The 136,539-nt window shown below is 40.8% G+C and overlaps 2 protein-coding genes across 2 annotated transcripts; one reads left to right on the forward strand and one right to left on the reverse strand.

Moving 5' to 3' along the window:
* The first annotated feature begins 39,560 nt into the window (after positions 1-39,560).
* Positions 39,561-72,087, forward strand: RNF11 (ring finger protein 11). Its single transcript, XM_086462274.1, has 3 exons — positions 39,561-39,772; positions 70,108-70,277; positions 70,873-72,087. Exons 1-3 carry the CDS (start codon positions 39,650-39,652, stop codon positions 71,042-71,044), a joined length of 465 nt encoding a protein of 154 aa, XP_086318400.1. The 5' UTR covers positions 39,561-39,649; the 3' UTR covers positions 71,045-72,087.
* A 9,742-nt stretch (positions 72,088-81,829) lies between these two features.
* TTC39A (tetratricopeptide repeat domain 39A) lies at positions 81,830-121,409 on the reverse strand. Its single transcript, XM_009950013.2, has 18 exons — positions 121,372-121,409; positions 119,189-119,293; positions 111,596-111,727; positions 110,837-110,913; positions 110,260-110,327; positions 105,876-105,940; positions 103,384-103,483; positions 102,177-102,242; positions 95,689-95,797; positions 94,941-95,008; positions 94,753-94,812; positions 93,822-93,983; positions 92,107-92,198; positions 90,977-91,097; positions 88,547-88,658; positions 85,809-85,923; positions 84,988-85,104; positions 81,830-81,950 (listed from the first exon to the last, which is right to left on the reverse strand). Exons 1-18 carry the CDS (start codon positions 121,407-121,409, stop codon positions 81,830-81,832), a joined length of 1,728 nt encoding a protein of 575 aa, XP_009948315.2.
* Positions 121,410-136,539: the final 15,130 nt, after the last annotated feature.

Genomic DNA, 136,539 nt, shown 5'->3' on the forward strand with positions numbered 1-136,539 from the left:
TGCATTTTATCTGTAAGCTACTCCATCTATCGGAAACAATATCATAAATTTTAATTCCTAGTCAGATACTTTGAAAGAGAAAATGACTCTCTGTTGCCCCAGGAAATTAATAGTTACCACAAAAAGCCTCCGGGAAACAAAAGAAATCAATCAGCTGGTGGATTCTTGCACTTAATAGGGTGTGCAGGTGACAAAAGGTGCCGCGTTGCTGGGGGTCAACTTCCCTGCAGACGTTTTTACATTTACTGATCGAGGAGAAAATAATATAAAGCAAGTCTCATTAATAGGGACTCTTTATGCTGAAAAAAAAAAAAAAAAGGATTCTAGTACCGAGTGTGGTTTCAGAAATTACATTTCTGATTTTTCCCTAGTAGTCCGGCAACATCAAAAAGTCCAGTTTTACAAATTGGCGTGTTTGTGAAAATGTCGAGAATAATATTTACCGGGAGATGCAAAACGGCAGGGTATGGGACGGAACGAAATATTTTTGAGAGCTTTTATTGAGACATAAACCAACTGAAAAGTAAGTCTCCCAGGCAGGAGCAGAGACTGCCCTGCAGCAGCCCAGGAGCAGGCAGTAAACAATGCAGTACGGAGGTGAGAGGTATAAATAGAAGCAAACACAGCAAGCCCAGAAAAATGTGAAGAAATAGAGTATAAAATGTAGCTGCACCAGAATCCACACTGGCCAGGCTACGTGAGAATCCAGCTGGGGGAAAGAGCCCTCTCCCCTATTCCGGTTTCACGGATGAACAAAGCTGTTACACTTGACCTTTGTTTCTAAATCATCCTCGGAACAACGGCGGGGGCTGTTGAATTCCTTTTGAAAAGGGGCAGATCCTAAAGGGATCCTATAGGGACCCATCAGAGTTTAAGCTGTGGCAGCAGCAGCAGCGTGAGAGGTGAAAGAGCCGGTCTGTGAGTGCTGGAGAGAGGGGGAGAGGTGCTCGGCTAACGCAGGCACGGGGAGCTGCCCCTGCGCTTACACAGGGGAGCGTAAATGATGAGGGGTTTGAAGGTGAGTTCAGCTCAGTCGCCAGCGCAATGCCTGACCGCACATTTAATGACACGAAAAGACTTTCTTTCCAGTTTTCAGTGTGAGGAGAGGAATGAAATCAGTGCTTTATTCCATGGCGGGATAAGAAATCAGCTTCGTAGGAAATGCCATTTCACCGTTCACGTGAAGAAAGAGTTAAAACAGTAGAAACCCACCACTTTTTAGCTTGGAAAAGAAAGAAGAGGGTCTCTTCCACAAAGAAGTACCTGGCAATTCACTGAGCACCCAGAAGCAGCCATACATTATTAGCTACTTACCGAAGTGCTGAAATTCCCCCGAAAAAGCGAGGGGAGGAAAGCTTCGGCAGTTATTTGGGAGGACTGTTATGCCGTGCGTAGCCGGGGGGGTGGGGGTGTGTGGAGGGGAGGGAAAAAGCCCCCCAAAAGAAGGAGGAGGGAGGAAAAAGAGCAAGAGAGCAAGCAAGCAGGATTTCTCACCAAGCCCTAGAAAAGCCTGCCCCACAACACATGCATTCAAAATGTCGGTGCTCCCGGAGGGCTCCGCCGGGATCCCCGGGGCGGAGGGAGGGTCGGGGCCGTCAGAGGTGCGGGGCAGGTCGGGCGGCCCCCGGGGACGCGGCCGGGAGCGGGGCCGGCGGGCGGGGAGGGGAGGGGGGGGCCGCCGGCTCCGAAACCGTTAGGTTGTGTTCTACGGTTCCTCTCCCCTCGCTCTTCCTGTCCAAATATTTTTAAATTTACGCGCCTTAAATAACAGTCTGATTTTATTTATTTAGTTTCCTCCGCGGGCTCTGCCGCCGCTTCGCCCCGGCCCCCCGCCGGGAGGGGCCCCGCCGGCCCGCGCAGCGCTCCGCGCCCGGCCGCGGTCGCCCCCGCCACCTTCCCTCCTCGCCGCCGCGTTTCTTCGCAACTTGCACTGCGCCCTTTTTTTCCCCCCTTCTTCTTCTTCTCTCTTTTTTTAATTTTTTTTTTGTTGTTGTTGTTGTTCTTTTTTTTTGTCCGTTTTCCCTCCCTTTCCTCCTACCCTCTCCCCGCAGCCGGGACCGGAGTCTCCTCAGCAGAGCCCCGGCGCCTCCGCAGCCCCTCCGCCGCAGTGAGTACCGAAAAGGGACCCGCAGCTTTGCCGGGGGGATGGTTGTGACACATGTTTGTGGCTGCTGCCCTGTCTGCGGCTCTCCCGTTGCAGCTCGGGGCTCTTCTCCCTTAGCCCCAGATTTCAGGGATGCAGAAGCATCTTCTCCCGGCGCAGCCCACGCCGAAGACAAAACGAAGGCGGTTTGCCTCTAGGTTTCCTTAAAAAAATGGGAAGCAAGGTGTATCTCCCAGCCGCAGCTTTCCATGACCTTTTGTTACGTTTGAAAATTACAGGCAGGCGAAAGGGGGGGGGGGGGGGGGGGGGGGGGGGGGCGGGGGGAAATCCACGCTTCTTGGTTTCTGTGTCACAGAGGCGAGGAAATGATCTTCGGATGTAACTACACGGCACGTTTGATAGCCAGATCTGCCAGGTCTTGCTCTGCAGCCCCAAATTACAGAGCACCACTCGAAAAACATTAACTTCTGCCATGGCACTGAGTGGTAAGATGGCTTCTTGCATTTTGAAGAAGCACTAAGTGCAAATCACCAGGGACATTTTACAGTGCTGAAGGTTACTGCTCGTCATTCTGTACTTTTTCCCAGAACGTTTGAATTACTTTTCAGCACGGTATCAGTTATAACTGTGCGAGGAAACTACAAGGAAGAGAACTCTCCTGTGCTGGATTCTTCAGAATAACCTTGACCTTTCATTAGTGCTTATCCTAAAAGATAAGTCATGCAGGGAAAGCAGGGAATTGGGCAAGGCACCTGCAGAAGCATAAATGAAATGTCTCTATTTTTAAACTAGTGTTAAAATGGCTTCTGAATCCCACAAAACGAGGGACACCGAGGGGCTAAAAGACAAAACCTACAGCTCGCTGGCAAAATTCAGCCTGACACACACAGGACGGGAATGAATTTCCTCAGCCCAAGATGCATTTTCTGCCGTTAGTCCAATCAGCACTGCTGAAACTCAAACTGCCAAAAAGGGTAAATTCCCTCTGAAAGAAACTGAATCAGCCAAAAGTAGAACCGGCTTTTCAGGGAAGTACAAGACCACTGAACCATGTTTCCAGTTGCATTTCTTTGTTCCTCTGTAACTGCTTTCTGATATTTGTAGAAGTAATTAGGAAGGTCACTGGTATATATGAGTATTTTAAAAAAGCTTCATTCTCTGTAAGAAGACAAAACGTTCTGTTTCACAGTGCAGCCACTAAAAGGTTAAAGTCAATTCACGGCTCCTGGTGAAAGTTTTCCTGCAGCAGATAGTGCCTATCAAGATGGTCTTTCTTTCTCTTGTTACACCCTGAGAGCAGGAAATGGGGCAGGATTTATATGGCAACTAGCCCTCTTCATTCCTCAATATTAAGATTATTATCAACACAATGATATTTTAATGAACACTTTCATACACAGAGCTAACGAATTTTTAAAGGCAAAGATACACAGCACAAACCACAATAAAATGCTATGCCTTGTAGGAACACTGAGTATTCAAAAGCTTTTCAGGGTTTGACCCTAATGAAACACAAGACCAGTCCTGGGTACACATCGCATTTACATGCAGAGTATACTGCAGGCCAGAATAAGGGCTTCTGCTAAAGTTAATTGTAATTTTCTGGTGAGGGAGGATTGCATGTTTAGGCCTTAAGTTATTAACATCTATTCTGATGGAAATAGGGACATTTGGATACACTTTGTCAAATGAAAAAGTGCACTCTGCTTCAGTTGTGCTACCACCGAAGTGATGTACCACCATTTGAATATCTGCACTTCTAAATCAGCCATGCCAGGATGGGAGCGTATTGATCGGTCATGAACTTTTGCTCATATTTTGTAACGCTGGAGAACAGGCAGAGAAGATTTTCAGTCCGCACTACCTAGAATACCAGCAGGCCCGGAAACCGAGCTGTTAGTTGTAAATGCTTCCTACAGAATGGTTTTTTTTACATTTTCTGAAAGGAGAAGTACACTCTGCTAGAAAAATCAGCTTTGTATCTGGACATACCATAGTCCTTGAGGGTGTGACTGTAGGTACACAAAGAAAGATATATTTAATCTCTCTAAAGGATTTTTGTAGAGAATATCTGTGAAAGAGAAAAGTATATTTGTTTCATGAGCACTGTAACTTTTGATATTATCAGCTTCTTGCACCAACACATATGCTCTAAATAGTGCGATGTCTGTGGATTTTTCAGATGTAGCTTTTTAGCTTCTGTAAAATAAGGGCTGCAGACAAAAAGCTGTGCTACCTCCTGATATATTCACAGTATTCACAATACAGCACCGCATGCATATATTAGAGTGAACAACAATTTCCTTCCTGTACGTGCATTTTAATTTATAGAAACATGTTGTTTTGTGTAAAGAAGGTAGTAGATAATTAACAGTATTCATTTAATCTAATTATAGGCCTCTGAGGCAAAAAACTGACACTTTTCATTGTGGTATATTCAGAGAAGTTAATTGAAAAAACATTGCAGCCACAAGGCATAACATGCCCATCGTATATTTGATACTAATTCTTTTCTCAAAAAATGGGATGAATCTGATGCTCGCTGGAGATAAGGATTACTGTTACTCACTCGAGTAAAGCAATGTCTGGGGAAGCTCGTTATGCAATGCTGCAGCACACTGCAATACCTCTGCAATTCCAGAGCTAACCACAGACAACCTAATTTGCCAAATTGCAAGATGGTTTTGTAATGTACACAAGTATCTATTACAAATTAAGAAAAGATTGAATACATTTTTAGCTGGGACGTAGGTCAGAGTTTGAACAGAGATCTGCTTCAAGAAGCAATAGGTCAATGTATCAGTTCTTAGCTATGTTTAATCTTTAGAAGGAATCAAGCAGTAACAGCAGCCTTACCCCTGGGAGTTGTTATTAGGAGTGTGATTTGTGTTTTTAAGCTATCAGTATGACAAACAGATAAATAGACAGCAAATCAAGTATGCAAAAATAAATGTATGTCGGACCATTTGCAGTTTCAGAGTAATTTTTCCTATCACCTGATACACACCAACAACTTATTCTTCTGACAGCAGTGCTACTTTCGTTCTCGAAAGGAAAGTAAAGCAGCTCAGCTCTGCAAAGCTTGCCTTCCAGCTGACAGATAACACAACAGACCAAACGTGCTGGTTGTGGGGAAGCATTTGTCATTTATGTTAAAGAAATTCCAGCTTGCAAGCTGAGTCATCATGTTAGAGGCAAATACCACTGTTTCCCCCCTACTTTATCACTGGAAGAGTGCAACTCTGGTGTCTGCAGCTCCAGCAGCACCACGGGGCAGGACACCTCCCTCTCCACCTCCAGCTACTGCACTCCCTGGCTCCTGCTCGAGTGACCTCCATGTCTGCTCTGCCTGTGGGCACGCAGAGGCCACCCAGCATGCCCAGCCCTCTCCACCTCTCTCTTCCCGTGTCTCCAGGTGGTGTTGTTCCTAGCTGGTGGGAGAAAAAGTGGCAAAGGCAGTGCTTCTCATCCCTGTGATGAAGAGAGCCTAATTACTCTGGTGATGGTGCAAGCCCTCTTGGACAACAAACTCCCACAGCAAAAGGCCATCGAGCTAAGTGCTGGGCCTTGCTTTGCTCTGCTGGTCAGAGGCATTACTGGCAGCCCTACCTGTGATTTTAAAATTACTTAAAATATTTTCAAACGTATTTTGCAGAAATATTTTTTACTGTGGTTAAAAAAGCAGCAAATTGCACTTCAGGCACTTCAAATATTTGTTAATAAAGCCAGAGGAAGCCTGAACAATAAACAGATAGTGACATGCTGTCATCTTAACTCTGGAGCTCTGGCTCAAGAGATCCAGAATATTTGATAAAGAAGCTCTCTAACAAGAAAAATGTGGCTATAGATGCTAGCCATACTCGATTCCTATACCATTGCGGATAAATCACAATTTGCATTGATGTCTGACTCAAAAAATCAACTTATTCTTAGAGTTGAGCCTGCACCTACACTCCTTCTCTCCCCTGATGCTCTTAACCAATCTTCTTTCTGCCTGTCTCCTGCCTTCTCTTTTTCCTCTGTGCTGTTTTCAGGTAACTCCCAGCTCTTGCTCTTCCACACTTGGTTTATCCATCCCTCCATTCCCTGACTCCTGCTTTCCTGCACTCTTCACGCTCTGTTTTCATCTCCTGGTTTCCTTTCCTTTATCTGCACATCCACCCTCTTATTTTTTCTTAATTATTTCCCCTGGCATCTTATCTTTATCTCCATTATGCTTACTAACCTCCTTACCTAATATATCACACCCTTTCCCCATTGCCTAGCAGAACCCCGTTATATATATACGTATAATTTTTTTTTTCCTAGTCATGAAGAACTGCTTCCACAACTGATTTCTGTCCACAACATCCTAGCTGTCCTGGCAGAAGTCCTAGCACTGGTTAGTAACAGTTTTTCTCCCTGGCATCTACTGCTTTCACCTCCTCCTTCTCCCTCTCGCTTTCTTCTCCCTCCCATGCTCTGCTGGTTAGTGGCCTCCTCCCAAACTCTTTCATCTTTGTGACCCATCCTCCTTTTCTCACTGCCTCAGCAGCAACAGAAGAAAGGGAGATGATGCACATAGGAGGGGTACAGTCAGCTCTTAGGAACATAGGGGGAGAAATCGCAGAGAAACGCTGCCTTGTCCCCCCTGCCTCAGTCAAAAAGCGTACTCGGTCACTCGGCAACAAGCAGCACATGGTACCTGCACACCATACAGCAGCTTAACGCAGAATGGGCTCCACCACCACAGGCTGATCTTTGGAAAATTTAGCTGCCAAAAGCTAACAATCCTTAATCAATCACGTACAAACTGAGATTTTATGGAGTCTTATAACTTTGTTACATTTGGATGCACATTTCAATGGTGCTGCCAAATTCCAAGTTGCTGCTCAAAAGGTACATGGATGAAACTAGATCAGTGGTGGTGTTCCATTTCAAATTCCTTCTGAAGAGAAATGGGGACACCAACACTTCTGAATGAAGCAACAGGATTATTATTTTTTAATATGGGCAAAATATTTTTTTAACCTTGTTCTTGAAAATGACTACAGTGGTTTGGCTGGAAACTGCCAAAAATTAAACCTGGGGCAGATGCTTGGCTTGGAAAATACCAGCCCAAACAGTTGCAAGCAACTGAAACCAAGATGTTATTATGAAGCACTGGACAAGGTTAAGCAGAACAATTCCACTTTGGAACTGGACTTTGGCCTAGATGTGGAAGATTTTGAAGTGACCTGTAATGAATTTCTTGATACAACTTTGTTGAAATAAGCAGAATTCAGTCAGATTTCACATTTTTGGGTGAAGACATTTCCTCTGAAAATAAAGGTTATGATCCAGAGTGCTCCAATGTGAAGAGGGAGAGGGAGGAGTGTGCTGGGATTGAGACTGGGAGCACTGGGACTGAGGGCTGGAGCAGTTTCTTTGGCAACAAAACCAACTTGAAAGATCTACAGAAGTGCAGAAATAAATGATCAGAAAGTATTCTATGGAGATGAAACTTTACGAAGACAGCAGAGGGAACTGGGGGGAGAAGGAATTGCTTCTGGTAGGAGAACATCAAAGCAACAGGAAGGGAAGTCCACGTATTTTGTTAGCTCTGGGGTTCTTAAATACCCTGGCTTTGCTCTGCGTGTGCTGACGGATTAAACCCAGGGAGTAAAGCAGGCACCCTCATCCCACACCCTTGTTAGTGCAGCTCACCATCACAAGCCCCAGGGAAAGAATGATCTAACAGTCCCTAAAGATGCTACACATCTCCCGTAGTTGACTGTTTGCCTCCATACACCAAACTGAAAACTAATGCAGTTGAGGAGCTGCTCTGTGTGTTGAAACTCCCTTTTATGGCAATGGCGATGTATGTCAGAGCGGCAGGTTGGGCAGCTGAGGGTATTACCTGTTTCAGTCACCTGACTTAAACGCCCCCCTGCCTCCCTGCCAGAGATTTCAAGAGTAGGTTCACGGCAGTTGTTGCAGCAGTTACCACTAAATGCTATTTTGCATTTAAAATTAATTCCAGTCCTCTGCTATAGATGAAAGTAAGTCACAGAAGTACTTTCTAAAATGGACTGCCTGTTAATTTGCAAGTACATTTGTTATTTTTTGTCTATAAAATTAATACTTCTAAATTCTTTTACAAGATCTAATGGATTGTCTGTCACCTGACTGTAAGTTTGCCTAAAAGACATGTTCTAGCTTGAGAAGAAATGAATTCAGGAAGTCCTGTGGCCTTTGTTTTGCAGGAAGTCAGACGAGGTGAAAATGGTGGTCTCTCTGGCCATTTGATCTCTATCAGTCTCTGTCTGTCTAGGATTTTTACAACAAAATTACACTGATGCTGTAAACTTTCTGTGCAGTTAAAGTATTCTGAAATATCTTGCATAGCCTATGTTTGAAAAAGTTTGGCTGCATTTAAGCAAAATGCTTTATGTTAATGATCATGATTATATAAATTATGGTCAAAATGGTGACCTGTGATAACACCACATGGAGAACAGGATGAAATGAAAACTACTCTAAGTTAAAAATGAAAAGATCTGTCTTCATGAACACAAAGTTGAAAATTCTTGCTAGGTGCTGTTGCTTGGCATACAAGTTCTTTTGCTTTTTGTAAAAGTGCATGTGTTTAACACGTTTAGATTTCTTTTCAGGTTTAATATTAAGCCTGAGTGGCAGCGCTTAGTTCTGGGATCACTGCAACATTTACATAATGTACCTTACTCTTAATGGTACTTTATGCTCAGCACCTTCTTCCATTTGATACAGTTCCACCTTTTCCTAGCAGGAAAAAAGAGGTTTAAGGATAGCAGAAAAATTGGCCTGACGACATGATCTAATGAACCAAAAAGCAGCCTTCAAAGAGAAAAAGTAGCAGGAAGTTCTTTCATACGAGGTATTAAAAATAGACTGCACCAGGTCCTGGAATGTACACAGCAGTTATGTAATGATTTTTCAGTGACATGCATTAGGAAATATTCTCAGTAAAAGTTTTTCCTTCCTAACACCCAGTTTACTTCTCTGAAGTTTGGAAATTCTTCTTACGGATGCTTCTAAGAAGTCTAAAATTATAATGTTCATTTGAATAACCTATCAATTAGCAAGCCACATAATGACACCATCTAATGGTACAATTGAAGTATTTGAATTTAATATACCATTTTCATAGTGGTACAATATGAAACACACGATGGAATGTATGTTTTTTCCCCCACAAATTAGTCTTGATTTATTTCTGACAATGTAATAATTTTGCACTGGAGGCACCAAAAGAGAGAAATCAGTTTGGGTACATAAATTAAATTATGAGAATACTAGCTATCTTGGAGCACTGAGAAGTCTTTCAAACATTTCAAAAAGGTTGAATTGTTATCAGGTGCCTTTTATAAATGGGAGGCATCTGCAGAGGACTGAGAGGAGCCATATCTAGCTTCTACCATAGTGAGGAAAAAAAATGGCAAATTGTTTTGAAGACCATCTTCCTCAGACTTTTCCTCAGAGACTGAGGAGCTTTCCCAGAGGTCTAGGCTCCGGACCTTTGCAATACAATTTGAGAAGGTAACAAAGGAGATGGAAAATAATTAAAGTCTAACTTCTGGATTTTCACAGTCCTATTGTTTTCTTGGATTGAATATTCAGAAAAAATCTGCAACATCCTTTGCCTATAGCAAGCGTATCATGCAAAGAGGGCAACACTGTCTTCTTGTCTGCCCAAAAGCCTTGTCTGCCTTTTCTAACTTGTCTACTAAAAGACACAAGCTTCACCATAACCTTTAGACTTTGGCCACCATGAACTTATCACTGACATTATTAATTTCAATTTATACTTCAAAGACAGCAAAATTCCCTAATGTGAAGGCTCACACATCTCTCCCACCATGGTTAGTACCTAACTAACACACAGTGTCAGTATTTCCTAGGTTGCCACATATCAAGATGTACCCAGAAGCACAATTACAGACAGTTTTCGTCACCCACTCATGTCAGCGATGGGCACTGGGAGGAAGTATTACGGTGGGTGAAACTGTGCCCATATTTTGCTCCTACCAATAAGTTTTTCCAAATTCATGTAATGGAGATTAAATACCATAAGTTCCTAAATAGTCAGATATGACCATGGTAAAGTAATATGAGTCTTTTTTTTAAGATGAGTAGAACTCCATTATTAGAGTTGGGTCTGGCTTTCTTGAGGTATCTTTACAATATTTTCAAAACTAAAAATGCTTTCTGTGGGGCAAGTGAGCTCCACACTGTTCTTTTTGAGAACACAGAAAAAAACAGATCAAGGTACAATCAGAAAAAACATCTTATTTATTTTCTCTCCTTACTGTTCTGCAGAATGACAGAATTAAAAAATCCATATTTGATATGTGAAAAAAATGTACCACATTAAAAATATTTCATTTTGGAAAGATACATAAATAATAAAAGCAGGAGAACAAGTTAGCCTCTTGTAGAGAACCTGTTTGTTTCATGAAATATTAAGAACTTTCTTAATTGGCAGTCTGAAAGAAAATGAAAAAGGGCATACTGAATCCATGTCAAAATTCTATATTAGAAGTAAGGAAGTGAGCAGCAGAGTTGAGATAAAAGTTCTGCTTTTCAAAATTGGAAACATAACTTTTTAAGATCAAGGTGTCTTTAAGGTCATAAAATGAAAGAAAAACTGATTAACCTATCAACAATTTCATTTGTTTCTAGGTGCTGTTATACAAACATATTTCTGGGAATCCAGCGCCTAAAAAGTAATTTGTGAATAAGTCATTACTTATTTTTCTGCACTGATACATGCTCAAAGCTCGAGCTGTTTATGAGGGGAGGAACACTGTTTCATGCATAGTATTCAGCAGTGCTCCGAGTTACAGGAAGACTCTCTCATCATTCAGCCTGATTAGTTTACATGAACTGAAGCAAATAACGTTCGGTATTTTCTCACATCTTTTATGACTATTTTGATATAAGTAAAACTGCCTTAAATCAGACCGTCCATTTTGAGGAAAGGACATTTTAAAGCAAACAGAGAATTACAGACTCTTGTTACACCTAGCTTTTCTGTAAGCTATGGTTCACTCAGTCATTTGTAAGTATTTCTGAGTTTTACTGGATATATTCACTTTTCATAGGAGATTTGCTGTCACTGAATGTGATAGTCAAGGCCAATGTTGCAAACGTAGCTGTAAATGAAATCTTCTGTTTTGTCTGATTTTAAAGCCTCAGGTCTTTTCTGTCCCTAAACAAACATGGGAAACCTTATTTGCATATTCAGGGAAAAAAAAATCCTTATTTTTCCAGAATTTGCTGTTATTTTGCTCGCAATTTTCCTTTTTTTTTTTTTTCACATACCTTTATTCTCTTCATTAAAGTTGCTGACGTGTCTAAATTAACAAATCCTGTTATTATATTCATAAATGCAGCAAATTTGAGATCACCTAGGAAAACCAAAGCAAAACTCTGCCACACCACATTTTTATCCACCTTCCAGAAAGGCAGAAATTATCCTGTAGGACTAAAGGCTGTGCTTTTGTGGTGGGAAGAAATTCTGAATTTTACACTGTTTGCTGGCTATGTGCAACGAAAGAATAGACAATACCATCTGAGCTCGGGACAATTAACAGGATGTCTTTAGAATATTTTTATTATGTTAATATTTTCTTTTGCTTGAGCCAGCATTCCTCTTGAGAGGAAGAGAAATAAATGATGCTGAGACAACTTACTATTGCAAATTAGTTATATGGTCCATTTTCTAGGTATCTAATTTGGCCACAGCAACCTGTTGTGTTGTCAGATGAGTTGTCAGAAAGTGACATCCAGAGAGACCAAGCTCTTTATAGGTGGCCAGTGATTTTAAGGGGATGAAGGGAAATGGCTGGCATTACTGCTTTTGTCCAAGTAAAGCCTCTTCTAAACAGGGCAAGGGAAAAATCAAGTGATTTAGCTTCACCAAAATACATGCTACTTGAGATCTTTGGGGGATGTTGACTGAAGAGGAATTGTGGACTGGAACAGAAGCCTGAGAAAAAAAGTCAGGCTTCATATGGCAAAAGCATATGAAAAATAAAGAAAAAGGTATAACATTTTTTAGTCTTCATAACAGCTAAGTCTGAAATTTGGAATAGAAGTTTGGGATAGGAATTGGGATAGATGCACCTCCTCAAACATACGCCATCTACTTGCAAGGCAGCTCTCTCTACCTGCACAAGTACCGATAAGTCTGTTGCAAAAAGGCCAATACATTAGGTCCCTGTTACTTCCAAGTCAGTGGATCTGAATGTAATCTTTCCAGCGTGGTTTCTTTTTTTTTTTTTTTTTAGCTCTGGCATTCTAGGAAGTATTTCCATGTGTGTACCCCTTGTTTGAGCCCACTCTTGGTATGTGGGCCTCCTCGATTAAGCAATCCTGGATCCTTAACCCATTGCCTCCAACTTTCCCAGCCTGCTGCCTCAGTTCCTCTCTCACAGCTGTATGGATTTCAGCTTTTCAAAGTCCAGTTTGATTCAGTCTGTCCACACAGGAACTCAGATTCCACATAAAAACTTTTTGGGACTACAAAGATATAATTTTATAGTTAAATACATGACATTTTTCAGGGAAAAATTAAAGGCAGTGGAAAATGGAGACAGATTAGGATTTGGCATTTTATCAGACTCTCAAGGAATCTCTCCCTGAGTAAACTCTGTTTCACTAGGAATACTTATGGTTCAGGAAGGAACACAACAATTTTCCTTGCCATGAAAGAATTATACAGAATCCTGTAGAAGGTGGCGGTGTATCACCCCAAAGAAAACTTCCACTAGCCTGATTACTACCAACAATAATGTATCCTTTTTCCACAAAGCAGGCAGGTGTAAGCAAATACTTTTAATAGGATATTACTCTTTGAGAATAGAGCATAGACATTTTAGTTATAGGGAGTAGAAGACTAACAGACATGAATACAAACTTGGAATGGATAAAATACTTATCCTGTCACATTTTGAAGATAACTAGTTCCCATTTTGTTAGTATGTACTAGAGATGACTTATTTTCAGAGAATTACTTTTCACAATTTTAGATTCCAAAGAAATAGGATTCCTTGAAGTTCAGGGATTCCTTTTACTAAAGTGACCTTGAAGAAAAGATCTGTTTCATTCTGTGCCTAGTATCTTCCTTTCCTGTCTCCTCTTATCAGTTTTGAGGAGACAGTACCATCAGTGACATTCACTCTGCAGACTCTATGCTCTGCTGGCTTGCCTGCCCTGCAGATGGTGGGCAGGAGCGAAGCTCCTCACAGGGACTGGGCACAAAATTTGTTCTAAATGTTACTCAAAAATCCTAATCTGAATGTTGGTACCAGATACCCATTCATTTATTAAGAGCAAATACAGCAGACAACTAATGCTGCACTTTTTCTATTATTCAAACCTGCTGCTAACAATGAAGAAGATGATGTCATTCCCTGGATGTGACAAAGGACTAATATTATATGCAGTAAAAACAATGAGTCAACAGTTTCTATGCCCCTGAGGTCAAAGCATTCAACAGTTTTGAAAGTAGACTGTTCTTCTGTGCACAGAGCTTGTAGTTGTATATTAATACAAAATGTGTAAAATCAAGATATAATTTAAAAAACCTCATTTTTTTTAGTTTCAAACAGAATGTTTCAAACTAAAAGTCAAATTGAAATATCTTATAACATAAACTAACTGATAAAAATTTCACTCAGGTATGTTAAGTATAATATTGCAAAACACCTTTTTTTTCATCAAAAATACATTATCTATGTTAAGTTATCATTTGCATGATCTTGAGAGACACTTTGCAATTCCCACTAACATTAGTACGAACTGTGAGTATTAATGTAGCAACTAAATAATATGAAATGTTCTGGAGATATTTTGTAACGGTCTGAAAGATAAGAAAGACCTTTAACATGGAAATGTGTTTTGAGAGACAATTGAAAGCAAGGAGTCTAACAACCAAAGTTTCCCAGATTTTCTGGAATACACGAGGTATTGACCAAATCCTGGCCGTCTTTAACCACAGCTGCATCTAGCTCAGGCTAGTACAAGAACTGCTTAGCATTGATATAGAACCTTTCTTCAGTAAATCTAAATTAATTATGGAGGATTATTATCCTCCTCATACAGACAGTGAAACTGAACCACAGAGAAGTGACAGCTCAAGGTCATTTAAAAGTTACGAGGGTTTGGAAAAGAGCCCAGATTTCTCAATCCCTGTCCAGCACTCTGCCCACTGGGCTCCACTGCCTTGCTGAGTATCTGCTCGATACAGTTCCTTTTCAAAACTAGATATAATTTAACAACTTGGAGAAGTTTTCAATCCATCATATTGTTGTCTATAATACTTTTGTTTTGTGGAAAAATAGCATTGCCTAATTAGATCAGGCTGCTGACACATGATCAAGTGCAAGGGGATCCCAGGCCAGTTGCAGCGTCCATTCCTGTCGTCCTTGCAGGCCAAATTCAGACAGGACAGCAAACTGGATTATATCTAGATGGGTTCCTATGTAGGAAGAAATAACATTTTGCCTGCGTTGATGCTAGCTGACAGTGTTTTGGATTAAAATGAGCCCTACTGTGGAATAAATAATATTCAGCATCCTGACAATTAATTGAAATTAAATCTTAGACTCTGAATCCCAAGGAATTTCCTCTGGCACACTGCCAAACTGCTAGACAAAGTTTTCTCAGTTGATGCTGACCACTTCATTGTGTCACTTAAAATAACTGTGAATAGGTTCAGACATTACTTGTACAGTAGATCTCAGGCGCAAGTGATTACTTACCCAAAACATGGAAGAGCACATCTGGCAGGCTAGCCGGTCAGCATCCTTACGGCTTCATTAAAGAAGTAAACGCAAGAGGCATGGCTCAATCTGATCTTTAAACTCTGTCTCTTCTAATGCTTAAGAAAGGTTTATCTTTTAGATATTTAAACCAAATATTTAAGACCTAAAGATATCTCAGGTGTTTTAGAGTTATGTCATATTGCTCAAGCAAGATGAGGATGTTTCTGAGTTATCCAACAGTCAGAAGGGCTCCAGGGCTCCGCACAGTTCCCTGCAAGTAATAGAACTCATGGGATTTTAATGACGAGGACTTGTTAAAGTGCTTCAGTGGAAACATACATTTCCACTAAATTTCGGCTCTTCTAAACTCAAACAAAATCAAACAGATTTGAGACAAGGCGAAATGAAGAGACTAAAGTAGCTTACAGAATTTTCCTCTGGATATCTTGAGCTAATTACAAATTGTATGGCACGCAGAATGTGGCATTTTCATTTCCATTGTGATTGATCCTCCATAGCCATGATTATGGAAGGACACAATGATTTTGATGTTATGTAAAAGAGTGATGAAATGTATTTGCCATGTGAAACAGACAGACATTAGAATCTCTTTTTGAAGTCGTGAGATAATTTTGCAGGCAACATTTCTTACTGCTTAATGAAAGCCAACATCTGAATGTACTGCAGAAAGATTCACACAGGCTGCAGCTGTGTTAGGTGTGCTGTTCAACAGAATACATATATTTATTCCTTTCCCATGACTCACACAAATACAAATATATTTAATTACATTAAAGGTAAAGTTATTGATCTATTTAATAAGTACACTTATGAAGAAAATACATACATAGGGGCTACTATCCTTGTGTGTTCCAAGAAGGGATCTTTTTCTGACCTTTGCTTTTAAAGCCCTGATCCCAGCAACAAACTTTGAAAACTTGCATAACATCAAGTACTCTAAGTATTATTGAAGCTGCTCCTTTGTTAAATAGGGTATTGCAAGTTTAAACAAGTGACAAAGATTCCTATTCAGGAAAATACCGAAGACCTTTACCTAAAATTAAACATATCTTCATATTATCTTGTAAATCAAAGCTTACCTAAGAAGGTGACACTTCCAAGACAATATTATAATGAGCCCCCCCCGCAACGATATATTAAGACTAACGCAGAGGCATCAGCCACCTTATTATTTCAAATTTTGCTAATATGAGATCCGGCAAAACCCAAATTCTGTTCAGTGTTAGTCTGACTGTCAGCACAAAAATTTCAGACCAGTAGCATTTATAAATTCATAAAGACAAATGTATTATTAATGTTAAAGAATATAGATAGAAAACAATAAAAGCTTTTCATGAAATTGTGAAGCAAGTCATTAGGCTTTGGGCTAGTTTGTGTATGTGTTTATCACATCACCATTAGATCTGTTAGTAGGTCAATCCTTTATTACATGTTGCAGTATCTGTTTAGACCCTCACCCATAACTACCATTTCAGGAAATCAATTTACACAGTATAGCATGATATTATCGATCTGCAACAGTATTACAAGCTCCAGGATTACAAACACGAAAAGTATCAAATAGCATCAACTCTAATTCTGATTTTACCCTGTGATACAATTGACATCATGCTGCAGTATGGATATAGACTTAGTTATGGCCCAGGGGTCCGTATTTTTTGTATGTATTAATTTTTTTCACAGTTCTACTGTATTAATACAGGCAAGAATGTTTCACAGTATTAAAAAACCCCTCTGTTTAGCTGGAAGGCCTTTTGAGAGAACGTCATATGCTCTCCTCTAATTATTCCGTAAAGTTAAATCTTTGTCTTATTTCCTCTTCCCTGGTAATTTTCTATTGTTGGGAGGAACAAGAGGGAAACTTTATACTAATATTAATCTATTTTCCCTGGTGAAACAAAGCAAAAAATAAGCATAGTATGCACAATATGTTAACTATGTTTCATCAGTTAGTGTCGTCCTTGGAGAAGAGGATAGCATACAAAATCTGATGGACATTCCCTACCTCTTCTGGACAGACCCATACGCCCTTCTAGGAGGGAATTTGGGAGACCCATGACTTGGTCAGTAATTTTCCTGAGTGCATAGATGGGTCTGAAGCCTACACTGTTAAAGAGAAATGGTGAGAGAGGCTGAGAGGGGCCTTAATGTATGCTATCTCCAGCTGCAGAGCTGAGGGTAAACCCAAACCGCACATCCCAGGAGCTGCAGCAGGAATGCATGCTTCTTTTCAAGTCAAGGCTGGAGCCAATCTGTTCCTGAATTGCAAGACACCATTGGGGATGTCAGATGGAGAACAGGCCTGCTCCTGAATCCTAGTATTAGACAAGCAGGCACAGAGGGACTACAGGCAAATGGGTATGGTGGGTAGGCTTTCTTACGGAGCTGAAGAAATAGGGCAAGATTTTAGATGGGATAATTTTCTTGCAGAATACATAATCTGCCCTGTCAGTTAGATGGAATTATTACCCACTCACAGCACTCTACATAGCTAGAACAGTGTTACTCATTCTCCTTAACAGAAACCTAGTACTGTGGTTTTGTGACACACTGAAAATTTATTTTGATCTTTCTTGTGTTTTCAGATGCAAATGTACTGTCTCCTTCCTCATCTTGGTTTACAGCCTATAATGAAAAAAAAATGTTAAGTGATTATAAATGAAAGTTTATGTGGATTTATTTGTAAATTCTGGTTATACGCCTCCCATAATGAATCAGCTTTTTTCCTAGAAGTGTTGCTAAGTACTAATTAGGAAACTGTCTATTTTCTCTTGCAAATACCATATTATTTTTTGACAAGAATGAAATACTGCTTTTTAAACAGCAATGGATGTTATCACTTCAATGTGCTTATATGTACTTCCTGTGCTTAGATAGAACCTAGCAATAACAATACCACAATTACCAGACTGTATCATCTATAATGTAGTCCTGTGTAAATGAACACATAGCCGAACGAGTTGCACACATCCTGCAGGATACCACTGCCATTCTAAATTGTTTCCGGTTAACACTGTGCATCTGCAGGATGATTTCTGAGCTGTGCTCAGACTGACTCCTAACTTAGAATACTGGAAGTTACCTCCTTCTAAGACTTAATGGGATCTCAATATAGATTTAGGTACAGACAAGTATGTTTTAGGATTGCCTAATGGGAAACCAGAAAACTAGACATAGAGGAAAACAGTTTTGATGTCTTAAAAATACTTACAAGATTTCAGAAAGAATGCAAAATCATTGCAAACATTGCAAGGGCAAATTTTCAGGATTACAATTTGTTTGTTAAATTACTAAAATACTGCATACCTGGGTTTTACATACAGTGGAGACATAAATGTATTATCTCAAATGCTCTGTCATTCCCTTTAGAACAGAGCATCATTTCTTCTCTATGTAAAATATCTGAAAAATACACATTTTCAAAAGTAATTTTATGAAGTCAGAGAAAAAGCAAAGTCCAAACTAAACCAGAAATATGTAATTTTAATTGCAACACACATTGCAGCCGTACAGTCAGAACAATCTTACAGGTAATCTCTGACTGAATGTCACTGTTGTGAGTCAGTTAGTCCAAACTAAATAACTGCACTGACTGACTCAGCAACTAAATCTAGTTGACCTGTCCAATGACTTTGTACTTTTAGTTAGTTCTCTGATTCTGACTTTTCCAAACAGATGTTAAAACCAATACAAAGTTTTAAAATGCTGCAAATCACTTTAAAATACAATTTTAAAATGTGATCCTTTAAAAAAAAAAAAAAAAAAAAGAGGTGGCAGTCATTTTATTTGACAAATCCTAGAATTTGACTCAATAAGCCTCTAACTCTCATTCTGCTTTATAGCTGGGGTACAGACCATCTTGCATGGGTATATAAAATTTCCACTGAGTCTCTTACAAGCCACCAGAATTTCAGCACGCTTTAAAATAATTGTATAGCAATTTAGAGAAAATATATTACACAAAACTTACTGGTTTTATCTTTCTGATACAGGTCTACCATACCAAAAAGAGATTCTAGCAGGAAGTGACAATCAATGCAGTGCTTGCTTGAAAGGTATTTTTCTTGCTGCTTTCGGTATAAAATAATGCGACGAATAAATGACTCAATCTATCCATTGCAGAAGCTCATAGAGAATATTTACAATGTTAGCATGCATACCTGCATTGCAGAAGTCATTGAGGGCAGCAGGGCAGGGGTGCAAGAAGCAACCATGGCTACGTGGCCATAGGTAGCTGGAGAACTGAACGAGAGGAATGACCAAGCCCTGCACTTCAGCTCTTCTGGGACCTGCAAGTCTGCTATAAACAGTGTGGCCATTCAGATCCATACAAAAAACTTTTCCCCGTAAGTTTTATTGTCTTCTCTGTACTGGGTGGTTAATTCATGTAATCATTTTACATTCTGTTATTGCCTTTTACTTTCTCTAGCCTGATCTCATGTAGAAAGATGCTCAGAAACTTGATCACCTGTACTAAACAGTTTGGGATGGCTGCCTTTTTAACTGTGATTGAAGAAAACAGACTACTACTAAATTTTACCTGTATATACTAATCCAGCTGCTCTCATACCAGGTCCCTCTGTAAGCATGTCATACCCCTTTGGAATTAATAGCCCACTGTACATTATCATATGACAGGGTAATGGGGAGCCTGGCTGTTCCTGGCTGTAGAAAAAACTCTGAAAATTAAGCTCCAATGTGCCACAGCCACACTAGGGTGACTGCATGGAAGCTAACTTAGCTGAAGCAGAAGATGAACTATCCTGCTTGTTCAGGTTCAGGCTGACTCATGCGGTACTGCTGAAGCAATCTAGACAGACATCTCCTCGTGCTCTCCATGAGACACATCTGTGGGGCGCCGTATTTGCACTGGTAACCTTGCTAGGACATACACAGCTCTGCCAGTCTTAGTCTCTACAGATCCAGTTCTTCATTCTTCATCAGTCTGTCTACTTAACCCTGAGCTGCCTTCGTTTGTGTGTAAGTTTGGACTGTCACAAGTGCATGAGCGTTGCTCCCACTCAGTAGACAGACCCAGCTCTGCTTACATGAATGATTTAAAAAAAAGCTTGCAAACCTGTGATGTCATTAGAAATGCAGATGACGATATGCTTATAAAATCATTATTCATTCGTTAGTGATGCAAATCCTTCAGTCAGTTTTAAAAAGCAGGCAGAATTATCAAATCATATTTGTTTTATCTACTGCTAACTTTTTAGCTGTGGCACCACCTTGTGGACATTACTACATGGAATGAGAAGCTGCCTAGTGGCTACAAGAGCAACTAAAATAGAGCAGGCATTTTGGAAAAACAACTATATTCACATATGACTTGCTAAAGCAGAGTAAAATAACGAAATTTAAAAAAATTATTCCTAAAAATGCACTCATGAAATGAAATGTATAATAAATATTGTCATCAGTGTACCCAGTTGTTTTTGCAGTTTTTACCAACTCTTCTGAGCATCAGCCAAGAAGAGTGGTCACCTTCAAAACTATCTTTGTTCCTTCTTGACTGATTAACTAGCAGCATCTGAACCCCTGTTCTATTGTTGCTGTGCAAACAGACATGACTTGTGCAAGTATCTCAAGCAGCAAGACTTGCAAAATTAGTACCATAGCAATGAACACATGGAGGGGTTCAAAAAGGTCCTACTCCATAAATGTAAACTCAAGAGTGAGATTAGTGTCCAAGCTAAGCCACAATAAAAATAATCTCTGACAGTGAAGAACTGGTGGATCTTTTAAATGCTTGCTAAAAAATAAAATAAAAGAAACCAAAACATTCTGTTGGCTGTTAGATTCCCAGAACAACCTTTCACAGTTGAGATAACAGGGTGTTACTGTTACGAGTACTCTATCTGGTACACGGGCAAATCAATAAAGCACAGAGGAGCCAGAATTTTAAGCAGAAGGAGATCTCCAAGTTGTGTGCAACATATATGTGTCCTGTGTGTGCCTATCTGAGTAAGCTTGGGAAGCACAATATGAAACATTGAATTACATTTTCTATTTCTTCCTTTTCAAAAAGTAACTGCATGCAACTTGTTATTTACACTAGCATAAAGTGAAGGTGGAGGAAAGGACAAAGACTTGGACCAAGTTCCTCCCCTCCTGGATTGTCAATGGACTGTGCTGAACTCTACCTGGGGACCTCACATGCAGAAACCCTGCTGGGGATGAACAGTTTCTGTGTCTCTGGCACAGTATTGGGGCACAGACCCCTCACTTCATGTCTCTTCTTCAAATATGGACCTCTGCAGGCCAAACACAGCAGGCCCTTTGACTAATACTGACCACACCACAGTCCCTCCCCAGACTCTCCTTAGTAGTATATGAAAGTTCACCCACCAGAGCACTTCCATTTTTAGTTTAACTCTTTGACAAATATGGAACTATTAAAGCAAGGCATGGAAACTCTGCAGCCTTCAGCTGAGAAAACTTCTTTTAAGTGGCTGTCTCAGTTGGGTTTTTTTCCTTTGTTAGAAAGTATCTCCTTTTAAAAGAAGTTTGCACAAGTTTCTTTCTTCTCACCTCTTTCGGATTTTCGTGCATTCACAAACTCTTCCCAATTAATCATCACAGTGATAGAAATAACCAGTAAATTAAGCTGTTGGCTGGCAGCCTCAGAGCCTGCTCCACAACTGCCCACCGCCCTTGTGCCGTTTCTAGCTGAAATGGAGTGTTACAGCAAACATCAGAGTACACTCAATTGAACAAAATAAATAAATACAGGTAGTTAACAAACTTCTACAGGGATGCTTGCTTGACATCTAAGGTAACTCTTAGAAGAAGTGGTCTAGCATTGGAGAAAACCAAACCACTCTGGGAAGAAACCAACACAGAAAATGTCTGACTACCTAAAATGATACACTGAGCACTGTCAGCCAGGGAAGCAAACTCATCTCCAATGGGGTTTGCAGATCTTACCCAGGAGCTCTGGTTTACCGGGTTTTGGTGACACGTTACTCACATGGATTCCACAATCTACATCCTTCTCTATTCTTACAGTTACGTATCCTTCGTAAAGGAGGTAAATAATCATTGCTGCCACACACTGCTGCATAGTGCAGCTCAAAAGAGGAGGGATGAGTAGTACAGCTAAGGCATTGGCACGGCCTCTGAAGACGGTTAGCTGAAAATAATCTTATTTAAAGGTATTGCATCAAGAAAGAAACCTAGATGACAACAAAATTCAGTGTCAAATTTACTCTTTGTTAAAGAACCACTTTTTACAATAACGTTAATTGTAGGAGAAATTACCAGCTGAAAAAAGAAGCCTGGAGTTAAGATAGCTAAAGCAACCGCTGAGGTAGTCTATCCATAATAATGTCACCCTGAAACAGATTACCAGGAAAGATCAGAACATAAATCAATACAGACTTTTATAAAGTTAGTTTATTAAAATGTCAAGCAATGCAATTAAATATATCGTTCGGTATAAAATCAGTATTAGAAAACACTGGAAAACCATCTTTAGCTAACACAGCTAAACACACAGAGAAGTGGTTGGGCCAAAAGAACTCTGGAATTAAGGCAAGTTTGAGCAGAAAATAACAATGTGGTTTTTAAAGAAAACACTTCCATTAATGACGTAAAACGATATGATGTCATACCTGTTTGTGTTCCTGGGCCATCTGAAACAGAATAGTCTGAACAAAGTGGATGCTGTTATGTACAATAATGTTATTTTCACATTAAGCTTTTTAACTTTCTTTTTTATGTAAATATTTTGAACAATTTATACTTCATTCTAGAACAGACACTATTCTCATTGGAATTGGTGTCTTTCCTTTGGGAATAGCAGCATTGTACCTGTGTTATGAAAGAACACAGAGTAAAATGTAATTTTTTCCCTTTAATATCTCATAAAATTAAAATATCTTTTAAAACATGACAATGACAATGCAATTTTTACAATATAGATATTTTTATAATTGTTTCTTAGAAACTCAATTTTATTCTATTTATTCTTCAATAAACAAAATGTAGTTTATTCTTCATCTCAAAAAGACAAAGCAGTTTATGGCGATAAAACTGTTTTCCTTTAGTATCTTCATACAGTAAATATTACAGTTCTTTTACTTTTTGTGCTCCGTAATTCCCCAGTATATGTGCGCTGTTTGGAAAAAATATAAGGCTTCTAAATTCTTAGTGATTATTCTTAGAGACAGACTATTAAAATTATTTTCCATTTAACTTAATAATTTGTTTCTGAAAAAATAAGAAAAATAAGGCATTTGCTACTCCTTATTCATACTGAGTGTAGAGATTCTCCTCCTCAGGCACCATCCATGTAATTCCGCTCCCCATTGCAATCAGTTGCGCTAGTGCAGCCTGATTAATGGCCCTAGATGTGTTTGGATGGAAGTTTTCACCCAGAAAATTGCAGCAGCAGTTACCACAAACCTGGGGTGAGTGACACCAAAGAGACTATGCCAAGTCTGTTCTTCTATTGAACTCAGTTTATAAAAATATCTTATTTCTCATCTTCTTGAGCAGATGAAAATGTTATTTTGTGTCCATTACATTCAGTTGATTTTGCTTTTAGAAAAGAAGCTAATAAGCTGTGTGGTAAAAATAACCGTATAGTTACATAATGCTATTTTCTCCAGAGACTTGGAACTCCCTTGAATGTTTTAATTATCTCTTTCCTGAAAGTCAACAAAGTAGCATGGCACTCTATTAAAATAATTTTCTTTGGGTTTCTGCAAGAACTGATTTCTTGCTGAATTAGCATATCAACTGCAAAACCAATTTCAACAGCATCGGTGACCTTATGTCACTTTATGTATTACAGAAGCTAGACAGAAATGGTTTCAGAGGGCTATATGAGTTCAAAATTATTCAGTATAAATCCACTTATTAAACTGATACATGCAAGAGACAAGCCCCTGAAATTACGGTGCTAATCTGTATGGCTTAAAGTCAGATTTCTGCATTTTTAAATGCTGTACCCACAGACACAGAACCACAGAGGGTATTAAGAGAAAGTGGGATGGAACAGGCAGAAATCTGGTCAGGCTGGAGAAAATCCTGGGAGGGAGAGAATGAGTGAGAATGCAGCCAGTACCCCCAGGGTAAGACTACGGGGTCCCTTTCATCAGGGAACAAAGGCGTTTCCTACCCGAGGGAGAAGTGGAGAAGGGCACCAAACCCTAGACATGAAAGTTTCAGGGGGTCCTCCAACAAGAGAAGAATATTGAGGTGCCATTCAGAAAGTCTGCAGAAAGGGATGGAAGCCTCCTCTAGTTGAAATGCAGAACCTATATGGCCTACAGAAAAAGAAAATGCACAAAACTCTAGCTATCAAAAGACAAGGTAATATTATTAAGTTATTTAATACTTTTTTCAGGGAATGAAGGTTGCATAAGCCTCTATGCTTATTAGACATTGGATTTAATTTCCTGTATTACTGAGAAATGGGTGACTTGGAGCTATGCCAGGCTTGGGTAGATATAATAGGCTATACATTCATAAAAGGAAAACAATAGAAGTAGGAACTGCTGCTAGAGGTGTCAATTTAAAGTAATACTCTCCCCACCAAAAAAACCCATCCCACGCAGACTATTGCAATCAGAGGGGATATGCTGTAAAAGCATGAAGTCAGGGAAAAGTGGTGGCAGAAGATGGCAACTTATGACTAAGTGTATTCGTATGTTATTTATGTCTGAAGACTTAATTTTGTGGTGTCAGTATGGGTTCATCCATAGCAAAATTTGATGTCTTCTAATAATTATCACAGACGTTATACATTTATGTCTTGGTCTGCCAGACCCAATGTGATGTCATACAGCTATAATAAAGAAACACATTATTTACTTACTGTTTCATATGCTAATGTGCAAAATAATAAAATCAAATGCTTTATAATCTATTTATTTCCTAATTCCTCGTGTAACGTTCCTCAATTTCTTGTTTTCCAGAGTGCTTTCCCTTTTTTTTAGAGGCAGTATGAAAGACAAAGAGTTTTCAAAAGGAGAATCTGGGAATTCTCAACTTTGCAAGTTAGTTCCTTGGCATTTTCATGATGAAAAACCACAGGTATATCTTCCTATTGCTATTCAGCTGATCTAAAAAAATACATTATCTTTGCCTTTCCATATAAATCTTGTGTCTATTAAAATATGAAAGCCATTTTTTAATTTAATCTTTGTTCTTATTCTGATGGTGCTGTAAGAATAGTTACAAACTAAGTGTCATAGAATATGCAATGTAATTATGTATTTTGATTTTACCTTGCTCAAATTATGATATTTTCAACTCACTGAGACACAATATGTGCCTATTGCTGAAGTAATATATCCAAATACATTGCAATTTGTTAGGATCAGTATTAGGAAGGACAGAAAGCATGTAACAAACCAACAAACGAATTCTTCACCATAAAGCACCAAATATTAATTTGTAGAGTAAAGTAAAGCCTTTTCTGGGCCTCAGCTGTCTGGGTGTATTTCTAGGGTCACAGCCTTTGCCTTCTTTAGGATTTCTACACAGTCAAGGTCCAGCTAAAATGCTGACAAGACATAAGGAAACTGCTTCAAATGTTCACAGCATCACTGAGGTTGGAAGCACCTCTGGAGATCACCCAGTCCAAAGCAGAATCATCTAGACCAGGCTGCTCAGGAGCTTGCCCAGTTGGGTTTTGAGTATCTTCAAGGATGCCAACTCCACAAGCTCTTTTGGCAACCATATGACACGTGTTCCAGTCTCTTAATTATCTTCATTGTGCTTTCCTGCACTCGCTCCAGTATGTCCACGTACTTCTTGCTGTGGGGAGTGCAGAACTGGGCACAGTACTCCCACTGAAGTCTCACCAGTGCTGAGTAAAGGAGAATAATCACCTCCTTTGACCTCCTGGCAATGCTTTTCCTAATGCAGCCCACGATGCTGCTGGCCGTCTTTTCCAATTTATATGTTTACAGATAAAACACAATTCTAAGGATGTTATTAGTTTTATATTTCCAAGGCTTGCTATGTATCAGGGAAATACAAACGACATTATTGTGCTAATATATGTTCTGTGTCAGCATCAGGGATTGTATTTATGCTCATTATGTGCTTTTCCTAAATAAATGGCCCATTAAAACCAGTTGTTTGGCATGAGTATATACTGCCTTGTAAAAACATCTGTGCACTGATTTCTAAAGGTAACACTGAAAATCTCTAACAGTCCAAATCTGTGTATCTTCACAGGAATGAAGGCGTCTTGGAAAACTGCAATTCTAAAGAACAGGAATTCTCAATGTCATCATGTTGTTAGAGTTGAGATCTAAAGATAGCAGATTAATCACCATTATGTTTAACCCACAGACAACCTTTTGTAGTGGTAACAGCCAGCTCATAAACTTCCACAGTTTCCAAAAGCACTCCATACTGCTTCAGGAGCCAAAAGTCCAGTTCTCCTTCCTGTATTCCCAAGACCCTTCCACTTCCTCTGCAACTGCCACAGTGCAACTGTGGACACTGCACTTATGTATCGACAACACACAAATTTTCTGTGGAGAAAAGTCCATAGACTTTCTGGTCTTGGTCCTCAGGCTGCCGAAAGCAATGAGATGTTCTATCAGATTTGTTTGTCCTGGCAAGGAAGGGAACAACCATGTTCTTGAAAAATCTACATTTTGTTCCTCAGCTATAAACAAGTTTCATCAGTTCTTCCATCCGCAGTATATGTCTTTGTTTGGCGAACAATTTGCAGAGTTTCTTGTTGTACATGTCAAATTGTTTCTCTTCTTCATGAGCTATGATGACCTAAACAACCAAAGTTTCAAGAGTTTGTTCCCTCTGAAGCCAGTGGTACCCTTACTGCCCAGGTTGGTCCATGATTTCTTTGCATTTCTCATAGTCTGTGACTACAGAAAACAGGAACAATTAGGCAAAGCAAAACTCCTCGCCATTAGTGACATATCAGTACACAAGCCAATATGCAGTCTAGCTAATGTCTTTTTACCTTCTAGAATAGTTTAAAGCAGGATACAAAATATTCTTCCAAATATACACAAAGTCCTTTGCATTCTCTTTCTTGTAAAGCTATGCCAAAAGCCCTGGGAAAGCCTTTCGACTCTTCAGCTAACATGCTCAAAAGAAAATTGGAAGACTGGCAAAAAACCACAATATAATTAGGACAATGCTGAGATTCAGATTTACATTATGAAAAGCAAACACCTTTCATAGCACTCCCAGCTCTCACATATCCATGCTGAAGTGAGGCTAAAATTCAGATGCTAGGAAGCAGAGTAGCTCTTTCCAAAACAACACTAGATTGACCCAGGTGGCCACAACCTGCATGATTTTTCATAGGCTGACTTTCAAAGTGCCTCATAGCTGCCTCGGTCTCAGAGATGTTGAATATCTTTCTCAGCTTTTTCCAATCAGACCAGATGTTATATTGTGATAATTCTCTCATGGGCCTTTTCCATTTTGACTCTCCATCAGCTAGGGATTCAAAGAGACATTACTTGAAAAACAGGAACCATAAAAGAGCCAGGAACTTTAAATTTAAACATAAACATTAGTTTGTTTTCCAAAATACAGATGTCTTTTGTCAGTTCAAGCCTTGATCTCTCCACCAGTTAAAGGCAACAGTTGTTCTGCAGAGGCATGCACTGGAAATTAGCCAATGGGCATTAACTTTTGGTTCTGACTGAACTGGGGGAAATTTTAAACAGAAACACAGAATTAAAAGTTGTGAGAGTAATTAATGGCTTATGCTTTTTTAAATGTTCAAGATATTAACAGCAGAAAAAGTGTTTTACCATAAAGAACTGTAGAATTGTTGAACCTTCCTGACTTGGAAGAGTTTCAGATTGTCTTTGGTGATGGCAGGGGCCTTTCCTTCTCCTTACCTCACAGATCTGCTTATGCATAGGGACCAGGACCCATCTCTGGGGAAGCGCATCCTATGGTGGTGACTAATGCAAGCAGCAGGGTCGTTATGGCAATGTGGCACCACCATGGGACAGGGCTGTAAGAGGAAGGGACACAAGGCAGAGACAGTACAGGTGCAGAGCAGTGGAACAGGATGATACCACAGACATGAAAATGTAAGTAACAAACTGTAGACTTTAAATAACTATTCTGGTAAAATGCTACAGTAACATCAATATTGCTCTTTAATAGTTTCTACAGCACTGCATCCTTGCAGAGGTTAATTGCCAAGGCAAAACTCTATATGGTCAAAAAACCATGAACTTTGGTATGAAGGACTGGCTATGGTGAGTTTATAAAGAGGCAGAGTAAAAGCTTGCCTCCTTTTGCTTAAAAAGAATAATCCACTGAAAGCATAAGCCACCTAGCTGCAAAAATCTACGCTGCTGAAAATCAAACATAAAGTACTATGCTAAAATTATGTACCACAGCTGAAATTCAAATGTCATTATGGAGACACAGATTTAAGAGAATACTTTCACATACTATGAACACAAGTGCTCAGAGTTCAACTGCATATATTTAATTTTGTAGTAACATAACACATTAAGCCTTGTTTTCAAATGGCCATTGAAAATCTATCTTTTAAAATGCTAAATCACTTGATATATCAGTATTATCACATCTCAACATTTTTATATCAATAAAAATGTAATTTGCAAAGATTTTAAATAGTAGAAAGGCTAGAGGCAACCAAAGAAAACACAAAAATGTGCATAATAAAGAGATAAGGATGAAGACTAACTTTCTTTTTTAACGACCTACATGTGCACTAATTTTTTATCTTTAAAAAGTAGCAATTCACAAGTTACACCTGTTCATTCCCTTTCAAATCAATTTTATACACCTACACAACTCTTCTGCCAGTGGATTACTGCAAATTTACACTTTAAACTTTGAGTTTCCAGTTCTGCTGCATTTTCTTGATAAAATCTATTAGTGCAAGAGATTCACATTACATTGCAACTTTCAGTAACTAACCCACTGTTTATGATAACACTGCAACTGAACATTTTATCATACATACTAGCAGGGCGATGTACAACCAATTACTCTTCAGTGTCTTGATGTCATCAATTTCTTTCCTTCCTTCTTATACAGGCATACACTAACAACTCTAATTTCTCATACAATCTACATAAAAAGTATTACTAAATACTTGCCTTTGTCTTATACTCCTCCAGAGACTTCTGCTTTTACCAACACTGGCTTTTTCTAAAGCCTTCTGCTCAGAATAAGGAAATAGTCTGTCCTTTATACCAAGGGTTGTCCTTTCTCTGTACTACCACAAATTCACTTGGTGGAGCAGGGATTCTGAGCAATCATTATTCCCTCCCTGGCACCTCTGGAATAAGTTCTTGCTTTCCAACACCCTTTTATTTCAAGCTTTACATATCAATTTTCTTTTCCTAGGCTACAGCTTCTTCTCTGGATTTCACACCATACTAATATCTGTCCGTACTCCTCTAGTTGAATTGTTCATGCTTCATTATTTAAGCGCAGGGAATTCTAAGTAGCTGTTCCCACTTCATATGCTGTTCCCTTGAGGGGTGAACTAGCATCTGCTAGTCTCTTGAGGAAGAAACACCTTCCACAGAAAGAAGCCACAAAGCTCCTTTCATGGTTTAATTTCACACTAAGAAAGACTTTTATTTTTATTTAATTGCACATGCTGGTTCCAGCAGAAGTTGCTCTCAGGTAAAAAATTTAGTCCTCTATATCACAGAAGTCTTAATATTCTCTTCCTTAAGGAGTGGACTTAGGTAAAAATTGAGAATATGCATTTTTCTCAAAGGTTTTGCCCTGTCTCACACAACTCCTCAAAGATGCCCTTCACTAAAATGTAGAATTCTATTTCAATAGAGGCTTTGGATTGCTATGAGAAACAAAAGGAGTCAGTCAGGAATTCCTAAGCATCCACAGGCACATCTGTGAATTTTTTAATATGCTGGTAATGTACATTTATAGTTTTATCTGTTAATTTATTAAGAATGGTGACTTTTTTAGGTGTATTTATTTTATGAAGGAGTTGTGTTTATGAAACTCCCAGACTACTGAAGGATGAAAATCTAATTCTTGAGATTCAATATGAAGTAAACAGCTATTTCAAACTCAACTGTAAACTGGCAGATGTACACTCACTTTTACAGGTAATTTTAAGTATTAAAATATATTGTACCTGATATGTCTTTAAAGCGAAGATTTCATCCAGGCCTCTCTTGATAGGAACGAGGAAATTCTTTCCTGACTTTGTAATGTCCAGATCATGAACTTTTGTCTTTTTTAATCACTGGGCTTAATCAGACAACCACCTGCAGGAATAGCAACCTCTGTTCTCCCTGCAAAGGGGCTGGTATGGCACCCTATTCACATGTCATATTCCTTTTTACTCTTGTCATCCCTTCCAAGCAAGCCACTCCAACCAAACTTTCCCTGGGTACACTACCTTCTTAGAAAAAAAAAAGTGGTTACATTTTCAGTTAGAAATGTAGGATGTCTTTTGAAGAGCAGATTGGATTTAAGCATATACCCATCTCCTGCTTAAAAACTCACACAGATCTAACTTGCAAATTCAGTGAAGAGCAGCTCTTTTCTCTTATTGTCACTCAAAACTCCTACTGGGATCATTCTAAAACCTTAAAATAAAGATCACATTCTCATATTCATTACAGTTGTTTCTCAAGAGGTTATGTTGCTCAAGACATTGTTCTTTTTACATGGAGTATAACTGTCAAATGCTAACCTCAGAAGTAAAAAAAGGAGATGTTTTAGCATGGAGGCACTTCTGCCAAACCTTCCCTAGGTGTCGCTACACCTTCTGGCTACTTTATTATAGCCTTTATTATCAAACGGAAAACTAACATACAGGAGAAATAGAAAACTATCAATAGTTACCCAATTTCTCCAGGGTGACAAAAAGTTATTCTAATTCTATATGTATATATTATTCTATATAATAGAATATATATAATATATTCTACTAATGTCACACTGAAATTTGAAAATAGTTTTTACCACAGGCTTGTTTTCATGCTCTTTTTGCCTTCCTAACGCTCTTCCTACCAAGTACATTGACTCTTTGAGTATGGAGTTGCTTGCTCTTTTCCATTACTTTGTGCTGAAACCAAGTGTCTCCCTAAGCATGTTCCTAAAGTTTCCAGATTCAGTTTTCATGCATACTTTGCTATTCTTTCTGTATCAACTTTTTTTTTTTTAAAGAATGTTCTTCTGCCCTTATATGACTTTGCCATCCAAAGACTCGTTTATACTATATAAATACTACAGGAAACTATTCTGGGAATTCAAGGCATGATTCAGCTTGTTAAGTGTTATAGCTGATTCAGACTTAAAACAGAGTTCTGGGGACAACATCCTTGTTCCCATACTTGTTTATCACCTCTCCATAATTCACTATTTCTTACCTGTGGAAATATAGTCTTCAAAAAGTATATACTGATTTCTACACATGACCGAAGCTTCCACATTGTCCAGCAACATGAAGACTCTCCAGTTATCGCAAAGGCTACCAAAGTATCTTCAGATTTTCTAAGTATTTCAAATCTCAGTTGTGTTGAAGTAGTCATTGACTGGGTGTCCACAAGATGGGGCTTCTACAACAGAGATCTTTGTATTCAAACTTAACATCAGAGGTTCTATAAGGTCATCCACTTCTACATGAGTTTTTGTGGAAAAGTACGTAGCCCAAAACACCAAATGAAGTGTATGCTGCCTTGAGACATTTCCTAAGTCAATATGTAGCCTAATATATGAATTTCTAAAGCAATCTGCAAGTCCACTGTTACAACGTTCCTGTTAAGATGGTAACATCTCCAAAAAAAAAGTTAGAGAAAGTAGCTCCACAGGGTCTGTAATTTCCATAAACTTAACTGAAAGGGGGAAAAGTTTGCTGTTACAAAAACTAAATGTAGGCATGCACTTCAAAATAAACGAAAAATAATTTATTCTTAGACACAAAAATTTTGAAACGTTTTTTCAAAAAGATAGGAATAGACTTATAGTACCTTTAGCTGTCTTGCTTCAGTGTGTGGGAACTGTTTGTTTAAACAGTATGTGATTTGTTCTGCTAAAAAAAAAAGGCCTCCCTCCTCTTTTGTCATATAAGTAAGTTTAAACAATCGAGACTTTCACGTCATAGGAATCTCCACACAACCAAAACCAGGACAGACTAACAACTACCTTCTTGTATCCCTTCTTGTAGTACTAGAGAAATCAGGAAGACTTAATTTATGATCATTCCTGTTTTCTGCATGATGTAGTTGTCTTCCAGAATTTTTTGCAGGAAGCACAGTATTCCGTCAGACAACAGAAGTGTTTGAGCATGCAAAAGCAAATACTGGTATATTTCCAGCCTGCTCTCTTCCAAGAGAAGGGTGTACACACAAGAATTATTCAAAAAGTAAAACTGAATCTTAAGAAGATGAAACACTTCTGGCCAGATAGTAAAGTTAATTTCCCAAAGACTAACTCCTCCCCAGTGCCAGAGGCAGTCATTCGCAATCACCTAATGCTGTACAAAATCTTCAGTGGTTCCTTCTCACATTCTTTCTGTTCAGTCTCCAGTAACTTGTCTTCTGCAATTCAGCTAGCTAAGATGTCACAGACCAGAATTGCAACAGGAAGTGCAAAACAGTACCCTTCAGAACAATCATCTGGAGTAGCACAAAACAAGAAAATCTGAGTAGGCAGGAATTACACAGAGAAGGATAGGGAGTGACAGGGCCCTACAAACAGGTCAATGATGTTGTATTACGAAAAAAGGACACTAAGCTTGATAAATGGCATTTTTGCACGTACTAAATAATATTATCTTTACTCAAGACTGAGGTTTTAACTGGAGTACTCTGTCCAACTTTGGATGCCATGCTTACTGAAAAAGTGGACCAAAGAGAAGAGTCTGCAGCACAGTGACATGTATGGGAGATACAAATCATGATTCACAAGGAAAGACTGAAATAAAGCAGTGTAACAGTCTTCAGATATGTAAAAATCACTGCAATAATGCAGACAGGACACGTAATAGAGTTTGACTTGCAGCAGTCTTAGATATCAGGGAAAATTTTGAAATTGCAAGGGACTAGAACACAGTACCTACAGATGTCATTCAGTATCCAGAAACAGTTTCAACAGTTTTCTGACAAGGAATGACAAAGACATAGGCGATCTTGGACTGGGACAGAGTTGTACATCAGAAGGTCAAACTCCACAGGTTCTCATCAATCTTTCCACGCATCACTCTATCACTCTGTTATTGCAGAAGACCTATAGCTACCTACAGGAAGAAATCAAGAGATTTTAGGCTATAGGAAAAACAGTGAAAATCAGAAAAACAGGGAGACTTAGGAGAAGGTGAACAACAGGTGTTTTAAGCTATGCAGCAGAAAGCATATTCAACTCGGAGAAATGATAAATGTCCCAATTCTGTTTCAAAGAGGAACAAGCATTTTGGATACTACCTTACTGTTGCAGTGAACTGAAGTCTATGTGAGGAACAGAAAGTCTCCAAGATAAAAGTCAAATTCAGATGAAACAATATAATGTTCAACTTCATATGCCTCATTAGTGGAGGTAATTTTGGCTTCCAGACCTGCTACTCCAAATACCTAACTTTTCCACCACCCCGCAGTGACAGTACCTGATGACTAACAAACTAGCCACTGGTGAACTCTGGATAGAGCTCGCTCCTTGCAAATTCAAGAAGTGTTTACACACAGCAAAAAGTGAAGAAAGACCAACACTTCACTTAAAATTTAAAATTAAATTTGAATGTATTAAAATTAAATTAAATTAAAATTTAAAAGATTAGTTAAAACATAGATTTTTGTGTACTGACATCCACTACTTGCTGAACACTAGCCCAGCACTCAAGTGTCCCAAAGCCTGTCAGGGGGATGTGTCAGCAAGTCACACCTGCTCAAATACAACAGTTACCCTGCTGTAACTGTGATTCCTTAATATTCTGCTATTGGGAACTTCATCACACATTCTCTTTACTCAATTTTTATCTACTGCCCTGTTTTCTTACTGGCATTTTCTAAGGATGTAAGGAAGCATGAGAATTAAATTAACACAGCAGTAATGCATCTGTTGTAGATCACTTGAGAGAAACAAAATAGTATAAACCAGTCTGGAACCTTTGGGGGTTATCTGTATATAATCTACTACAACTAAAACCATTCCTGAGACATTTGACCTAATCCGACTTTCAAAGCCTTCAGTAAGTGAGATTCCTGGGTAATCATGTCCCATGTTAAACTGCTTCTGCAGTTTGAAATAATTTCCTAAAGCCTACCTTGAATCTCCAGCTCCAAGTCCATCACCTCTTGCCCTAGACTCACTGAACAGGAAGAAAAACGTATTCCTTCTCTCTGCAGAGAAACTTTTTACATTTCTGAAGATCAGTACCATTTCCCAACACTTTCATAGAATCACAGAATGATTTGGGTTGGAAGGGACCTTAAAGATCATCTAGTTCCACCCCCCTGCCATGGACAGGGATGCCTTCCACTAGACCAGGTTGCTCCAAGCCCCATCCAACATGGCCTTGATCACTTCCAGGGAGGGGACAGCCACAGCTTCTCTGGGAAACCTGTGCCAGTGCCTCCCCACCCTCACAGTAAAGACTTTCTTCCCAATATCGAATCTAAATCTACCCTCTTTCAGTTGGAAATTGTTTTCCTTTTCTTTAGACTAAACAACCCCAATTCTTTCAGTCTTTCCTCTTAGATCACATTTTCTAGGTGTCTGATCGTTCTTGAAGTTGAGACTGTGGTAATATGTGGTATATTGAGAAAAAAAAGGAAAATTGACTTCTACACAAAATTCACTGTGAAGCTGTGACAGAGGGTTTGTTTGAAGAGGTTGCTTTTGTATGATGACTGTCTGCTTTGTTGTTTGTTTTTTAAAATGCCAAAATACATGGTTTTAATTCTTAGCGACATTCAGTGTAGGTGCCCCAGTGCCTGGAGTAGGTAGGCATTACACTCCTTGGTGATAAAACATTTTAGATCTGGGGAAAACAGTTATTACAAAAGGCAACTTATTTATATCAATAATAGAAAAACATATCCTTACCAAAATGGTATCTTCAGGATAAAATGATATAAGTGGTGTTTGTGATACCATGATAAGGAGAAGTTTAAGTAATTTTTAGAAACATGAGCTAAATGCCGCATCACAAAGTGCATTTCAGGGAAATGTATTAGTTCCATAATTGCCTTCTAGTGCTGCATTCACTCTTTCTCGGAAAACAATATACAATTGTAATACACACCAAGAAATGTCTATGGTTCAGCTAAAAATCACAAACCTAAAAATAATCACATCCATTTTAGAAGATGCTGTGTTTTTTTATAACCAGATAAATTAACTCAGTCACTCCCATAATCAGATTCACATATGTAATAGAAAAAGGTCATTTACTTCCGTTCTCCAGAGGTATACAAGGACTTTTTTTCCAGAAAAAGGTTTTAAAATTGTAATGTGTCTTATTCACCAACATTACCTGAGCAAACAGCGCTATCTCTGAACCTGTGGGTACCTGGCATGGAAAGATTGCACTCAGAAGTTAATCGGGCTTCTGTATTTGAATTGAGAAAACAATCTTATCCAGAAGAAAGATAAAACATAATAAGAGATGATAAGTGCTTGGAAAATATGCCTGATGGAAGAAATAGAAGTGAAAAAACTTTTCCACGCTGAGGACAGAAAAGGTCTTTCAAAAACTTTCATTGAGCATGACACATTAAACATACCCAGAATGTCCAACAACAACTTGACCATGGATCATGTAAAATGAAGACACCAAAGGGTCTTTTATCTATAAACTAGGCAATTCATTATGTCAATTTTGCAGAGAAACTATTAAGAAGAAAGACTTTACACATCCTCAGTGGGTTTTAGATTTCTAACTCAAAAAGAAAGGAATTTTTCTATAAATAGCTCATTATCTCTGGCTAGCTCTTACGTCTTAAGAAAACGGCATTATGTAACTTGTCTCCCCTCATATCAAAAACCTCCAAAATAAAACATAAACATTCCATTGTTGCATCCTTTAAAATTTTTTTCATTAACTTCCATTTTTAAAAAAAATGCATTTCACTTAGAAGACGCTAGCTGCCAAAAAGTGGTTAGAACAGACCCGTGTATGCCATTGTCATACGGAGACTTACCAGAACATTAATCCTGTACACTGGCAAATCTCAGACTACCCCATTTCCATTCTGACAACAGAATGCAGCCAATTGTTTAAATGTTTACAGGTAAGATAAAGTTTCATTGACTTAGGTTGGCAGTTCTATATTGGTATTAGTCTGACACAAATTTTTATATTAACATTTACATTTGTATCTATGCAGCCTAAACCACTACGTGGCTCTTTCTTCCATCTATAGGATCATTCCAAGACTCTAGAAAAACCCAGTTTGATAATTACTTGTTCACCAAACTAAGTGGGGGGAGAAAAAAAAACAAAGAGAACTGAAGTAACGCATTAAACTGTCCTATGGTTCTGCTGGAACAGAGAAACTGTACTCATAAATCACATGCTCTCAGAAAAAAAGAGACCATATAAAACCCACTTGTGAACCTCCAAATCTGTATGGAGCAAGAAACTCCTACAGCATGAAGAGCTCACAAACAGGGGCCTGCTTTGTTTTGGTCTATAGTCTATTTGGTCCATAGTCACGTCTAGTATTCGGCATGTGCAAGGGTCACCTCTGTGCCTATTTCCACAAAAGCAGATCCTTCTAAGCAGCCTCTGTACTTACTTACAAATATTACCTACAGAAAGCAGGTACAGTGAAGCCTGCCAGGTTTGTTAAATTTTCTGCAACTTAATACTAAGAAATGGTGAACACAGCTCACGTGTTCTCGGGACAAAAGACTCACAGCAAACGGTTATTGAGCAATAAGGACAACCAACCTCTACTTTGAAAAGCTCTTCAGCTGCTATCTTGTCCCCAGGCTGCAAAAAATGTTGTAGCAAAAGGAGTAGCCTCACAGTCACACCACAGCCTATGCAGGGATGCTAAAAGACAACGTTTGTGCATTCATGAACACAAGACTTTTTCCATTCTCTGTCCCCTGGACCTCTGTACAAGTTCTGTGCTGGTGGTGCAAAGCCATTATTAACCACCTACCTGACATAACAGGAGTGAATGGCTTAGAAAAACAAGTGGCTTAAACCACCCCTACTTTGAAGAACCCAGTAATGACTGGTAATAGCTCTTCCTCATGCAGAGCTCTCAGGGCCTGCCATGCTGCAAAGACAAATGTGAACTGCTGCCTCCTCTTTGGTCTCTGTGAGTCCACAATAAAAAGTGGATCTTTTTCTGGCATTTGACAGGTCTCCATCTTTCAAACGGAGCCCAGATTTGGAGCATCCTGTACGTACCAATGGGAAAGTTTTAAATGGGCTTAGCAATTATTCCTTTTGGAGACTGGCCTCAAGGCAAATAAATGCAACATCTATACACTGTGGGACCCCAGAGTACATCCCACGATGAGGCCAGAGCCCCATATTTGCACGCTGGTTTCCAAAGAAAGGAAATCTTGGCGTGCCAGCCAGTGGGAAGGCACCACATGCTCCCACAGGACCTGCACACCGTACAGGATCAGGATTGCAAGGCAAACGGCAGCACGTGCCTGTGGTCTACATGGAGCTACACCGACGACATAGGCCAAAGCTCCACAGAGAATAAACCATGAAATGACAGCTGAATAAACAAGACTTTCTCGTTGCCAGTAATCTTCAGTTCCTGACATTGCCGCTGCACAAGTGAAAATACCAGTAACAGAGCTGGAGCCCCACCACAAGGTTCTCAGAGCAGACAGCTCTGACATTGCCTTAACCTTGAAATCATGGCTGAGCGAGGCAGTGGTTCGCTGGATCCTCTCCAATGAGTGCTTGCCTAATTCTCCTATTAAACCAAGTCAACATAATCACAGGATAAACACCCAAATGACCAAGTTGTGTACAAGTCATTATTATTTACAGTGCTCCATTGCAAAGCCTCTCCATCATGAGCAACACTTACAATTTGTGAACCATTTTTATTCTCAGTTTCTCAGAAAAGCCTAAAACTGTGTTTGAACCCCATAAATGCCAGTAATAACTTTTGTATTTCTACAGATTTTATACTGGGGCTGTTTACATTATCCATTGATAAGCACCAAAACAAAACTCCTAAACAATAATGAAATGGTATCTTCAAGGAAGAACGTACATGGATAATCAGCAAAAAGTCTGTTCCCAGGCCAAGATGTTCACCACAGGACCTCTCCAATGCTTAAGTAAAGGTTGTAGAACCAAATATGTCACTGTGGACAACTGCTTTGTAGATATTTTGACCCAAGATGGAAGCCCTAGTGCAAACCAGGACTGACATGGATCACAGAGAAGTCTGCAGAAACACTGGCCATGCTGTACTGCATTACAGACCATACTTTCTAACTGTTCTCATCTGCACCGAAATTGCTCCACTTTAAAAAAATACTGCCACAAAAATGGATTTTTAAATACCTTCCATGGTCTGGATCTGAAAGCCAATGAGGGATTTTGAGGAACCATCCCAGATAACAAAGCTGTAAAGAGCACTTAAAGGATTATCCTGTAAAGGAGAAAGTGTCGCTCCCCTCTGTGTGGGTCTGTGCTAGCCTGACAATGCCGTGAAAGAGGAGCATTCACTCTCTCGAAATTTGCATCTATCTATACTTATCTGTATTTATACCCAAGCGTCAATACATTTTAAATGAAAAACAGAACAAGCTAAATACATGGTTTATCTTAGTATCTGCTTATCACATAAAAGCCTGAACGGCTACCTTCAGAAACATCACAGTGACAGAAGAAATGCCTGTTGCTTTTTTTTGCTCCACATTCGGGGTTCAATGCCCTGCCCCTGCAACTACAAACTGTGCCCGCTCGAGTAATAGCGGCGATAAGCACCAGAAGAACCCCCTTTCCTCCTCATAAACAACCCAGGGGCGAGCCACACGCCGGAGAAGGATCCTTGGCCTCACATAAACCACCACCCGCCGGGTCAGGGTGGTGCGGGGGCAGCAGGGGTCCCTGCAGCCGCCGCGGAGAAGCCGGAGCCCCGGTGCCGCCGGCCGGGCCCTCCGCCGGTCGGGGGCGGCCTTTCCGCCCGAGCCGCGCCGCCATGCCCGGAAAACAAACAAAAACAAAGCGCTCCCGGGGGTGGAGCAAAGCAGCACCCACCATTTTGGGGCCGGGGTGGGGGGCCCCACCACCCCACAGGCGGCGGCAGCCGGCCTGCCCGCCCTGCTTCGCCTCGTCCCGCCGGGGGCTGGCGTGGCTCCCCCCGCCGTGGGGTCGGGGTCGGGGCCGGGGCCGGGCGCGGCGGAGCGGGGCCTTGCGGCTGCTAACCTGGCCCGGCGGGGAGGAGTGAGAGGAGGAGCCAGGGCGGCCTGTGCGACAAAGCCCAGTGCGCAGGGAGCTGGTGACCGGGAAGCAGAACCGCGCCGGGCTGCCGCGGGGCGGGTGCACTCCACCGGAGCCCCGCTGCCCCACGCCGCCCCCCCCGGGGGGTGGGAGGCAAGCCCTGCCGCCCCCCTGGCTTGGGGGTCGGGGGCGGCTGCGGAGCCAAGCGGGAGGCGGCCGGGCTGCTGCTAAGCCGCTTAGGGCCGGGGCTGGCATGAGCCTCCCCGGCGGGGCGGCTGCGGGCTGCGCGCTGCGGCGGGGAGGCTGAGGGCGCGTATCTGCTGCCGGCGGGGGCTGGCGGTCCGTCCCTGAGGAGGAGGAGGAGAAGGCGGCGGCGGAGGGGGAACCCCGCTCCCCGAGGGGAAGATGGGGAACTGCCTCAAGTCCCCCACCTCGGATGACATCTCGCTGCTCCACGAGTCCCAGTCGGACAGAGCCAGCTATGGGGACGGGGCTGAGCCGGATCAGGAGCCGCCGCCGCCATATCAGGTAGGGGAGGGGGCGGGGAGCGCCGCGTCGGAGAGCGGAGGCTGGAAGGGAAACGGAGAGAGCAGGACGGGCAGCGGGGCCCTGGGGAAAGGGGTGAGGAGAGGGGCGCGGGGGCCGCGACGCGGGATAGCGGCCAGGCCGCTCGCCCTGAGGGCCGGGCCGGGGGCCGCCGCTGCCGCCTCCCCTGAGGGCCGGGCCGGGGGCCGCCGCTGCCGCCTCCCCTGAGGGCCGGGCCGGGGGCCGCCGCTGCCGCCTCCCCTGAGGGCCGGGCCGGGGGCCGCCGCTGCCGCCTCCCCTGAGGGCCGGGCCGGGGGCCGCCGCTGCCGCCTCCCTCCCCGCCGCCGCTCCTGCGCTGGGCGGCCGCCCGAACCTCTCCCTTTCCGCTCACGCGTACCGGGAGGGGAAAGCCGCTTTGTCTCTTTCAGTCTCACAGCTCGGGCCTCTCGGCAGACGGGAGGCGAGATTCCGTCGGCGGGGAGCGTCGGGCGGGCCGGGCTCGGCTGGGGGCGTGGGGGGCGGCCGCGGGGTCCCGGAGGAGGAGGAGGAGGACAGGCGCTGGCCGGCCGGCCAGTGCCGTGCCCTTTGTTGCCTGCCTGCGGTGACATCACCGTCTGGCGTTGCTCTGCTCGGGTGACGCTCCGCGACGGGGACCGCGGGCGCGTGCACTGCCCGGGCTTTGTCCGGGCGCGTTCGTCCTCGCTTCGCTCCCGTTTTTAGCAGCATCTGATCCCCAGTGAGTGACTCTCGCAGCGCCCCGGATCTTGTTCCGTCGGTGCTGCGGGGCACCAGCAGGGACGCGTCTCCCTTTGTTCGTTGTTTGTTTGTTTGTTTGTTTGTTTCCCCCCGTCTTTGAGAGAATCTGTTAATTTACATCTTGATGGCGAACCTGAGGTGGGGGGAGAAAAGGCCGGGTATTTTCTTTTATCGCTTTCCTCCCGGCGGAGGGTAAGGTGGAGTGGCGGTGGCGCTGGCAGGAAAGCCCTGCGCTTGGCCGCTTCTCGAGGGGTGGCCGCGGAAAGGGGGAGCTGAACTTGGAGTTGGTTGCACTTGTCTGCTCCTTGTGATCTCCATCCCCATATATAGAAATGTATAGTGCCCTAAACAAGCCATTTACACTAAGCGATTGTACAGCACTAAAAAATGAGGGAAAAAAAAATTTCCAGTGGTATACCTGCAGATTTTATTCAAGTTTTAAAAGTTATTTTCCTCTCACATAATAGGTTGTGTTCCAGAGGAATCTATAAAGATGACAGTTGAGACAAATTCTGGAGGGTGACTTGAGAGCTCTTTTCTAGGATGGGAGGTCATGCAGTGATTGCAGACCGTGACATATAATTAACAAAATTGCAGGAAGTACTTAACCGGGCAGACATGTAATCTACAAATGCTTTAACAAGTTCAAGAATTACAGCCCTGATAGGAAGCCCTGTAAGTGTTGAAGAGAAGCCCCATATGTAGCAGCCCTTGCTGGTGCAGTGAAGCTGCTCTGGTGTTGCTTGGGAGTGTGTGACTGTTTGTTTTGTTTGGGTACAAAAGCTTAATATTAGAATAAATTTTGTGATGTGATGATTTTTTTTCTGAATTCTGAACCACGTCTGCTGAAGTCTAGTAAATAGAAAGCGCTTGGTGGCACATTAGGTTTTTTAAAGGTTGTGTTCTAACTTAAGCCTGGATTGTCCATGCGGTTTAGGAATGCATCGTATTTTTGCCAGATTGACATAGAAAGTTTCACTGTTTGTGCTATTTATGACATTTACATCTGTGATTCTAGGAAGGCATGTGGAGGGTTTTTTTTCTTTTCCCTCTGAAAACAACGTGTTAGCTCTTAAGAGTCACAAATTGGGTATATGCCTTATGCAGGCCTTCTCGTGTGGATTTTGGTGTAGATAAGCACGCTCCCTCTGTCACTTTTTTTTAATTTTTTTTTTTCTTGATGAAGAACTTCTTAACTGTGGATGGTTGACTGAGAACACAGTAGACAGTAAAATGAACCTACAGGTGTCTGTTACCAAGTAAGTGTATTCATAGCAAAACTTCCCTTACTTGAGTAGAGCTGTGTAGCATCAGATGATGCACCCACAGGCATATGGCTATCACTGTTCTGAAAGCCTCTCTGCTGATCCTAGCAATTCCTAAAGCTTCACCCTAAGGTAGCATTTTGTGTCTCATACAGTCAAAATTCAAAGCTACTCTTTCCACAGATTTTGAACCACAATGGTTTGTGATTTAAAAAAAAAAAAAAAAAAAAAAAAAGGCCTTACCTACGATATTATGCAACATTTCATGCACTTTGAGGTCAAGGGGACTTATAATTTAAATTGTTTGGGGTTTACAAGATGCACAAACCAGATCAAATGTGATCAATTCCTTGTGCTCCATTATTGCTATTGTGCTAGCAATAGGTCACGCTCTCATTTTAACTTTAAAGTGGCAGCCTGGTTTCAGTGTTACAAGTGGGAATTCAGGAGTTTTGTCCTTGTCTCTTATAACTACTTCTTTCACAGTGCATTAACCAGAGTTAGAGTGTGTATAGTGTATAGACATTAGGAAAGAAAGCAAGGAAGAGGATAAGATGAATTTGAAAACTTGTTTGTGGCAGCTAGCAGTGCGTGCAAGAAACTGGGAGATGAACAATTTCAAGTCTGACTACTGAATTTCAGGCGTAAAATGGACATAGTTTAGAAGAGAATAAAATCTGGTATGTTAGCATCTCGTGGGTTTGCAGCAATGATGCATCAACTTCCTGAATAGATCTTGCAAGGTACACAAACTAGAAGGAAGCTTGCTGGGTGAAGATGCACAGTTGTAGAAAGTTACTTCTATGTCTCTTGTAACTAACATCTGTATTATTTTGACATTCAAACTACTTTTTCGTTTTCTGACAGGGTTGTGCCATGGGCATCAATACGGGCATCTTGATAAGCCATGATTTTTATTTAGCTAGTTATTCCTAACCACAAAATGTGCCCCCAATAATCATTTCGGTATTGCATGTCAAATTTCTTTTATCGGTGAGTGCTGTTGAACCGGCTGTGTGAAATTCCTGCTTCCAAAAATGAGATTGGAAATCGGATTGGCAGTATGGACATGTGGAGTAATGGGGAATACAACTTCCATTCAGAGGCTCTGCGTATACCTGTCTCTGCTTTCAGTTTCTGAGGCAATACATGTTAAAGCTACAGCAGAAAGGCTTCAGAGAGGAAACATCTTTTTAAACAGGTATCCGACTTAATGAGAAAGTGGTCCATTAAAGTATCAGACGTTTTCCAGTGCATCAAACTTGATGGCTAACATGGGGAAATAATTGAAACACACCAAAAAAAAGAGTGTGTCTGTGTGACGGGGGGGAAAGGAAGTGACTTCAAGAATGGACCAACATTTTCATAGACAGATGCTGATTTTGGATGCCTCCATTTTAGAACCCAGAATTTACAACTGTTTTTCTAAGTGCTAAGCACAAGCAACTCCATTCTTAACCAGTGAATCTGTGATTAGGAGAGAGTTAGCTTTGCTTTTGTTTTTTTTCTCCGGTCCTCAAAATTGAGTATGCTTTCAAGTTTGTTTTCCTTTTTGGTGTATGACTTCTTCACCATCTGTTGGCAGTATGCCTTCTGCTGTTTTTCCATACAAGTTCACTGTTTTTTCCAGTTTCTCTTACTTCTAGTAGTTCTTCTCAAAGACTTTATTTTGCAGAACAGATCTGGCCCTTTTCTTAATCCTTGTCTCCTCTTTCTGTTCTTAGATAGTTTCTTAATAGTTGCAGGAAATAATCTGCCAATTTATTAAACTTTGGAATTTTACACAGTAAGCTACAGAACAGTTCACATCTTTTCTCCCTAAGTTTCTAAAAAGTACTACTGTGGACAAAATACACTGCAGTCTTCTAAAAAAGATGTATACCACTTGCTAAATGAATAAGCTAAAAGCATAAGAAATAAGCGCAAGTTCTCAGTGTTGATACTCAACTCATAAAAGCACGTTTATTATGTTGATGTGGCACATAGGCTAATAAAGTATTGTACCCCTTTACCTGAAGAGATCCTAAGTGTGCTCCGGTACTCCATACCACCATGTGTTGTCTTACAGGCCCAGATAAAATATTTGAGTGGATCCAGTGGATTTTTATTATTATTTTTTTTTATTTGGAGGGATTAATTTAAAACCTTTTGACCTGGATACTCCTTTGATTGGGCTGTAGGCACAGAATGAGACGAGATCACAAACATGAGCTTAACCCAACATTGTCTCCCGTAGTCTTTCAAAAGCTGTTGGGGACAGCAGGTTTTGAAAGTGCAATTTAGGATGTCTCATGGCTTCTCTTAAACTGAGGTTGGTGCAATAGCTGCCTTGGGCCTCCTCTGTTAACTGGGCGTCACCTGTGTGTATTGTACCTTTGTCCCCATCCATCTGGCTTGTTGTGCTTTGTTCCAGCTGTCCCTAGTTCAGGGAGATGGCACAGCAGCCTGTGATGACGATGTCCTAGGTCCCTAGTGAGTCGCTCTCCAGGATCCCCTCAGCCTGAGTGCGGCGCAGTAGATGCAGCCCTGGAGTGTTGCTTATCCAAGATGCTGAAGAAGTCCCTGGTTTGAATAGTCGGAAAATTTTCTGGAAATAGTCTGCTGCATTTCTGTGTGAAACTTGCCCCTGTGGATGCATGGGTTGGATATATTTTGCTCAACAGAGTTACAAAGCTTTTATTATGCTCTCATCATGACTTAAGTAATAGTTGTTGGTGTTCTGATGCTGCCTTTTCAAAGGCATGGTAATTAGTATCATTAGAAATTGCAAACCAAATTAATTCTGATACAGGAGTTGAACCTGTTTATAAAAACATTCATAAAAAGTTCTCTTGGGCTGCAAATGAGATGATCTACCACCTGTGATGGTGTGTATTGTACAAGGAGGAAGGCTATGGTAGCATAACATGTTGTGATTTAACATTGAGTGGTTGTGCAAAGCTAGAACTGTTGGTGTACGTTGGAACAGCATAAGAGGAGGAAAGATGTGATGGGAAAATGTTACATATAGAAAGCTATCCATGAAAAAGAGGAAACCAACCAGTGAGTTTACTTCCGTGTAAGAGAAAGGAGTATATTTAAAATTGCCTGTACAGGTCGTGCCCTTTTCTCTGCTTGTCCTCCGGATCTCGGTGATGACGTGTATGAATTACAGTTGCATTTGTGGATGTGAACTAAAATCCTGCTCCAGTCCACAATCCTCAGTCTGGTGGAAACTTCAAAGGGCGTCAAACAAGAGTGTCTCTTTGTTGCTGTGTTTCTGGCTAGTGCCTTCTGGCAGCAGTGCCCTAGGTGGAGATCAGCTCCAGTGCAGAGAGACAGTGATGGAGCAGCTGAAGTTGAGAGTTTGCTGCATGGATAAGAAATGGTAGAGTAAGACAGTGATATTTTGTGCTTACTGCTTTTCAAGAATATGGCTGCTTAAGCTACCTTACATAACTGATTCTCAGAAATTAGCAGGTGTTGTAGAGTAGTGTTCTGGAATAATGTCTGTAATTGTGGAAGACCAAGCACCATGTGATAAAGTCATTCCTGATAAATAGTTATGGTACAATTTAGACGGCTGTTTTCTAAAAATCTGTAAGCCCTCCATGTCTTATGGTGCAGTTCTGGTAAATTCTTTGTATATGCAAAACAATAATAAGCTTTTTTTTTTTTGAACATCTGTGTAGGGATACATGGTTCATTTATCCAGACAGTAATGAAATATATGTATTATGAACTTCATTGTAATAGCATTGAAGATTATTTGGTTAGTGGACAATATGCCATGACACTTCTTACTCCTTCCACATCTGAAGAACTTCGCAAGTTGTCTAGAGAATTGTATTGCTGGTAACCAGTGCTAGATGGAAAGTTTCCTGAGGGTGCTAAGTGTAACTTGCTTTCTAGATTACAGTTAGAAAAAACCTGTGCACCTGTATTTCCTGTCTTAGTGCATACTGGTTTCGGCATAGCCTGCCAGACTGGCTGATTGCTGCTGTCTTCCATTTTGCTAGTGAAAAAAGCTGGAGGGGCAGGGGGAGAAGAGAGAGGAAGGCAGGCAAACCTGAAAATAAAGGATACCAGATGGTATCACAGAGTTAGGTAACTTTAATTTTTAAAATACCCATTCATAAACTGATTTTAATGAATGTTTTAATGAATATTGGCTGAATATTGTAATTCTTTACCTACTTAAAATAGATTTTTAACTCCAGTTGGTAATAAATATGTGTTAGATATGGCAAGAAGAAATGGGAAGTAGATGCTGATGTTTGAACTCTTTGTGTTATCATCTTGCCGTTACAAAAATTGGACCTGGTTTCTCGACTTAGTGTTGTTGAGTTGACAGTCAGTAAAGATCTGTTCCTAACCATTCAGTCCAGAAGATTTTCGAAGAGGGATTTTGAAAAGAAGAGAATATGTTTATAATCACATTGGATGGAGTACTGCTTGCAGTTTTCCATGGATTTCTGCAAGAAGTGTTGTAAGTTGGGTCAAGATGCTATACAACATCTGTCCCTGTCTTCCCGTGTCCCTGTTCGTCACTTCAACAAAGGAAAGAATCTTGGTTTAGTGAACACTTCTGCAGACCCTGGTAATGGTTGGAGTCAAAATGGTTGCAGAATTGTAAGGTCAAGAAACTAAAACCAATGCCACTTGCTTGTGGCAGACTTGTGTCTTCCAGTCTTTGTGCTTGTCCTTGTTATTGCCTCCCCATAGACGCACACGGAGAAATGTATTTATATTTTGAAGAGGTAATGGTCTGTGGAATAGACTAAAGCAAATCAGCTGTGACTTTTCTATGAGCTAATGAAACAATTCCTAAGAGACCAAAGAATTACAAAATGAGCAGGTTTTTAGGGATGTCGTGGCTGAGTTAGAATAAAACCTCTTCAGGGGAAAAAGCTGAACAGTCAACTGCTGTTTGACTCTAAAAGGCAAAATGCGCTTCAGTCTCGATTTAGACCGCAAGAAAAATTTGCACTGACATTATGAAGGTCTCAGAAGTGAAGATGTCTTGCTTCCAGAAGGTAGGATGTTTTTTCTTTTTGTAGAAGACACTATCTTTTTTTTGTCGTTCTGCTAGCCTCTTGGGGGGCAGCCGCAGCAGTGACCTGTCCCAGAAGAGCTTGAGTCATGTGTAGCTTCTTGCTGGGTAAAACTGCACTGTGGACTTCAACCAAAAAAAACCAGCTGCCCCCTAAACTAAACAAAACAAAATCCACCAAAAAAATCACTCTAGCAGCTCTAGCATAAGCCATCGTCATTCTTAGTTCAGTCTTCTGTTTAGTTTGTAACTTAGCAAATCGCTTAACTGGTATGTACTTTAGTTTCCTCACTGTAAAATGGGGAGTAAAGGAGTAATAAAGCTTATCTTTAGTGCAGGCGTGCTTAGTAATTTGATTCATGTTTGTAAAGTGTTCCATGATGATTTGATTTTAATAAAATAATATTCCTCCATTATAAAATGAACCACTGCAGGAATTTTGACAAACCCGCTGCTGTAGAGAGGGAGCTTTATCAGAAGATCTGTTCAAGGCAGTAGATAAGTCTCCTAAAATCTGTTCTGGCATCTGATAGTTGAGCACTTATTTGGCAGCCACGTTCCCAATGGTTGATTAGTAGGAATGGAGAGGCTGTGGAGATGGTAATAAGAAATTTTGCCTAATCAGGATGATGAATCTTTGTTATGCTGGGAGACTGTGCATTCTTTCAGGGAGGCCAACCCAAACAAGCAGTACTGCCCTCCCCAAAATCTAGGACCACCATGTGTTTAGGAAGCTCTTATGTTTCCCATATGTACCACTGCTTTATTTCTGTGATGAGCAGCTGTTGCTGGCCATACATCTGGACTTCAGTTTCTGAACCACGGAAAATAAACTAGTTTTATGTTTTGAAGAGATAATGATCTGTAGAGTGGACTAAAGCAAATCAATTGTGACTTTCGTATGAACTAATGAAACAATTTCCAAGAGACCAAACAGCTACAGAGGGTGGTTGTTTTATTTACCAGTCCTCCACAGGAGTCTGCCAGCCGCTCTGTTTCTCGTCAGTGAGGAAGAAAGTCAGAATGCCGGTGGCATAAAAGCTGCTGGGCCACGATCCTCGCACAGTGACACGGACGAACAGCAGATGCGTGCAGCAACTGGAGGAGGAGATAAAAGAACTGTCCTTTCAACCGCAGTTGCGTCAGCCAAATCACAACCAGCTGGTTTATTGTGTCGGGCATTTCTGCTGATCCTCCAGAATGCTTACGCATGCTCCCTGCTTTGCGCGCGTGCACGCATACCATCGTATCAAAGGCTGGGCTGATTTTTGAGCGTTCTGATCCTGCCTCTGTTTTTATCTACTAGTTTAGTTTAGGGATGATGTAGACTTGAGGTGCCTGGGGGAGGACTGAAACTGTGGGAGGAATGAGAGAAACTGTGACTCAGGAAATTCAGTTCCTCCTGTAACCCCAGCATTCGGTGATGAATATGCAGACTATTATCCCTGCAGTACTGAAACCTGTTTCCCTTGATTGTATTTTTTGGACACTGGAGAGGCCTCTGTGTCCTCTCATCTGCTTTTCCCCACTCGGAGCAATTTGTATTTCCAGAGGCATAGTTCAGAAGCAGTCCTTGTACATAGTTCACTGAACTCTGAGGCCAGATGCCTGTGCAGGGACAACCTCATCCTTAGTCAGAGACAAATCTCAGCTGGCTGACAATGCCTAGTTTTCCAGAGCTTGGGACTGTAGCTAGCCCACATACCATTAGAGTTTGGGCTGCTAAGAGAGGTCCTGGAAGCATCAAGGAAACATCTGTTTATGACTAATCAAATTTATTGAAGCCATGTGAATATCCAGTGGTAAGCAAAAAATGATTCAGCCAGTGCTAGTTTGGACAAAGGCAAGGAATCTGCTATCCTGCCGCCATGATTTACCAGATACTGCTAGTTTCTAACCTTTGTCATGGCAAAACTGCTTTTAAAAAAAGAAGTCAGACTAGAATGTAACCCAGAAATGTATCTATAACATAGCTTGGATAGTAGTTCTGTAGAGACTGTAAGGTTTCCCTATAGTCCTCATGGCTGTCACTCTGTACGGCTCTCCTGATGATTTGTAGCCGACCTCTAGCCAGAAGGAATTGGAGCAATATTTATTTGTCTTTATTTATTCCCTTAAGATGCATCTTGGTAGGGGGGATACAAATCTCTTATGACTCATGTGCAAACGTTGCAGAATTGGATGAGGCTGGGTGCTCTTGCCCTTTCTGTTTCAGAGCTGCGGGAGACTTATCGAAGAGATCGAAGTGCATCAGATACCATTATTTCAGTATCTATGGGACAGTATAATGCATGACTATGCTGGGACGATGCCCGTGTCTGACTTTTATTCCTCATTGTAATTAAACCCAGATACAGAGTTTGTTCTGTGCACTGAACATTAATCACAGCATTGTATTAACGTGGTTGTCGAAATCTGTAATTCAGACATAGTATAATTTTCCACTGTAGATTAAGACAGTAGTTATTTTGCCTAAATGAATTAATTTTATTTAAAGTTCAGAAAGAGGAGTGATTAGTCTCAGGTTTTGAGCAAATGGGTGCAAGCATTGCTCGACTACAAATGTACCAAACTGCTAAACTGGTTTGGTCTGTACTGTTGCTTAACAGAAAGCAGTCAGCTGCTGTATTAAGTGGAAACTATATAAAAGGCTCAGATCAGCAAACTAGTGCTCTAAATTCAGATTTAGTTAAGACACTGAAATTATCATTTTAACACCTGTGGACTTTATTCTATGCTGTATTACAGTACTAGCTTAATTGCCCCTACCAGTTTCTGATGTTTTGGGATTTCTCTTAGTTGTTTTCTGCTTAGGTATTATGATTTGTATTGCAGTTGCCTCCATATATCTTCAGTTTAGTTTATGGAATATGACTGAGTATTGCTTTAGTGTCTGTTTCACAGAGTTCTGTAATGTTATATCTATATATTTGGAGATGTCGAGGCAGTTGTGGGTTGTCCCATGGAGAGTGGCATCCTTGAAAGTATATTGCCCTTCTTGGAAGGAAACAATATAACTTTTAAAATTCAAGCAAAAATACTTAATTTAAATGAATTATTTATTGTTTTCTAGGTTAGTGCTTTTTAACCTCTTAGTTCCTCAGTCTCTGAGGCTCTATGGACTGTTTTTACAGTGCTCACAAGTGCTGATAAAATCCCATCTGCAGTCGCTAGACTGAAAATACAGGTCCACACCTCTACTTGGCAATTTTTAGGGATATGCAGACTGGAAACAAGTGAGAAGCACTGCATAGGTAATGTTACTTTAAGGTCGGTTGACCAAGAAGACTCCTCTGCCTGCGCTATTAGAGGCATACGTCTTTAGCTAATGGCATCTACCTGATGCTTGCAGTGGCTGTGTGGCCAGCAGATTGAGTTAGGTGATGGCCTTTGGCCCAAACCTGAGTGAGATGCTCAGTTGCTCTCCCACCCCGCCCTCAATTGGAAGCGTTGGTGTGGTACTTAATCCATTGGAGTGGATTTGTATGGTAACTCACATGGAGCTCAGCTGGATTGTATATAATTCTTCCAGCCAGTCATCTGTAAGAGCCACAAATGAGATACAAGGAGGGATTTTACACTATGTCTGAATTTAGACAAACTGTTCAGAATTGATGAGAATTGAAGTTGTATTTATTTTACTGTGTGGATAAACTATTGAAAGTAAGTTTACCAAAGAATGCCCATTCCTTTTGTAAATATAGTAGGTTTCTTGATTTACAGTAGATGGAGTCAGGTATTCAGAGACACGCTGTTTAGTGACTAATTACTTTTATTTCTAAAAATCCTTTAGGAAAGAAAAAATACTCTCCACAAAAAATTTCATTCTCGAAGTAATCTTTGCTTTCCTCTATACACTGTATTCTTGTTCAATGAGTAACATGTTTTTTCCTACCTCCCAGAAGAAGCAAGATGACCTAGATCTAGAGCTTCCTGGGGGAAGTTCACTTCACCCTATATATAGCTTTTCCTGAAGTGTTTTTATGTAGCTGTCACCTACTCTGAGCTGATAAACTGAGGAGAAAGGAGCTGTAGTTCTAGGCTAAGGTAGGAAAGGAGGGTGGTTTAACCTTCCTTTTTTTTTTTTTTTTTTTTTTTTGGAGGGGTGGGGTCTGTGTGTGTCTATTAAATGCATCTTATGCACATGCCACTATCTGGATTCCAGTGTGGTGAAGGCCAGTCTTCCAAGCTCCCAGCTGCAACATACAGAACTTCATGTCTCTGTGTCTCCTCACTGTGCTGTGGCTGAATAATGACCAATTGCCTCTTGGTTAATGAGTGAATTGGATCATGCCTTCATGCTGGCAGGCATTTCTGCAGTGGACTCTGAACACGATATCTTGGGGTCAATGTGTTCTTCGCTCTGGTCGGATCACACAGCTGGAGATTCCTCCAAGCAGCGCCGCTGGCGCGGTGGTGTTTTTATTGGAAAGCAAAAACTGGGAAAATGGTAGTAACAACTATGTAACAGATGCTACCAAACAGGTTGTTGGTGTTGAGGGATCAGACAAGTGTTTTCACCTCCGGATAACAAGTCAAATGGTGGAGAGTACTGTAGGTTGAGGGAAATTTGTCCATCCTTTTTGTCAGCGTAAGGCATTTTTTTAAAATATAGGGGAGTTTATCTGAGTGTGTCAGCAACTTGAGCTATTTGGGCTTTTGCAGCTTTTCTGGAGAGAGAAAGGTGCTCGCAGTGTTGTTAGGCAGGGGCACTTTCTTTGGGGACACGGAATACTCCTGGGGCCTTCACTACACCAGGGACAGGTGCCAGTGCACCCATTGATGGCCCCTTGTTGGGGTGTGTACACCTCTGGCACGTGGGGAAGCAAGCATCTGCATTTGTTTAACTTGATTTGGGCAGGATTCTGCTCCAGTGCTTAAAAATAACGGCTTTGACAGATGCTGCTTGGGAGTGAACGCAGCCGAGGCCAAAGGAGAGGCTTGGGGGCCTGTGTTCAGCAGACCACGAGCTGAAACCAGGCAAAAACATGGCGTGCCTTCCGACCAGCATTGTGTGCATCAGTGTTTCTGGCGCAAGAGGCCTGATCTAACCATCCGTTGCTGGCAAAAGGGATTGCTTTGCTTTTCCCTCCTGCTTTCTGCCTGCAGCCATGTGTTCCGCAGTCACTTCGTGATGGCTTTGGTGCTTATCTGATCCCTCAGTCGAAGTGACGGCTTTGGTGCTTATCTGATCCCTCAGTGAGTCGGCTCATACCTTTCAGGTGTCTGAAATGGATTCTTTTGCTCTTAGTTCCTTCTGTTAGATTAGTGAACTGAACTAACTTCCTGGTGGAGATTTGATTTATTTGCACTCTTTGCCATCTGTATATTGCATTTTACTTTGTAACATCTCTGGAAAGGTCTAGAGGTGTCAGGTATTACATGTGGGCTATTACCACCAAGTATTACAGGAGTTTTCGCTTGTCCATGTTGCAACTAAGGATATACTCAGAATTAACTGCATACCAAAGTATGCACAGAATAAATATCTGGTATTGGTTTGGGCAGTGAGTGCATTTGGGAATGGTCTGTACATGAAATGTAGTCTAAAGGTGCCATTTCTAGCTTCAGTGGGGTGGTGATTTCAGTTGGAGGGATTTTGCTGCTTCAGGACAAATCTCTGATGTAGTCAAAGCGTTAATTCTGTTTTTCTTAAATGTGATCTTTCTGTTTAAAAAAACCCAATAAAACTTAATAAAAGAATATAAATCTGTCTACCACAACTGCCATTAAAGATGTCTGGATGCTTTTCCTCCTATTTTCTTTTTGTAAAGGAGCTTCGTTAATGTTACCTAACAGTTTGTGAGTATATTTGGTAAGTACAGGAATGGGTGAAGACTTTCACAGCCTGTTCGTGTTGCGCAGCAGACTGTGATATCCCTTGGGACACAACTGACTACAGTAACATCATTCATCTGCATTGTGGGGTGCTGCTCTCCCTCTTTCCTCACACAAGCCTTCCAGTTATGACTTCATGGATGGTTTCCAAAGTCTGAACATAACTTGGCAAGCTTTGTCACTGCTGTTAGGAGTTTGATTACCTTTGTGCATATGTGTGCGAGGACTGCCAGCGTATGTGGCTTTTAATAAAACAACCTCCCTGTTGTCTAAAATGTCTAGAATGAAGAAATTATGTAAGTATGCAAGAGCAGAAGCCAAGCTGGCCACCTTAGTGTGGCTGTCCTGTTTTATATGTTGTGACTCCTAACTCCAGTTTGGTGTCCCTCAGGAGAGGCCACTAGTTTCCTATTGAAGCCAGTCTTATTTGAAGCAAATTGAGGGACAAAACCCTGTTCCAAGAAATGAACTTGAGAAGCAAATCTTGCTGCTTCTTCATGTGTTCGCTTATGCAGCATTACCAGCTCTTCTCATTTCTGTGGTAATGCCATGCTCGGGCATAGCTTGAACCCTCTTGATTGGTACCTTTCTGTTTGGTTTTCTGAATTCAGAACCAGTAACACTGAATACAAGCAGTAAATACCATCTTTACAGCTTTTTTGGATCTCATTAACAAAGTTGGGTCAGGCTTAATTTTTGGCTTCGAGACCTACAAAAAACACACAAAAGCCACAGGAGAATGGGGCTGCAGGGGCGTGAGGGACACCCTTCCCTGTCAGTCACCAGTAAGCAAATGGCCCAGCACTTTCAGGGCTGTGGGGCAGTGCAAAGCTGTAGAAATCATTTTCTGAATGAGACTGCTTGCTGCCACTAATGTTTCCTTGATTTATTTTACAAAATGTGCTGGCCAGGTTTCAATTTGAATACAGTAACGCGTTTCAGCTGGACGGAATACAACTATTTAAATTAGACCAATAACTATTGCCCTTTCTCTCTTAAAAAGACTTAAGTTTGACTCATCAAACTGAACTAAGATACATATTTTCTTAAAAATCCTAGATGCAGAATGGTTGCTGTGTTCCAGCAATAAAGTGCCTCTGTATCAACATAGAGTGCAGTAATCCCACTTATACTTGTTCACTGATGACCTTATGTTTTGCTTGCCACAGGCCAAATCCTTGCCCGTGGTACAGCTGCCCGGTGCTACTCAAGCAACACAAGTGGGTTTGTAGAGCTGGAGATTTCAGAACGTGCTAAAACTTCCAGCTAGCATGCGGTCAGCAGAATTATCTTTACAAAGGTCATCTTCTCAGCCCTGCCTTCACTCCTGCTTCTACCTAGATTGTGCTGCAGGAACCCAGGTTTGGCCAAGAACCTTTGTGCTTCCACTGTGGGTGTTTTCCACCGGTGGGCTATTGAAAACCCAGCAGAGATCAAATCAGAATTGCTATGGGAAAATTATTTTGTCCAAAAATTATTTTCTTGCTTTTCAAGGTTTTGGTTTGTTAGTGTCTTAAACTTCCAGGTGGACACGACAGTGTCTGCAGACATTTATAATAGCTTCAACAAAACGAGGCTGAAATTTGATGAGTGTTATCTTCCGTATTTTGCTTAAATTAGCTTTGAGTTAAATAAGACAAGCATTGTTGCTAGTTGTTACACTGTATCATAGATTATATTAATTTGGATAACGGCTCTGTTTAGTGTAGTGTTGGAAATTGCATATTAACAAGTATGCGAACTGGACTGTGTGCTGATGTCTGTGAACAAGGGGATATACAGATAGTTGTGCATATGCCCAGTGAATTTTTTTTTCTGCAGATAATGTATGATTTTTGCAAGATGCTGGTCAAGCTTTGCCCTTGCTGCTCCTACAGGGAGCCTCTTTTGATCAACTGAGAACTAAGGCTCAAGAAGGTATTTCACATTTCTAGATTATTTATGGCAGCCTTGCACCTGTTACTCTTGTACTGAACAGATCTTTAGTTGTTTTTCTGATGTTTACTCTCCTGATTTATTTAGAGATCAGTCCTATATCCCTTTCAGCCTTTGTTTTTCTAGGCTAAAGCTTCTATTTTTATTTTGTTTCTTAGTGGGTATGATATTCAAGCAACTTGGTTTTCCTGAAAAACAAAATCTGTCTCATCTGTAGTCAATGGAACTAAAACAAAACAAACAAACAAACAAAGATTAAAACAGGGCATATTTTAAAGTGATTGAGGAGTCATTGACTGACTGCTCAGCATCTTGCAGTGAATTTTGTCATGGTGACTGATAATAGAAGTCATAGACAATATTTACTTTAAATCTGCGGAACATGCAGCTTGGAAGTCCAAGGGGGCAAGTACCTTTTCATGCACTGCTAGCCATTGTCCTCTCTCATTGGGATAAACTGTTCCTTAACATGCTGAAGACCTCACCAAGAACGCAGCGTTGCGTGGAGTGATAAAAAAAAAAACTCAGGACCAGGCCTGTAAGTTACTTCGAGGCTCATTTCTGTACAAAGCTTCAGCAGAGCAAAGAAATGTTCTTTAATCTGATCTGCCAGTCTGAAATTGCTCCGTAGGGTACTTGCTGTATGGCTTTCAGCAGATTTCATTTGACGAACATCAGACTTGTTTTTGCCAAAGTTCATGGAGAAAGCCATGCCCAGCCCTTTTCTGCCCCCAAGTAAGCATCTAGAGCTGCCCATCTCCCAAAACAGTCTGTTTATTTCTGCTTCTACTGTCTGATTCAAAACAACAACTGAAAGAATAAAAAATTGTTTGCTGTAGTAGTTTCTATTCATCTTTACTGCAGTGGAGATCCATGTATGGGAAAGGAAGTATCCCAAATGAAGACAGGAATTCAGTCTCATCTTGTTACCTTGCCTGTTTAGTGTGTAAGGAGACAAAGTGAGTTTAGTCCTATAGGTACTTGGACTTAGAGGAGCGGTACTAAATGCCGTCTGCTTCCCAGGCTACTCTGCCGCACCTGCTGCCTCTCAGAGACGCATGAGAGGTGTCCTTTTGGGGCCTGTACAGTGAGCTAAAAAGTCTAGAAAGATAACTGAAATATTTCTGTAGTAGTTGAGTGATGATAATTCTGCTTATGGAGTTAAAATCTGAGCAAGAAGCTTCTTTTTCTCTTCTCTTTGAGCCTATCTAGCTATTAGTTAGCTCTGTAGTTACACCTTAATGACTCCCAAGGTGACAAGGCATATTCTAGACTAAACATCATAAATTAAACCTCTAAAAACTCCCAGGGTTTTCTTGATAGCTGTTTTGCTGTGTGTATTTTTTTGACACAATAATATGCCAGATACCTCCAGATTTACTGCCTCAAATCTCAGTGTTTCTCCATTCCGGTATTTTATCATGGCTGTATTGTCTGTGTATATACAAATGGGCAAAACTTACTTTAGTGTGGGTTGTAGCAGGACATGGTTATTCCACCCTAAATGTTAACGCAGGAGAACAGGATTAGAATTATTTCTTTATATCTTAATAAAGCCTGAAAGAGTGTCGGTAGCATAATATTAATGACATTAAGCTTTGATTTGTGACTCTGAGGGGCATTGAAAATAGCACATACCTCACCTATGGTAGAGTTACATTTCTGTGCAGGGCCTGAGCAGTTTCCTTGTACCCATGTGTCTACATTGGAGTACTTAAGTCACAGGTAGCATTCTTGGGAATTGGTGCTTTTAAATTTGTGCAGATGACCTTTGTATTTCCATGTGATCGTCTCAACTCTAGCCCTAAAACTGCATCCTGTCTATCACTGCATGATATGTTCAGGGTTTCTGATGTACTTCACACAACATGAAAGATCTCTCATTGCGTATGGATGAGCTAAGGCTGGAGATCTCCAGGCTTTGCAGCTGCTCTCGTACGGGTGTGTTGGAGTGAAATGGGGCTTTGTCTTCCAACCAGTCAGTCCATATTCGGAAAAATGACCTCTCTGTTTTCCTATCCCTTCTCTCAAACAGTTTTCTGTTCTTCTGAGGTTTTGTAGCAGCCTGAGCCTTAATTCAGGCAAGTGCTTAAGTAGGTGCTCAAGTGCTCATGTCCCTGGTAGTGTTTGAAATACTAAGTGTGCCACTGGTAGTAGTGGGGACGTTTGTAGACCTTACTATCTGATACTTGCAGTCATCAGGATGAATCCATTGTGAAAACCTCAAGTTTTCCTTTGGAAAGCCATTTTCAATTTAAACAGAGCTCTTGCCACCTTCCATGTCAGTGGGTGTAAGCAGGGGAATGGCCTGATGAAACAGAGGTTTTTCTTCATCCCATTGGGGCTGAACAAAGTGAGACGGGAGCTGCAGAGGGTGGTTTGGGCTCTGTGCTTCCTGTCTACCCCTCTTCGCCCTTGCAGTGCCTTGGACCTGCTTTGTTTTCCCCTTCAAACCACCTACTCTGAAAGTACTTGTGCTGAAACGTACACAAGTATTTTTAGTGTAAAACCAGCACAGGCAAGATCCAAAGAAGAGTATTTAAAAAAAGATAACGTAGACTGAAAATGCCAATTAGATGCGTGGTTGCGTATACAGTTAGTGATGGACGTTGTACCTGCTTCATCTGTGAAGCCGAACATTTGCAGCTTGGCCTGGTTGCACAAGCAGCTGGCTGTATGTTTCATACATAGCAGTAAAATGAACGTGTGTTTTGTGGTGACGGATTAAAGAAATGACTAGATGCTCATTGAACTGTCTCTGTGCATTTAAAACTTTAAGTAGGAAAAACACATTCTGGAAATATTTAGCTTGTATAACCAACTCCTGACAGAACTCTTTACTATTTCTCTACCTGTTCTTGGCACAGGCCTTTTTTCTGTTTGGAGAGGTTTGCCGATTGCATGAGATCACGCTTGGATTTGTGCCCTGCAAGCTAAAAACGCAGAGTCACTGCTTGTGAGGACAAGACTTCTTCGCTGGAAAAAATAGAAACATTGCCCTTGTGTTCACTGCTAATACTGCATCGAAAAGTGGAGCTTCGTCAAGCTTTAGTGTGCCTTAATATTCATACAGTTGTTCCTTGCTTTTAGATAGAGCGCTGCTTTAAAAAAAAAAAAAAAAACCCAAACAGAAAAAAAACCAAACAAAAACCAGATTTAGTAATAATCATTTGATGCCTGAGACATTTCTTTAAGATTAATAAATGACTGGCTGAGATGAGCCGATAGCCTGAATTGGTGCCACTAGCTGTTTACGGCTGCTGCTCATTAACTCAGAGTTGAAATAATTGATGTTATTATTGAACAATGCTAAACAAATAGACAAATCGCATTTTTGTGTGTGTTCATTCGCACTGAAGTGGGAGATGGCAGTGAGTGTGCACCTGGGAGAGGTGACCATGTCCACACGATGCAGCACCCTGGGCTGTGCCAAAACCTCTTGTGTATAGCCCAGCAGTTCAGGGTGCTGTCGGTACTCCCTGATTCAAACCCCATTTCCAGCTTCAAAATGTGGAAGAAATCACAGAAATCCCCCCCATCGGTTGCCCAGGATCTGGCGGAACGAAAGAGCCATTGGCTGGGTGTCCTTGCCAAGCTGGCACACCAGGGACAGCTGCAGGGAGACTCGTACTGCGTTTGAGACGCCCTAATGTATGGCAGGTGTATGCGAGGCTTCATCTGTCTGTGGCTTTCTAGCAGGCTAGTGCAGAAACATACTTAAAAAAAAGCTGTGGCTAAGCTGTTGCAAAACGCAGCATTGTTTATATCCTTTAATTGGCCTCGGAAGCCTCCTGGCTGCTTCTGCACAGTCCAGGGCCCTGCTGCTCTGCCTCGGCTGAGGCTTCCAGTCATATACCTGCATCTTAGGGGCGTCCAGTCTGTGTTAGAAATTCAGACGCCGTTAATAAAATAAAAAGGCCTGTGGATGTGAGTGTACCATCAGACTTCCAAGGTGTGGCAGCTTCCTGCTTGAGGAAGCATTCATAATTGAGGATGGCTTTATTAAAAAGGCAATTAAAATATTTTGAATCGAGTACAAAGTTACGATCAAGTGGAGTATAAGACAGATTCCAAAGTTTTGAAAAAAGCCTACTGTCATGGGTGGCTTTACTGACACGGTCTCAAAGCAGGTGCCCCATGGCAGCAGTCTGTACTTCATGTTTTTGTGCTCAGTGGTTACGCAGACCCAGCTCAGCACCAGCCCCATCTGCTTTTTGAAGCTCTTCTGCAATAGGACGTGGACTGTTACCACTTTTCTCCCCCAAGTCATTTATCCTTAACAGAGCAATCTCTTTTCTCTCCTTCCTCTGTGGTTTGGCAGAGGTTTGCACTGTGTGAGAGGCCTGCTTTGCTCAGTCCGTGTTTGCTGCGAGGCCTGATGGAAAATTCTTCATTGGCTTTCTGCTTGGCTTACCTTGCTGGGGGGAGCCCGTTCCAGGGCTGGGCCAGCGCAGCTTGGCTGCAGAGCTCTGCCTCGTCAGCCGTTCTTTACCTGCTCCCTGGTCAAGGGGAAGGTCCCTGCCAAGGTTTGCAGAAGGCCTCTCCTATGTTGTATCCTCTTTGTGTATTTTGGTTAGGTAGCAGACTGTATCTCTATAAAAAGAGCTACTATGTCCCCTTTCAGACCTGGTTTTTGGTGCTTGCTTACAACTGGATGGCTACGGAAAAGTATTTTGTCAAAGTATTTTGTCTTGTCACGTGGCGTGGGATAGTACACCAGGGGTGGATGGTCTGAGATAGCTGTTCAGTTTTGTAATGTGCGTTACCTCTTATCTGAAGCTAAATTGACACCTCCCAGGACTTAAACAAGGGTGATCTTCCAACTGGGGCTGTTGTGTCTATTGAAGTCCTGGTTTAGGAACTTGGTCTAGGAGGACTTGCATTCGATAGGATGGTTTTGGATGTGTGTTGAAACTTGCTTTAGGCAAGGCTGTTCACTTGCGTTCCAGATAGCCCCCTCTGCCCAAGGAGGATGCCTGCCATGTCACTGAACGGTAACACCAAGGTAACACCATACGCTGAGCCTAGAGATGAAATCATTCATCACTTGATTTCACCGATCCTTTGATATCTTACTTACTATATACTTTTTGTAAAATACACTCCTTGTTATGTGTAATATTTCTCTGCTACATATTATTACGTTCTTAATAGTACGAACTAGAGCATTTAAATATACATACACACATCCTCTGTTTACACGCTAAAGTACAGCCTATACTTATACTTCATCAATCCTCCCCTGATGGATTGCTCGTCTTCAGCTTATGTGCATTTTCGTGTTTACTCCCTGTTTTGTCCCTTTGTCCCCAGCCTTTCCTCCTGGCTAATTAGGGATGATTTCTCTAATTTTGCTACCTTGTTCTTGAAGTACTTAGAAGGGCTGTTTTGTTCTTAGAATTGCCTTCAAGCTGACCTGATTCTTGCCAAAAGATACATTTTAGCACTCTTGCTGTTTTTTAAGTGTTCAGAGTCAGGATTTCACAATTGGCCTAAGTCCTGACAGGGGCATTCCTCCATTTTTCCTCTTGGCTGCCTGTTCCCAACTTGTTCAGTGGCTATAGCGATCGTGCAGTCAGTGCTCATGGCTTGTTTGCTTTTCATGAGGTGAAGAGCAGTTGGAGCAGTGTCCTTGGAGCCAGTGTAAGGGAAGCAGGAGGACCCGGGGTTCAGAGGCAGAGCTGCTTTAGACCAGCAGGAGTCAGGTGCACCCTAAGCCCCAAATTCCCTCAAATGGCACCAGGAGGTAAGCAGGGCCTGTGTGTGCTTAGCTCAGCTGTGCTGAGTCTGTGGGCTCAGCAGGCAGTTTAGGGCATAATGTGTCCCGTTACTTGCTCGTAGTGTGTTATGTTGCCCACCTGAAGCCACCTACATGCTTACGCTCTTCATCGGGTGCCTGCTGGTCCAGTAATCCATACCAAGCCCTTCGTGTAAGGGACTTACATGGACTTGCAGCGAGTGGTGCGATGCTTTGGGGGTTATAGGATGGTAGATTTGGGCCAAGTTCATGTCTCAGGAGGCAGAAGCGCAGAAGCGCGTGTGAGCTTAAGCTTTTCTGTCTTCTGTACTCTGAGGTGAGTCAAAGCATTCGAGCGAGTGGTTTGGGGGACAGTGTCCAGGGCAAATCACACAGGTCTGAGATCATGGGGTGAGCAGGGCAGGTTGTGAGCAAGCCTGTGTGCTGCACTGCATACAGGCCCTGGCATAGCAAGAGCTCAGCCTGCCTGCAGCCTGTATGTGTTACCCAGGAGGATCAATGCTAGCGTTTTTAGCTGTTATCCTGTTGATTTATACTGTAAACAAGTTGCACTGATTGGTGTTTAACCTTTCCAGAGAGTAAATACGTGTCTGAAGGAAGTGTGAACGATTCTCCTGTTTCTGTGTGGACTGTAAGCATTCAGTCATAGCTCCAGAGTGCTTCCCCATCTAGTGCTTGAATGCAGCCTTCGAAAAACACGTTAACTGGATTCATTCGTTTGGGGTATTTTTTATTTTTGCTTCCTGATAGACAGCAGTACCACAGCAGTAAGTGAATGGGACGCAGGAGGTTCACTTTGTACCTTTCAGCAGAGGAGACAGTCTGAGATTTGTTTTCAGCCTTTTGCACTACAGGACAGTTTTCTTCTTCCCAAAACTTCAGGTTTTTATTTGTTGTTAAATCTGCTCCTCATTTCTCCAGCAACTGTCTTGCTTGAACCATAAGTGCTGTGTTTAATGTGGCCATAGCGCTATAATAACTGTCTACACTTGCCAGGCATAAGAAGGGGTTTCTGCAAAGATAACCACTTGGCATAAGTAGGAGAGAATATGTACCAATAATGCAGGTGTTGTGGTTTGCTTTTGGGGTAGGATGATCCGCATACATGTGCTGTTCTTCTGCCACCAGCTGCAGAAATGACTGCTGGCCCCTTCTGCTAGATTTGTCCTTACGCAGCTGCTTTGTAGCCCTTGGGGCATACAAGTCTCGGGAGGCTGCATTTTGTGCCCGAGTGTCCTTAATTTCATATTTAGGGGCAACTGTTCTTTCCTGGCTTTGCTCACTGCAGCAACTTGACAGAAAAGTCTGAATTTTTGTAGATTTTTTATGGATCTTTTCCCTCCCTATATTGAAAAAAAACCCTATTAAACTAGCCATGCTAGGAGCTGTAATAAGAGGACCGTGTTATCTCTTGGGTGTTGTGGCCTGATGCTGTGAGCTGTCAGTGGGGCTGTCTGGAGGGATGGGCTCAGTTCTCTGGTGAGCAATTTGATGGTCCGGGGTGTGTCGGTGTATACGTCACTCACTTTCATGAAGAAATTCATGTTGGTGGGATCACTGGAGAAAGGAGCAAGGACAGCTAAAACCAACATGAAGCTGTGGAATGAGAATTCAGTTAGCGGAACTGTACCCAAGGATATGGCCCTTGAGTCCGAGAAACCTGCTGTGCAGTCTGGAAACGTAAAAACTGTCTGGTTGTGTCAGGAGATTGTACTTCCAGGGATTAATTACTGCTTTTTAATTAGTGCTTTTCTCCTACAACTCATTCTTGCTAATCTTTTGTATTTAGGTTTGCATTGATGGTTAATCAAATTTCAGAGCAGGTGACTCCACAGAGCAGCGGGTGATTTCCATCTGCCACGTAAGGCTGGGTTTGCACTGGCCAAGCAGAAAAGGGCACCGTCAGCTGTTTCTCTTGGGAGCAGGTAGCCTCTTTGGGTTTGTGTGACAGCACAGGTAAGAAGTTTGAAAGCAAAGTCCCTTGCTCTAATAGCCCTTGTCACTGGCTCAGAAAGCAGCAGGCGGGACGCATCTAGTTTGTACCTCCTCTCTCTGCCCCAGCCCTATTTTTGGTAGCAAAGCTGAGCTCAGGGGACAGGAGATATTTTAAGAGTTGGCAGCCAGGGCTCACTTTCTTTCACGGTTGCTTATCTTTTGTAACTCTTCAGATACATTTCTGTTTTATAGAAAGGGAATAATTGTGAGAAATGCAAAGGGCAATTTTAGAGTTTTAGTAATAGCTTAAATGAGGCTCCGTCATCACTGCAGAATGACCATGGCTTTCACCAAAAAACAACTCCCTCTGAAATGATAGGTGACTCAGGGTGGGTGTTGCTTCTTAATTGGTGTTCACAGCTGGAGAAACGCCGTGCAGATTCTGCAGGTTCCTCTCCTCTGTTGCAGATGGTTTCCTTAGTCTGTTGTTACATTAATTACTGACCATAGCTACAATGCCCAATTCCTACAGCGCCAGAATTGTTCTAATCTTCCCTTAAGAGAGCTCTGGTGGGAAGCGTGTACGAACCTGAACCCATCCCAGGTGCAGGGGGGCCCTTGTCAGTCTCTTACTGGCTATGAACCAGTATGATGCTACGCACATGTTTATTTCTGCATGAAAATTCTTTATTTAGTATTTCAAGGATAACTGTGATACTAATAAAACTTTAAAGGAAAAACAGATGTGAAATTTTGTATGTTGTGGGTTTGTGTTTTTTTGGTCCTTCAGTGCTGTCAAACTTACCAAGGAATATATGAAACAAAGGAAAATAAAAATAAAATATTTTGTTTAAAGTGGTCATGAACAGTTAAAGGAAGCTCTTTCCAGCAGGCTGTGGTAGCAGAACAATCCTTAATAAGTCTCAAAAATGAAGTATACATTTATTGGCTTTGAAGGTCCAGATGAGTCAGATAGACATTCAAAATTTAAATTGTGTGACTAGTCTCCTTAGGGAGGAATGTGGGAATCCTGGGAAATGCAAGGACTCAGAACTGTATTTTAAAGGTGAGCGTGTATTTCGTAGAGTGGTGTTTCACAAATATCTCTTTTGAAACTTACTGTTATTCATTGGCAGAGAACTACATGGATCTTCGCACTTCTCACATGAACAAAGGGAATCGGTCTTTGGCATGCTTGAAAATTTGGTAAAGGATCAGTTACAGTTTTGCTTAATACGGTGTTAATTTAATGTTTAATCTCTTTTATGATTGTGTTACTGTTAAGTGAATGGGGTCTGCTAGACAAACCCATGCTTTATCATAGAATTGTAGAATCATTTTGGTTGGAAAAGGCCTTTAAGATCATCAAGTCCAACCATTATCCTAACACTATAAAGCTTACCAGATTCCAGCTTGTGCCAGAACTGTTCCTCTTGTGTGAGCCCACATGCGTCTGCTCTTGGTGTCTGTCCCAGGTGTCCCCTCCAAATGGGAGAGCGGGGAGAGGAGGGGATTTTTCTTTAAAAAGAACTTTTTAGCATAAGTGTTCAGCTATTGCAGTTATTTATAGTGACTGGCTACCTGGAAGCAGGAGTATAAAAGATTGGGTAATGATTTCATTACATGATGTTTTATAGCAACTGTTACTCAGCTTTATAAATGAACTGTTCTCTTCTGTGTGGCAGAAAAAGGTTTTTATAGTTGGCAGGCTGCTTATAATATTCTAAGGATTATTAAAGTAAGCTGTAGTTGTCGTGTAATGCACGTTGTAACGGTGAGTGGTTTTACATTAATGTGTCTTAGGGGAGGATATTATTTCAGAACGAATATTCGCATACAGATGGACTTTGAGGTTTTTCACCCAGATCAGAACGGCGTTCACAGAAGAGGGCTTTGGACCCAGTGAGTTCCTTGTGAGTAATAAAGTAGTGAGAAGAGAAAATTTCATAAAATTCAGCAGGGAGATTGTAAAAGACCAAAAAGCATGACTTTTTTTTTTTTTCCTCACCTCCTGACTTTACATCTGTAACCTGAAGTTCTTGTCTAGATGAGTTATTTAGGCTTCCTGTTAAGCATCTCACCGTAGAGATGAGAAAACTGGGAAGCAGCAAGGCTGAAAGATTTGTGTAGTGACAGTGAGCGTTGTGACAGGCAGCGATGTTGCGAGGCTGTTGGAGCTGCAGAAAGGCCAGGCCACTTTTCAGAACAGTGTTTGAGGGCTGGTGAGCAGTAAAGCATATGTGGCCCTGTTGCAGCTGTATGTGAACCAGTGCAGCTGCTTTCAGACCACACGTTTCAAGGAAGACATTTGCATATTGAAAGGATTTCAAAAAAGAGCTGTGGGAACGGCTGGGGAAATTCAAATTGAACTGTTATATTTGCATTAATTAATTAGGCAGCAACCGCAAGGAGCATAAGCGCTATACCTACTGTTATTTAAAAAAAAAGTAGAAAAGACTTAGGCTAAACATAGCTAGGAAGCAGTTTGTCTCCTTTGTGGGACTCAATTAACAGAAATGCTGTTGATCTGGTGTTAAAATGCAAATAAATATCCCAGGGTGAGACACACTGAGAGCCTTGGATGAGTTGAGGAAGAAAATGCAGAGATGGATACGGAGCAAAGCAGTCAGTAGTGGAAAGCAGATGGCTGTAAACGGGATCTCAGGGACAGCAGTGAAGCTGTAACCTCTGGAACTATTAGATGTTAAGAATTATTCATCTCACCTTTGACCTTCCTGAAAGGATAATTTGTGCATGTTGGTGCAATTATTAAAAACAACAACCAAACAAAAGCCCTGATACCATACTGCTGATACGTGGTGTAGAGGGATCTTAAAATAATCTTTATCCAGGGATTAAGAGTTTCTGATCTACGACTGACCTGTTTTCAGAGCATTACAAATTCATTGCACTTGCAAAAACAAGATGAAAATGCTGTAAAACAAGAGAAAAGCAGATTTACAGCAGCATAAGTAACAAAGGTAGATTGCATTGATGAGAAAACTTCAGACTAAAAATTGCACTTGGTGAAACCTTCTTTTGCTTAGGTGAGAACCCAAAGCGTGCTTGGGAATCTGCATGCAGGAACACAGTGTCTGGGCCTTTTAAGCCATGTGTGAAAATGTTTATTTTCATTAGAAGTGAAAAAGGCAGATCTCCAGATGCTCTGGATTTTTTTTTTTTCCCTCCCAAAGGAGGAGCCAGGGTAAGATGGAGACACAAACCCTGCTGTAGTCCTCAAGTCTAAATTAATACTGTTACTTAAGGGCTGAATAAACACTAGGAACGAATGATTTCTGTGCACAGAAAGCCAGGGAAACTCGTGCTGACACCACGTACTTTGTGAACAAGAAAAAAGTGTATCTTCAGGACTGCAGCCATCTGAGATGTTTCATCATTACTACATTCACATGGGGAAAAAATAATTGATTAAAGCAAATTAAGTGCCAGAAAGTGGTGTTTTTGTTTTTGTTTTTAAATTTCATTGCCTGACACTAATATGTGCTTTTGATTATTTGGTTTGGACTTTTTTAGGGTTTTTTGCATGGAGGAATAGAGTTAACATGAAATTTCATCTTAGTTTGAAATGCTCGACATCTTTATCAAATGATAAATAACACAGGCTTTGGGGTAGAAGTTCAATATTTTGTAATTTCATCTGCAAAAACATTTTCCATGGTAGATAAGGGAAAAGTGAGACACCAGAGCAATAAATTCATGCTCGTCTTTGGAGTAAAATAATAATTACTTGGGTAATACAATCTTTTTTATATACATACATGTCAGGGCATCTCTAGCTACAAATGTTGACTGAAGTCTCGAATCCTTACGTCATGACCCTTGAGAATCCACACTGGAGTGAGCGGGACCTCGCCTTAATGTGGGCTGATAAAAGTAGCCATTATAAACTGTGAAAGATTTGCAGAGGGGTGAGAAACCTGTGCTGGGAGGGCTGCACTCTGTCCTTAAAGGCAGCTTGAAGTTGTTATTCGGTGAGCTTAACTTCTGAAAATGCTTCAGATTTGGTAGTGGAGAAACCAGCGGACGCAGCTGCGTGTGGTGATGTGTTGGCGTGTGGGGCCAGCCTGGGCACGTGCCGGTGGGGCTGCCGGGGGCCGAAGCAGCCTGGCTCGACTGATGGGCGGTGGTCAGGGTCTAGTTGAGAGAGCCCTTCATGCAGTCTACTTCATCTCCTACTTTGACCCTTCTGGGGATACTGAGTGTCACTTCAACTGAGTCAGAGCAGTCTGGGCTTTCATATTCTCATGAATAAATAGTTTAAAATATTTTTAGAATCCTACAGGTGTAAACACATCTTTTGATCTGTTGGAGGGGAGAGGACTGGTTTGAAAAGGTCATTGTTGGTGTACCCTATAACGTGACTCTCTGCAATGCATGCGGCTGTGTTCTTCCATTTTACTGCTATGTTTGTGTCCAGTGGACTGTCACTCAGTTTGGGCAGGCTTTTAATAGTAGTCGGGAGGGAAGATAAAAGTGCCACCAGACAGCATTTTAAGTAAGTGCACCAGATCATGGGTATTGAGCTGTCACTCTTTTTTATGTACAGTAGTACAGTTTACTCATTTTCCACAACAGCTTGGCAGCCACAGCAGCCCAAATTTTTTATATTCACAGGCGTGAAGATGTCATGGTGAAAGATAGCACCATTTTCACCCAGAGTTACTCCTCTGACAAGAGATTCTGGTCTAGTATGTGAAATTGTAGAAGCCCACAGCTGGCAACTATAAATTCCTGCCTTAATTGGTTATGTCAGACATGTAGCGCAGGGTGGTGGCTCTGTGGGGAAGGAACCTGAGCCAGGATGCCAAAAGAAGGAGTATTCCCATACCATGCTGGCGGTCGGGAAAGCATTTGTGTATTTGGCATGGGAAGGAGGCCCGGGGGGGGTCTATCCATCCCCTCTTCTGCAGGTCTCCGTGGGGAAGACAACACTGACGGGAGAGGGGCACTGCAATAATGCAGAAATGGGTTCTCCAAGTACATAGTACCTTGGCGGTCACTCACACCAAGCGCCTCTAAAAGACTAGAACAAGGGAAGGAGGTTTTGTTCTCCTTTGGCCTATTACAGCCCTAAAAGTTGTGCTGATTTACTGTCCAAAACTTAACCCAAGCAGCCACTGGCTGGATAGTATGACTGATTTCTCATTTCAGAGTTGTCCAACTGTGATCGTTTTAACTCACAACAGATTCTTACTTAACTGTAGTTTCCTTTTTCCTGTACAGTTTCTGCCGAGATGATCAGTTTGCTGTTCCTCTGCTGCAGGCGGCCACTATCAGTTGTCACTACTTTCAGACATTCTGAGAGTTTCTTGAATATTTGTTCCTTCTCCTGTTTTTGCCTTTGCTTGTATTTCTGCATTACCACTTGCAGTCATGGTTTTGCCAAGGGGAACTGTATTAAATGCAGCAGCCCCGCCCCCCCCCCCCCCCCCCCCCCCCCGCACTTGCTAGCACCAACCTGGGCCGTGCTCGCAGTTAGTTGTACTGTGCCTCTTTTTTTTCTAAGACGGGAAGTGGGGTGCATCTCTCTCCAAATGCTGTGGTCTGTACGTCTTCAGAACAAGTAAAGGAGCTAACAGTAATGGCTTCTGCTCTTGATTTAATAATCTGTCCGAAGAAGTATAGCAAAGTCTCAGGGAAAAAAAAAAAGTTACTGATAGTTTGTATCGTTAAGCTCTTGAAAAGTCAGACCAGGACCAGATTCTGCCTCAAGCTGATGTGTTCCGTGCAGAGGGTCTGCAGCATTTGGGAGGGGGAAAAAACCCTTTATTTTGTTGGCACCAAGAGTTGCAGAGCCACTTCATGAATACTGTGTCTGACAGGTCTTCCCTAGCTTCAGCCGGTGCTTCTCCCTGTCCAAACAACGATTAGAGAATACTTTAGATAATTTAAACCATTAAAAGGCAGCAGAAGAGATCTGTGATTCTGTGAAATACAATTTAGAGCAGTCAGAAAATTAATCAAACTTACAGAACCACTGGCAGTTTGTCTTTTGAACCTTCTCATAAGTCCTCTTGAGTTCTGCTAGGAAATTGGGGGGGGAGGGGGGGGGGGGTTGGCAGGGAATCCTAGCATAGCTAAATTAAGAGAAGACTGAATTTTACCCCACAGCAGAATTGCAAGCGGTAGGCACCGTGTTAAAAGAACTGCCAGGCAGACTTGTACTTTTGATTAGCTTTTCTCGTAAGCCAGGACTTCTGCTGCTGGGCACCCCTGGCACTGGCTGGCAAGAGGCTGTGTGCTCCTGGGGCCGCTTGCTCCCGGCCTGCCAGGACTCCGGTCTGTCTCTCCACTTGCCACGCTTCCTAGCAGCGAAAGAAGGATCGCTTGACCAGGTTTTACAAGGGCCACGTTACATGCGTTAAACCCTGTATCTGGGCTTTGCCAGGCGTTGGCGTCTTCTGGTGAGTGCTGAACGCTGCCCTAGGCCACTGCCAGAGCAGGCCTGAAGGCCCGGGGGAAGGGCGAGGGGAAGGCAGGGGTGTTCCTGCTGCTGGACGTACCTGGAGATGCCCGCGGCGGTCTGCGCTCTGCAAGGGCGCACACGTTTCAGGAGGTGCTTGCTCTGTGCCCACACCTTCGGGAAGGTGGCAAGCGGGCATTTGGCAAGGGGCGCTCTGGGGGAGGCGATGTGTGCTGCAGCGGCGCTTCCTGGGGTGCAGCTGCGCGCAGGCCTGCAGGCTGCTTGTTTTGCGGCAGTGTCCTCTGAAACACCAACTCTTGCATTTTTCAAACATGAATCGAAGCTATTGTGTCTCTGATGCACCAGGTTTATTTTCATAACACACCTGTAAGTTGAGGTTTTTTCTGCTGTTTAAGAAGTACCACTAAAATAGGCTTATTGCACAAAACCAGGCTCCCTGTTAACAGCAGGTTTATGGCTACTGGCCAATACTGTTCTAATAGTATCTCCTGTTCAAAATTAGCGTTTACATCCAACAAAGGGCTTTAAAAGCAAGTAAATTAAGTACCATGTTAATATAAGTGTTAGAGAAAACATCCGATCTAAAGTTCATTAATACTGAAAAGAAACTTGTGAGGAAGGACTGCATCATACCTACATGTTGCCTGTTCTCTGTTTGGGAAGTATGTACTGTAAACATACAGCAGTCAAATTCCAGCTTGAGAGAACCTGTACAATTGTATTAATGTACGAGAACAAATGTAAAACTTGGATTACTTACTTAAGCTATTCTTTTTAATGTCCAGATGACTTTTTTTAAACATGCAAGAATTAAATCTACAGTTATGGATTAGAGCTTGTGTGGTCCAGAACAGTTCACATCATAAATTTGAGTTATTACAGAACCAATAAAACCTTCCTCTCTAAAACTTGTAAGAACAGGCACCGTCTTCATCTTTGCAAATAATTCTTCCTAAATGTAAAAAAACCCCCAAACCCTACTTTTTCTTGCAAATACTGGCAGCTCTTCCTCAGCTGGTACGTTGTTCCATTCAGTATCTCAGCAGTTCACCAGGTGCCTGTAAGGTTTATTTGCCTGCTGTCATGTGGAGTTTGTTGTACTTCACGTATGAGCGATTCCTGGAGATAAAAAGCTTTTGCAGAGAACGACCACCAGGAGCTCCTTGCTCAAGATATGAGTCTCAATTCTTTATCCCATTTTCAACATAATTACAGCCACAAAATTGAAAAGGAGGAGTGGGAGATCACAGGAACATTTGTAGGCCTAAGAGAGGAGGAGTCAATTACATTGCCTGTCCTGCGCTAGGAAATGCTAGGAAAGCCTCTGTGGGTTTTGGTTTTGTTTCTTTTTTAACCAAAACATTTCAATTTTAGGAGCAGGTCCCTGTTCCTGTTTATCACCCGACTCCTAGCCAGACTCGGCTAGCAACACAGCTGACGGAAGAGGAACAAATCAGAATAGCGCAGAGGATAGGCCTTATTCAGCATCTACCTAAAGGAGTCTATGATCCTGGAAGAGATGGCTCCGAGAAGAAGATCAGAGAGTAAGTTACAGAAACCAAACTGTACTCCTGTGGCTGTTGCATTGGTTTATGATATTGCTCTGGGAAACCTGACCTTGTCCCTGTGTTTTGCCTTCTTTTCAGGGACTGTAATTTAATACAGCTTTCTGAAAAAAAGCCCATGCAGAAGGCTCTTCCTTTTATCCTTGCTTGTTTCCCTGTTACAGGTGAAACTTGCTTTCCCGACCCACATAATTCATGCCCTTAGAGATTTTTTGCCTCTTTATCCTTTCTTCATGGGGAAATAATTTCATGTTACGTCCTCACCTTTATGGCTCCTTTTTACTATTTCTGATGCACTGCTGAGCTGCCCCCGCCATGCCTACAGAAGGCTTCCTGCCCTCGCAAACGTTGTAACCGTGGGCACATACACTACAAAGGAAACACCAAAAAAAAACCCACCCCAAAAATCTAATGCTTGATTCTTAGCACTGACAGAGCTAAGAACTCCTCACAGTATCTGCAAGCACTGAAAGTTTGACTCAAACATACCCAGGAGTAGATACTATGCTACTTTCCGTTTCCAGTGTGGTAACAGCAGCTTAAATATTTTTGTTGTTTTTTTTTGCTTCCCCAGATGTGTCATTTGTATGATGGACTTTGTTTACGGGGACCCTATCCGATTTCTGCCATGCATGCACATTTACCACCTGGACTGTATAGATGACTGGTTGATGAGATCCTTTACCTGTCCATCCTGCATGGAGCCAGTGGATGCAGCACTGCTTTCATCATATGAGACTAACTGAGCCAGGGTTTCTCCACTGAACCTTCAAGGAGACCATCTACGTTAATGGGTTTGATCCTTTTGTCATTCAGCCCAAAGAGCCAGGAATTAGGAATTAAGATCATGCACAAAGTATACATTTCCTAATAAATAAATAAAAAATATTCCTGAATGGCTGCAAATATTGGAAAAAACATAGTATTTTAGAGACTATAGAAAAGTAGGTTGTTATTTTTAATGTAAAGCCTTGACCCACCATTGTCTTTTAATGTTTGTTCTTACACCCATATATAGGAATTGTGTAAAGTGTTACGGCAACTGTAAATGTTTAAACTGCGTGTATCCAATTTTATTAGCAGCAAGATAAGAGTATTTTTTTCCTAAATAAAGTAACCAGTTTTGTTCTGATTCTTTTCACAAGTCCTGGCATTTGGGTCAAGGCTTTATTGAAATCTACATTTTATAACACTGGCACAAAGAAATAGTTTTAAGCTTGTTTGCACAGTTCTTTTTCTTTTTCTTTTTTTTTTTTTCCATTGGAGATGGAATTCATTGCCTTAGGTCTTTTTAATAGTGTATTGTTATTGTTGGGCTGGCTCTATGCTTGAAAACCAGTTTATTTATAACCTGTTAAAAGTGCTATATTTTGTTTGCAGTTAGGAATATGCAGACTTCAAAGTGATCTCCTAGCTTGTAAGCAAACTGAGATGCATTATCCCTTTTCTACAAGTGATGCAGACGATGAAGATCTGGAAACAAGTCCTGCGGTGACATTATGGTTTCATGTTTTTTACAACTTGCTTCGGTTTTGATGGAACAACAGTTCTTAAACTTTAATATGTCACCTTTAACTTGATGAGGTTAAAAGTGGGCCAGAGGGACAACAGTTCAGCTACCTTGACCAAAAAAAAAAATTTGGAACTAATGTAGTGTTAGCGTTGATCACTTATTCTACTTTTTTCTCCCTAAAAATGGTTGTCTTGGATCATAGCAAATGGATACTGCATCTCTCGTTCTTGTAGTTCTTAGGTTATCAGAAGTTAAGAATAAACATACTGTATCTCAGTCTCCTGTATGAAATGTATCTGTTAAGCCCTGCTGGCTGACACATCAGTCCACCAAACAGATAGGAAATCAGGTCTGAGAAAAATATATTTTGTTCTGCAGGTAAATGCAAAGTTTATATAAACACAGACTGTTACAGTAGCAGTTGAGAGGGAAACCAGTACTGCTGTAGCCAGAGTGACACGATTAGCTAACTTCTGTAGCAAACAGTACGTGCTTGTTAAGAGATGATCTAGCAAAGATTGTAGCTGTAAGGACCTTTTCTCCACTTAGTATGGGTTGGTTTTTTTCTTTTTTTTTTCCCTTGACGTACTCTGTGGTGACTTGCATACCTTCAATGCAATGCTGATACCTTGAGCAGCCCTGGTCTGGCAAAAGGAGATGCAGTCTCAACCACAGTAAATCAGGGAATGTTCTTGATAGCTTTTCCTATGTAGTTTGAGTACTTGATACAACAAGTTGTGTTTGAAGTCCCAAGTACTTTGAAGACTCGGTGTATTTACAATCTAGAAGAATTGCGCATGTTATGGATAATTTTTGAAGGGGTGGTCAGCAAAAGGCAGAACCAAAGTGTTGATTGATTTATTATTCCTGCAGTTGACAGCCACCTGCCCTCTTAGAGAAGAATTCCTGGTAGCAGGCAGAAGGAACTGAAAGCAGTCTGCAGTTCTAGATTCACTCAAATTGCTACATGGTTATCTGGACACCATTTTTTGCTGAATTCATACATACCTAGTTACATGGATCAAAATCTGGGAAGAGACCTGAAGTTGTGCAATATCACTGTTCCTTTTCATCATTCCATCTGTGTTCCTTTGTCTCCTCCTTCTTGTCTGTTTGGTTTCGGGGGGTTAGTTTTTCTCCTTTGTTGGTTGGTTTTTTTTTTTTTTTTTTGGTAAAACAGTGTCCACATTAAGTATTAATTTCTTTTCTTGTTAAAACTGGCAAATGAACAATTTGAAAAAAACAGCATTGTTATGTTGCTATTAGTCTTTATTTATTACAAGACTTAATTTAGAAAGATTTGAAAGAAGTATGAAGTGACCAATTACTGAGCTGAATGCTTTTCTAGGCACTTTGTATAGTTGAACTTTTAACACTGATACACTTACCGGGCTAAGGGAAAAGATTACTTTTATTAAAATACTTGTTGAGTAGCAAAAAGGCGCAAAGGGCTAAAACTAGAGTTGATGACACAAAAACATTCCAAAAAGTTCAAATTTTAGCTTAAAGACAAGTATGTAACTATAACAAATAAATCAAATAATTTTTTAAGTTTTTAGGTGCAGTTCTGGATGATTTCTAATTCAAAAAAGTAATTGATCTGCATTTAACACAAAGTAACATGTAACCTGAATTTTACCTACAGCTGTGAAACCAGAGCTGTGTCTTAATTCCACCATCTGTAAGATGCCTCCTGTCTCGGAGGTGTCCAATAAATTACTTCCACTTCCAGCATATTAGACAGTCCATTTACAGCACAGCTGCTTCCTAACCAGAGTCTACTGCAGCTCAGAGGGGAAAGGGCTGGCCAACCAACCCTAGCCCTTAGGCCAGGGCTCTGTGTTTCAGGGTGGACAGGCCCCCAGCAAAACATCTGCAAAGGACTTTGAAGGAAAAAACTACTCTCGGAGCTACTGAGTGTAAGTAACCAGGTTTGGAGATGCATCAAAAATGTTGCTTTCAAGCACTGCATAGGGACTGCGCAGCGTGATGAAAACATTCAGTGAAACAACGCTGTGCTTCAGACCCGGAACTGGCAAACCAACCCTGGCATGGCCGCAGAAAGAGCCGAGTGGAGCATCAGGCTCAATCCTCTGCAAGTTCAGGCAACAACGCCAAGAGACATGGGGTGCGACTGTCCACACTCCCTGGTCGTTGCCAGACACCGCAGCCTCTCACAGCAACCCGCCACCCTATTTAAAGACTAAGCTGCCCCAGAAGCGCCACGGAAACAGAGCAGGTAGGGACCAAGGGCATCGCCAACATCCCAGACATACAGCAGGGAAGGTGTTAGGTTCCAGCTGCAGATTGTAGTAGGAAATGGATTTTGTCTCGTACAACAGAATTTGGGGGTTGGGCTAGTGACCTTTAAAGGTCCCTTCCAACCCAAACTATTCTACGACTCTTAAGAAAACAAGATTCCCACAAATCTGAAGCAAAAGCGATGCAGCGACAAGTAACAAATACTCAATTTTGTAAAGACCTTTATGCTTAAAAATTCTTGCATGCTACTGGAATTACTACTATAATCATTTTCTATCTAAGGATGATAATCCTTATTACTGGCTGCCAGTTAATTATGTAAATCTGAGAGAGAATCATGAAATTCATGTGTGTGTGTATATATATATTTATATATATATATATAAATATATATATATATATAAAAAATAAAAACTAAAAAAAGCCCAGAGAATTCCTTTGTGAGGAGCTAATGTTGCAGAAGGGCTTTAACTACAGAAGGTTTTAAAAGTCTGTACTGTCTTGCAGCTTCCCAGGGCTGAAAGCAATTACATGGTTGGAGGCTGACAGTCCTCCCTTCGCAGTGGTAGGAGTGTACATTTCTAGGCTCAGGGATTATGAAATACCTGAATTTAAGACTTCAAGTTGCCACAGTTTCCAAACTTCTGACATTTCCTGTGCTTGTGCAATCGTGGTAAAGATGATAATTCTTCTGAGTCAGACTGTCAGCTAAATAAATAACAAGATGGCTGAAACCAAACATACAAGGCCTCTCATCAGTTAAATCCTGGATTAAAATGGATTTAGAAAACAAAGTGGATGCTAGTTGATGACATACAGGCACCACATTTTTACTAAAAACATACATTAGTAGTTGAGGACCTATAAAAACCCCCATGAATAAAATCTGTTCAGAAGAACCCTTCTTGACTTTATATTCAGAATAAAAATCAGCTTCAAGAATTAACTTTTATATAGCATTTAACTTTGAAGAATAAGATTTATGCTAACCATCCTTTGCAGATTATCTTGCATTTAAACCTGTTCTGTGGTAAGAGTTTGGGGCTCTGGCATTCTTGGTATGAAATGCAAAGTTAATGCCTTTTGATAAGAACATTCTCAACATGCTCTGCAAAAGCATCTTTTTTGAGTTACACAGAAGAAATACCTCTGTTTGCATGCTAGCAGCCGAGTTACTGCAATATCCGCTCTGCACCACCACGTGGCCAGGTAAAAGCTGCACAGGAGGATCTATACTGAATTTGTGAAAATGCCTGTGCACATTTCTAGCAGGGCAAAGGTATGTACTTACTCAGCAAGAGAGCAACCGAACTACAGAGAAACAGCCCCCAACCTTTCTCTGTCCTCTTAGTTGGAAAACAGTAGCAATAATGTCATAAACCTATTCTTTGCAGCACCAACCCCTAGAAAAGATTTGTCTTTTATTTTCAGTAAGGCATTTCAACAACAACCCTGCACCCAGCAGTAAATGTTCAGTTTGCTGCACGTACTACATGCAGCCTGACTGCCCACACCAGGCATTGTTCCTGGACACAACAGGCCCTGCTTTTCCTTACGAGGCACTTCTACCAGGGTTCTTACTGCAGAAACACAGACAAACCTCCACCTTTTTAGTATATTTTCCCTACCCTTCTGCCACTTCAGTGGTAGCTGCCTGTCTCATCAGGAGTTCATGCTGGGTAAACAGATTGAGGGAGACGGACCAGGCAGACATTCAAGGGGACAAAGATGAATCGCTCTAGAATGGTATTTTCTGAGTAGGACAGAGCCATCCCAGGCCCTGTCCCACCGAAGCAGAGCTCTGCTATTCCAGAGTAAAAACTGTCTGATGCCCTTCAACTCTCCAGCCTAAAACTGCTTTTTGGTGAGGTGACCTCACCGAAGGGCTCTTCCTTAGACTGCCTGTTTGTTTTGCGATTTCTCCTTGTTGAAGGCTACATATTGCACACACTGTTTCCTTCAGGATCCCACAGCAAACCATTAGTAAAGGCCCTCAACCTCCCTGCGTTTTCCTCAGCCAGCATCTGAAAAGGTGTCAAAGCTTTTTAAAGTGCTGAATTTAATAGTTCAAACAGTTCTGATAAAGCTTTTTGAAAAGCTTTGACTACAGAGCCTGCTACTAGCATGTGTAAGTATACATACATAGACCTTTTGCATATTATCTATATATACTTTTATATATACACGTATGTGTGACGGATCACACACTTTTGATGGACGTAGCAAAGACACTACACATGCGATTCCTGCAGTTTCTTAGAAATACTAAGAACTACTTGCATCATCAATGAACCCAGCACCACAGAACAAACACAGGTATCCATGAGCCGTAAGAATGAAAGCCAAAGCAAATTTTTCACAACAATCAGCCATTGGCATCATCTCCCCAGGGAAGTGGTGGATTCCCCAACACTGGACACTTCTAAGACTTGGCTCGACAGGGTGCTGGGCCATCTTGTCTTCACTGTGCTTTTGCCAAGACAGGCTGGACCAGATGATCCTTGAGGTCCCTTCCAACTTTCTATGATTGAAATACCAAAATTAACTGGCCCTGCTGGTTGCTTCTAAAGAAACTTTGCAGCTGCCCAACAGAGGCTGTGTAACCTTGGTAGTGATGACAGCAGTGCTGGGGATGTACCCAAATGAAGCTGACATTGAAGATGATCCATATATTGTATCTTCTAGAGTTAAACAACATTGCTTCACCTCCCTAGAACGATTTATTGAACTCTGCTAATGTCAGAGATGAAGTTCCTGTCCTGCACCTTTGAACAGCAAGAGCAGAGGCAGTCTTCAGGCATCTCACACCACCACCTTTGCCAAAATGTCAGGAAAAGCACCATGGTCACAAACAAAACACCAGCCCACCCTAGAACTGCCCCTGGAATGCCATCAACACCAAGCACGGCCCCTGTGGCTCCAGCGTTACAGGCAAACATTCTATAGAGCTCCAGTCCTAAGAAGTAGTTCCTTACCCCCACGTGCTGTGTGCTGCAGGATAAAAGGAACAGAGAAGAAAAACATCCAGAATATTGCAGCTCCTACTTCTCCTTTTCACCACATTGCTACATTGCTTTTCAGCCACAGACCTGAAACTGTTACAGTACTTGACCAACATGAGATAAACTTTTAAATTTTTTTTTTCTTTTTTGAATCAAAGCAGCCCATAAAGAGATCGTGTTGGGTGCGTGAGTGGATGTGATTGCTCTGTTTTGTATTCTTTCTGTGAAATAGTCGAGGAGAGAGAAACCAAGTAGAATTCAATGCAATGTGTAATTCTAAATAAACATTTTGCCTATGTTTAGCCAGCAATGAAAGTGAGTAGGTCCAGAGATCTAAAAAACCCAGAAAATAATGGAACAGAGCCCAGTCCTACAAAAACATTGTTGAATTTAGAGCAAACACCATGCAGAATGGTGCAATGCTGATATCTATTAGCTCTGTTGCTGTTCATAAATCCTGGAGACAGGGATTGACTGGGCATGTTTTTAAAAGAAAGTATTTGTTTTGTTTTGTTTTTATAAACACCTGAAGCAAACCTAGATAGCATCTTTAAAAAATATTTCATGATGACAAATCATTCAATTAAAATACTTGCCAATACACGCTTCGCACATCATCTATCACAAAAAGGTATTTGCAGAACATAATGAGAAAAGAAGCGAGTTCATTTCTGGTCTGTTCAGGTTTTCCAATCTCGTTCATCAGTGACGTTTCCAACCATTAACCATTTTCCTGTACAGCAGTAAACAACATGACTCACCTCTTTATCTTCTCCTCTTCCTCCCAGAGGGGGAACTGTGGGGAACACATTGTTTTGGTCATTTCATACACATTTGCTTTGCTGCTGTGTTTTTATGCTTGAGAAGGCACAGAAATGCATCTTGCAGGAGGAACCAGAGGCTGAGGGTGTTGTATTTAAACTCTCGGGAGTGCCTTTTGCATGCTGGGACTGACCTCCAGGAAAGCCTTGTCTCACACTGAGGAGCATTACTTGACGCTTCTGTTGGGCCAGAGGCATGCAAACTGTCAAAGTTATCGTCCCAGGATCTTTAGTAGTCTTGGACTCAGGCCACAGATCAACCAAAAATATTGAGGCACTCAACTTAATATAGAATTTAATGCCAAAACCAGTGTGAAATGGGAGGAAATGTTTGATACAATCCTGTTCTATGCTACTATATTTTATAAAAGGCAAAGTTTCCTTACTGCAGTTTTGAATGCTGTATTGCTGCAGTGTAAGCAACCCGAGGAGAGGCACTGTCAGAACGGGACAGTCTAAACTCACCCCCCATGACAGAATGCGTTACGTGTAGATCGTAACAGAACTGTATATCAGTCATAAATCAAATCACGCGCCTATGCTACCGGTTTAGTTGAGCAATTGTAAGTGGGTGTTTCCAAATAATAGCAGTTGTATTACATTTGTGACTTCATCAAAATCGCTTCTGATGATCAAGAAAACCTGTGACACCTTCAGCCCACCGTTCTGCACCCAACAGGTTACCTCACTTGATGTTATTTATAGGAGGTAGGTGTTGCTGTAGTGATGCCTCGTTAGAGCTGCCTTTTTAAGCCCATATCCTCCCTTCAGTTTCATGAGAGACCATCCATACATGGATTACACAGATCGGATGTAATGATGAAAGTGATGCTCATTTTGCTGCTTCTCCCTTCCTGGCCACTACCACTTTCTGATGACACAGCAGTATCACATGAGGCACCACGGCAGTTGCTGCAGATGTCCAGCAAACTGAGTATGAATTTCTACCCGCTCCTCAGCTACTGGCAGGAAACCACTTATCAGTGCTACTTAAAAAACCCCCAAAAATAAACACATAGAAAAAAGAAATACAGCTTGTAAGTTTTGCAGTAAAGGTCCTACCAAGTGCAGAAAACTATTTTCTGCTCTATGAGTTAGTAGTCTGCCTTTGTTTAATTTCTCTGGCTTTGCTGAGGACTAAGGAGTTGGTATCAGCAGTTGTGGGCTAAAGCCTCGTACATGGAGTGGTCTTCTCTAGCATCAGTCAGACAATTGAATGTTTAGAAGCAGAAAGAAGCACTCCTGCATCCTTCTGATGACTACATCCACCTGTAGTAGTACTTACATTTCCTGAAGCTTAGGCCATGCTGAACATCCTTGATTTGTGATTCCATTAGAGTATCTGTTATTTTCCAGTAGGTGAATATACTGAACACTGAAGGTGTTTGAGAACTCGTGCCGATTGTGCCTTCCCTAATTCATTGTACTGGGGCTCCAGGCTGAGGAAGTGATTTACCCTTCTGGAGAGCTGCTTCAGGCAGAATGTGCAGCTTCAGGAGAAGCAATGGAAAAACAATCCCAGCATAGACCTTCCAGCCTGGACTGACAACCACTGAGTTTTCGGTCCCTGCCCATCAAAATGAAGTACGTGGATGAACAAAGAGTAACGGCAGGCAATTCAAAATGCAATGCACTGAAGAATGGATACAGTGACAACATACCAGCCCTTCCATTCATCCTTTAGCAAGTAAGGTGTTATTTTCTTTTAGTGAGTTCAGAATATTACAGTCTGTAAACCTTTGTTATTCCATCAGGAAGGTATTTCCTATTGGTTAGGAGCTAAAAAGTCAGAGTGAAAGCACGGACTACTTGACCATGGCTAACTACAAAGCCCTCAACTGACGCTGGAGATCAAGTCCGTGATGTGACCGGTGTTTGTGCTCAACCAAAGATGACTTAGGATATTCCTTGTTGCAAAAAAATCAGGGAAGGGGACTGCATATTGCACAGCATGTCCTTTGTGCAATGTATCTCAGATCAGGCGAAACTCAGTTGTGGGTGAAATTTCAAAGAGCGTTTCAGTGGCCTTGAGAGATGAATCTACAGTCGGAAGGATTGTTCACTTTCTGCAAAGTACAATTTATGCTAATATTCCTGGCACTGCTTGCTTGAAAGATGCCAAGACTGACAAAATATTTGAAAAGGACACAACTGGAAGAAGAGGCATTATATGCATGAAATAGAACAAGAATCTTTTTTATTCTATACAAAGAATATACTAACTTTTTACACTTAAGTTTTGATGTGCAATATGTAAGCAGGTAACTAACTGAATTTTATCTGAATTGAGAAATTTATCTGAACTGAATTTATCTGAGAAAGTCACTTTAAAAAAATGCATTATTCATCTATAGTTTTAACTTGGGAAGACTTTTATAACGGGTGTCTGGTTTTTAAGACAATGCAAGTTTTCTGTGTTGAGGAACAGGTGGTCGTGTCTCCTTGCACATTAATTTGCAATTACAAACCAAAGTAATTTCCTTAGAGGAGGTAAAGCATAGCTATAAACTGTTAGTTTTCTCTTCTACTGGGAACAATCACTTTAAAAGAACATTCACTGTCAGGTACATATATATGAATCTTCCTGATGAACATCTCCATTGGAGAAAAAGGGCTGTCAGAAGACCTCCCATCTCCACATATCGGAACGGGTCACAGGGAAGAAGCTCTTTCGAAAGGGAGGTAGAAGTGTGCCCCTAAACCTCACAGGCGTACAAACATGGAGTTAGCCTGGAGAACAGTAAATACAAATCATATATGTGTTATGTCTGACTTCACCAGTTTTGAAGAAAAGCTGCAATTCAATGGCAGACAGCATTGGAAAGCTGACCTAAGTCATTGCTCAATTCTCAAAGCGCGTTGCACAGGAATTCCCCCAAAAGATAACAAAGAGCAAAAAGATAAAGGGCTGTCCTTTGTGAAAAGCAGAGCACTGTGCCAAGGGAGCCTGCTCCAACCCCAGCATCTTAATACGGGAAACATTGCCATACGTTCTCTCTAAACATGGACACCTCAAGTTAGACAAACCTAAGAACAATCATTTTAACAAGGATTTGACTGTCACAGTAACTCCTGTATTGCTGTGCAGCCAGTGCAATACTGCTGTTTCTTAAGTGACCTTCAAGGATTCATGCTATAAATTTGATATAAACTTCAGGTCATGTTCATTCTGATGATAAAACTGTTTCCTAAGGACCTCCCATTTTTAAACTTGTCAAAGAAGTTTATACTGTCATCACCCCCCCCCCCCCCCGCCCAATCCTCAGTAAACCATCTGTTGCAAGCAGCAGACTTGACATGAAAACCAAATTAAAGTCAAGATACTTGCACAAGGGAGACCGCTGTTTTTCACCAGCAAGTTTCTTATAGAAGCAAAAATGTGACTAGTAAAAGCTGGTAAAGAGAAGCTTTCCAGGCACAACTAGAAATGCCCAGGATTCAGAGCTCCTCCCTGCTGTGTTTCTTGTGCACCAAGATTTTCTCACACCATTTCAACTCAGTAGGTACTTGGAAAAAGTGATACTTCCTTCTCAGCTGCTAGCTGTATGAATTCAAACAAACATTCATAGCTGAGATTAAATCCATGAATCTTTAAAGTTTTGTTGGTTTTTTTCAACTGTTCCCCTTTATGTTGTAGCTTGCTTAGCAAATGTCATGAATGCAAGAAAAAGGCACACATGATTAAAAAGTGAATTACACAGATGTAAGTATTCAAAAAGCGACTGTTGGAAAACTAGTATTTTTCAGGGTTATGGTTGGTTTGAGAGGTTTTTTGCCATGTTATTACACTAGATTAATGTTTTATGCATCACCTTTAAAATTTTTAAGTGATTTGGTTTCTCACTGACTTGAAAAGAAGGAAAAATAATTCTAAAGTGTCAGTAATTTTCTGCACCAAAGTTCGCAACAAACAGGACACCAAAGAAGAAAAAGTTACGACACTGCTGAGGCTCCAGAGTGCATTCCATTTTCTGGGGCGGATTTGGCTTGGTGCAGGGCAGCTTGAATTCTGAAATGTGTTCTTGTTTCCATGGAGTAATTCTTGTAGTTTTGTCTAAAACAAAAGCAGATCCACTCTGATGAATATATATATTTAAAACGTTTTTAAGTTATCTTTATATTATTGTTCTATGCAAAACAACTGTAGACAGCAAAAAAGCCTTTCTTCACAAGCTCCTTTGTTGCCTACTCTAAAATACAAGGCATGCGTTCCTAGCCAAACAATGCAGCTCTTTGTTCTTGATTTGTAGTTCCACTGTCTGGCCATTACCAGAAAAATACAGCCTAATAAGAAATTGAATCTGGTCCGCTCAATCAAATATTGAGTCCATATTAAACATCTACGACATCAACTTAGTTCAGAAATTATTTTTTCTCCCCCTCTCAAAGTATAACTGACAAATTTGAATACAAACATTTTCAGGAATTTCAAAAAATCATCTTAATAAGATAGACTCATCTTAATTCAGCTGACACATTTCAAGAAAGCAGAGGAGAAAAAAAAAAAAGAAAAGAAAAGAAAAAGAGGGAGAAGCTGTCCTGAACCGGACGAGGGAAACACCCCATCTCCATCCTATAGTTTGTCAATGATGCGTACTGTGTGCAGGAAGTAAGGCCAGACAATTTGGTGCCCTAGAAGCTTGGAAAGAGAAAGTGGGCACACAGGGGACTCTGTGCCAGCTTTCAAGGAGCAATTCAGCAGCCCAGGGAAAGACTGGCAGGACTTCCCTCGCAAATATCTAGCAGCTGACTCAGCAGTGTCACCTGCCTACAGTCTCCAGTAGCTATGTCATGCTCTACAGTTACAGAAACATTAAAGGAATCTGTGTTTTCATGGAAAAGCTTATATAAAAAAAAGAAAACTTGCCCCTAGGACCACACAGAAAGTGCAGATCCTACTTAATAGGAATTAACATGTCAGCTCCTGCAGGACGGATACAGAATCCAGATACCAAAGAGGATTAGACCATGCTAATTTACTTTTCTGTAAAGATGACAAATATCTTCTAAAAGAAACATTAAATATTAAACAGTCTGTAAACCTTAAAAGCATTTCAGTTCAAAATTCGTAATTCACATCAAGCATGGTATCTGTCACTATGGCAGTGGCAGACTCTTTGTGAAAACAAGGAATTCCACACCCATCCTACACCAGCTTATAATTTTATGTATGCAACACCCAAGAGGCTGACTGAGAAAAGGAGGTGACTGGGTTCTGCTGTATGCTGACTGAAACTCTTCAGAGTTTTTTTCTTTAAATTAAGTAGATTTTTGTCATGCAGATACTGTATTTCTCATCAGCAGGCTGATATGCTTGCTTGTAGCTTACAGTCATACAAATAGATACAGAAATATTTCCATGCATGACTGAGCCAAAACAGTTTATCATCTCATTCCACTCTTCTCCCAGAGTTGAAACGTTCAAGCCAGCAGCAGTATGTGGATTTAGGTCAAGTAAATCAAGCATCATGCACAAGCCAAGTGCTCGGCTGCACTCCTGCCAATTGCAAACATAATTCTCCGGTCCTGAAACCCACCATGGACAACGCATTCTCCCTCCAGTGGCTGCAGAGACATTCAGCATTTTCAGCTGCAAGCTTATAAACCCTGAGCATTTTAATGCAGTGTAACTACAGGTGGAAATGTAAGGACCGCACTTTTTTTAATGACTAACTGAAACAAGGGGGGCTTTTTTTTTTGCATATCATTACAGTTTTCAGGAGTTCTGTGAGCATAGCAAGTCTGAGTATTAGCTTTTCATACACTGGGTAACAACAAATTTTTAAGAGCTGCTGTCTGCTGATGCTCTTTAAGCCAAACACCTTCCCTCGAGGGGGTCTGCGACCTGAGCCACACGGAGCTGTCAGAGGAAAAGCGCAATGGCTGAGCAGCAAGCATCAGGAGTACTAGACGCAATGAGCAGCTCTGAATTGTTATTTCTAGATCTCTTCTTAAGAGAGATTTGAACAAAGGGAAATGAGGATAGGAGGAGAGGCGTGTTTTGAGGAATGTGAAGCCAATTGGACCACTTTCCACTGCTTTTTGCTAATGCATTTTTTTCCTGCTCTTAGTATCTTCCATGAGTCTACCTCTAGAGAACCAGGCTCACAAGCATGGGAGATAGAGAATTGCAGTATTTTAATTTTTGTGTTGATAGGCTTTTGGCATAATCTTCAGTAGGCTAATTCACCACTCTGTCTTGCATAGAGGACTGACTTGGACAAAAGCTCAACACAAAAACTCTATCTGACCTCTCTGAAACCTGGGGCCAGACATCAGTTTTGTAGCTGCTCACACCTGCGGCAGTGACTGGAGTGACCCTCTGCACTTGGAAAGATGCAGACATCTGGACTCACTCAGGATCCGGGCGGAGGTGAACTACCCTGCTGCAGGATGCTTGAAGAGGGCGAGGATTGTTTGGTTTGGATTCCCTCCTCCGGCCCCAAGAAATTTTTGGCTTAGCAGAGGAGTAAAGGCTCGGACAGCGGCAAAACCCGTATTTTGTTAATTTTGTAATAAAGAACATACATGATCAAGTCCAACCATTCCTGATAAACCTACTTTGCTAGAAAAATCAATCATGCAAAATAGTAAAAGCAGGTGTTTCAGTTACCTTTCAGATGCAGATGAAACAATACAAAGATACCAAATGCAACCTGAAGCATTACCTTTAATGTATTTCATGAAGGAAAGAAAACAGCACTGCTAGCCAACAATTTGATTAATGCCGTTTTAGCCGTAACACAGAGCTTCAATTTAATTAAATACATCTTTTATAAACAAGTAAATAGACTACAAAGATTATTACAATTTGTTACACATGGATTATTTCTTATGGAAGTCTTTGACATTCCTATTAACATCTTTAAAATATTTTTGCTCTTATCAGAACGGATGGGTAAGTCACAGACTGAACGATCACATCATGTGTACTAGAAAGGTCCAAACCAAAACTAAGGCATGGTGCTTCCATTGAAAAAAAATGAAACAATGAGTTTCCATGATATTAATGAAATGTTTCTTCTTCCTGCTAACCAGTAAAATACCATACTGACCCATCAGATATCAGCACAGGCTTTTGACTTGCTTACTTTGCTCTTTCCAGTAGTTTTATTGCCTCTTCTCTTCTGTCCTGGTCTAGATACAGTATTGCCAGCTCCAGCAAGGCATTTGGAATTAGATAATGGTCATATTTTATCTTCTTCTCACTGCATTGGAAAAGAAACAGCCTCAAGATCTTGAAATGACAAAGGTTCCCTCGTTTATCAGATCCAAACACAAATAAATAGCAGATTAGCTAAGATCAGAAGGAGCAATCAATCTCTATTACGACACTTGTCATGTTCTCTATCCAAAGCTACCTTCAAGGTTATTAAATGCATATTTCGCACAACCATCCTACACAGTATGTTATTTCTCAGGATTACAAAATATTGCCTTTATTATCAGGGAAGTACTAGAGAAGATGACAATGTTATGAGCTCTATCCATGTGAACTGACAAAAAGAGATGCCATTCACTGCAGGATGTACAGAAGTTCCAAGTATAATCACGCTGCCACCTGTCTCTGCAGACTGCATTTGGCTTTTTGGGTACAGCTTCTTCATGACTGGTAAGAGGAAGGGGACAAAAAAAGGGAAATGGTATCTCATAAATTTTATGCACCTGTAGTCCTCAAAAAAAGGAGAAAATATCTCAGTAAAAAGTGCAGATTTGCAATTCTTCCCTACATGGCTAAGACCACCGGCAATTAAAATTGCAATTCCTTGATACCAAAGCAACTGAAATAAATGCTAAAGATACTGCAGTCCTCTCCCTTCTCTTCATATCACAGTTGCATCTCCTCTCACTTGAAAGTAATAGTTACTGAGAAATTCAAGAGCTCTCTTACATGCCAGGTATGAAAACTTACTTTACATAGATGTAATTAAAATGGTCTTCTGCTTCTGAGATCTTGCCCAAATGCTTCAGGCATAAACCCTTTAACAGTTTTACCACGCACTGGTCATCTGCTAGTAATTCTGTACCTGTAAATCGAAATAAATGCCACATTTTAGAAAACTCTAAAGCAGCAGAGACTTTCCTACCTGTAGGGAAACTTTTACACAGGTAGGTGTAAGCACAATCCATTTACTGGAGCACAGGAGAGAAGGAATTAACTGGTCAATTTAGTTCATTTAATGCAGAGACAAACACGCATCGACCTTTTCATAAAATGATCAAACTTCGTCTAAAAATTGTTGGGCTGTTCTTTCCCTGCCTACTCCCACTGAAAGGCTATTCCACAATCTTACTGCTCTGACACGTAACCACTAATTTAAGGTGTCCACTTTGGAAATACTGATATCCAATTTATAACGTCTTAACTTCATGCCTTCATTCCCCTTTAGTATGTATAGCTCTTCTCCTTCATTAACTTCTAGTCACATGACCTAATCATATGCAAGTGTGTTATCAGCTCTCCACCTTTGTTTGGCTAAACAAAAACACGCCAAACTTCACTACCTGCACTTCACATTCCCTCATCTTCTTACCATACCTTCTTTTCACCTCTTTTGAGCTTATACTTCTGAGTGTCCAGAGTCTTAACAGCTCCACCAGCGCCTAGTTAAAAGTCACTACAATCAACACCCTTTCTTCATCAAAGAATTTTTGTATAATACATTTCAAAGAAAACATCTAGCTTTTTCATAGCCATTCCATATAGACAGCTTAGTCTTAAAGTTTACAAGCAAAATCTTCAGCTTGCTTGCTCATTTCCAATTCATGAAATACTAAGTGAAAAGAATTGCTGCAAAATGTGTGATACTCCATCTCATGCTATTGAATGTCATCCTGTTTTCACTACCCCAAACTTTACCTGGTCCTTCCTCTATCACTCCAGCTGATTAAATGCTGACGCATATTGCATGACACAGCTGCTTCCCTTTGGACAGTTGGGGCCCTTGATCCTACAACTGGAGTCACTTCTATTGCTATGTCGCACAGAGGCCCCTACATACATAAAGGCCCCTACATGTCACCAAAGCAAATCCCAGGGAAGACACCCAAAGACTATGCAGCAAACTTTGAAGGAACAGGGAAAAGGCCAAAAGTTGACGCACTCAGTACATGCACAGTGAGATGACTCAGGGCCACAGAAGAGTTATTTCATAAGAATAATAAAAAAGGCAGATCAGTTGTCTCTTCTGGACATCTGTCCCAAGACACGTTCACATGCATGTATTTCCTCTGCTTGTAACAAGCTGCCCTGGACTGTATAAGCAAACATTTAGGGACCTATCCTAGATGCAAATCTGATATGCATAATTGTATTTCTACATGTTAACTCCACTAACAGACTTCCTTTTACATCTTACACGGCACAACGCTTCTAGGAGCACATCCTCAGATTCATAATTTTATAGTGTTAGATTCTTGCATCTAACAGTAATACAGAGAAAATACTTGAAAATACAATAGTTTAGCCTCAAACACTGTCAGGAAAGCTCAAGGAAAGCATGACACCTGGAAGCAGCAAGTCACTATTTGGAACAGGTACTTTAAATTGCTGGTGTGTTTAAAATATATCTCGCTTTTTGATTACGTGTCTTCATAGTGTTTTATAAACATGAATCAGCTTCTACAAATCCCTGCAAAACGCCAGCCTTATCTACAATTTACCAGTTAAGAAAAAAAGGGAACAGAGAAATAATTCACTTATTCAAAATAATGTAACAAAACAGGTGATAAATGTGTTGAAAGGGTCAACAGTCTCCTCCTAAAATGTCACCTTCACTAGAAGTATTTTTTCATTCTCTTTTTCAATTAAAGGAGATGGCTTGAGCCGGTCTTTTAAGCAACTCTTTCAAATCTTGTGTAACACATTGTGCACAGGAAGACCAAGGTCCTAGAAAAGACTGCAATGCAGTGATTTAGCCCATATTCCTTTATCAACAGAGGCTTGATCCTTTTGCAGGAAGGTAGTCTATAATAGTAAGATCAAATATTCAGAAAGGGACAACTGTGAGAAAAGCTGTGCAGACTGGTTGCACTCCTATAGGAGTTGGGAAAGATTGGCAAGAAATAAACATCAATTCAACTTTTTCATGGATGGATAATTAACAGACTGACAAGAGGATGTGGTAGCAGCCTGTTCAAGTTCAATACCATCTATTACTCATTCACAGTGCAAAGGAAGCCCATCCCCGATGTCCTAGCTTTCCGTAGCGTACTGTTGACACACAAATACCATTCAGCCCAAGGTCACATCATAAATTGACTGCACTTTTAAAAAACAGACTGATTTGTCTCCTTCTATTTATCCTTCAAAACTGAAATACAGTATCTGAGAATAACAAAGCTTCATGATCCAATGATCAAGTCAATACATATACTGATTTTTATCTAGCAAAATAAATAGCCCTTTAACACATGTCATAAACTATCCCTAATACACATCTGTGGATGGAAAAATCACTTGCTACTATTGCAAGTTATCACTATATTAAAAAAGAAAATCATTCCTATCTGCACAAACAATTTATGGGTTCATTATCTATGTTCCTCCTATAATCAGATTAAAATTACTAATGAGTGTCTCTTTATTCACAGATAATATCTTTAGCTATTACACACTAAAATACCTGCTTAAACCATATCACTGATTACCTGAACTTCTTGCCAATGCTTCTTCTGCTTCAATTAAAGTCTCTAACATGCCTTCTGTTAGGTTGGGACATTTTCCAATTACAGCATAGCCATTCCAGATATACATCATTTCCTAGGGTCAGGAAGACATAACAGCATCATTAATTATAGTACTTGATAAATGCAGTTATCAAATACTTTAGTTTATCTCTGTATGATGAAAAAGTTACAGATTCCTTAAATAAACAGTCAGTTTGTCAAAAAATATTTTCATTGCAACCGAAAACTTGTTACACTGGTTTTCAGAACAAATTAGCCCCAGAAGACCACTAAAGAGCCATTTACTACACACAATGCAAGCAGGATTGCCTGAACAGAATGTAAACACAACCTCACTTACAGATGAAGCCAAGTACCAACAAAACAGACAGCCCTAAAACATTCATGGCACATGGCTAACTGTTCCTTGGTTGAAGTCTCCTCTTGTTTTTCAGTTCTATCCTAGCCAGGGCAGTAATAACTATAAAAAACTACAATGTATTACTTTCCTAGAAATAATAATAAAAAAAAAACTCAGGACAACAAACAAAAAGAAAACCAAAACTCCTAACCTCTAAGCCAAACTTCAAATAAACCAGCAGAATTTTAGAGCCTGCAAACCCCTTAAATTCCTCAGGTATGTTTGATGTTCCCCTAGAAAGTACCTTATTTCTTATTCAACTGTTCTTAGTGTAAAGTGTATTAAAAACTATTGGTTTAATTCCTATTTGTTATTGGGGTGCTCTCTTAGAGTATATCACCAGACCAAATGTACCCACTGCCACTAGCAATCACAACGTTAAAGATGGAAATACTATATAAACTTACAAGTGGTCCTTATGACAAGTTATTTGTTCTATTCATTTATATGACACGGTCTGTATTTGATAATTTAAAGTTTTTCAACAAAATTTCTGTACAGAATAACTGAGTGTTGGAACTATAGTACAAAAAGCTGTCAGGCTAGAACAGAGGAAACAGCATGTTAACCCCAGTCACTGTTGCTTTCACCATCTGGTCTCTATTGATTGGAAAACCTGTGCTGAACTTACTGTGTCTAGTGCAGATTTGTTAATATGGTTTTGAAACAGAAGTATTCAAATGACATTTATTCTAGGCTAAATCTCTGAGCTATGACTTGGTTGAGGACTTGCTCCTCTCAGCAAGTCCCTTCACACTGAAAAGAAAAATCCTAGGCATGCGATTCTACACCGAATTCCAGATCCTGAGAGCTCTTTTAACTGTTCAGCTGCGGCATCTGCTGCCTTAGAAATGCAACTGCAGCAGAAACAAAGGACGCGGTTCCCAGCCACTCCAAGGAGAGCACTTAGTACAGAAACCTGTTCTGCTAAAATCCTCTTAGAATAACCCAGCCAAACCCCAGGTGTGTACGTTTCTTACTGTCTACAATCTCTGAAACCTGAAAGGCAAATCAAAGTAACCTAATTATTTCTCTTATCTCAGTCTTAAGACTTAGTGGAAAGTGGTCCCTAGTGAATACCCATGCTATGCTGTAACAACTATATTTCTTCAAGAAGCACTGTGTCACATACCCAGCTGGTGTCTCCAAGTGGCTCTCCTCATCCAAGCATTTTCTAAAGAATGTTTACTAATTATCCATCTATTTTTCAAATACAACAGCTCAAAGCACTGCAAATGTTAACAGCACTGCACTTGGCAAACCTGTGGACTCAAAATCCTTTTATATTCTTTTACGTGTTCTTTGCAGACGGATTTTTCTAAGTGCACCATGAGTGAGGCAGTGGGTGCCTTAGGGAGCTGTTTCATGTGGCCACAGGGAACTGGCCATCAGTACAGGAAGGGGGAAAAAATTAAAAAAAAATAAAAAATCAACAGTATGCAATGGTTTACTGAGTGGCTAAAGGATTTGGTTGTTTCATTCCAGAACCAGCAAGTTGCTCTGGAGAGCATGAAACTGCAAACATTCAGGGGCAGATTAAACAGATGCTTACACAGTCCCAAATTCTTGCATTGTTTCCTTGCTTCCCCCCTGCCCCCACCCCGTAACTTGTACCTTAAAGTCTTCTTTTAGTAGTCTTAGTAAATGACACGTGACAGAAGAGACCTAGGGCAAAGTTCCTCAAAAGGGAATCAAAAGAAAGCTGTTAGGAGCATGCTAGTCTATAGCTGGAATAATGAGTTACACATGCAACACATTTTAGTGTCACAAACAACTGGCTTAGTTCCCTGTGGCTGGTGCATGCCCCAGTTTTACAGCATTCCTTGCATTCATTTGGCTTTGCTTTGGGAACATTCCAGTCTCCTGCAGAGGTTTTACCTTAGAAACGTGGAAAGATACTATTCTAATTATCTCGGGTTTATTTCCATAAATTAAAAAAATGTTACAAAATTAAAAAAAGGGGGGGTGTGGCAGATATATTTCTAACTTACCAAAGGTGGAACAGGCAAAGGAACAGGGTTTGAAGAAAGGTATCGTCGAGCCTTCCGAATTGCAAACTTTTCTGTAGGCAGAGATTTCCCTGCAATTTTCAGTTTCAAACTGGGGACAATCCTGAAAGTTTAAAGGAAAACATAAGGAATTTTTCCTCTGTGAACCTCTGTGAAAAAAAAATCAAACTTAAAAAAAACAACCCAAAGAGAACTTAAAAAAGCTGTAACAGTGAGCTATTGCTACCTCTGGGGAAGCTGAGCAATACATATTTACAAAAGCTCTCTTTATGCAGGGCACGTATATCTCTAGGCTTCCTCTTTAATCAAGCAGGAGGAAGAGGGACTCTTCCTCACCAAAGGAATAAATTAGATGATGTACCTAACTTATAAACTCTTCACAGACTAAGAAAGGGACAAGGTAGCTTTTGACAGTGTTCCTCCCATTCTCCCCAAGACCAAACCTATTCACTTCATAATGGATCCCAAATCCAGTGAAATCTGCTTGTAATGATTATATGAAGACATGGAAAACATGAGAAGTATCAATATCTTTTAAGCACATTAAAAAAGTGGTATTTAGATTTTATAGAAAAATTGTAAAACCCAAAAGTAATCAATTTTCTTTGCTCCAGCAAGGTTTAGGCATTTTTAAGCTTCAACATTACAATCATGTTAACTCACTGTGTTCATATATTCACTTGCACATTTAACTATTTCATATTCCTCTCAGACTCAAAACCCAGGAGTCATGTTGTACAGATGTCTCCACTAAAGAAGGCACACATCTTGTAGCATAACCCACTGAAGGCTTTCATATCTTACGTACTGTTTTGTTTAAACGAAACAACTGAAAAAGAACGTGAATGTTACATGCAACAACAGCAGCCACTGTACGGCTCATAGACCCAACATCCTATCCCTAAAGCATTTCCAGGCCAGAAGAAACATCCTGTCTGAACCCAGGGTCCACTTTAGTCTAAGGGAATGTTTAATTCTGCAATTTCTTACAAATCCAATGCTATTTGCGCAGATCTTCCAAACTACACAATGAATAATTTTACCTCTCTCCCCCCAACATTATGATGTGAAAAGATAGGAAACTGTTTTAATGGGGAGTTAGCAAATTTTACCTAAATAATTCAACTTCACTGTCTCCAAAAGGACTGCAGTCATCTGGTCCAAACATACTGAGATAAGCAGCTTTCATGTAAATATAAGTAGCCTGCAAATGCAACCAAGAATATCTATATAGAAAAATTAATTTACAGCATCACCATTATTGATATAAAGCACAAATCAGCCACGAAGAGGAAGAAGTTGCTGCTTCTGCTCACAGACATAAACTTACAAAATTTTAAGCAGGAGATAAGTATTTTAGAAAGTGGAATGTAGACTTTTTTTTATCATGTATATCTGTTTACTTTGTATCAGCTTATTATATAAGTCCAAATTCCAAGAACAAGTCATGCTTGTGTAAAGTGAACTTCTATTACTCTCAGGATTACATGCTAGAAAACTTATGAAAATGCCATGCTCAGAGAAAAAAATAATACTGTATAGCTGATGTGTCCAATCACAACTTGGTAGCATATCTCAAATATTGCGTTTTAGAAAACAGTTTTTGAAGGGTTTCATGATTTCAGATTAAGAAAAGTACTGATTTCATAGGACTTCCCAAGCAATCACACATTCATCAACCAAGGGAAGCAAAGCAGCAGACGACGTTACAACTCTTGCAACAGCAGAGAATAACAGTTGTGAGTTCTTGATTACTGCTTTAAGGAGTCTACAGTAACCATAAATTTCAGGAGTTTTCTGGAATATTTAAAGCTGTGATTATTTACACCGGAATCTAAGTGCATATGTAGTTACTAGTTTGCTACTATCACGTTGCACTGTAGATTACATATTAATAGGAAGAATCTTCTCTGCTCCTAAGGCCCCTGCAATACAGTATAAAACACCACACACAGTTTAAAAGGACACAGGTTAACATTAATCCTAGAGCATTTCAGGATATTAAAGCTTTTAGCCAGGTAGTGCACCCCTGGCTGTGAGAGCTATTCAGACTAATGCACCTGGCTGGGTCGCTGGGATCCCCAGGGGCACAGGGGGTCCACACTGCAGTTTTCACACCAGTGGGAGCACCAAGAGAGTTGCTCTCACCTGGCTGCTTAGACTTTATATTAGTTTTGGTTCCACTTGGCCAATACATATAATATGTAGTAGAAAAAACAGACAAAGATACCCTCCCCACACACATGATCTGATCACATTAAGACATTAAGAAGAAACAAACCTCCAATCAATCACACACACACACCCCCCTTCCAGACTAGACTTAATCCTTTCTGACAGAGTTCCCTGGGGCTCAGGGGAAGACAAGGGAGAAAAGCTACCAGGGTTCTGGATGGAAGACCTTCTTCCTTTCAGACACACAGCTCAAGCCGTCCCTTCTAATTATATTTATAATCCTGAAGGCACCATCATGGCTAGCCTCACTCATCACCAGAAGAGCACATATTCAATAATGTAAGAAATAGCAACTTGCACCATTAATTGCAATGTGTTGACACAACCAGTCAATACATAACAGAACATCTTTAACAAGCTGTTCTTCATCTACAAGCCAGGCCCAAAAGATTTCTGTTTGCCCACAATCTGTTCAGATTCGAATATTTGCAATTCACATCGTACTTATAAGTGCCCACAGCAGACCAGTTTTGTTTTACAATCTTCATCTTCAAAGCTACAAAGGCTTCAAAGATACAAAAAGTCAACTCAATCTGACTGACAGTTAATAGATACTACAGGGCCTTCCACTCTCCTGTTCCACTTAACTTACCTTTGACCAAGTGTTTTCTTTGCTTAGCAGGTCTGCATAGAAGAAAGCCATCTTCCACTGGCGCTTGTAGGTGAAGCACCACATGAGCTCCCAGTAACACATGTGATGGAACTGCTTCCAATATTGCTGAGCCTCGCAACATTCTTCATACCTATTAACTGCCTGAACACAGAGATTTCCAAACGCTGCCTTAATCACGTGTAAATGCAAATACACCAGTGCTGTAATAGACACTGGAGCTCCAAGATCTGCCAGCATGGCTCCTGCAACTTCCAAATTATTAACAGCCCAGTATTCCCCAAAATCCTGTCTGTTGGCTTCACACATGAGATTCTTGGCTCCACAGTCTACCTGGTGTTAGCAAGTTTACCCTTGCCACGGATCTGCCCATTCCTGGAAGTTATACTAGGTTCTAAACATAGGCAAAATGAATGTTTGTGTCTAAGGAAATTAGGAAACTAAAGTCAGAGGACAGCTGCTCAGCTGACATTTATTGTTGCAGCTCCAAAGATTTCAAGGGAGCTACTGCACTGCACACCAGCTGATACTCTGAGTGTTTTGGACATGCATTCTTCACCTCCCTAATTCTTCAAGTCTCGTATGACTCCCCACTCAGATTGAGGGCAAAGGATTGTCACTGGATGTTATTAGCGGCACAACGTGCTTCAGGACAGAAGAGACAATGAGAAAACTGCGTCATTAATACTGGTGGACTAGATTATGACCAGAAATTGAGAAGGGTAGCAAAATGAGCTGGTCAAACTAGCTAGTCAAAATAAGTTTTCAAAATTCCTATTTGCAATTCATAAACTATAAATTACATATAGGCCAAAGCCACAGGAAGCATTAGCCAAAAGGGAAACACTGTTCCTGGAAGAGTTTTTCTAAAGCTTTTGGCACTTACTTTCCCAAGAGCAAAAGGATTACTTACCGCATCGATATTACCCTTTAGTGTTTCTATCCTGCCTGCAAAAAACAGGAATATGGCTCCCTGTAATAAATAATAATAAAAATACAAGTATTCTATAACAGTTTTCAAGACCATACAGTCTACATCTTTTGTTATTTGGCAAGAAAACATTAAACGATCATACCAAACTAATTTGTGATTCATTTTACCTTTGGATAGCGAGCCAAGTAAGGCTTAAGTAGTCTTTCTGCCTCCTCAACATTTCCTTTTCCTGTCCCTAGAATGCATAAAAATGCAAGCAATAAAAATAGTAAGAAAAGAAAAACAAACAAAAAACCCCAACCAAACAAACAAAAAACCCCCCACAAAACAGGAATGCAAGGTACTGATTACTCATCCTCCTCTGGCCAATACACAAGTTCCTCTCTCTGATAAGTAAGGCATAAATATAGGTTGGTGCTGCACTAAGCCAGTAAGCAGGAATACCTGAACAACATTGTGCTTACTGACTTGGAAACTCACTTATGTGTAGACAAACACATTTTGTAGAATGCTTTAACAGGGGTTAACTGGGAAGTACGCCTCAGTGGGAAGCTATCACCTCTCAGAAAAGTCAGGGATGACATATAAACATAAACAAAGTATTCAGGAAGTCATCTCTTCCAGCCATTATTTTAACCTTGCAAATAATGCACCTGACTACTGAAGACAGCTTCAGTTCTCACAACTTACTTTGCTATTCCCATCGTCTCCCTTCTTATGTTAAACAAACCTCCATCCTGAAGACTAAGACACTCTCTTCAGCTATGATCACCAGTGTAAAATTACCCCAAAATACATTGTATTTAAACTGGTCATGATAAACCATTCACTAAAAAGAGGTGATGGAATAATCTTTTTCCCCTCTGTGTCCCACAAGAACTAATCAAATCCAAGAGTTATTATAAACAGTCTTACCTAACACAAAGGTCATGAAAGTATGATAGCAAAGCAACAGCATGGTACACAGCACCGACCTAAAGCTGTATGATGATGCTCCTTCTTGAAGCTGCAGCAGACCACGCTCCTGTACAAACAAAGGTAAGGAGGACAAAGTATTGGAAAAGAACCAAAGATGTGTTTTGCTAGTTTGTCAACTTCTGCAGTATCATCTACACTCACCAAATTCCCAAAATCCACTGACAAACATTGCTTACGTAGCAATCAAAGATAAAAATACACATATGAAGTTATCTAACGGTTTTTCACAGTTACTGCTTAGCCTGGAAAACACCTGATGACAGAGCAGCCACTGGGGATGTATTACATGGCTAATGTTAGAGAATGTGAGACAACTTATCACCACCATGCCAGTGCCGCTGAACAGCATTCTAGAGACAAAAAACACAGAGTTTTGAAATGCAAGGCAAATTACACATATCACCATGGTGCAGTGTATCTATGTCTGCTGTTACTCAGTGCATAAGCTAGTTGAAGATACCAAGAAAAAAAGTAAAACCTGCAACTAGCAGGACAAAAGATGACAGGGCAGAAGGATGTTTTTACATATGCAAAGAACAAAAGGAGCTTTGCAATGATGTTGCACCACCAGTGGAAACTACCACCAGCGGAAAAATACAATGAAAAGAGTATTTCTGTTTCCTTTGGGAAGTATTAAAGCAATCAAATACAAGGCCGTATTCGTATTCAATGAGAACACGATGGATAAACAACTTTACAGATTGCTGAGGCAACAGCATTTAGTAGTCCATAGGACTGGTTGCATGATATCAACAACAAGAATATAAATATGCAAATGTATTAAACATGAGATCAGCCTACCAGTAAATATGCACAGTAAGACATCCACTGTGTGCTGAGGAAAATTCTGTCTAAAAGTTACACTGCGACTGCAACGGAAAGTTACTGGAACATGATGGATGTGACTATAAGGACATCCTTTCACTATAAATAGGGACTCTGAGGGATGTCTATAGGAGCCACTGCAGAAGGTATCAAAGAGCGCACTCAGACCATGGTCTCAACGCAGATTTTAATCTTTTGTGTGTCCTTGCCAACAGAGGGGTGTTACGCTACCTCATCTTTACCACTTACTTTGTGAACCCTGAAGCCTGTAATCATATTCTAATTTTCATCATACATGTACTTTTTCACTTAACTAGCGTGGTTAAGTATCTTCACACAAACAGTTATTTAGTCTTTTTAAAAAAAGTATCTTAATTTATTACATTAATTACTGTTATAGGGAAAAGTACCGTTAACACACATATTTGCAGGTCAGTTAGTATAGCATCTAGCCCAGACAAAATAAGGAAAATACTGGCTTGCATGTCACTTCAGAAGAAATTAAAAGACAGTAAAATCATTACTGAAAATCAATGACTTAATGGAAATCAAACACTAAGCAAAATAAAGCCAACTTCATTTTCTGCTAAGAGCTAAAGTTTGCTTGATACAGGTAAGTAACAAAATATGATATATTCAGCTTCTTTAGACTGCCCAGATGAAAATCAGAAATACTTGGATTTTAAAAAGTAGCACTATAGCACTGCGAGGTAGAAGTATGACAAAACATTCTGTGGAATGAATTCTGGCAGAAAAAAATTCCAAAGCAGATTTCCAAAGTACACCTTTTTGAACTGAAAAATCTTCAGGCTAGATATTTCACTGAGCCTTTACTGACTTCAGTACTAGGCCTTACAGTGTTTGGTATCTTCCACATAATATAAAAATGCATAGAAAGTGAACGCCGGTCGCATTTGTGAATAGCATGAAGAATGATACAGAAAGAAATTTTATTAGTCACAGAATAATTTAATCATTTGTCAAGTTGATCTCACATATTTCACTCTCAAAAATCTACCACAAAGTCATCATCTGTATGGACAAGGAATGCAACCCACGCCCACCCTATGTGGGACTGCATCCTGGAAAGCAGTAACTGTGAAGTAACTGGATTAAGAACATTGCCCATTCATCAGAAGAGGGCTGCAAATTTGGCATACTCGAGCCTAAATTCTTAAACTGAGCAGTTACACAGGTATGGGAAGCTCACCGAGCAAGCTAGTTCACTCTGTGGTATGTCCATAATCCTATTTTGTCCAGTACAGGTATTAAAGAATACTTTCTTTTCACTCTGCCACTTGGAACATCCCAAACTTTCCATATTAAAGTTACAATATAATCAGTATAACAGTCAGAGAAAAAGAAATCTAGCAGTAGTTGTTATTGGTATTACAACTCTTGCTTGTAAAAATGGCTGCAACAAAGCTACTTCTCTCAAAACCCCCCCTTGCAAACAGCTTCTGTTTTGATGAGATCCCCAGGAAGTTAGGATGGTAAAAGGTGTCTGTTGCTGGCAAACACGTTTTAGATACAGCACTCATCCAGCCAGCCTCCCTAGGCTCCCTCTATGGCTGGCAGAGACAGAGGTACTGCTCCAGGGAACAACTCAGCACAGAAGTCTAGGTCAGACCATTATGAATCACTTTCTCAAACACCTATTGTTTTTCCACCGGGAGCCTATGGAGATTAGCCAGCAAACCTAATCAGCTAAGTGAGGTGTCATGAGCTGGGCAATGCCCCCATGTAATCCTCCCTGGGGATCAAACTGAGGGTCTTGGAACCAAATCACAAGCAGCTACTACTTGAGCCTAAGGAGAAACTCTGTAAACAAACCACACTCACTGGTGCGAGTCACTAAATGAGTATATTATACTTCATTCTTAGGACACATCTCAACCGTAAATAACCCATAAATATCTCCTACACCTATGCCACAGGTGATATGAGCAATCCCAGAACGCCAGGAACGAGATTCCAAACAAAGTCTATTCCAGGGCATATTGCTACAATGTAAAACAGATGTCAAGGCAGTAAGTGCTCATAATTTCTTCAAAATACTTAAATGACATTAAGACATTTATGTTTTGTTTTCACGCAAAATGTAATTACTCTGAAGGGCACAAGGTGCAATGCAGAGCAGGAAGCAACAGCACTTCTTAGAGACAAATGTGATCCTATACGATAACTCTCACCTTTCTGTGCAAGTTGCTCGTACCATTCAACAAGCTCTTAATTCCCAAGACTGTCACTACATTATATTACATCAGTATCTCATTGATTTGATCCTTGTCCCAAGACATCCAATAGTCTGTCATTCCGAACTCCCCACATGAGCAGTGGGAATTCCCGCAGTGAATACACGATATGAACAAGGACTACACTCAAAACCATTATCAGACAACGTTGAGACTAGTTCATATGTATTTCAGCTGTCCGTTGACTAAAATCCATCTACTTTCCTGAAGTGAAAGCTCTTGACTGGTATTTTTAAATCACTCTTTTTAAATTAGGGATCTTGATAATGAAAGCAAAGCAAGGTCATCCCATGACCTGACCACGTTACTGCAGGCTTAGCAAGGAGGATGGATACTACTAACAGCTTTTACGAAGAACTGAGTATTTAAACTGGTAGCCGTGGGCATTTGAATGTATCCCAGGAAATAATTTTAGATTTAACCTTAATTTAAAATCTGCAGAAGAGACCCAAATGCAAATCAAAAAGATGCTTAGTGGGAAACTAGAATTCAATTTATTACAAACAGACACATCAAAAATATTTTTCAGCTCAGCTGCTTTGAGAAAAATGTCCTCCCACATCAAAAAGTATAATCTGAACAAAATTGGTTCTATCTGAAAGTTTTCCTGCCTTTCCCTGAAATCATGCTGTCATCTGACCCCCTGCCAAATTGCACTTAACATATGGTGGGCTCATGTCAAACTTCGCTACAGTTTAGCAGCACAGTATGTGTAATCATCTATAAAATAAGAACAAGAGTAAATATTAGCCCGAGACCTGGTAGAGGATTCAGTAAGAAGGGTTCAGTGCTTATACAGGATATAGCACAAGGACTTTTCTGATCTCACATCAGAAGTTAAGTTTTCATTAAATACAAAAAGTCCAGATGGGACACATACTGCACTTACTGCCCAGTGACTGAGGAAGGCACGCTCCCCAGCACGGCATACCTCATGGTGTGTAATACACACCTCTGCCCACAAAAAATTTCTCATGAAATTGGGCAAAGCTGCATTGGACCCCATGCCCAAATGCAGGGCCTATGCCATGAAATACAAATAAGCCTGTACTTTGACTAATGATACAGGGAAAAGGAGCTTGAACAGTGAGAAGCACGCAACTGCCACATCTCGGACTAGAAGGGAACAAAGGTGGCCTCAGGCTACTTTTACACTTTCTTGATCTTATCCTACCCACTATTTTGAGACTCCAGACTGCTGTTAAGTTGATCATGTTGTCCACAGTGCCCACAAAATGGCTTAGGAAGTAATGCAGCTTTGGGCATGTCCTCATTTACTATCAGACATGACATGTCTGAGAGACAAGAAGAGTCCCTAGGGGGAAATCCACTGGCTTCAAGGCAGATTAGTATTGTGGAAGATATTGCAACACAATTTTATATCCAGTTTTAATAAACACATGACCCACACAAAAAGCAAGCTGTCCTCCAGTGCACTGTAGCGTTCTCAGGTACACTGTAAACAGCTCAAGGCACTAACCATGGCTCTTTTGTCTTTTGCACAATCTGATGCTTACGATGAGCATTTAATGGAAAAGACTGCAAGATCACAGATGTATTCAAAACTCTTTTCTTCCAGATGGGGCATACCACATGACACACAAACTTTCCCTCTCCTCCTCTATCACTGTTTCTTTCACCTTCTAGACTCTTGTTTGTACTGCAGGGACAGCTTCCTCTTGCAAGCTTTGGAAGACCACCACTGAAAAGGACTGCAAATGCAATTGCAATTCTGCTTTTGACTTTAGGCATCTGACTCACAAATGTTAAATGCAGAAGGAGTTTTTAAGGATGTTAAAATAAATGACCATCAATGAACTTTGATCAACATATTTAAAATACTCCTTTTTTATGGTGTGCAGACAGCAGGTTTTTGCTTAAGTTTATGGTAATCTAGGTCATGCTTCAGCAAGTTATTAAAAAACTGGAGCTGACTCATCAACACAAATATCAGCCCACTCATAGCCATACAAGAAATCCCAGGGCCAAAAGAAAACAACAGAAATTATATTAGCAGGACAATTTTCATCTGCAGTAAGAAGATGAATGTTCAGCAAAGTATTCTCAGAACTTTGCTGGTACATGAATTGCCCTTACATTTCTAGGAGAATATTTTGCTTTAAGATGCTCTTTGTTTTCATAACTGACAGATAGAACTATTTGATTTTTACCTCTAGTGCTTGTGAAACAGCTCCTGGAAATTTCCAAGTTCTAATCCATGCTCTACTAAAATCTCCCTGCTTTTAAATGAGACATTTTATTTTCAGATCTAAGATCCATCCTGTAAACTAATAAAATGGTGATGACACTCATCCACCTGTCACCTAAGGTGGCAGCTCTGATTAAGGACACATTTTTCTCCTTGAAACTTGTTTTGTAAATAAAAAGCATTACAAAAGAGTTAAGTTTTAACTTGTTTATACAGCTTTTGTTGTGTCTGCAGGACATCAAACGTTTACCTTACCCAGCATTTATGAAATAAACGTGACTAATGGTTTAGGTTAAACAGACCATGTCTTCTTCATCCAGGAACCCAACTTTGAGTGAATCTCATGTTGTGCTGGTAGAATGAGAGACAAGGGCTGGTACAACATATCAAGGCCAAGATATTTAATAATTTAGTATCCTATTTTTAAACAACAAATCCACAAAAAACTAACACAGTACTTTCTGTGCATACGCCCTGCACAAGAACTCAGGTTCATGTGAGTTTACTGGTGCTTCATTACTAATCTTCTGTCCTTAAACTGCATGCACAAACAACATAGGTCAGATCGGTTACTCTCTAGGCAAAAAAGCACTTACTCTTTTAGGCAAAGAGAATTTAGGTGCCACACTCAAGTTATTAGTTGCTATTAAAGACATGGAGAAAAAAAATAATCGGAAATTAAATCAAGTTCTTTTGTTCCCCCAACTGGATGTCATGCAGGAACCTGTCAGGGACATTCAGATACCATAATGACAGTAACTATCAAGTGAGCTAATATATTAAAGGCTAAGAACACACTTTTGGCTATGGATTTCTAAGCACACGCATACATCAGAAGACCAGTAACTAAAAAATTAAGTAAGCCAACATCATTGTATTAGCCATTATATTTATCATGTTTCACAACCGTATGATCATTGAACAATGGTATCACAATCTCTGAAGTGTAAAAGTTCAGACAAAAATATAAGGGAAAACTGAGCTGCATGAAAGCATCACTGCTAACAGTGCGCACATGATACCAATCAGAGTATTTCAGAGGGTTACAGCTAGTGTGAGGAAGAAGACACTCCTGTCCTCCATTTTTTAATTTAAGAGTGAGGGGAATGTACTAATAATATTTAGTTCACATTTACCTTGTTTCCAGAAAATCCAACAAACTCCAGTAATCTCAGAATCCGTGCAGGAAACATGGACAATGTCTACAGAAAGATATGCAACAGTTACGCAGTAGCACTTTCTGCCTTTCAGCTACCACCTGCCTCCTACAACTTTTCCAAACACAAGAAATAACCACTAAAATTACTAAAACCCTCTTTATGTGTCTGATGATTTCCTGGGTAAATGTATACACCTGATATATTTTATGTACAATTTAAACAGAAATATTTGTTTAACACAGAGACCCTGTGCCTCCAAGATTCCCTGCACAGAAGTATGTTTACACAGCACATACTTAGTAAATATAGTACTTCCTGGATGTTTCAGAAATATTGGGTGTCTACCACACAGTACCTATTTGTTCTTTGTGACATAAATCTAACATCTGGGCATGTACCAGACTCACAAAAAGTAACACAAGCAAGGGGAAGCACCAGGTACTTTCTGCAGCCCATCACCTTAACAACCATGTCACCCCTTGCCACCTCTGGATCAGTGCCTCTCTGACATATCAGGAACTGTCCTGTACCATTTGACCACACGTTTTCTGATCAGAACACAAACAACAACAGCCAACAGTGGCCTGAGCAGCACTCCAGGCCCCATGCATGTACACTGCCCCACCAACTGCCCTGCTAAGAGCCAAGTCCCTGGTTGCTTTCCAAGTGCCAGTTAAACAGTAAATGGCTGTCAACAAGACAGGCAACTGCTGCTTCTGTGCAACGCTGCTCCTGGCCCCCACCCCAGTGGGTCTCTTCTCACGAGACTATAACACCTTCCCCTCCAAGTACCTCCTCCCAAGCATTGGTCAACTTGGCTAATGAACACCCTTACTGGAAAAGGGCACAGGCACTTGGCTACATTCTCAAAGAACACACCCTTAGCCCATGTCAGATGAGATAATTTCTCAGCTGACAATCTCTCCATGAGGATGAGCAAGGGGGTCGGCACACACCGACAGTGTTGCCCACGTTGCAGGCAGTAGTCTCTTTTTTTCTAACATGTATTACAATCTGACATTCTTAGACCAGAGACTGGGATCCTGCAAGTGTCAGCGCACATACCTGACTTTAACCGTATGATTACTAACACTGATGTCAGTGGAACTTCTCAGGTATTTAAGTTAATGTCATTTCCAGGAGGCTGCAGGACTTCAGCTCAAGAGAACTGTATGGTACATACCAGATTAAATGCTCCAACTCCAAGTTTTACACCTCCCTCAAAATGAAGATGGTTCTCTCCTTTGACATAATGCGGAGACTGTATAAGACTGTCCAGCTCCCTGAAAATGCACAACATTTTGTTACATTGTCAGTAAATAAAATTATTAATTACAATTCAGTAAGAAAGTAATCCAATTACCTTGAACTACACAGTAGTTCAAAAAAGGTCAATTTGTCATCTCACCCAAGTGAACAACACCTACAACGTTTTCTTGGATTTATCAACAAATAATTTCTGTCACATTACTATAAATTCAAAAATATGGAGTCCTGGAGATGAATTCCTTCCAACAGATGACTAATTGACTAATTTGTAATCACGTTTCTGCCTGAAAATGTTTCAAGAACAGCTGTTGAGAGCAACACCAACCTTCACTTCTGCAAAAAGAGATGATGTGGTAGTATAGGAGAGTTAAATTTAAATTAGCAAATTTCATTTGAGTTTCACTAAGCCCTGGATTAGTCCCTTTTTGTGCATGTTCATTGAAAAGAACGTTAGACAATTGGAACAAATATTTTTAAACGGGCCAGTATACTGGAAATTACTTTTCACTTATTTTCTAATTTTCATATATCTCAACTTTGTAATGTCCCTTTATTTCCCTGTGTAGTCCAGCTGGATTTGAACGTTTGTCTCCAAGCTTTCTATGGCTATGTGTTCTTCACATTATTGTTTGAGCTTATTTTGTTAACTACTAGAAGAAGAAAAACACTGTTTTAATGGCAGCCACATACTTGTGTTCGGGCTGCCACGTTTTTACCTGCCGGTTGTTGCGAACAGATACAGGACTATTCACTGTAATTGCAGTCTTTACAATGGACTTGCATTTAGAGTTGCCTTCAACCCACACAAATATGGACACTGTCATCTCCCTCCCTTTCAGTATACTTCTGGAGCACCTGGTCTGGATGCTGTTTTGTGTCTGCTAGACGACTTTCTGTGGCTGTTCTGAGACCAATTTAAAGTCTTAAAATAAAATAAAACACAATGCATATCTAGCCTTCACTTTTTCAAATTATTCATTTAAGTCTATTCAGTAAGTGTACTATTGTGAAAGTTTTCTGATACTTTTTTATTCACTGATAATAAGCAAATGTTTCATTCTGAATTACTGTTCTATTTCGTTACATCTTTTTTACAGCGTATGGTAACCCTTCCTCCCTGAAATAGAGTTTTAAAAACTGTATCTTTGCAACATTTACTTTACTTCGCTCTCTTGTCTTTTCAGGGTTGCTGTTGTTGCGGATTATCAAGCAGTACCACTGACAGCAGGGAAAGGAAAAATGGCTTTTCATATCAGAAACTATGTTGTAAAAAATACTGATCAATCAAAGCACATAAAGTCTCATTTCCATACTACTTTGTTTTCTCTGTATGCCGTTGCACCACGCTCTCACCAAAACGGCAAACAATTACTTCTTCCCACATCAAAGGTACAGTACAAAAATTGTAACTGCCAATCTCACATACAAACCCTCCCTTTGTTAAAATACATGGAGCTGATCTTAATTTATTGAGGCACAACTGAGTATGCTTCCTACGTTGTTCATTGTAATGTAATTTTTTAGAATTTACTACTGCACTTCAAAACCTTTTGCCCATGTTGAAAGTAGCTCTCTGTAACTTCCTGAATGAAATCTGCTTAAGCAGATGTTTTTGGCTTATAGACAGTAAGTAATGGGCATATTGTGAGTTCAGATAAGCAACCCTGCTTATCGTTTTCAATAGCACGTATCTTCTCTTTAGAGTACAACTGCCATACTTAACCAGATTAAAAGTCCAGATAACGAAATATTTCACTCAGACAGTAGCGTATGCTTGGAAAAGCATCATCTAGGAACTGGCTGTTCAGGGACTTCATGACACAGACAGACTGCATCTGTTCTACTATGCTAACTAGCCCCTATAAACCTATTTCCTGTAAGTTTGTTTAATCTTTGTTTGAAGCCATTTATACTTTCCATTGCAAGCTTCTCAGATTATTGTCTCTTAATTTTGTTTTAGTTTCATGCATTTATTATGAAATTACTTCTGCTTCAGCTACTGGTTTTGAATGTTCCAAAAAGCTGCAGCTAGAACTATAAAGAAATGCCATTTCGTATGCCTAATAACTGTGAGACCTCGAAACTGTGCTATGCAGACACAATGAGCACTACATCATTTAGAACAGTCATTTTTTGGACATTATTTCAAGGATACAGCATTTGAAGTAGGCAAACCTTGGAAGTTAACAGGGTTAGGGCCCACTACCTTTACAATCCAAATCAACCATAATAACAATGTCCTTTGTTATGCAAAGGAGGAATTTGTGTGGTTTGAGAAAGACTATAGACACAATGCCCATAATAAAGGCTGCAATAAATACAACAGTAACTAGCGAACTGGACAATTCAACCAGCAGCACTTTTTACTGAAAGAGTATGCTTAATCACATCATCACTCTGACTTACCTGTAAGTTTGGTAACTGTTTCGGACTTTGATGCCTCCTTTTATGAAGCTAACCATATTCTCATCCTGTTAGAAAGGAAACACATTAGCAATATGAATTTATAAGCATTATAAAGAGCTTTTGTCTTCTTGAGATGATCACATGCCTTGGACATAATCATCATAACACAAACAATGTAAGTGTCTGAGAAACAACATATGGATTTAGGATTTCCTTTCTATATTAAAATATTTTTTACTCTGTTTAAACATATACACTTTGATGCCTTCTGTGATTAATTTAGCCCTTGCCACCTTTGGACCATCTGAATTTGCATTAATGTACACAGGGACTAAACTAATGGACGGCACCTAAGGCATATGCATTTGTGGCTCTTTCAAAAAACAGCTTTCTCTCATTTGTCCTTCAGCACAGCTAAGCTCTGAACCATGGCTCAGCACCAGCTACAAATAACTGCCTGTCCTCAGGAGTCTACAGAATAGTTTAGTTTGCTAAAATAGGAAGCAGGGTAAGTAAGGTTAAGCAGGATATGCTCTTTCTGGTCCAAATATTCAAGTATCCATGAGATCCACACTAGTATTATGTTAGAAGCCATAAGGAACTGAGAATTTACAGCAAAGCGTATCTGGGGGACCATTAGTTTACAGTTGTAACCCAAAGACAGAACTCTTTAGTCTCATAACTTTCTGGTGGCAGTTTCTTGCCTCACTCATCATATATAATCTGCCATCCTGGTTTGTTTTAATATCTGCTATTACTTTGGGATAGAAAGACTACATGTATTTCAACAGATGATTTTTCTGTGATGGTATTTTAAGAGGCTGTATGAAGCATTGTGGAGAAAATAACACAGCTTAGATGAACATTTAGTTGTTTTACTGTTATTAAGGAAATAGGGCATGAGCCAGCAGTGTGCCCAGGTGGCCAAGACGGCCAACAGCATTCTGGCCTGTATCATAAACAGCGTGGCCAGCAGGAACAGGGAGGCGATTGTGCCCCTGTACTTAGCACTGGTGAGGCTGTATGTCGAATTCTGTGAGCAGTTTTGGGCCCGTCACTACAAGAAAGACATGGAGGTGCTGGAGTGTGTCCAGAGAAGGGCAACGAAGCTGGTGAAGGGTCTGGAGAATAGGTCTTATGAGGAGCGGCTGAGAGAACTGGGGCTGTTCAGCCTGGAGAAGAGGGTGAAGGGAGACCTTATTGCTCTCTACAACCACTTGAAAGGAGGTGGCAATGAGATGAGGGTCGGTCTCTTCTCTCAAGGAACTAGCAATAGGACAAAAGGAAATGGCCTCAAGTTGTGCCAGGGGAGGTTTAGATTGGACATTAGGAAAAATTTCTTTGCTGAAAGAGTAGTCAAACATTGGAACAGGCTGCCCAGGGAAGTGGTAGTCACCATCCCAATACAAAAATGTGTTGATGTAGCACTTCCAGACATGGTTTAGTGGGCATGTTGGTATTAGGTCAACAGTTGGACTTGATCTTAGAGGTCTATTCCAACCCAATGATTCTATGATCAATATGTAAACAAAGAGACAGAACCTCCCTCAAAGAGCTCTCCATCCTCCTGTAAGTCAGGAAGATAACTGAACTCAATCAAAGTTACAGCTCAACTTTTCCAGACTTTACTTTCTATGAACTAGTATAGGAAGCCTAATGGCCTGAACCGAAGGGCAGGGGCTTACTCCTGTCGCCTGCACCACCACTAGCCTGTGTCCTTTACAGCCATCCTTAAGCAACGTTATCAAGAGAGATAGTTGAGGACAGAAACTATGCACCATAACTGAACACATAGTTCCTGATGATATGTCCCCAGAGACTTGAATCCAAATTATATGCAAACATTAATAAACACAAAAAAATGGGATCCTGGTTTTCTTTGTTCTGTAGAAAAGTCTAGTTTTAATTAGCAACTGGGGGGGGGGGTACAGCATGCCTAACCATATGTAAAGGTTCAGTTATATTTTCTTTTGAATAGAAAATGGAAAGAGGAAGGAAGATGGTTTTAAAATGTTTAGAATCACGGAATGGTTTGGGTTGGAAGGGACCTCAAAGATCATCTAGTCCCAACCCCCCTGCCATGGCAGGGACACCTCCCACTAGACCAGGTTGCTCAAGGCTCCATCCAACCTGGTCTTGAACACTTCCAGGGATGGAGCATCCACAACTTCCTTAGGCAACCTGTTCCAGTGTCTCACCACCCTTAGGGTGAAGAACGATTGTGTCACTAATCAGCTCCATATTTTCCATGTACCATAGCAGACCCTTCAGGAAGATCTGCTCCATGATCTTGCCAGGCACAGAGGTGAGGCTGACCAGCCTGTAGTTGCCCAGGTCTTCCTTTTTTTGCTTTTTGAAGGCGACCAACATGGCTTCACCAAGGGAAAATCCTGCCTGATGAATCTGGTGGCCTTTTATGATGGAGTTACAGCATCAATTGACAAGGGGAGAGAAACCAATGTTGGCTATATGGACTTGCACAAAGCCTTCGACACTGTCCTGCACAACATTCTGGTCTCCAGACTGGAAAGACATGGGATTTGATGGATGGACCATTCAGTGGATAAGAAATTGGCTGGAAGATTGCACTCAAAGAGTTGTGATCAATGTCTCGATGTCTGAGTGGAGACCAGCAACAAGTGGTGTTCCTCAGGGATCAGTACTGGGACTGGTGCTATTTAATATCTTTGTTGGTGGCATGGACAGTGACGAGTGCACCTTCAGCAAGTTTGCTGACCACCCCAAGTTGTGTGGTGAGGTCGACACGCTGGAGGGAAAGGATGTCATCCAGAGGGACCTGGACAGGCTGGAGAGGTAGGCCCAGGCCAACCTCATGAAGTTTTACAAGGTCAAGTTTAAATTCAGAATACTCGTTATACCAACAACAGAGACAACCAACATGAGAATAGTCCAGCCCTTAAAAAATCCTAACACTAATTTTTATGTGTTTTCAATTGGATTTGGTCATTTACATTAAGCATCAAAACTAACCCATTTCAATAGCTGCTGGAACCAAGTGCCTTTGTTTAATTTTTAAAACCAGTTCATGTGTTCATGAAAAATTAAACACAGAATAGAAGAGGAAGTAAATAGACACACATTCTTTATGCAGAAGAGGACAAGAAATTATTTTCTTACTCTTAAATCTCTCATATCTATAAACATTTTTAAAAACAGATACCTGTGAAAATAGTGCTTAAAAGCAAGAGACATTGCATTAAAACATTCCTTTCTTACGGGCATAATGGAGAACTTCTGAAAAGTCTTGCTTCCATAGCTTCAGATATCACCCAAACTGTCCCCAGTGTTAGACGCTACTCATCCCAAAGGATCCCAAAGGAATATGGAAATAGTTAGCTACACCTTGGCCATTTCAAAGTCCATCATCTTACCATAAAGTCACCACCACCAGCACTCTAAAAACCTTCAGAAGAAGCTACTCTGACTACTAATTTTGCTGTGAAGCAAGTTTCTAGCCGAGGGGCATGGCAGATTGCTGAAAAAGGTTACACAGTTCATAAACTACCACAAGCAACATAAATCAGAACCCATCCGGCAACTCCCAAACACTAGAAAATCACCACCTGCATTTCATTCTCTATCAGCATCTTCCAGCCAAGAAGTAGCAGTGCTTTGTGAGTATGACTTTTATGATCCTTTCTGCATAGATGAAGAGGCCCACTGTCATATAGCAAGTACAGCCAAATCAAGAAGAAAAATCAGCTATTCCGACTATGATTAACAATTTAAATTGCAAGCTGGAGTCCTGGTAAGTATTGCTAATGCTGATCCATCAAACAAATCAAGCTTCATTAGTACAAGACAGACAAAATTCAAAGAAGAGGGAGAGCTCCCCTTTTAAAGACAGGCAGCACTGTTTAGCAAAAAGCATGTGTGGAGCCTAATAGATATGAGGACCATAATAGCTGTTCAAGAACAAGTAAGTGAGGAAAGCAAACACCAGCCTGACTGAAACAAAAACCTCACTTGCATTCCAGCATAGCACAGCTTCAATGACCATCTCTCTCTCTCTCTCTTTTTTTTTTTAAAAAAATCTGATATCCCAGCACAGTATTTGAACATCAGTGCTTACTGCGGTTACATTTCACACACCCAAAAGGGACTGGAGAAGGGCATCACAGTGGACTCACTGCTATGTGCATCAAGATAAGCATTTTTAGATAATCATGGGGGATAACAAAACAGTCTACTATCTCATCAGCAGATACTCCAGTCCAGATAAAATCCAGATTTAATCCAGATGAAAAAGTCTTACACCATTAGGTCAAACTAGGGTTTACTACTATTTCAGTAATTTTAAGAAAAGAAATCTGTATGGTGTGTACTTTTTTTTTCCCCCAAAAAGCCACACAGGAATCCATACCTGGAGGAATGTGAGTGCTGCTCTCTGAAGTAAACATTCAGCATAGCAAATTTCTGCATGGATTTCCTCTAGTATCACACAGCGGGAGGGGGCGGGGGGGAAACAAATCAATCAGACAAAAAGTAATTAAAACACACTTAGCCCATTAATACAGGAATAAGATCACAAAGCTCAAACTGAGAAAAACCTTTTCCAAATTTGCTGTAGTGTTTCAGCTCTAGACTACTAAAGTAACTCCAAACAGAAATGACACACAGTTACAGAAACTCTGCAGAAATTTCTATCGTGCTTTCCAGGAATTCCTGGATCTAGGACCTTTCTAGGCATTTCAATACTTCTTTCTTCGTATTTCTTTCCCCAGCAATTTTTGGAAATCAACAAAACAGTTAGTGATTTTGGATGTGGTGAAACAGCAATTGCCAAAACACTGATCCAGCAATTTTAGAAATGCCAAATCAGTGATTTTGTCAGTGAACTCAAAATCTGCAAAAACACGTTGGGTGAACAATTCTACACAATTCTAACTACAGCAAAAAAAAAAAAGATGAAAACATGATGCATTTAAAGATAATGTTACCTTCAGTAAAGTGTTCAAGGCTTTGTCTATGCACAAGGTTGTTGATAGAATCAGCTACTGTAGATTTCTTCCTAAATCTGCAGGAAAGTCAAGTTTGGTCATTCTGAACATGAAGCATCAACAACAGAGAACAGTATCTTTCAGCTGGCCACACATACAGTCACTAGCACACCTCTAGTGCTGACCAACACTCTGTCATCTTACCACATACACAAACTTCCGCATATTCCATACAGAAGTTAGTTAACGTAGTTCTCCTGGGATCCATCTTTTACCCTTCACATGTGGAAATCTGTCTTGATGAAGGGGATAACAGGGCTTTTTGATTTATTTTGTGAGTGTGTGCATGTGCACATGTGTGTACAGGAGTGGGAGTACAGTTGACTCAAAGACAGCTAGCTACAGTGCAACCACCACCAAACAGGAAGATTCTGCAGTGTCTGTAAACAGTAAATAACTTCCAGACATTGCAGAACTGGGGCTACAGATAGGACAAAAATCCAATTGACAAGTAACATCAGATACTGCAGTAAACCGAAGTTTTCAAGACTAGACTGCTGAAAACCCTAAGTTATGTGGTGTGACCTCACAACCGACCCTCCTTTGAGCAGGAGGCTGGACTGGATGACCTCCTGATGTCCCTTCCAACCTCAGTTTTCCTACGATCTCTATTAAATTCCACGTCCTTTTTTAACCTGTATGTCTTTCAAAACTTTCCCATGAAGTGACTACTTATTGATTGAACTGCTCCATACTCACTTTTGACAGGTGGCTTGAGCTTCCTTCATTGTGTTTCCTGCGTTCAGTATGTCCTGAGGATCAAATGTCATCATAGCTTGCATTTCCAATATGGTGGCATAAGTCAGCGCATGATACATACTATCTTTAGTTCTGAAAAAAAAACACAAGATGCAAAGCACAGCTGATTTGATTATATTATTACTTTTAAAAAACAAATACAAACACAATTCCAGAAATATATCAGCCTCATGGGAACCAGGTCTAAATGAACTAGAGATCAAACACAAAGGATGTACAAAATAATCAAGAAACACTAATAGCTTGAGATTTGTATAGGAAATCACGTCCACAGCTCCAGTTTCAGCAACTGTGTTAAAATATTCCAATTCTGAGCTGAGGATAGGTATTTAACATACATAAAGGACAGGAATTAACCACGTGGCTAACGATTCAGGGATGACTGAATCATGTTTGGGGTTTTTTAAACATGTGACACAAATCCAGACATTCTTTTTCTAATTTGGGACAGTTACTCAGGACAGACTCAAGGAGATAACACAATACTATAACCATGGTTAGAGTAGAATCTTCTTCAAACAGATCTTCCCACCTGAACCATTCCAGTCTATGTCAAACAATACAGCTTCTTCCTCCTCTCCCCTTCTGCCAACCTTCCACCCATGTCTGTTCACCTTAAATATTATTCTGTGGGATTTCAGATGGAGCCTCTTTTGCAGAAAGCAAAAAACTCTGGCATTAGTGCAAGAAAAACAATCAACTTCTATATGCAGCCACTGCCAGCATCTTTCCTCTGGCAGGAAGAAGGGTTTATGTATTGCACACATTTACAGCATTCAGCCAGTAACTATGTACTGTGTAATCCTCTGCAAATTAATCAAAATATCTTCAGGCATAAAGGTCCAATAAAGACAACTTGGGAAATACGTTGAAGGGCAAGCTCAGATGAATTCCTGCCACAGAGACTCTATGTAGTCCTTGCTAATCCACCCTGACAAATAACACGACTTAAGCAAATACTGCAAAAGAGCAACAATTGCTAATTCAACTGTTTACGCTTTTAGAATGGATCAGATAGTTCTATATGGCAGGCAATATTCAAAAATACTTGCAGTCAAACAAGGATAACCCTTCAACAAAATCTCCACCCTCAGTATACTTATTCTCAATACATGTACTGAGGGTGTTCATTTCTTATAATGAGCTGCTACTTTTCTTTTTCTTTCAAGGAGAAAGTGCTGTGCCACTAAAATGCCCATGCCACAAACAGGGCCAATGGGCTGCCAGCAGGTTGAAGAAGGTGATCCTTCCCCTCTACTCAGCCCTGGTGAGGCCACACCTGGAGTACGGTGTCCAGTTCTGGGCTCCTCAGTACATGGACATACTCGAGAACGTCCAATGAAGGGCGATGAGGATGATTAAGTGACTGGAATATCTCTCCTGTGAGGGAAGGCTGGGACTGTTCTGCCTGAAGAAGAGAAAGCTCAGGGGGTTCCTATAGCGTATAGAAAAACCTGAAGGGAGGATGAAGGAGGATGGAGCCAGGCTCTTTTCACTGGTGCCCAGTGATAGGACTTGAGGCAAGGGGCACAAACTGAAACACAGGAGGATCTGTCTGAACATCAGGAAATACTTCTTTACTATCAGAGTGACCAAACACTGGCACAGGTTGTCCAGAGGGACTGCAGAGTCTGTATCCTTGGAGATTATCAAAAGCATCTGGACACAGTCCTGGGCAATCGTGTCTAGATGCCCCTGCTTGAGCACATGACCTCCAGAGGTCCCTTCTAACCTCAACCACTCCGATTCAGTGGTTCTGTTTCAAAGGGAGAAGCCAAACTTTAAAGACCCCTCAACCCATTTAATTTCTCCCCTGGAAATACACTTGCCTCCTCAGGTTTTGATACCTGGATTGAATTGAAAGATAATTTTAAGGATAATTTAAGACAATCCTACATTGATCAATGATCTAATAACTCACTGTGGTGACTTCGATCCCTTTAAGTTTTCTAACAGCTCATACCTTATTATGCATTAGTTCTTTTGCTTGATGGAGTAAAACACCCTTAAGTATCCTCAGGAGTCCCTGATGTTTGGTTAGTGTTTTCCACAGCCAAAATAATAACCTTGTCTACATCTAAAGTAACCCCCTCTCAATGACATTATGCAATAAAATCACCAAAGAAAAATTCAAGTGATGATACAATCCTGGCTTTCTTTGTATATATATTTTTTGAGATCTAGGGATTAAAACAATACCTAACGTTGTCACAGACAGCATCACACAGATACCTGGTGCTTCCTTTGCCAACCTTCATACTGATGATGAAGGGTTACTTCTTCCAATACACACGGCACACAGCAGGCTGGCTGTACTGAAAAAATATGCAGTGTACCTCTTTAAACTCCACTGCAGTTTGTGGTTTGGCTATTCTTAATTCCTAGTTGCCCTCACCACATTCACAGGTTATCTAACAAGCTGCTCGAACCAACATCTAAACCCACCTGGCAGAAAAGCCATTTTGGGAAATCACTTACTGCCATGAGTGCTATGAGTCCTAGACTATGCTAACATGCATCTCATCTCCAACATCAGTAAGAACAGACAGATAATAGAGAAACTAGTTTAAAACCCAGTGGAGTCAGTACAGATCTGTCTTGGCCTCCTATATCATGATTCTTTCAGTAGATTGATGATGTAAAGTAGAAAAAAAAAATTAACATAGTGTAAAATGCCAGCTTGATGAAGTGTTCCTGTTCACTTGATTACTCATCAGCCCCAGTGGGTGCAGAGAAACACACTTCCTCTCATATTTATTAAAATAAAACCCTTCCAAAGGTTTAAATTCTAAGTACAGGGAAGGCATTAAAGTAGTCCCCTTCCAAAATTTTAGAAATCAGAGCAGATAAATATTAAATTCACTGCACTAAAAGGAAAATCGATACTTTTCACATATACATGGTGAAGAGGAATTTTCCTCTCCAGTAATTTGCTTTGATACCAAATCACCCCTGCCCTAATCAATGGTTTAATCTATTTTGCTTCTAATATTCAAAGGCAATAATAATTTATGTTTATCATTAGTCAACCGGTATTTATCAACAGTTAAATTTACCCTTTTTGTTTCAGGGGCTGGGAGGCAGTTAGAAATGCAACCAAATGTAAGAGCTATCTATGCTATGTATGCTAACCATGCAATTAAAGTTGCCAGTTACATCCTGGCATATTGCCAGAAGTTTTAAGGCCTGCATTTTTATATGGATGGATACAGAATGAAACTTGATAGCTTTTTTTTTTTCTTCCTTTGATTCCTCAGCAGCACTTTCCCCAGGACATTGTTGGAGTTAACAAGCCTTTATGACATAAATACAACTAATATTCTGATTAATGACTTATTCAGCCATGTGATACTAACTACTGGGATAAGAGGATTATAAGTAATATCTTTAGGCACTTATGGAGTTTTGCCACATGCCTGTTCTCCAACTATGGTGCAATCATTATCATCTTGTAGCACCGCCCTTTCTTGAGAGCTGCTGGAGAACACTTTAATTCCTGCTTGAAAACAAGTACCTAAATGAGGACAGTGACAACTCTCCCCTCCAGCTGAAGTATGAAAACCAAAAAAAGCTTGGCTTGGTTTGACCTCAGAATTAACCCAGGGGCTAGTATTTTTTGTGAAAAACACAGTGTCCAAAATCTTTCTGTGGATCCTTTTACAGTAATCCAGCAGGCAGGACATGCATCACAAGGTTACAGAAATCCCAGGTTCAGGTCCATGCCCTTATTTAGTATGAAGATGATTCTAAAAATAAAGCAAATCCAACAGCACAGAGTGAGAAAGACCCTCCACAGACGAGCCAACAGTCTGTTTATCCAGGCGTACCCAAGAGAGAACGATTAAGGCCCAAACTGAAACTGCATCAAGAGAATGTGGTCCCATGGGGCCTGAAGGCTTTCCTCCTTGATCAGAAGTTCCACCCAATGTCTGAACAACCTGCCAGACCCACTGCATGGGCTTCCATAGAAACTCTCTGTTTTGATGAATCGACAGTTTACAACAGAAACCTGCTTCCTACGAACACTCCCCACAAGCATTAAGTTTACAACTAGAAAAGACCATTCTGATCGGCCACCAGCCTGGTTTCCTAGTTACCACAGGCCACCAGAATGGTCTAAGGCAGGCCTAAGCCAAAAAGATCCAGTTCAACGAGAGGACCCCTAAGCCTTTTTGATCTAAGCCATTCTCCAAAATTTGGAATCTAGTAAGTTCTTCCAGCTAGGAGGTGAAACCAACAATTAAGTCAGGTTTTGGCAGCAATGTATTTATTTAAAAGACTACAAAAGTTGTGTTCTTCCAGACTCCAGGCATAAAAAGAGAAGAAACCCCAACCCTATAAATAACGACCTTCTTCATGTTCTTGACATTCTTTACAATAAATAGCTAACTCAAGCTTTCTGTAGAGCTGTGCATTCCAACTGTCTAGACCTCCACTTTACTTCCATGTGCTTCCCCTTACTCTTTCACCACTCTCAGTTTGACAATCACACACTATCTTTGTTAGATCAGTTCCCAAAGAAAGCTCCTCCATCCCAATGAACCACCTCATGTTTGCTTTTGTTCTACAAGGGCAAGAACATTTAATTGCACCATGAAGCCAGCCATTCCTTAGTAACCTGTCTAAACATTTTAAAGATCAGAATATACAAGATAATGATCAATATTGTAAAGTGGGCTTATATTAAAAATTCCAGTGATAGTAAATAGGTACCACAGAACTACAATATTCCAGTAAGCGTTTCACAAGTAACTAGCAGAGCAGTAACACAATCTCTTCACACCTACCCGAGATACTCCCACATCGAAGGACCAAACTTACCATTCAAACACAGTCATTCTAGAATTAACATTCCACAACACCAAATGCTTTTCAGAGACTATTTTCAGAACAAAGTCAATTGCCTGGAATGAATTGTTCTCATATTGTTCTTATAATACTGCAAGCAACAACACAGATGTGTTGCAGCTCATCCAATGATCCAGATTACTCTGTGCCATGAATTTATTATTTACCATTTGCCCAAGTAATTTGACATCAGAAAACCAACAGGTGATTATATCACGCTTTCCTTCAGGGTAATTATTAAAATATTAAACATTTGTCTTGGGAAGGGGACATCTCACCAGAAACAGCTCTTTAATTTATTATTATCTGTTTGCAATTACATGAGGGCTAAAATCTAGTCAGCCTTTAATCAATTTGCTGTATGTATCTCGGGGCTGAGACAGAAGATGAGATTTTTTTTCCCCACCCCAGTGACTAGACAGTTTCAGTGTTACTCATTGTCACAGTTAACTTATTGAAAATCCCTGCTGCGTTAGGCAACTGATTTTAAGGAATTCCTTAAGAGTTCTTAGACTTAGTGTGAATAGTCCATATGAAAGATTAATTCAATCAAATTTACTGGAGAAACCACAAGATAATTGGAGACTGCTATTGTACGGTGATTGTTAATAATAAAGAAAACTGACTTTAAAACCTAAAAGGTAGTTGAGGAAACAAGAAAATTTATGTAGCATGAAGCAAAAATGCCAGACAAACTTTTTTATGAAACGAGATCTCTTCTTCATTGTGAATTTGCCTTTCTAACAGTTAAAAAAAAAAAAAAAAAAAAAAAGAAAGACCTTTACCTCAACACAAGTCTAGACACCATCCTCAGATACTTATTTTTAAGCTGCTAGGAAAGATTTTCTGATTTTAAATCTCATACATTGCCAAATCTGCTCTCAGTTACACATGGTACAAATCAGTTGAAAATATACACTTATTGTGGAAGCCAAATGTGAGTAATTTAGTGAATCTGCAATAATGTAACACAGCGCAGAGTATGTCCTACAACATAAGTGGTAAAGCTGCAATATCTACGATACAAAATTCTTTACAAGCATGTAAAACTGAAAAGTATTTCTTTAAACAAAGACAGTATGTTTATGGACTGTGAAAACCAATTTCAAATCTCAGCATGCTAAAAGACAACAGTAAGGAACTGATGACTCCTAAAGAAAATACTCAGTACTACCACATGTGCCCACTCTACAGCTCTTGTCATTCCCTAAAGAGATAGAATGTGTCCATAATGGATATCATCTGTAGGGAAATTTAGCATCCTGTTTCTGCATTACACTCACAAAGATTGTGAGTCTATATTTCCCTCATTGCCAAAGGCAACAGGAATAAGGGCCTCCTCGTAACAACAGGCTATCATAAAAAAAATCAGTTTCAAAATTGTTTTGCAGTGTGGAATAGAGTCAGGTACAAAAACAGAGTATCGGCTCATGAAATACGTTCTGCAGGGCCCAACAAAAGCTCAATGAAAACCATATGCAATAGAAGAAAGGTGGATTTACAGAAAAAAACCCAAACCAAACCCTCAGCGTCACTAGCTTTTGCAGTGTTTTGGAAACCCCCTTCAATAAAGTATCTCCCTATCTTATGCTAAGCACTGAATAAGCATTTCCAGATGGGCACAGGAGCTTTACTGTCAGGATTTAATGAAAACACACTTATTCTTCTTACCATTTTTACAATGGTCTGATGACATATAAACACAAAACAACACTGCTGTGAATAAAACCAGTATTATTAATACATCTGAGCCTACAGTTTATCATGAATGCCTTTCACAGAGTGTTACTTCGAGATTCTGGCATCAAAGACTGAGGCTGATACCTCAGCAAAGCAGATATGCAGTATTCCCTATAGTTACCCCTGATGCATATCAAACACACACTACTGCATTACCTATGAATATTACTTGTTTCATATTTCAGTGGCCTGAAAGAAGGCATGATGTAATTTATTGATGGCTCAAAAATAAATGTAGCAAATTGAGAGAAAAAAATGTGAATTAACCACAGACCTCAACAAACCAAGAGCACAGGTAACTTCCGGACAGGGTATGAAAAATCACAGACATTGTAAAGACACAACAGTTTTTAGAAGCTATTTTACGACCTTACTGCTTGCAGCTGGGGCACTGATTACATCCTGGGCTACAATGTAATTAGGAAACAGAGTGCATGACCACAACACTGAATTGCAAAATGAGCTGTGAGAAAGTTTCTGCAAGTGGTTATTAAAAAAAATTTAAAAATTCATACCTAAAGAAACATGTCTCAAACATGGCAATTCATGGTCAGTTGCTCATTTAGACACAAAACTATAAATTCTCATATTCACACGGTATGCAGAAAAATACAGAAAAGAAGGGGAAAAAAAAGCGTGACAGAAGGTCTTTATTCTTCCAGGAACAAGAATCTCACATACATACTACAACTGAGGGGTTACTTCTTTGGACAACAATTGTTTTTTTAGTTACCTTTGATCAATCTTGTTACTTTTTCACCTAAGTGAATTAGCACTTCTGTCTTCCCCAAAACTTAACACATTAACTTACCACCCCCTTCTAAACCAAAACCATGCAGTCTTATCAACTATTAACAGAGAACTAGCTGTCTAGTCAATTCTCCTTAGAGATGGTGAAGCAAAGAAAAATAAACAGAGGAAAAATAGTAAAAGTAATCAACTTACTTTGCTTGTAAAGAGGCCAAAGCATCTGAGAACTTGTTGTTAAGAAATAAATCCAGAGCTGCCATACACTCATGCAATGCCATGTTGAGGTCTGATGTAGGTGACCTGCCAGAAAAAGAATAAACTCAGCACATCTGTTCTTCTACTGGTGTATTACTGCTACATCTGAACCCCGCTTCTTCAGTCCTAGCTTTATTCCCATGTATACTCTGTTATTCCATTTCTAGCCATTGCAAAAAAGAAAAGTGACTTCCATTATGTTTGTCTTTGTTTTGTTTTTTAAACTATGCTCTTACTCTGTGGCATGTGCAAAGCAATTTAAGTTTTGTACTTTCTGAAAATAAGATAAACTGCATGTACTATAAATAAGAACCTGGACATGCAGAAGTTACCATGTGGGAGCATGGCAATTTGATGAGTTCAGGTATCAGGAACACAGAAGTGCCAGGTGACAACGCACAGCCGACAGAGACTACAGGCTAGTGACATTACGATCATGCTGTCACTGTAAGGATGAGACCTTGCCAAACTGCATCAGGTTATTATATCAACTGCTACTGCAACAAATTCACCTCATGTCCAGTGTGGTTCCTGACCAGTAGACCACTACAGACTTGCAGACGGGTTAAAATTTCACATTGTACATGCTCCTGGGAACATCACTGTCCCTAAGAAGTGCTACTGCACTCAAACAAAAAAACCTGCTGCTGCACCTCAAAGTCAAAGGCTCTCAGTGGCTTACTCTGGCTGTACTTTCCTCCTTTACAGCATTCAGATGTCAGCCTGACCTGTCACAAGGGTTCTCAGCTGGTCTTTGAGTTAACTGGCAACAGGATAACACAGACCAGCTGAGTAAGTTTGGCCCAACTTCATCACCACCAGAACTTCTGAACAAAAAAATCCACAGAAGAAACAATCAGGCCTTGCACTAACAAAGTCAAGGTCACCTGGTCAATGTTTGGGTAATTGAAACATCTGCATCTAATGATCAAAGAGCTATACTGCACTAGTATGTTGTATACAAGTCTGCACAAAAAAAGCTCCCCCAGCAAAATACAAACAAATCCTCATTATGTTCCTGATTCTGAACAGCTCTAACTGATGTGATCCGACTTGTGACTTAGAAACTGTGTTACTTCCTTAAAAAATAGCACAACACATAGCCTGCTGAAAGGAAAAACAGAAAACAAAGTCCAGTATCATCTTCAGGAGAAGACAGGGGTGCACAGAACAAACAGATAGCATCAGTAATAACCACTGGCTGCAGAAGTGGTTTCGTTTTGTTTTTAAGAATAATGACTGCAAAGAAAAAAAAGAGCATCATTATATATAGGAAAAACAGGATTATAAATTTGAGAGAAACATTATATGACACTGTTCATAGTGGCTGTTGTCAACACACTTCAGATACACTGCAAATCCTCCTGCACCTAAGAGACTCTCCAAGTGCTTTGCAAACATTGATTAACCAAGTCTTGGCATCTGTCTCATACAATATGCAATATCATGTCTCCCTAACTATTCTGAGCCTTTCTTACTGTAATAATTAAAACTTTGCCAATTATTGTTTACATGCATTACTATTCTTACTTTTTAAAATCTGTGTCCCTGAACCATATAGCATATCTAACACTATATAAAATATGTTCTCATCCATTTCAAAATATTTAGATTAGTAATGTTTTACCTGGGGTTTTTATTTCTTTGCTTCTTGTCATGCAGGAGAATTACCCCATTCAATAGAAATAAACCTTTTCAAAATATTCCTTTGAAACAGAAAGACAAAGAAAAACAACCCACTGTTGAAGCTCAAAGCACAAATAAGATATATTAATCACCTGGCATCTTTTCTGGAATAAGAATTATTAACATAGTGCCACCCCCAGCAGCAGCAAAAATACAAATTGCACACTTCACTCATGCTCCAAGGAAACCTGACATTTGATATAGCTCCCAAGTAAAGGGCTTAAGACCTGAACACAATACATACCTTACATAAATGCTACAAATCATCATTTGTTGCGGTCAACAATAGGGATGAAATACTTTAAACTAGAGAGTGCTAAACATTTTAGCAAACTGATTAGTCATGCTTCAGTGGGCTGCAGATTCTCTCCTGCTTTCAACAGCGAGATGAGAACTGCCTCCAAGCCAAATGGAATATGCTGTGCGCTGCTACTTACCTTTCTGCATAATCTCTTGTGTTTTCTGACATAGTCATTTGTATGCCCACTCAGCATTTAGGCACGAACATGTAGCAGCAGCAGCAGCACTGAGTGCCACTTAACCAGCTCTGAGTGACAGTCACACTGAGCACAGGGGAGGGCAGCATCTGCTGCCTGCCTGCGATACCATACCCTCTGATTGGCCATTATGGATGATACGATGAGGGTTACGAGCATCGCTAGTTCACTTACAACATACTACAAATGAGCGATTTGGAAGCCAGTCCATGACACGTGAAGTTCATGTATCACTGGATACTACTAATGTAGAAGTTGCTGGTAGCTGCCAGCATATCTTTGATCTACAGACCTGTCTGAAATTAGTGGCAGCATCAACTATCATTCAGTACAAAACTAGGCAGATATCAAATATCCCTGTAACTAGGGATCTGAAACAACAAAAACTACTGCATGCAGCCACATCAGAACCCCCTGAACCAGAACAGGGTCAAATGAGGCCAGCTGAAATGCAGGAGAATTGAGGCATTAAATGCTGTAAATGTGAGAAAGAGACAGGTGACAGGGAGACAAGAAAGTACTTCTTCCCAGCAAGAAATCTCCACAAACAGGCTTCAATCCACCAGCCAAACTGCTGATTTTTGCTGGTTCCTGTAACTTTGGGATGTAGCAAGGCTTTACATGTTCTTTGTAAAAATCTCTCTTTAATGCCATGCAAAATGAGGCAAGTTGGTGAAACAATTTAATCAGTGGAGTCAGCTCATCTGGCTGATCTTGCCCAAAATAAAATAGTGTATGCTCCTAAACTGCTTTGCTGGCACATCAGCAGTACTGGCCCTGTACATGAAAAGCAGCAAAACCAGTCATCCCTCTCATTACAACAGCTGGACTCTAGAAGTTGATCAGCTGTGATCTACTTAGATAAGCTAGTTTCTCCAAGAGCATCTATTGTTAAAAATTATACATGCCTTTTCTCCTATAAATGGTCTTATTTGTTAGATTACACAAAGCAGTACCGATAACGAAGACAGAAACTTCTGAAAGAAGACCCCAAAGCGATAAACAAGTGAAGGATAATTTCAGGAAGATACTCTGAAGACATTAACATACCTGATTTGATCTCTTGCTGGTTTTATTACATCCTGTACAGGAAAAGCCTGTGCTTCATTTAGTATAAAAATTATTGTAATAGATCCACAGGCTGCCCCATTAATGAATCCATTACGTGTTCATAACAGAACTATGTACCTGGGCCACAGCAGGAGATAAAAGACATTACCGGATTTTTTTTCCCCAGTTGGGAATAACTACTGGTTACAACTTAAAATTAACCAGAGTGCTTCCACGGCAGGATTATAAGCTACACTGAAAAGATTATTCATTATTTTCACCAGCTGTTTATAAAATTTCTAATTGGTATTGTATTGCTCCAAACGGTCTTTGAAGTTCTGTATGGTGAAGACTCTGGCTCTTCCTGCCAAGTTCTTCAAGACTTGAGTTGGCAGGTTTTTATTTGAATACCACTCCTCTGTAAACAATTATACACTCAGACAACCTTCAGCATGCAACCTCCTTTTCCCCACACATATCAGTGTTTTCTTCTAACCAAGGAAAACAAATCTAAGAAATTAAAATCTGAGATATTTCCAAATTTAGGCCATTTCCCCCTTGGTTTTAGAAGCTTCTTTCCTTTTTTGCTTTCCGGCGGCAGGTACTGCAAGGACAGTCATATATTTCTCATTGTGCTTTTATTATTTATGAAATCATCGTTCTCTGTCCCAAGGACCATGACTGCGGGTGCTTCACAAATCATAATTACAGTATATCCTGTGACTTCAGGGAAGACCTGATCTCCTTACTTGACTGTATCCCCATTGTCTCTAGTCAAAAGCACAATTACTCGGGACATCCTAGGCAATGCCCTTTTCACTTAAACATCAAATCCTTTTTATGCCAACAGCAATACAAAACAAAATTAATAAGTAGAACTAAGCAAAATTAAGTTTCTGAATATTAATGAAAAGTAAAGCATCTTCAAAAGTAAGGAATCATGATGTTTTCCATGGTCAAAAGGAGGGGGAGGGAAGGCTTTTTTGAGCGTGGGAGTTACTGTATTTCTGCATAACTTTATTTCACAATGTGCATGACGTTGTCTGGTTTCTTACTATAAGTTTGCATTGCATATGCTTTACAAGTTGGGTTTTACAGATTTCTTTAATAAAAAGGATCTTGAACCTTATATTCTTTAAAATGCTTAACGACTGACTCATTTGACCTCAGCAATTATCAGAACTGCAAAAAAAGGTAAGTCTGAAGTTTGTGCCTTTGTAGTAAGGCTTTTAATAGTAGCTCAAGAGCTCCTTCAGTACTGTGAAACACTGAAAGGAAGTTAAATCAGTCATATCCTAAAATATGGGTGTATTTCTCTGCCAAATCTACATTATCTGCATAAGTCAGCTGAGGTAGTGTGCATGGGTAAGTTCATTTGGCAGAAGAGAATAAAATACAAAGAGTCAAGCACAACTGAGCTAAACCAGTACTCGAGAAACCAGTGCCACCACAGAGAAGACCAAATGCTGGCGACTCAGCAGTAGACTCTCTTCTCTCCATTACCGGAAGACTCTTGGAGTGAGGAGCCGTGGAAGCACACTCTGGTTTCCCAAATATAGGCTAGTCCCAAACACACAAAGCAAGTGAGATGCAAGATGAGAGAAAAACATCTAATGGAAAGATTCTATTAACATCTCAAAGAAACTGCACAGCAAAGTCTCTGTAACCATACCAGAGACCTTCTATCTCAGGGGCTTGAACAGCACCAGCGCAACTGGGCTCAGTTATGACTGACACTACTTTCATCTTATTCAGAAGCACCAACAAAGCTACTCTAGTGAATACCAGCCTGGGTTCCGAGTTGACTGCTGCAATAGCTCCACCTATACCACACAGCTGGCTTCTGCTCCTGCTGTCCCACTGAAACATTCTTGAACAATCTCTTTACAGAGTAAACAGAATTGAAAAGAGATCAGTCTCGCATGCCCAAAACAGCTTCATTTTTTCTGAAGAGGAAGGAGAAGTAAACCTATATTGCTCCCTACAAACACTGTGCCACTCTGGCTGCCAAAGCTTCATCAGTGCTAACACTTCAACCATTCAAAGATGTGAGAAGCATCCCAAAGCACATTTCAAAGGCCTGCATTTCAGTTCTTCACAAAAAAGCTTCTGAAAACACCTCCAACATACAAACACAACCTGGCTTGCCAGTACACAGGCCACTATGTGTGCTAAGTACCGTCACTGATACCAGGGTGTCGTTCCCACTGCATATTCTCAAAAATATCTGAATTTTTGAATATACAAATTCTTGCCATGACACCACTTTCTGTTCTCATAATGCTGAATAATCACAGAGACATTACAAAATGCCAGGATACACCTGGGGTTACTTTCTTTGGCCTTTTCAAATTTGCAAGGCCATTCCTAAGCCCATGACTACGACTCTTCCAAACAGATGATTGCTTTGAGCAACACTGCGTCACAAATGTTCTAAGCCTGAAAAAATCTCTACATTCAAATAAAACAAAAAGCACATCACTTGGGAAGAATTCTTTTCCTCTTTTGCAAACACTTCCAAAACCACATGAGATCAGAAATACAATCTTGGGTGAACAGCTCTCTCACTACCATGAAAAGGAGAACCAGTAAGCAGTTCTCACAATAATTGTTACTATTCAGTTTTCAGACAATACAAGAATTTCTTCATAATTCAAAAGCAAATAAGTTAATGTAAGAAAATTAAGTCTACCGTATCCTTTCCTTTTCTATGTGCCAAGCTAGTAATACCTTAGTATTTATCTTTTTGCGTTCTTGAACCCATTTCTGGTCTGTGACTAGGACTCCTCAGTGCTGCAGAAAAGCCCTTATTTCTAACAACAAAGCAATTGGAAAGGTTTCAATATTCACGTTCTCCAAATATTCTGCATAGAGACACAATAGTGATACAATTTTGGAATTCAGGAGCTCTTAGTATTTCAAGCTGCAAATAGAGTATGACACAGTTTACTTTTCACGTTAACTCAGCTCTCAAACCACCAAGTTGTTGATGCCTCAGCAATGTCAAAGGTCTTTTGTTAAAAAGATACTCAAGCTTTTGGCCCTTCTGTTTCAGCAAAGGCTCACAAAACAAAGGGATGTGCAAAGCAGTCAAGTGAGCAGAACAAAGTCCAGGGCATTGGCAGATTGTGTTCCGCCCTTGGTTCCACCACTGTTTAACTTGCACCAAGCAGGATCTAGGTTGCATTACGTTCACAGTTCTCATCCTGTATTTGAATGGGCAAACAACATAATAAATTCATTAAGGTACGTTTGTTCAGACCAATAAAAAGTATCTATGTCATTTTTGCAGTTCCCTTTCCGTGTTGTACTGCCGTGACTGCTCACAAAGGGCTAAATGCACCATGGTGGGTGACTATTCCCAGCTAGTAGAACTGCCTCCATCAAACAGAATTAAAAATATATATGTATATACACAATATAGTCTGGCAAATGACAAATTATCAACCCAAGCATCCTGGAACTGCACTAACCTATTTGGAACGTACAAAGAAAAAATTAGCTCACACAGGGTCAAAATGAAAACAAAACAAATATATCCAGCATTACAGAAATTTACACGATTGCTGCAATTAAATTTTCATCATATTCCAGTCTCTACTGACACTCAGCAAGTTTTAACAGCTCTTCTTTTTCAATTCAAGTGCTTTACAATCTTTGTCACTTTGAAGGACAGATGCGATTCACGATGTCTTTTTGCTTTTTAAGAATCTTAAGGTCTTCAGAAAACCTTACAATACCCATTTGCTCTTTTCTCAAAGTCCTCTAACCTCACAGTTTTACTGCCTATGGTCAACCTACACTTCTGACATTGTTACTCTCGATTTTTAAAGGTCTAATCCTGTTCATACTATAACTGATGAGAAATCAACATGAGCTGCGCTAGACCATTTTCTTGCAATCGTGTTGGGCACATTCAGGTACCCTGCAAACAAACCAAAAAAGCATTAAGCAAAATGCTAGCTCACATCTGCCGCATTCATGGTAAGAAGCTGGACAAAATCTGTGAGAATTGGTTTTGTAAGGACTGCAAGATCAGGGCAGAGGTCTGTATTATTTCTGAAATAAAATTCAGTGAGAATTCAGGGAGGGATGCCATGCAATTTTCCCTCTTGGTTGGATTCTGCATTACATAGCAATAAAAAAAGACTGATTGTAGATCACAAAACAGTTACCTGTGCATCATACTTCAGCACTTTGTAATGTCTGTTTGGTACTTTTTTATGCTGACTTATATTTCTCTTCTTTCAGACTTCAGTGTGGTGACAAACATGGAAGGGATGAAATACATATTTTGGCCCAAAAGGCATTTTCCTGCAGCTCTTAATCTGATCTGTTTCTTGGTTTGGTTTTTTGTTTTGTTTAGGTTTGGGGTTTTTTGCATTAAATCTATGTAAAGCATTTTAAAAATAAATTACTCTGTAATATGTTTATTTGCAACTTTAAAAAAAATAACCATGCTTTTGTTTCAATTCCAGTGCAGAACGGTAGTTTAGGCTCTCATAAAAAAAAAAATATATAGGAATGACACAAAATACTTTAACAACCAGGGGATTGTTTCTTTGCCTTTAATCATTGCTTTACATGAAATTTCAGATTATGTTTCCCTGAGAGGTTCCAACAAACTGACGTTATATTTCAAAAGCCATCTGTAAAGCATACTTCACGGTACCTTGACCAGTAACAATGCCACTTTCTCTCCAATTACACTAAAATTCAAGCATAGCACTTCAATACATCTTTATAACTCTCTTGAACCTGCCTATTGAATCAATACTCAAGAACATAAAAAAAGTACTAGTAGCAAGTTTTCTTGGCACTCACTATTTCTAAAGCCATTTTGATGAGTTATTCTTTGGCACAATTGCTTCAAGAAACAGACAGTTGTTATCCTCTCCCATTACAGAGTGCAAAACCAACTAAGGATAATAAAAAAAAAAAACAACCCACAAACAAAAAAAAGCAAGGCTGATTTTGAACTTGGAATCAGAGCAGTCTGAGATCTTCCTGGCATTTTTTCGCCCCTTCTGACAGGAAACATAGATTGCTCAAAATTACAAATTTTGGTGCAGACATAGTGAGAAGACTTCATCAGCTCAGGATGACCATTTTAGTTAGAGCCAAAGAAAGACAAAATTACAAGTTCAGTGCTGCATTCTATGATTTGCATTTGAGATTCAAGCCATTAAGTCAAGTATATCTGAACGACCATCCTAACATTCAGACTCTCTTCTGACAATTGTTTTTTCCACAAAAGATGGCTGAAAGTTTTATTACCGTAGTGAAGGCAAAAGCTGAAAAACTGCAAAATGGGAGGTCGTTTTTAATCACCCCTACTCAAAAAATCTAGCATTTAGGTTTTAGTTCTAACCAGCTCACCATCGTGTACTTCAACTATGAGCTAAAAATGTCCATCTATTCCCAAGACATATCTGAAACCTAAGAAATCACAAGCTCAGCCCTATGTAAACACTATCTAGAAACTTCACTGGGGTTTTAAAGGAGCATTTTAAGTAAAATGTGAACTACAATAAGGAAATAGTAATACTTTTTCCAAAATTTAGCAAAAATCCTGATACATGTGCTTTCAACATTTTGTAGTACAGTAACTGAAACATATCTGAAGCACTTTACGTCCCGGTGCAACCGTGCAGTATCACAGCTGGTTCCAGTAGATGGAGCTATAGAAAGGCGACGAGGACCCAGCACCAGGTTCTCCAGCAACTTCATTAACACACTCTGACTTTTGGGGCAACCCGCCCAATCTAGCAAAATTCAGCGAACTCCTTCCTGCTTCTGAACATTTTTGCAAACATTCTTCTGCACCCTCAAAACTTTCTGAAGCATAACACAACAGCAATCCCTCTGCCTTTGCTGCTGCTATTGTCAGTGCAAACACAAAAACCTGGAAGTCATTTAATGATGTCATTTCAAATCGTTATTGCAAACATATGGTCCACCTTCCCACCCTGGAAAGCAGAGTAAAATAAATAAATAAATAAATAAACATTTGTTGATCCATTAAAGAATTATCAAGACAGAACATGGCAACAAAATTGTATAAAGCTATTAAAAATACTAACACACATGTCATTTGGGATCATTAGCAGGTCTAATACTGTATTTTGAAATTCTACAGGACTTTGCTGCCTTGAGGGCCACTAGACCACCCACCCCCACTCTCTGTAGTAACTCTAACATTAATATAGATACCACCAAAAAATGAGCATTATTATGTAGCTTATATAATCTGAAGTTCAGGAAATGGTTTCCATCACGGTTTCTGCAGACAAATTAAAGTCTTGGGCTGATGTTTGCTGTTTTCAACTTTAAGATCCAGGGAAAGCATGCAGGTAAAGCCAGAGCAAAACATTGCTTCCAACACTTCATGAACAGCCATGAACGGACTCTCGACTATTATTCTAAGCAGAGAAATAGTTTGCTGACCTCTCAAACAACTGCACTCTTAGAAGTGTCTACTCCTGAACAGATTATAAAGCAGATCGTTTGAAAAGTTTTATGTCAAATAACGAATCCACAAACAGGCCTTCAATGCAGCCATGTCTAAAATTTAACATGCCGTCATCACCGGGGAAGAATGTTATTTGCACATTGATTCAGCTTTTGAAGGAACAACTCCCTCACACATACACAATGGAAGTTTATGTATTTTATGGGCAGTGGGAGTGCACACGTCAGCTCGTTCAGAAGCGTGTCACGTTTGAACCTACCCAGCTGGCTCCAGAAGCACCACGCAGCCAATCGCTCACCCCTACCCTGTCCCCTGAGGGATGATGAGGAGAAAATACAACCAAAAAGGCTTGAGGGTCGAGACAAAGAACAGGGAGGGCTCACTCAACTTGGGGGTAACAACGCACATTTAATACAAAACAAGCACCACCATCAAGGGTAATGAGAGACACAACCAGATCTTAAATACAACACACCTTCCCCCCACACCCCTCCGGTCTCCCCGGGCTCAGCTCTGCCCCCTCTCCCCCTCCAGCAGCGCAGGGGGCAGGTAATGGGGGTTACAGTCAGTCCAGCACAAGGTGTCTCCGCTGCTCCTTCCTCCTTAGAGAGAGAGGCCCTCGCAGCCCTCCGCTGCCCCACCGCGGGGTCCCTCTCCCGGCAGACAGCCCTCCATGAGCTGCCCCAACGTGAGTCCTTCCCGCGGGGCCGCAGCTCCCCAGAACCCCCCAGCGCGGGTCCCTCCCGGGGCTGCCGCCCTCCCACCGACGGGCGGCTCCAGCGCGGGCGGAGTCGCGCTCTGCTCCGGGCCCGGTCCCTGCTCCTCCGGCCCGGGGCCCTCCGCGGGCTGCAGGGCGACCTCTGGGCCACCGCTGGGCTCCAGGGGCTGCAGGGGCTCAGCCGCCAGCCCACCGCGGGCCGCAGGGGAACCTCTGCTGCGGCACAGCTCCCCTTCTCCTTTCTCACGGACCCGGGTGTCCCCATGGTTGTCTCTCTCCCATCCCCCTTCTCTCACCCGCTCACCAATACAAACGGACCAAACAAAAGAGACCCCACTCAGCCGTTTCTTTCACTCTTAAAAGCGGCGCCATCGATCTGGCCTTGCCCAGAGGCGGGTCCGAAATTGGAGCCGGGGGAGCTTCTCGAAGCCTCTTACAGGAGCCACCTCGGTAGCCCCCTCCCCCGCTACCAAAACCCCGCCAGACACCAAACCAGCACAGTGAGCAAGCATGCATTGAGTTACAGAGTCAATAACGTCAACGTTTCGCTGTCAAGGTGTGTTTGCAAGCTGTGCAAACAGGAGCTCAAGGGAAAGGACTTGGTCTTCCATGCTCTTGCCCAGACTTCAGACAGGACACGGCTCTTAAACACCACTTTGAAGAACGAAGTTAATTTGCATATAACTACTGAAGGACTGCAGCACAGGTATGCAATTAACTTAAAGTAATACTTTCGTCTAAGCAAAAAAAAGAAGCCCCGAAAGTGGGGGGGAAAAAAAAAGTTTCTGACCCTCCAGTCGCTGCGTTCAAGTGGTAAGCGAACGCACAGGTGGACAGAGTCCTTTGCCCAAAGTTCTGTGCAGTTTGGTGGCAAAGGCGCACCCGAAGGCGGCTTGGTCCCACCTTAGGCTGCACCTGCCCGGTGGTCCCGGCCTGGTGGGGCGGGACCGGCCCCAAGACCACAGCGAGGAGACGAGGCGGGCTGAAGCTACAAGGGTACCGTCTCCCCACAGCCAGACGGGAGTAATTCAGACAGGTAACAAACTCGATTTACAGGCTTCAGACCAAGGCGGGCTGCTTATCCGGGAAACGAGCCGCCCCCACCTCCCTCTGCCAAGGCGCCGGCGCCTCCGGCGACCGGACCCTCGGCTTCAGTTGGCACCGGTACGGGTGTTCCCGCCGCCCCCTGTTCCCACCCGGGACAGAGCGTCCCCAGAGCCTCGGGGGAGGCAGCGCTGCTCCCCGGGGGACACCCCAGCCGCCCCGCCGCAAGCTGCAGGCGCTGGCTGTGGCGGGGGAGACCCCGCTGCCCCCCGCGGCCTGAGGTAACGGCCGCGGCCCCCGGCCCCACCTCAGCCCCATACCGGGCGTCGCCGCTCCTGCTGTTGGCCGCGCGGGAATCCATGGAGGCGTCGCGAAGGGCGTCCCCGGCTCCAGAAGCTGTGGGAGGGGAGGCCGGAGCCGAGGGCCGGCGGTGCTGTTGTTCCCCGGCGCGGTCGGCAGCCGCAGCCACCTCGCATGGTGTGAAGCGGCGGCAGCGACGAGCCTCGGCGCATGTTCGGGCAGGGCCGGGCCCGGGCGGGGGGGCCGCCCCCACAGGTGAGCTGTTGCGGCAGCGCCCGCCCCTCCGCCGGCTGTGGGCTGGGCGAGAGGGGCTACCCCGGCCCCCACGGGGGGGGGGGTGCTCCGGAGCCTCCGTGCCCTCCCTGAGGGGAGGCTGCGGTACCGGGGCAGCCCTGGGCAGCCCGGGGGGGAGGGGGTGCGGCAGGTTACGGTGATAACGCGGTGTCTGGGCACACAGCGGCAGGCTGACACGTCACCAGCGCAGGACTTGGGGCCTTTGCTGTGTGGGGGCGAAGGGTGTCAGGCAGCTGGGGAAGGGGAGGGAGGCCTGCGGTGAGCCCAGGCGGGCCCCCAGCACAGCTGAGAGGAAAGCGTGCATTGTTATGTGCCGAAATTAATTCCTCATGAGAAAAAAAAAAAAACAGGAGGAATATATAATTAATATTTAGTCAAGTTTTAAATTGGCCTGCCCTCTACTAGCCTGCTTCCAAGAAAGTGTTTGCCTGGGTGGAGCCCTCTACCCCAAAACACAATGGTCAGTTAACTGTATAGAAGGAGTAACACCCAGCAGTGCTTACATTTCAAATTTATCAATTTATGAACAGATTGTTTAGATTAAGTACAGCGTTAAAAAAAGTTAAACCAATTGAAATTGCTGATAGCTATGGAATACTGAAAACTCTTAATTTGGCCATTACCTATGTTATAATCCTATCACTTGTGCAGTTTCAGGGTTACAGGGATAACAGTTCAGAAGAGATTAACAAAACAAAGGCGCTTGTGGAAAGAAATGAAAGGGGGGAAAGAAGGCAAAGGTATACACCGTGGCCGAGGGAGTGGCAGGACAAACAGAAGGACTCGGTTGACATAAAGAAACAATGGGCACATTAATTAGAACAGTGGGTGTATGAGGCTAAAAAAAGAATGAATTTATTAGCTGAGCACTGACAATGTGCTTCGTGATGTGTAGAAGGAGAGGTAGGCGGCAGGCCTGCCTCATGCTCCAGTGCGCGGGGTGCAGCCGTTTCGAGAGAGAAGCTAAGACAACTGAAGGGAGCATATTTGATCAATTTGAGCATGATTCTTTAGTCTGACAACAGGCAACTATTCATGACTGAATTAGCTAAATCAAACATTTTAGACCAACGAGGGGTGTTGTAAGGAGCAGCGACAAACTCCTTCACAGAGCTATTTTGGTACAGATGCAAAACCACATTTTTCAGCATAAAATACCTGTTACGTACATTTAGGTTTTTGAATGGTGAAGCTCATACATTCCAGCTCACAGCTTTCATAACAAAGGGACTTCCCATGTAGTTCCGCACTTCAGATACAACTAATTTTCAATAGCTAGTCGCATTTAACCTAAAGAACATTTTTATTAACCACCCCAGAATATACTCTAAATTGCTTTTTACAACTTTTAGGAATGTTATATGAACAAAGTTGAAAAAGCTAAACAGAAGGGCAAATTTACATCATTAGCTATTTTCCTGAGCATATTATTGTATGTTTATGAACAGAACAGTTGTGCTTTTCATACCTAACAGTAAAATAAATTAAATATTTTAAGATAAATTGATAGCATATTAAGGAAAATTAGAGAATTTAAATCTATGACTAACATTCAACTAGTACTTTTACATAGTTTTCAGCATTCTGGGTCACTGGTTTGAACCTCAACTGAGTTATTTATTCAGTAGAAGTTACTGCTGGATGTGGGCCCAAAATGGGATTCATACTCCAAACTCCTTATAAGTGTTTAGAACTCAAAGACCCTAGTCTATCTTACAGAAGAACATTTAAAAATAAGGAGGTTTTAATAGAGCTTCAGATGTATATTAAAAAAAAAAAAATCTACAAGAAGGATTTTACCTAAAAATCCATTGATCCTTTCAAAATTAGTTTTTTTTTGTTTAAGTGACCACACCTGTTCATGTAACATCTCAAGAGAGACTGCATTCTGTGGAGAATAATCCTAAAGACCTTTTGGCTTTGAATAGAAGTTGAATGCTACATAGTTCAACAGAATAAATAGTGAATCTGTCTACAGAGGAAAATCAGTCTCAGTAAGTGAATCAGGATGAATATTTTTATTGACTTGGGCACTGTCAGGTACACACCCGAGACAGCTGATGGTTTGCAGACAGTGTTACAAGGATCTCCTACTGGCCAATGCCAGGTCAAGTCAAAGGTAAGAATTTCACCCTGTGTTATCAGCAAACTTAAACCCTCAAGAAAGTATCTTGTTCAAAGCAGCACTTCTGTCAAATTCTTAATCTATTTCCAGTTATTTGTGTAGTCTTGGAGTGCAACTGGCTGCTCATACTAATAGAGAAAACACGTCTCCTACCTGTAGGATACACATAAGTAAAATGGGATAAAATTCCTTTTACTGTGCACAAGACTGTTGTTCCAAATTACAGCAGTTACATAATACACCAGACCCATTGTCATTTAGAAAACAAGAAACAGATTAGCATTAAGAAGTAGTTTGTCCAAAATCGTTAATAAATCAGCAAGGGATAACTAGAAACAACATCCTGACCTCTTGAATACACATCCAAACAATGCAGCATTTTCCCCCCTCGATCAGCTAGCTACCTGATCACCTGCCTTAAAAACAAATGCTTTTAGTTTTCAGTTTAAAAATCTAAGGTCCTAGCTGCTCTAGATCTCTCAATTTTAGCACAACAATAATTCTCAAGCATTCTGAGCAAGGAATGGCAATGCAGATGATATTATTTATGTACTTTTTGTTATTCATGTTTCTTTAAACAGGTTGTGGATGAGAATTACTTCTGTTTCAGGATATTACTGACCTAGACTTGATGGCTTGTCATGGGACAAATTAAAAGGTGCTTCCCATCTTTTCTGGGATAACAGACACAGGCCAAAATTTACTGTGGAGCTTCCCACAAAACCCCACGACAATGGATTCTCATACTCATCTATCAATTTATACAAGCAGAAGAGGAAAATATTTTAAATTTTTTTTTTCTCCATGTAAGAAATTCCTTAACACTATGCTGTCTTCCTTCCCTGCATGGGTACTGAGTTACAGTTCTGCAATGAGTGCAGACAGCAGCTTTCTTCATTTTAGCCTCAGAGCTCCCTGGAAACACAAGCTTTCTAGCTGTTTTGCTAGTGTGAGAGTTTGACTGGTACTGTTGACAGAGATACTATTAGGGCAGAAAGATGTGAAAACTGGTTGGTTGTTGCACTAAGGCTTAGTTGGTACAAGCTTGGGAAGTCTGTCTCTCCCCCGCTGGTGGTTGTACACCTTTAGCCACCACTTCGAAGATTTGTTTTGCTTCCCCCTCTTCTCCTGCCTTTAAATTTTAATACCGACACCTTGTTGCCAACAAGGAAGGCAGCACAAGTTATTCTGCAGAGAGTTCAAGAGTTCAGTAACACTCAGAGGTAACTAAAGCTCCACTCTACCTACCAAAAGGTAAATCTCAAACTTGCATCAAAAAAGATTTTCAGTTTGGGAAGATTACTGGCTACTTCCAGTACAAACTGGTGGCTATCTGCTTTTAATTTGACATTGTCTGGTGTTTTATAATTGCGCAAGGCAAACACAGACTTCTCCTTGTGATAACAAATGGATGCATCTGAAAGCCTACCTTCGTGTTAACTCCAATTAACAATGGCCTTAAATTCAAGAGTATTCACTGACATGATACAGAATTCCATAGAGAGATACGACTTTAGTTGTCAATGTTTTGAACAGATACATTGCTTTTAATTTATGAAAGGGTAAAATTGGAAACCTGTATACTCTGTATTATCTAAAAACTTTATAATTTAAAAATACCATTCTCTTAGTGCTGTAAAAACATGAGGTTGCACATCCATGCACACAAATCACACTAAAACATTACAATAATAAAGTTGTTATTTTGCTAAATATTCAAATTCTGAAATAGTCAATTTAAATTTAAGTAGCTAAAATAAACTGTTGAGAAGTTAATAGGGAAACAACAGTCAGCAACACAGTTCTGACAGCTAGATGCTATTTCTGTGAACAGGTGACATACAGCGGGCACGTCAGGTGGCAAAGGATGGCAAGGAAGTCCACATGAACCAAAGAAACTGGGAAGTCCAGTACTGAGGTCTAACACAACAGCTTTTGAGTATTAAGCAGAAGGGATAGTGTCACATCAAGTCTCCTGGCTTAAAGTCCACTGTGCTGAAGCAGATAGCTTTCTAGAGAACTCACTTGAAGTCAACCTGGTATGTCAGTTCCTTCATTAAGCACCTTTATTGCCATTTTATTCCCTTGTCAGTACTTCACAGTGATATAATAGACTTAAAATTGATCCCCAGTATGTTCTTCCAATACAGTTTCTAGTTACGTTGCTTCAGATGACAGTTACATTACCAGTGCAAGTTAAGTGGCCAATTCATCTGCTAGGCTTTAATCTTTTCAATCTTTTGAGTGCAATGGTATTCTGTGAATGCAATATAAACTTTTACATGACAGTTAGAACTTCATCGTATACGAAGTTAGAGAAAGACAGTGAAGAGAGGATATCGAGTTATTCAAGATGATTAGCAACCATCTTCAGTTTCATGATAAAGAGTTAAATGGACTGCACACAATTTGGAGGGGAAGAGAGGGTTGAAAGCAGCGCACTCTGAGACAAAGTGCGCCCAAGATGGAAACCTGACAGGGGACTTAAAAGGGGAAAAAAATTAAAATGGACAGCCTGCAGAAAGTTTCAAATAGCGTCAAGAATGTGTGTGAACCTGATAAAATTAATGAAGATACTATGTTTCTTAATCCAACTGATGTTTCATTAAAAGAAAATACAGAAAGAGATTTGGGTCCACTTAGATGAGTATATTAAAACCTAGCACTACGGTAAGAAAAGGATCAAAGACACATGTAAATGGTTGTTGGAACTCCTAAACCTCTGAGCAAGCACTCTATGCCTTGACATACAGGAGACATTATGCTGACAAGACATATTTAGATGAATCATATATGCTGGGTCAAACTAAAGATCTCTTAAACCCTGTATGTTGACAGCAGCCAGTAGAGGCTGCTTACATATCTTCACAGATAAATCTTAAGTATCTAAACATTTGGGCTCTGAAACCTTTGTACAGGCAAAAATCCTTGGACAAGAGTAGCTTGAGTTTTCTTTGAAGCTGCCACAACTAATGAAGGAAGTGACAGCTGGGATTAGTGTGCACTTCAGCTAACCTCAAGATTCAAGCAACTTTTTTCTCTGAAAATTAACCCGCTCCCATCAGACTACAGTTGGAACTCTTTCTATTTTACACTGCACAGCAC

Source organism: Leptosomus discolor, chromosome 3, assembly GCF_034619465.1.
Source record: "Leptosomus discolor isolate bLepDis1 chromosome 3, bLepDis1.hap2, whole genome shotgun sequence".
In the NCBI taxonomy this organism is placed as follows: domain Eukaryota; kingdom Metazoa; phylum Chordata; class Aves; order Leptosomiformes; family Leptosomidae; genus Leptosomus; species Leptosomus discolor.

Excerpts from the sequence above, each read along its gene's own strand:
- RNF11 (XM_086462274.1), top strand. The coding sequence starts at position 39,650 with ATGGGGAACTGCCTCAAGTCCCCCACCTCGGATGACATCTCGCTGCTC. Across the intron at positions 39,773-70,107 it reads AGCCGCCGCCGCCATATCAG|GAGCAGGTCCCTGTTCCTGT; the intron begins GTAGGGGAGGGG and ends TTTCAATTTTAG. Across the intron at positions 70,278-70,872 it reads TCCGAGAAGAAGATCAGAGA|ATGTGTCATTTGTATGATGG; the intron begins GTAAGTTACAGA and ends TTGCTTCCCCAG.
- TTC39A (XM_009950013.2), bottom strand. The coding sequence starts at position 121,409 with ATGACTATGTCAGAAAACACAAGAGATTATGCAGAAAG. Across the intron at positions 95,009-95,688 it reads TTTCATGACCTTTGTGTTAG|GGACAGGAAAAGGAAATGTT; the intron begins GTAAGACTGTTT and ends TATGCATTCTAG. Across the intron at positions 94,813-94,940 it reads ACTTGGCTCGCTATCCAAAG|GGAGCCATATTCCTGTTTTT; the intron begins GTAAAATGAATC and ends TATTTATTACAG.